Source organism: Melanerpes formicivorus, unplaced genomic scaffold (genome assembly GCF_026170545.1).
Source record: "Melanerpes formicivorus ecotype bairdi unplaced genomic scaffold, bMelFor1.0.p_v2 SCAF_142, whole genome shotgun sequence".
Lineage (NCBI taxonomy): Eukaryota > Metazoa > Chordata > Aves > Piciformes > Picidae > Melanerpes > Melanerpes formicivorus.
This window is the reverse complement of record NW_027142494.1, coordinates 242,428-383,041: the sequence shown is the minus strand read 5'-3', so window position 1 is coordinate 383,041 and position 140,614 is coordinate 242,428. Positions and strand designations below refer to the sequence as shown.

The 140,614-nt window shown below is 52.6% G+C and overlaps 3 protein-coding genes and 1 pseudogene across 3 annotated transcripts; 2 read left to right on the top strand and 2 right to left on the bottom strand.

The window, feature by feature from the left end:
- The first annotated feature begins 31,265 nt into the window (after nt 1-31,265).
- LOC137456875 (zinc finger protein 184-like) lies at nt 31,266-133,371 on the top strand. The gene is made up of 2 exons (XM_068168563.1): nt 31,266-32,154; nt 132,268-133,371. Exons 1-2 carry the CDS (start codon nt 31,306-31,308, stop codon nt 133,225-133,227), a joined length of 1,809 nt encoding a protein of 602 aa, XP_068024664.1. The 5' UTR covers nt 31,266-31,305; the 3' UTR covers nt 133,228-133,371.
- LOC137456884 (olfactory receptor 14A16-like) lies at nt 52,877-53,809 on the bottom strand. Its single transcript, XM_068168574.1, has one exon. The coding sequence runs from the start codon at nt 53,807-53,809 to the stop codon at nt 52,877-52,879; it is 933 nt and encodes a 310-aa protein (XP_068024675.1).
- Nucleotides 93,850-95,206, top strand: LOC137456880 (olfactory receptor 14A16-like). Its single transcript, XM_068168569.1, has 2 exons — nt 93,850-93,895; nt 94,251-95,206. The coding sequence occupies exon 2, from the start codon at nt 94,274-94,276 to the stop codon at nt 95,204-95,206; it is 933 nt and encodes a 310-aa protein (XP_068024670.1). The 5' UTR covers nt 93,850-93,895; nt 94,251-94,273.
- On the bottom strand, nt 111,909-113,963 carry LOC137456874 (zinc finger protein 271 pseudogene; annotated as a pseudogene).
- Nucleotides 133,372-140,614: the final 7,243 nt, after the last annotated feature.

The window sequence follows — 140,614 nt, the reverse complement described above, 5'->3', positions numbered from 1 at the left end:
CCTTGGCAATAATTAGAGGTTCAGCAGTATTTAATGAGCCCCATGGAGTATTTGGGGCTGATTACATCATCCTCAGGTACTGCCAGGAGACTCTGCCAAGGTACTGCCAAGAAGCCTCTCAACAAGTCCAAGTCAGAAGGAAACTCCAAAGTACCTTGAAGCACTGATTGGCCTCACTGAGGCTTGTTACTGACAAAGGCTCCCCAGGGACTCGTTAGAGCAGCTTGTTAGAGGCCAGGATTGCAGGGAGACAAAGGCAAAGTACAGAGGAGAAAAACTTGCCTTTGTTCTAAGAAGCAGAAAGGCCAAGCCCTGACCACTGCCCTTGGACTAGAATAACCTCAAAGCCTCAAAGCAAAGTTTCTCCTCACAGGCCTTGGTGGCAGAGGCAACTGTCAGAGCCAAGGGGACAAAGGCCTTGGTCCTGCTGTGCCTCTCAGCCTTGCCAGAGCCCTTGGCCATCCCTACTGCAGTCTCTCCTACACTTTCCCATGCCTGCAGCTCTTTCCCTTCAGGCTGCTGACACCAACCTTGCTTCCCCAGCCAGCTCTCCCCCTGACATTTCCATCCCTTCCCTGAGCTGTCTCAGCTCTCCCTGCCATTTCCTGACACCTCTGGATGGCCTCATGCATAGCAGCTCTGCACTTTCAGGGATATTTCTCAGGCCACATCTCCACTCTGAACCTTCGAAGCTACACTTTGTGGAGGTTTTGGTCTCTCCTCACTCCCCAGAAGAGCTCCATCCTCTTTGAAACCACCCTTCAGCCATGTGCACCCTGCTCTGGCAGTGCCCTGAGCCTCCATTCAGCAGGCTGAAGCAGCCCAGGTCCCTCAGCCTCTCCACAGAGATGTCAGCCCCCATCCTGGCAGATCTCCTCTGCTGCCTCCCCATCACACTGCAGTACCCCACACCTAGACACCAAGCATCCAGATGTGGCCACAACAGCGCTGAGTCCTCGGGGAGGACAACTCCTGTGTCTGGGTGGCCACACTCCTCCTGCCATAGCCCAGCTGCAGTTGGCCTTCTTCACTGTGTGCAGCGTTTGTCCATCCCAGTTATTTTGAATGGTTCCTCTCAAACCCTGTAGTGCCTTTCTGACTGGGAATGGGACACACAAGACCATCCAGCTCCAAACAACTGGCAGACAGTTTGTAGTGGGATGGGGCCCAATCTGTCATGAAGTGGGAAAGGGTATATGGGTGGTACTGGGAGGAGTCCCAGAGAAGTGGTTAGAAGGCTTCAGGTGGTGTAGCCTTTCCTGGGTGTGGACACAATCTGTACTGGGAAGGATTCCTGTTATGGCTGTTATTAATATTTAATAATTGGCCACACCAGGGGAAGTTTAGGATCAGGGTGAGGAGAAAGTTCTTCCCAGAAAGAGGAACTGACCAGTGGAATGTGCTGCCCAGGGAGGTGGTAGAGTCACCATCCCTGGAGGTGTTCAAAAAAAGATTGGATGTGACACTTGGAGCCATGGTTTAGCTGTCAGGGGGTGTTTGGTGATAGATTGGACTTCATGATCTCTGAGATGTTTTCCAACCTGGTTGATTCTGTGTTTCTGTGATTAGAAGGTGAAGGGAAAAGTCTGAACACAGCTGGTGACCAAACCAATGTCTGGTGACAAACCCAAGAGATTCCAAAACATGTAGTGTAAGGTGCGGAGAACATCTCCTGCCCAGCTGATGGAATGAGAAACTCAAGAGTCTCCCAAAAGCAACAGAAAGAAGGGAAAAGAACCTCAGGAAAGTCTTGCTCAGTATTGCTCTATAAACTGCAGACAGACCTTAGGCCTGGTCCTTGAAATGGGAGCTTAGGAGAATACAGAGGCTTAGGGCCTGCTCTTGAAGGTGACATTTGCCCCAGCTCTTCCCAGAGAGGTCCTTGCTGTCCCCTGTTCTGCACCCTAAAGCAGACCAGCACTCACACATGCCCTGCACTCTAACAGCCATGCAAACAAAGGGGAACAAGCTCAGGGTTATTGCTCCAACCAACTGCTTGAGACTGAAGCCCAAGGCAGGAATCCACAACCATAGCCAGGCCCAGAGCTCTGAGAAGCCCCAGGTGGTGTCTTCCTTTTGCACCTCATGCAGAATCTGCTTGGTTCCCATATCTCACTGATCACAGAATGGGCTGGGCTGGAAGGGATCTCCAAAGGTTATCTTGTCCGACCTTCCCAGGGACATCCTCAACTAGATCAGGTTGCCCAGAGCACTGTCAAGCCTCACTTTCAAGATCTCCAGGGACGGGACCCCAACCCCCTCCCTGGGCAACCTGTTCCAGTGTTCCACTCCCCTCATGGTGCAGAACTTGTGCTGGCTCCTCCTTCCTGCACAATCCTGCTTTGTTTCCATCTCTCACCCATGTCTATGGATGTCCTTCCTCCCTGATCCATGGAAAGACAACACCTTGTGTTCAGTGCTGTGCCCATTCCTCCTTCTGAGGCAAAGACCATGCCTGGAGCCATTCCCTCCTGAGCAGCTATTTCTGCAACCTGTTTCCCTCCTCCCTGGGAAGCTGATCCTGCACCTGCAGTCCTATTCCAGAGGCCTGGGAGAGCAGAGATCTTCACCATGGCCTTTTCTGCTTCACTTTCTCCTGAGCAAGGCAGAAAGCATCAGGCAAAGCTGTGCCAAGCAGAGGCCCTTTCCTTTGCAGCATTGTTTCATTTGTGCCATTTCACATCTCCTTGGACCCAACTTGGAGTCTCTCACTGATCAGCCACAGTTGTATTTGGGAGCACTGCCCCAGGGGCACAGATTCCTGACCAGCTGAGGGGTAATCTTTTCCTGCCTTTACTGCCACATCTCCAATACTTTCCCTTTCCTCCTGGTGCTGCCCACCCTGTGTGTTTGTTCCTTATGATGGGATGGTGACAACCTCGATGGATGCACACCCTGAGTGTTTTTCCCACAGAGGTGCCTTGACTTCAGGCAGTCAATGTTTGCTAATCAGTTAGGTTGCATCTCTGGACACATTTGGAATGTCTCTTCTTTGGGTCAGGAGCCTCTTCCATCCCCATCCTGTGCTTCTAATTCTGGATTATCCTTAAGGGAAGTGTTCATCCACAAGCTCAACAGGAGCCACCAGTGTGCACTTGCAGCCCAGAGAGCCAATTGTATCCTGGGCTGCAGCAAGAGAAAGGTGGCCAGCAGGGCCAGGGAGGTGTTTCTCCCACTCTGCTCCACCCTGATGAGACCCCACCTGGAGCTCTGTGTCCAGTTCTGGAGCATCTGTTACAAGAAGGATCTGTAGCGGCTGGAAGGTCTCCAGAGAAGGGCCACCAGGGTGAGCAAAGGGCTGGAGCTGCTCTATGCTGAGGACAGACTGAGGGAGTTGGGGATGTTCAGTCTAGAGAAGAGAAGGCTCCAAGGAGTCCTTCTTGTGCCCTTCCAGTATCTGAAGGAGGCTACAAGAAAACTGGGGAGGGACTTCTTAGGGTGTTGGGTAGGGATAGGACTGGGGACAGGGATGCAAAACTAGAAGTGGGGAGATTCAGATTGGATGTTAGGAAGAAATTCTTCCCCTTGAGGGTGGTGAGACACTGGCACAGGTTGCCCAGGGAGGTGGTGTAAGCCTCCTCCCTGGATGTTTTTAAGGCCAGGCTGGATGTGACTCTTAGCAACCTGCTCTGTTGTGAGGTGTCCCTACCCATGGCAAGGGACTTGGAGCTGGATGACCCTTGAGGTCCCTTCCAACCCTGACAATTCTGTGATTCTCAGTATGTCCAAGAGGTATTATCAGGTATTGGAATTCCAGTGAATGCCCTCCCCCCTCCAGCCCTTCCTTAGGGTTCTCAGGGCACTTGGTGCACTCCCAGCAGTTGCTCTCATCAGCTCTCTCTGTTGTGTTCTGTGTCCATCCAGAATGGACATTTGCTACCAAGGGCTTTCTGTCTAGATTGAGGTGATGAGATTTTCAGTTCCCTTTCTCCTTCTCTTCAGTCTGCTGTTCCTTCTCCTGCACTAGTGCCTGCGGGGACAGGATCCATGTGATTAAGAGGAACCCACTGGCAATTTCTGGGGAGACTCAGATTCACTAGAGGTGATCTGCACCATGCAATGTCCAGAGCAATGTGAACCCTACAGCACTCAAGGGAACAAATAGTTAGAGAGCAGCCCCATGGAGGACCTGGGAGTTCTGGTGGGCAGCAAGTTCTGCATGGGACAGCAATGTGCCCTTGCAGCCAGGAAGGCCAGTGAGGTCCTGGGGTGCATTTGGAAGAGTGTGGCCAACAGATCCAGGGAGGTTCTTCTCCCCCTCTACTCTGCCCTGGTGAGGCCCAACCTGAAATATTACATCCAGTGCTGGGCTCAAAAGGGACAGGGATCTGCTGCAGAGGCTGTGAGGATGCTCAAGGGACTGGAGTACTGCCTGATGAGGAGAGGATGAGAGTCCAGGGGCTGTTTAGTCTGTAGAAGAGAAGTCTGAGATGGTATCTGATCAATGCCTATCAATATGTGAGAGCTGGGGGTGAGAAAGCAAGAGGCAGGGACAGCCTCTGCTCACTTGAGCCCTGGGAGAGGATAAGGGGCAATGGATGGAAACTGCAGCACAGGAAGTTCCACTTCAACAGGTGTGGTGTGTTCACTATCATAGTATCAGTCAGGGTTAGAAGAGACCACAAGGACCATCTAGTTCCAACCCCCCTGCCATGGGCAGGGACACCCCACACTGGATCAGGCTGGCCTGAGCCTCATCCAGCCTGGTCTTAAACACCTCCAGGGACAGGGCCTCGACCACCTCCCTGGACAACCCATTCCAGGGTTTCACCACTCTCATGGGGAAGAACCTCCTCCTCACATCTAGCCTGAATCTCCCCACCTCCAGCTTCATTCCATTCCCCCTACTCCTATCACTACCTGAGATCCTGAGAAGTCCTTCCCCAGCCTTCCTGTAGCCCCCTTCAGATACTGGAAGGCCACAATGAGGTCACCTCGGAGCCTTCTCTTCTGCAGACTGAACAGCCCCAACTCCTTCAGTCTGTCCTCATAGCAGAGGTGCTCCAGCGCTCTGATCATCCTTGTGGCCCTTCTCTGGACATGTTCCAGCACCTCCACATCCCTCTTGTAATAGGAGCTCCAGAACTGGACACAGTACTCCAGGTGGGGTCTCACCAGGGCTGAGTAGAGGGGGAGGATCACCTCCCTCGACCTGCTAGCCACACTTCTCCTGATGCAGCCCAGGATCTGATTGGCTTTGCGGGCTGCAAGTGCACACTGAGAGCTCCTGTTGAGCTTTTTGTCCACCAGCACCCCCAAGTCTCTCTCCTCAGGGCTGCTTTCCAGCCAGTCACTGCCCAGCCTGGATTTGTGCCTGGGATTGCCTCGACCCAGATGCAGGACGCTGCACTTGCTGTGTTGATGGATTTGCTTTCGGGGGGCTGATGAGTTTCAGTCCTGTTTGTGCTGCTGATGGTGCTGGGTGTTAGCTTAGGGCAATGGCTCAGAGCTGTGCTGTCCACTGCTGGGCAGCTTGCTCTGGTTCCATCCAGAGCAATACAGGACACTCCCTAGGAAAACACTGTGAGATCTGCCCAGATACTCGATACTGAGGAGTGGCAGGGGGTGGGAGAGGGAAGGGGCAAATTCTTAGGCTGGTGGTCACCTCTGGTGCTTTGGAATTTCAGCCCTGAGCAAGTGCAAAATCCTCCCCAGCTGGGGAAAGGTTTGGGAAAAGTCTGTTGTCAGCCTGGGAGTTCCTGAGAGACAGAAATCACTGCAATGTTCTTGGGCCTGGCCCCTGCCTCTCGAGCCCTTCTCATCTCTGTGCAGAGGGCTCAGGGGCAAGAGAAGCTCTCTGGACCTACAGACAGTGACACAGGCATGGCAGCTGTGTCAGAGAAGCAGCCTGTGTGAGGATCAGCTGCCCCTTGTAGTGAATGATGCTTATGACCAGGATTGTGCCCCAAATATTACCAGAACATGCTTCTGTGTGTGTGACTCAAACCCCCTTTGTCCTCCCTCCCTTCTGGAGTTGGGGGGGGGACACCTTGGCAGCACTGAGTCCAGGTCAACAATCTTCCTGGGCATGTTTCCACCCCTATGGCAAACAAGGCCCAGGCTACATGTTTGTTTGCCCTGTTTGCGGCGTGTGCTTATGCTCATTTGGCAAAGTATCAGTTGATTGGTTAATTATTGTGTTAGCAGTGGGTGCTGACTGGAGCAGTATTCTTTGGGGCAAATGGTAAATAGGAGTTGTTTGGTAAACAAGTGCCCCCCACGCTGGTGTCCGTGCCTATGCCTGCGTGCGTCTCTGTGCCGCTACGGTCCGCCTCGCCCGGGACTTGAAGCAGCTCCAGAAGGCCTCGCTGCACATTGCCACTGTTGCCCGGCTGGGGGCAGTGCCGTGGAGCGTGGGGTCAACTGCCGCATGAGCCATCGCCACGGGAGGAAACCATGGCAGCCCCTGTGCACCACCGGTCCTGAAGTGCTACAGCCCCCAGAGCGGGGAACCTTTGCCAGGTGCTGCGCTTCGTGGAGCCAGCGGCAAAAGCCTCTGAAGCTTCCCCTGGGAGGCTCCAGGACCTTTGTGCTCTGGGAGAAGCAGCAACCCTGCGGCACAGCCACGCGGTCGGCGCCGTTCTCTAGTTCCTCATGAGGGCACAGCCGTGCCGCGCTGTCAGGACTCTAAACACATCACCAAGGAAAGATTTCATGAGGTTCTCAGCTCGTGAGGAAGCCAAACCTTTGCTTTATAGAATTTGGGTTCAGGTAGTGCTGAAACTGTCCTGGGTTGAGGGTTTGCCGGTCACCGACCAACCCCTCCCCCACTGCTCCTCCAATCAGTTTCAACTCTAAATTCTAGAACTCATTTGGTTTGTCTGAAGTGCCCAGGCACAAACGTTCTGCAGAGGTGGTTCCACCAACCCAATACTGCTGCCTGTGAATAGAAACTAAATCCCCTGCTGCATAGTTTGTATATCAATAGACTACCAATATATCTATTCATTGATATCCTTGCTGCTCATTCCTGAGGGCACATCTGCAACACTCCTGTAGGGAAAAAGAAGCCTATAAGGAAAGCAGCTGATCCTGCAAAGGACCAGGAGGGATCAGGGTCCCCATGGGAACAAGAGAAAGAGCCAGGGCTGCTGGCTTGGTTCTTATCTCTGGCTTTGGAAGATGGCCAAGGACAAACAGTGGATGAAACAAGCAGCAGGCCCCAGCAAGGCAAAAGAAATCTCTGCTCCTCTGTCCAGGCCTGTCTTTCAGCTGTGTAGGAACTGTCCCAGGAGTTCATCAGCTCCAGAAGAAGCTTTTATTCCCCACCTGTACAGTCCTGTGTTTCAGCCATGAGGAGCAGCTGCTCCCCTGTCCAAGGGAGAGAATCTGGGAGGCACACAGCACAGCACACCTTCTGCTTTACTTGTGTGACCATGGGGAGGATGTGAGGAAGTGGAGGGGAAAACCCAATCCAGTCCTGGCTGCAGGAGTCTGTGACTTACAGGGGAATTGTCCCCCCAGAGATGCTGCCTCAGTTTCCAGTGGGAAATGGCCTAAAAAGAGCAGGGAAGCTGAAATTGCTTCTGGTCCTCCTGAAGGGACTCCCAAAGCATCTTCACAAGATGCAAGGGACCCAGTCAGAATTAGGGGGGCTCTGCCTCAAACCAGATGGAAGGGAGAGACAAATTGGTTTGTTGAATTGTACAGAACCAATGGCCTGGCAAGTTGAAGCCATGAGAGGATAAAGCTTTAGTAGATACAGGTGCCCAGAGTGCTCTGACACCATCAAACTATGAGGGGTGGAACCCATCTGTGTTTCTGGTGTGACAGGAGGATCCCCACACCTGGATGTGTTGGAAGCTGAGTACTGGGATGCAAGCCACAGTTTGCTTTCACTTGGAGGCATGGAAGGAGTCACTGGACTTGATTGCCCCAGAGGTGGAAACACAGCCCCAGCATTTGCAGCATTTGGACTGGGCATGGACTGATCCAGACTGTGCTGGAACAGAGTGGAGCTGCAGAGCACCTGCAGTGAGCAGCCCTCTGGGTACTGCAAAGAGACCTCCTGTGGAGTGAGAATGGACAGTGCCTGAGGTGTGCTGCTGATTGCTGCTGGGCATGGTGCAGGTGGCACAGAATGAGGGCTTGGGAATATCAAAGGTGAAGCTGGAAATTTGCTGCCATTACTCCACACCATCCTGCCTCATGTCACCTTCACAGGGACAGTGCTGGCTGGAGCAAAGGACTACAGGGCTTGAAGTTCAGATGGCAACATGAGAGGCTTCCTGTTCTGGTTGCTGCTGTTGGGTTCTGGCTCTCATATGCTGGCTCTTTGCTGAGTGGGAGGGCTGCAGGGGTTTAACTCCTGGCTGATGCTGCTGACTGCTGTGCTTCTTTCTGCAAACAGCCTCAGGTCAGTGTGCATTATGGGATCTCCTTTGGATTCAACTCTTTTGTTCTTATCTCAAGTCCCTATCTCAACCCAGAGGGTTTTTTGATTCAGGTGTGTGTTATTTTTCCCTCCCTTCTGTTTTGGGGGGGGCACAGGCAGCTTAACCTCTTCTCAGCTCTTCAACCTGTTCCAGCCCCAGAGTGGAAAGCCAACAGAAGCTTTCTGAGTTCTTCCAAAGATCTCCAGGAGCTTGCCCCTACACCTTCCAAAGATTCCAAAAGTCACTCCTAGGACCATCCAAATCCCAAACACCTAAGATCACCTGAAAGCCCCTGAAGAATGCCTCTGAGATGTCCCTCAAGACTTCTTTGAGAGCCTCATTTTCCCCTCCCTGAACTGGGCACACAGCTCCACCCCATCCCTTGGGAGCAAATGCCCCCAAAATTCAGGCATTGAGGCAGGGATATCTGAAATAAAAGCAAACAGACAGGATTTGGGTAACTTTTGGGTTTTATTGAGACAATTGGTCAATGGACAGAGGATTTCTTACCCCAGGGAGACACCCGCCAGGTGGATGTGGGGAGGCCTGTTGATGTAGTCTACCTGGACCTCAGCAAGGCCTTTGACACCGTCCCCCATAGCAAACTGCTGGCCAAGCTGTCAGCCCATGGCTTGGACGGGAGCACACTGCGATGGGTTAGGAACTGGCTGGAGGGTCGAGCCCAGAGAGTGGTGGTGAATGGTGCCACATCCAGCTGGCAACCAGTCACTAGTGGTGTGCCCCAGGGATCAGTGCTGGGCCCTGTGCTCTTTAACATCTTTATTGATGATCTGGATGAGGGCATTGAGTCCATCATCAGTAAATTTGCAGATGACACCAAGCTGGGGGCAAGAGTTGATCTGCTGGAGGGTAGAGAGGCTCTGCAGAGAGACCTGGACAGGCTGGACAGATGGGCAGAATCCAACGGCATGAGATTTAACACATCCAAATGCCGGGTTCTGCACATTGGCCACAACAACCCCATGCAGTGCTACAGGCTGGGGTCAGAGTGGCTAGAGAGCAGCCAGGCAGAGAGGGATCTGGGGGTGCTGGTTGATGGTAGGCTTAACATGAGCCTGCAGTGTGCCCAGGCAGCCAAGAGGGCCAATGGCATCCTGGCCTGCATCAAGAACAGTGTGGCCAGCAGGAGCAGGGAGGTCATTCTGCCCCTGTACACTGCACTGGTTAGGCCACACCTCGAGTACTGTGTCCAGTTCTGGGCCCCTCAGTTTAGGAAGGATGTTGACTTGCTGGAACGAGTCCAGAGAAGAGCAACAAAGTTGGTGAGGGGTTTGGAACACAAGCCCTATGAGGAGAGGCTGAGGGAGCTGGGGCTGCTTAGCCTGGAGAAGAGGAGACTTAGGGGTGACCTTATCACTCTCTACAACTACCTGAAGGGAGGTTGTAGACAGGCTGATGATGGTCTCTTCTCCCAGGCAGCCAGTACCAGAACAAGAGGACACAGTCTCAAGCTGCGCCAGGGGAGGTTCAGGTTGGATGTTAGGAAGAAGTTCTACACAGAAAGAGTGATTGCGCTATGGAACGGGTTGCCCGGGGAGGTGGTGGAGTCGCCGTCATTGAAGGTGTTCAGAAGGAGACTTGACGGGGTGCTTGGTGCCATGGGTTAGCTGTTTGGGTGGGTTGGATTGGTTGATGGGTTGGACACGATGATCTTGAAGGTCTCTTCCAACCTGGTTTGGTTTATTCTTATTCTAATAAAGGTTTATTCAAAGCATTGGGGAAGAACCAGACAGACCCTGGCAAAGCCCTGCCCAGCTCCACTGGGAGCTGCAGCTGTGCCGATTCAGCACTGTAATTGTTCTCATTAGCAATAATTTGTGTTCAGAAGGGCAGGAGGTGTTTGTTGCTGCTGGTGTCCCCATTCCCTGAGAACTGCAAAGGAAAAAGGGATGATTTTGGTGCTGGACAGGCCCTCTCAGAGGGGTCACGATTACCCAACAGATTTTAGGTGGATTTATGCCTCCCCTGCAGTGCAGGCTCTCCTCAGGTGTGGGTGCAGCGGTGCTTGTTGTGATAGCCCTTCTCGGTGAAACTCTTCCCACAGTCAGCACAAGTGACCGCCTTCTCACCAGTGCTGGGTGCGGCGGTGGCGAATGAGATTTTGCCTCTGGCTGAAGCTCTTACCACAGTCAGTACAGGTGAACGGCTTTTCACCAGTGTGGGTGCGGCGGTGAGCAACGAGAGAGCTCCTGTGGCTGAAGCTCCTCCCGCAGTCAGCACATGTGAAAGGTTTCTCACCTGTGTGGGTGCGGTGGTGCTCAATGAGAACATCTCTACGGCTGAAGGCCTGGCCGCACTCAGCACAGCTGAAAGACTTCTCGCCAGTGTGCACACTACGGTGCTCTGTGAGATGGCGCTTCCGGGTGAAGCCCTTGCCGCAGTCGGCACAGCTGTACGGCCTCTCACCGCTGTGGATGAGTTGGTGCTGGATGAACTTAGTACTCGTGGTGAAGATCTTGCCGCACTCAGCACAGGGGAACAGATGCTCTCCAGTGTGGATGCGGCGATGGATAGTGAGAGTGGAGATGTGTTTGAAGCTCTTGCCGCAGTCCATGCAGTTAAAGGCCTTCTCACTGCTGTGGCTGAGGTGGTGTTGCCTAAGAGTAGAGATCTGCCTGAACCGCTTGCCACAGCTGTCACAAGAGAAGGGCCTCTCTCCAGTGTGGGTGAGGTAGTGCCGGGTGAGACTGCCGCGCTGGGTGAACCTCTGGCCGCAGTCAGCACAGGTGAAAGGTTTCTCTCCAGTGTGGGTGCGGCGGTGCTGGCTGAGCTCAGAGTTCCCGCGGAGCCTCTTCCCACAGTCACCACAGACGAAGGGCCTGGAGCCAGGCTGTGAGCAGTGGTGCTTCACTAGCTCTGAGCTACCTGGGAAGCTCTGCCCACATTCAAGGCACTGATTCAGCTCTTTGGGTGAAACTGAGCGACCTGCTCTGGCTTCATCCTCCTCCATACATTCCTCCCCCTCATCCTGGTTGCCTTCATCATCATCATTATCCTCCTCTTCATAGCTCTCATTCTCAGCATCATCCTCCATCTTCTCCTCTTTTTCCTCCTCATCCTCCTCTACCTTGGGACTGCACATTGGCTTCTCCAACTTGATCTCTGGGTGCTGCTTCTTGCCTGGGTCCTTCTGTGAGGCCATACTGCGGGAGGGAGGGGTCACAGCTGTGCAACAGGGAAGATGGAAGCACCTGAGCCCAGGACCTCAAACCCTCAGATCCTGCCTGGGTCATGACACTCCCTGACTCCCAACACCCAGCTGGAGAAGAGAATGCAGAGGGGACCTCAAACCTTCAGTTTTTGCCACAGTATGGGCACAGACCTCCAATACCTCTGCTGATACCCCAGGTTCCTGTGTTCAGTGCCCTGAGGTACCCTGGGGCTTACAAGTGGTCTTGTCCCACTCTCCTTGAGCATGGTGGCATTGGCAGGGTGGTTCCTGGCCCAGCACTGTCCTTTGATCTCCCCTGGCTCAGACAATGGAGGCAGCAGCACTGAACAAGGAACACCAACCCACCTCCAACCTTCTCCCACCACCCTCCAGATCCCAACCCCCAAACATCATCCCCTGCTCACAACTCACCCCAGCAGCCTGGAGCATTCCTCAACTCCCACAACACCTGATGTGCCTCAAGCTCCTGGAAAGGTGAAATATGCTGGACAGGAGGAGGTGGAGGAGGTTGGGAGCTGCCCTGGGGGCTGGGGTCCTGCTGTTAACCCACTCTGGGTTTCTTACCTGTTGGGCTGCTCCAAGGGACAGATCTGCAAACTCTGCTCTTCCCCAGCACACAGTACTCAGCCCCTGCCAGAGAGAAGTAAAGGGCTCAGAGAAGAGCACTGATCTGCAAGGGATGACTCAGCACTGCCCAGGACCAGGCAGCACAGCCACAGCACACAGCCAGGGCTGATCAAGATGGGAGACCTCAACAAGGTTGAGTCCGGATGTGAGGAGGAGGTTCTTCCCCATGAGAGTGGTGAACCCCTGAAATGGGTTCTCCAGGGAGGTGGTTGAGGCCCCATTCCTGGAGGTGTTTAAGCCCAGGCTGAATGAGGCTCTGGCCAGGCTGATCTAGTGTGGGGTGTCCCTGCCCATGGCAGGGGGGTTGGAACTAGATGATCCTTGTGGTCCCTTCCAACCCTGACTGATACTATGATACTATGAGACTAAGTGCAGGCTCAGCTCCCAAGCCCAGCACACAGTTGCAGGCCAGCACCACAACACAGCTGCCTCCACACAGCCTCTCCAAGGCCTTGCCTAAAGCTTCCTCCCACTGCCTGCCCAGGCCTCTCCTGCCTGCACCTGCCTTTGCCAGTACATCTTGCCCTGGCCCCAGCTCTCTTCCCTGGCCCTGCCCCCACCACACCCACTCTGTGCTCATCTGTGCCCTGCACACACCTCTGCTGCCCACTCCCCGAGAAAAGTTCACAGCAGCCCTCAGGACACACACAAAGGGAGCTTCATGACCTCTGCAGATACAGCAAAGGGGGAAGGGACTTGGGCAGCTTCTTGCTAAACCTCTTCAGCCCTCACTGGGATGCTGGAGGAGTCTCTGGCTCCTGCCCAAACCTCACACCTCCAGCACCCTTCACACACCTGCAGCCCAAAGAGACTCACTGGAAAGGGTTTTGCTTCCTTCTCTCCCTGACCATTTCTCTCAGCTTGCTCTTTGCAGTTCCCTGGAGCTGCCACTCCACATCCCCAAGAGAAAATGAGGCTGGATGGGAGGGCACAGTGCCCATGGGCTGCTGTTCATCTCCCAGCTGACACATGCAGAGCTGCAGCACAATTCACTCCTTTCACCTCCTCAAATGCTACCAGATTCTGCCATTCCCTGCACACACATTTGCCACCTGGGCCCTGGATACTCACCCCTTCTTGAGGGGACAAGGCCTAATTCCTGCCTGACCATTCTCAGGCCCTTCCCTCATTCCCAACTCATCCATGTCCCTGCTGCCTTGGGTGTCCCATGGCCCTGCATCCCTCACCTCCACTGTCACTGCAGCTGGGAGGGTGGAGTGGGAAATGCTGTGGCTGAGGAAGCATCTAAGGAACTGGGCTGGAAGCAGCAGCACAAGAATGGAAGGAGCCTGAGACTAAAGGCTGGGATCAGCTGGAGGGCTGAAAGAACAGCACCAAGCCAAGGGGGGGTTATAGATGAGGGCTGGGGAGGGACCCTGCAGACACCTCAGGCAGCAGCTGATGAGAGGAAGGGGGACAGAGAGGGAGTGAGACCTCAGGTGACTCCTGCCATGGGGGATGGCTGGGCTGTGTGGCTAGGAGCCCTGAGTGCCTGCTTGGGCTGTGCTGGATGTCAGTAGGGGTCAGGGGACTGTCCTGAGCCAGGCAGGATTTGGGGCTTTGAGCTTCTGTGGTCAGCTGCTGCCAGCACCATTGGAGGTAGGAGCCAGGCAGAGCCACAGAGCTGCTGAACTAAGCCCTCCCACCCCCTGCAGCCTTCACCCTCCATCTCTCCATCCAGTGCTCCACTCACTTGCTGCCCTCTCAGAGTCCACAGGGTCACACAACATCACCAGGGCTGATCTACACAGCCAGTAGGGCCCAACACAAGCCCATGGATGAGAACATGGAGGAGAATCCCTGTGGTGGGTGGAAGGCACTGGGATGTCTTACACCAGAGAGTAGAGACCTCCAGAAGGGACAGCAGAGTCCAGAGGGACACCACAAAGTGTCATCTAGCTTAGTTCATTCCCACAAGGCCTGCACCCACTCTCTACAAAGGAACAGCACAGGATCTCCAACCTCCTTTTCCCTTCCTCTCTGCTCCCAGGAACAGCTTCTAGGATCCCTCTCTGCAGAGGAGTTTTGAGGCCTTGGCAATGCTGCCAACTGCAGCCTGGAGCAACCTGGCTCACATGGGAGCTGCCTACCAGACTCTGTAACTGCATCTCTTGGGTATGGGGGGAGGAGGGGCAGAGAGGCATGGAGGAGGGGGAAGGCATTTGGGGCCTGGGGTTCTGGCCTGCTTTGGTGGAAGCTTTGGCCTGGGAGGTTTGTTGGGTCCCGTGGCCCAGGTGCACTATGGATTGTTGTGGATTGGATGCTTTGCACTGTAGGATGCAGCTCTGAACAGCACAGCCATGGAAACTGCCCAATTCTATCCAGCCCTCTGGACACAGCTTGGGGGTGCTGCTGACATAAGCTGGACAGGAACAGACAGGGGGAGCCTGCAGCCCACAAGGCCAAGGGCAGCCTGGGCTGCACCAAAAGCAGCAGGGCCACAGATGGACAGAGGCCATCCTGGCACTTGGCTCTGCTCTCCTGAGACTTCACCTGCAGCACTGCAGCCAGCTCTGGAACCATCAACACAGGAAGGACATAGACCTCATGGAAAAGGCCCAGAGGAGGGACACAAAAATGATCAGGGGCTTGGAGCAGCTCTGCTACCAGGACAGGCTGAGGGAGCTGGGGGTGATCAGCCTGGAGAGGAGAAGAGGAGGCTCTGGGGAGATCTAAGAGTGACCTTCTGGTACCTGAAGGGGACTACAAGAAGCCTGCAGAGGGACTCTTTGCAAAGCCTGCAGGGACAGCACCAGAGGCAATGGCTTCAAACTAGAGCAGAGCAGATTGAGACAGGAGGTGAGGAACAAGTTCTGCACCAGGAGCCTGCTGGAACACTGCAACAGGTTGCCCAGGGAGGGGCTTGAGGTCCCAACCCTGCAGATGTTTAAGGTGAGGCTGGACAGGGCTCTGGGCAACCTGAGCTAGTGCAGGATGTCCCTGCTGACTGCAGTGGGGCTTGGACTGCAGCACCTTTGCAGCTCCCTCCCAACCCAAACCACTCCAGGATTCTAGGAGTCTAAGGGCAGCCTCCAGGGAGAGCAAGAAAAAGATGAGGCAGAGGAGGACAAGGAAGAGGACGAGGAGAAGAACCAAAATCCTTTCCCAACTCCTCCAAACCTCTGCCAAATTCCTGGAAAGCTCTTCCAGCTCTGCAGAGTTCATTCTGAAGAGAGCTGAGGGAGTTGCTAGGCTCAGGGATGTCTTGCACACTCTGCACAAATGCTCCAGAAGCTTTCCAAGTGCCCTCAAAACCAGCAGCACAGCTCTGCTGCCACACAATGCCAGGCTGCAAGGGACCCCAAGACTCAGCTGCTCCAACCTTGCCAGCTGACACTGGACTGGGAAGGAGCTGGCCCAGCCCCCTGCCAAGCTGAGCCTTCCAACTCTGCCCTGCAGGGCAATCCACCACTGCCCTGGGGAGATGATTCCAATGGCTGACTGGCAGGGAAAAGCTTTTGCCTCTGCAGGGCACTGTGCCACTTCAGCTCAACTCTTGCAGCTCAGAGCCAGCCCCCAAGCTCAAGAAGCAGCAACTAAGACCAGAGCCAGACCCTGAGCCCAGCACCAGCCCCTGAGCTTGAGAACCAGCAGTGAACATCAGAACCACTTCCCAAGCTCAAGTACCAAGCCCAAAGCTCAGCACCAGCCCCCAAGCTCACACTCAAATCTAACATGCAGACTCAGCTCCAGGGCTCAGAGCCAGCAACTAAGCTCAGAACCACTTCTCAAGCTCAACAACCATCCCCCAAGCTCAGCACCAGCCCCTGAGCTTGAGAACCAGCAATTAAGGTCAGAGACCCTTCCTAAGCTCAAAACCAGTCTCTGAGCTCAGTGGCAGCCCCAGAGATTAAGAACCATCCCCTGAGCCCAGAACCAGCCCCCAAGCCCAAGAAGCAGCCCTGAGCTCAGGGAACAAGCTCCTGAGCTCAGACCCAGACCCTGAGCCCAGAACTACTTCCCGAGCTCAGAGCCAGCCCCTGAGCTCTAAAACCAACCCCCAAGCCCAGAACCATTTCCCAAGCTTGAGAACCAGCCCCCAAGCCTGACCCCTGAACCCCAAACCAGCAAGTAAGGTCAGAACCAATTTCCTTAGCTCAAGAGCCACTTCCCAAGCTCAGAACCAGCCCCCAAGCCCAGCACCAGCCTGCAAGCTCAAGAGCCAGCAACTAAGGTCAGAACAAGTTCTCCAGATCAAGAACCAGCCCACCAGCCCCCAAGCTCACACTCAAATCTAACATGCAGACTCAGCTCCAGGGCTCAGAGCCAGCAACTAAGCTCAGATCCACTTCCCAAGCTTGACAGCCAGCCCCTGAGCTCAGTGCCAGCCCCCAAGCTTGAGAACCAGCAACTAAGGTCAGAACCACTTCCCAAGCTCAAAAAATCAGCCCCTGAGCCCAGAGCCAGCCCCTGAACTCAAGAACAAGCTCCTGAGCTCAGACCCAGACACTGAGCCCAGAACCACTTTCCGAGCTGAGAGCCAACCTTGAGCTCTAGAACCAGCAACTAAGGTCAGAACCATGTCCCAAGCTCAAGAACCAAGCCCAGAACCACTTCCCAAGCTCAACAGCCAGCCCCCAACCTCAGACCTAGTCCCCAAGCCCAGAACCAGCAGCTAGGTCAGAACCTCTTCCCAAGTTCAGAGCCAGCCCCGAGCTCAAAAGCCAGGCCCTGAGGCCCAGAGCCAGACCCTAAGCTCTAGAACCATCAACTAAGATCAGAACCACTTCCCAAGCTCAAGAACCAGCTCCCAAGCTCAGACCCAGCCCCCGAGCCCGAGAGCCTGCCACTAAGGACAGAACCACTTCCCAAGCCCAGAGCCAGCCCCCAAGCTCAAGAGCCAGCAGCTAAGGTCAGAACCACTTCCCAAGCTCAAGAACCAGCTCCCAAGCTCAGAGGCCACCCCCAAGCCCATAGCCTGACCCCTGAGCCCAGAGCCAGCAATTAAGGTGAGAACTACTTCACAAGCTCAAGCACCAGCCCCCAAGCTCAGACCCAGCCCCTGAGCTCAAGAGCCAGCAGCTGAGGTCAGAACCACTTCCCAAGCCCAGAGCCAGTCCCTGAGCTCAAGAGCCAGCAGCTAAGGTCAGAACCACTTCGCAAGCTCAAGAACTAGCACCCAAGATCAGACCCAGACCCCAAGCCCAGAACCACTTCCAGAGCCCAGCACCAGTACCCCTAGCTCAAGAACCCAAGCTCACACTCAAATCAAAAGTGCAGACTCAGCTCCCAGGCTCAGAGCCAGCAACTAAGGTCAGAAGTCATTCCAAAGGTCAGAGCCTGCCCCCAAGCTCAAAAAGCAGCAGCTGAGCCCAGAACCACTTCCCTAGCCCAGAGCCAGCCCCCAAGCCCAAGAACCAGCAACTAAGACCAGAACCACTTCTCGAGCTTAACAACCAGACCCCGAGCTCACGCTCAAATAAAAAGTGCAGACTCAGCTCCCAAGCTCAGAACCAGCTCCCAAGCTCAGGAATCATCAGCCAACAACACACCCAGCCCCCAAGCTCAGACCCACACCCAAGCTCAAGACCCAGCTCCCAAACTCTTGGGAGCACCAGAGCTGCACACAGCACTCCAGCAGCTCAAAAGTTCAGAACAGGTCCTCAAGGTCAGGCCCAGATCAAAAGTGCAGACCCAGATCCCAAGCTCAGATGCAGCTCCCAAGCTAAGAACCAGCAAACAACCTCACCCCCAGCCCCCAGGCTCAGAGCCAGTTTCACAACTTTGCTTATTTCAAGTTCCCTTCATTGCACTTCTGCTAAGTGTCCAAATTCAAGCAGCCAGAGAATGCTTTGGCCTGGAAGGGACCCCAAAGAGCAGACAGCTCCAACCCCCTGCCATGCCCACAGACACCTCCCACCACACCACGCTGCTCAAGCCCTCATCCAACCTCACCCTCAGCACCTCCAGGGAGGGAGCAGCCAGCACCTCCCTGCCCAACCTGCTCCAGGCTCTCACCACCCCCACTCCAAACTATTGCCTCCCAAGCTCCACTCCAAATCTGCCCTCCTCAACCTTCAATCCACTCCCCCTCAGCCCATCACTCCCAGCCCCTCACAGAAGTCCCTCCCCAGCTCTCCTGCAGACCCCAGCAGCTACCACAAGGCTGCTCCAACCTCTCCCCACAGCCTTCTCCTCTCCAGCCTCAGACATAACTCTTATAGCTGACCCTCACAGGGGAGCTGCCAAAGTCCTCCCACCACCCCCAGGGCCTCCTCTGCACTCCCTCCAACAGCTCAACCTCCTGCCCCTCTTGGGGGCACCACAGCTGCACACAGCACTCCAGCTGGCAGCACACAATGCTGCCAGCACAAAAACCACTGCAGCAAAAAGCCTCAAGCTGTGCTCAGCTGCCAAAACCAAAGGGAGCTGAACTTAGCCACAAGAGGAAGGACCAAACTCAGCCAAGACACTGATCCAACACCCAAGGCTGCACAAAACAACCAGCAACAGCTTCCAGCAACTGCAGACCTGCAGCTGGGCTGCAAAGCTCTGCAGAAGAAAACCACTCCAGAAGGGCTCCAGGGCCCCAGGGATTGCAAAGCCCAGGCTCTCACTCTCCTCCTGCACAAGGAAAGCTTCACTTGCCCACAAGAAGCCAAACACTTCCCCACACCAAGCCATCCACACCACTTGACTTTCAACCTCCTTCAAGCCCTTGCCTGGCAGCAGCACTTCCTCAGCCCACAGCTCCAGCAACACCACAAGGCCTTGAAGGCTCTCCTGCACTCCACACCTCTCAGCCACACCCACACCCCTTGGCCACCCACAACCCAACAAGCTTCCTGCTCACCACTTCTCTTCCCAAGCCTCACCTCCCTTGGGCCCTCTCAGCACACCACCAACTAACCCCAGAAGGCTCCAGCTGACAGCACTGCTTGCAAGAATCCCAGGCACTTCCAAGGGCAGACTATGAGCCCAGAGGCAAAACCCAAACCTTTCCCCTCCCCACAGGACTCTCTCCCATTTCCCATTCTTCCCAGCACCTCCAGCACCTAAGATGCATTTGCTCTGGGGCAGCTTCCTCACACAGCCACACAATTGCCTGGCCTGCAAAAGACCTCTCTCAGCACTGAGGCCAACTGCCAGCCCCAACACCACCAGGGACACCAAACCCTGGCCCCATGGCCACACCTTGCTGCAACACCTCCAGCCATGGCCACTCCACTGCCTCCCTGGGCAGCCTCTGCCAGGCCCTGACCACTCTGCCACCAAACTCATTCCTCCTCCTCTCCAACCTAAGCCTCCCCTGCCACAATTTCAGGCCAATTCCTCTCCTTCTACCACCTGAGACTAGGCACAAGAGCCCAAACCCCACCTCACTGCAGCCTCCTTGCAGGCAGCTCCAGAGGCCAAGAGGTCTCCCCTCAGCCTCCTCTTCTCCACACTAAACACCCACAGCTCCCTCACCTGCTCCTCACCAGCCCTGCTCTCCAGACCCTTCCCCACCTTTCTTGCCCTTCTCTGCACCTGCTCCAGACCCTCAAAGTCCTTCTTGGAGTCAGGAGCCCAAAACTCACCCCAGCATTCCAGGGGTGGCCTCCCCAGGGCCCAGGACAGGAGGACAATCCCTGCCCTGGCCCTGCTGGACACAGCACTGCTGAGACTTGCAGAGCACTGCAATTGCTTTGCTCACTTGCAGCAATCATTTCCTTCCCTTCCCAGCTCATTGCACAGCAAAGAGCAGCAAGGGAATTGCTTTGGCTTCTGCTGAAGCTCCTCCAAGGAAGCTGCAGGACTTCTCACCACCAAAACCATCAACAACAGGCTGCCCCCAGCCCAAGCCAAACCTTTCAGTCCAAGTCAATGCAGTTCCTCAGCCACAAGCAGACACTCAACAGCTCAGCCGCATTTGGTTGCCTGCAGTCTGCTTCTGACCATGCTTCCTGCCAGCACAGCTGACAAAAGCTCTGCACAGCTCTCAGCCTGCAGCCACACAGCAAAAGCTCCTCCTGCCCTGAGCCTTTCTGTGCTCAGGAGGCCTGCAGAGAAACTGAGAATCACTCTGCAACCCCCCAGGGAATCTTTGTGCCTCAAGAGCTTGCAGAGCACAGAGGCCTTGGATGCCACCACCCCCAGCACAGCCAAACCGCCCCACAGCTGACACCAGCCCCAGGCGCTCCCAAGCTCAGGCTCAGCACAGCACCCACGCCTGACACCCCCACGGCACCCAGCACACAGCCTGCCCACAGCTCCCCCCCGCGCCTGGCCCTCAGCCCAGCCGCTGCCCTTCAGCACAGCAGCCGCCCGGCACCTGCCAGCTACCACACTGCCCACAGACACACACAGCAGGTGCAGCTCCAGCACCATCCACACACACATGCAGCATAAAGAGCCTCAGCTGGAAGGGTTTTTGTTGCCTTCTCTCCCTGCCCCTTTCTCTCTGCAGTTCTCCTGGAGCTGCCACCCCACATCCCCAAAGTGAAGATGAGGTTGGATGGGAGGGCACAGTGCCCAGGGGCTGCTGCTCATCTCCCAGCTGCCACATGCAGAGCTGCAGCACAATTCACTCCTTTGGTCCCCTGCAGTGCTGCCAGGTTCTGGCACTTCCTGCACACACAGCTTCCAGCTGGGCACTGGAGCCCTTCCCCTTTGGTGGGGGACAAGGCCTAACTCCTGCCTGACCACCCCCAGGCCCTTCCCTCATTCCCAGCCCATCCCTGGCCCTGGAGTCTTTGCTGTCCTGTGGCCCTGGGAGTGGACAAAAAATGTGGTGGCTGAGGAAGCCTCTAAGGGACCTGGGCTGGAAGCAGGAGCACAAGAATGGAAGGGCCCCGAGGCTAAAGGCTGGGATCAGCTGGAGGGCTCAAGCCAAGGGAGAGGCTTACAGAGGAGGGGTGGGGAGGGACCCTGCAGCCCCCTCACACAGCAGCTGATGAAGGGGAGGACAGGGAGGGAGTGAGAGTTCAGGTGACTCCTGCCCTGGGGTGTGGGGTGAGGTGTAAGGAGTGGTCTGAAGAGCATCATCTGCCTCATCACTGACATCAGGAACCAGGACACAGCCAGGGCACAGCCTGGGCACAGCCAAAGCATAACCTGGGCACAGCCTGGGCACAGCCAAAGCATAACCTGGGCATAGCCTGGGCACAACCAAAGCACAGACAGGGCACAGCCTGGGCTCCCCCCTGAGCCTAGCCCACAGCCCAGGCACTGCCCTTTAGCACAGCAGCTGCCGGTACAAAGTCTCCAACTCCCCAGGGCTCCCCCAGAGCCCCCCCCAGAGGAGCCTCTGCTGCACCCCAGCCCCCACGCTACCCAGGACCCCTGCAGGGCACCAATGGCTCCTGCTGCAACACAGCAGCAACCAGAGGGAGTCTGCAGCTGCCCCTGGCAGGGGGATTCAGCAGCACAAGGAACCCCACCGAGCCCCCACCCCAACCCCACCCGCGGCCCCGCAACCGCACAGACCCCTCCCAGAACAGCACAGACGACGCTCACCGACCCTGCACAGCTCTGCCCTACCCCACAGCCCTCCCCGACCACCCCAAACCCACACAGCCACACAGAGCTCCCCATAATCACAGCGACCACCCCCCCAACCGCACAGACCCCAAGCGCCAAGCTTGCAGAGCTCCTCCGGACCTCACAGCCCCACCTCCACCCCGTACTCCACTGATCTCCCCCGGATCCCATGGACCCCCAACCACATATCCCCAGAAGCCCCCAACCAAACCCCACCGATTCCCCCTAGATCCCCGCAAAGGCTCCCCCCCGCCCCAGCCCCACCGACCCCTACCCCACAAACCCCTGCCCCAACCCAAGCGACCCTCCCGACCCCTCGCAGCCCCCCAGACAGCATTCCCTGATCCCCACCCCACGACCCCCAACTCAGCCCCAGAGACTCCCTCACCCCACCTGGACCCCGGGACAAGAGCGAAGCAGAGCAGCAGAAGGAGGAAGAGCTCAGCGCACAGGGAGCCGCCGGCCCCGGCAGGCTGCTGGCGAGCAGAGAGCGCTGCGAGGGAGACCCCGGCCCGGCCCCTCCGGCTGCTGCGGCCACGTGGGACGGGGAGCGGAAGCAGGGAGCAGGCTGGAACAGAAGCCCCGCCCACGGCCGGGCAGCCTTAGCCAATGAGAGGCGGCGGGGAGCGCGGCAGCTCCTCCCCCTGGGCGCTGCCGAGGCCCAGCCAGGAGCTGCCCCTGCCGGCCGCGGCCGCCATTGTTGCTGCCCCGTGGGGAGCGGCAGCGGGGCCGGAGCGCGGGAGAAGTGCCGGAGGTGCTGGCGGGCGAGCGGCAGCTGCCGGCTGGTGAGCTGCGGCGGGGCGGGAGGGGCTGAGGGGGCCGGGGAGCGCTGAGGGCGGCGGCAGCGCAGCGGGGAAGGCTCTGGCTGCGTGAGGCTGCCGGGGGCGTGTGTGGGGTTGGGGGTCGGGAGGGGCGCGGGGGGCAGGGGGCTCCGTGGGGCTGGGGCAGGCTTGGGGAGGGTGAGGAATTGTTCTGTTTGGCTTTGGCCAGGGGCAGGGGGGTGCCGGCGGGGCTGGGGGCCGCGGGGTTGGCTCCTGAAGCTCTTGGCTGTTTGCAGTCTGTGCTGTGCAGGATGTGCATTGGGACAGCAATGGGGGGGGGCGGTGAGGTGTCAGAGAGCGGCCGGGAGGGACGGGGTCCAGAGTGCAACTCTCATCCCAGCCCTGCTGCCCGCACTCAGCACCAGGCGGGGCTGGCACTGGCACTGGGGGTGGGAGTGTGCTGGGGCGATGCAAAGGGCTCCGTGGGGATATCGATGGCTGTGGATCAGCTTCACCTCTCTCTGAGCTGTACAACTCCCCCCAGAGCCGAGAGAGCCAACAGCAGTGCCCAAGGGAGCGGCAGCGGTGCCGGAGCGCTGCGGGCGGCGGCAGCGGAGCGGGGAAGGGTCTGGGCGGGCCCCGGGGCATGCTGAGAGCCGGGGAGCGTTGAGCTGCTGGGCCCCGGCGCTGCGCGGGGCGTGCGGAGCTCAGCCTTGAGGTTTTCCTTCCTGCCTTTGTCTTTGAGTCCCCAGGTTCCCACTGCCTGCTGCGGAACATCTTGGGGCTGCCTCCAGCCCTCGCAGCAGCCTCTCTCGGGTTGCACTCAGATTGGTTTGGTCTCAGGTTGGCTTTGAGCTTTTTGCCTTAGGCTGTGAGCCGAAGGCAGCTCAGGAAGAAAGTTCTGACTGCAGGCTGGAGAGAGAGGACTTGGGGCCGCAGGAGGAAGCTTGAGGAGGGGTTTGGAGGAGCCCAGAGCGCTTGTGCAGGGCAGAGACACAAATAGGTCCCTGAGCCATAGCCGCCCCCAGCGCCCCCCGGCCCCGCAGCCCCTCCCGCCCCGCCGCAGCTCAGCAGCCGGCAGCTGCCGCTCGCCCTCCAGCACCTCGCATCCAAAGGGAGTCTCTGGTTCCAGCTCTGATGCGCCAGAGGGTGAGGAGTCTGGGTTGGGTTGTTGGGTGTTTGGCAGCAGCAGCAAGGTCATTTCCTGTGCCTTTTGTCCCGGGTCTGGATCTAGCAATCGCTGTGACCCCACCTCTGCAGAGCTATTTCCTGGCTGCGTTTGCAGTGTCCCCGGGGTTGGGCTTGTTACCAGTGCTGATTGAGTCTGTTGCTGCCTAACAATCATTTTGATGTCTTGCTGGAGCTGGCCTCTTGCAGCAACATTGACTTCCCCTCTCCTCTTACTGTCTTTCCCTTGGGGCTGTTAGTTCTTGTTACCTGTGCCAATGGATTTGGTTTTGTTCCTGTATGAAGTTTGGTTTCAGGCTAACAGCTCTGCCCCTGTGTGCTGGATTTTCATGCAGCATGTGTTGTGTTGGCAGCAATTTGGTTTTCCACTGCTCCCCTGTTTCAGTGTCTCAGTCCCTGCTAATAGGTAACTCCAGCCATTGGTCCATGAACCTTATTCAAATAGCAGCTCAGGTCTGGGCAAGCTTGCTTCTGTTCCTTCACTCTTGACAGCAGTGATCCACAGCACTTCAGTTGGGGGCCAGATGTTGTGGGGCAGGGAGGTGATGTTGTTTGAAACCCCAATGCATTGCAGTTACATTTCCATGACTGTGGAGCACCAGCTGTCAAGTCCTCCCCAGCTTCTCTAGGTTTCTTCTTGTGCAGCATCAAATGTGCCTTTTGTAGTCTTTGGGAGCCAGCAGCTAAGGTTTCTCTCTCCATCCAGCTCCACCTCTTGATTGTGGAAGATTTGCTCCCTGTCCTGTGTTCTTCTCTAAAGCTGCTTTCTATCATCCCAGCAGTCTCTCTCAGTGGCTTAGCTCTGTGTTTTGGTCTGTAAACCATTTTAGACTGTCCTGGTTGACTGATTGGGTATCCCCAGCAGCTGCATGAGGGTGACCTAAACGACCTCCTGATGTGTGTGCCATCACCCCATGTTCCTTCTGTCCACATTAGAGAGACCTGAGCCCAAACCTAACAGGCAGTTGTCCCCCAAGAAGTTGACTCTTCCCTTGAAAGTGCCACTGGTCTGTTTGCAGCCAGAAAGGATCTTCTGTGTGGTTCTGAGCCTGAACTCAAACCTCTCTCCCTTAATCCTGCAGCTACAAGGGGTCCAAGAGAGCAGAGGTCTTAGCTGCTTTGCTTTGTAACCTACCTGTGCCTCCCTCAGGCCACTGCTGAATGGCTTCATTGATGCCACAGCTTTGACTGTGACTACCAAGGTGTCTTTGATAGGAGCTGTCTTAGTGTCTGGCAAGGTTTCAAGGGCAGTGTCCTCCGCTGCAATAGGAGCAGCACTGTCTGTCCTGTAGCTCCTAGAGCTTCAGTTCAGCCTAGGGCAACCATTGTCAGTTTGCAAAAGGCATACACAAAGAATGAAAAACTGCACCCCCATGGCCAGCGCCACTCACATGGCCTGGGCTGTTGCGGCGGCTCTGATTGGCTGCGGCTGCCCGGCCGTGGGCAGCAACAATGGCGGCCGCGGCCGGCAGGGGCAGCTCCTGGCTGGGCCTCGGCAGCGCCCAGGGGGAGGAGCTGCCGCGCTCCCGCCGCCTATCATTGGCTAAGGCTGCCCGGCCGTGGGCGGGGCTTCCGTTCCAGACTGCTCCCTGCTTCCGCTCCCCGTCCCACGTGGCCGCAGCAGCCGGAGGGGCCGGGCCGGGGTCTGCCTCGCAGCGCTCTCTGCTCGCCAGCAGCCTGCCGGGGCCGGCGGCTCCCTGTGCGCTGAGCTCTTCCTCCTTCTCCTTCTCCGCTTCGCACTCTTCCCGGGGTCCAGGTGGGGTGAGGGAGTCTGTGGGGCTGAGTTGGGGGTGGTGGGGTGGGGATCAGGGAATGCTCTCTGGGGGGCTGCGAGGGGTCGGGAGAGTCGCTTGGGTTGGGGAGGGGTTTGTGAGGCAGGGGTCGGTGGGGCTGGGGCGGGGGGGGAGCCTCTCCAGGCATCTAGGGGGAATCGGTGGGGTTTGGTTAGGGGCTTCTGTGGATATGTGATTGGGGTCCGTGGGATATGGGGGAGATGTGTGGGTTATGGTTTGGGGGTGGGTCTGTGAGGTCCGGAGGAGCTCTGCAAGCTTGGCGCTTGGGGCCTGTGCGGTTTGGGGGGCGGCTCGCTGTGATTGTGGGGAGCTCTGTGCAGCTGTGGGGGTCTGCGGTGTTTGGGGTGGTCGTGGGGGGGGGCTGTGGGGTAGGGCAGAAGTGTGCAGGGTCGGTGAGCGTCGTCTGTGCTGTTCTGGGAGGGGTCTGTGCGGTTGCGGGGCCGCGGGTGGGGTTGGGGTGGGGGCTCGGTGGGGTTCCTTGTGCTGCTGCCTCCTTCTGCTAGGAGTTTTTTTTTTTCCCAAGGATTCTCTGAGTCCTTGAATTTGAGCTTGGGATCTGCTCTTGACCTTAGCTGCTGGTTCTTGAGCTTGGGGACTGGATCTGAGCTTGCAGCTGGTTCTTGGGCTTGGGAGCTGGCTCTGAGCTTAGGAGCTGGGTCTGCACTTGTGATCTTGGTTCTGGATCTTAGGGGCAGGCTCTGGGCTCAAGAGGTGGTCCTTGAGCTTGGGAGGTGATTCTGACCTTTGTTGCTGGTTTTGATCTTGGGGGCTGGCTCAGCTTGGCTGAGTGTGAGCTTGGGAGCTGGGTCTCACTTTGGATCTCGTTCTTGAGCTTGGGGGCTGGCTGTGAGCTGGGGAAGCTGTTCTGAGCATGGGAGCAGGTGGTGAGCATAGGAGCTGAGTGTGAGCTTTTCACCTGCCTTGAATTTACAATGTGAGAGGTTGGGTTCTGGGTCTGGATTTTGATCTGGGTCTGAGCCTGAGGGCTGGGTCTGCACTTTTGAACTGCTGCTTGTGCTTGGGAGCTGCCTCTGAGCTTTGGAGCTGGTTCTGCACTTCTGATATGGGTTCTGGAGCTTGGGGACTGGCACTGATCATGGGACGTGCTTCTGACCTGAGTTTCTATCTCTGAGCTTGGGGGCTGGGCCTGAGCTTCAGATGTTGTTCTCACCTTAGTTGCTGTCTCTGAGCGTGGGAAGCTGCTCTGAGCATAGGAGCTGGGTGTGAGCCTGGCCCCTGCCTTGAATTTAAAATGTGAGAGTTCAGGCAGTTGGAAGTTGAAGCTGAGCTGCTTTGCACTGCAGTGCTGCAGAGTTTGTGGTGCTCCAAAGGCAGATCTCAAAGAGCTGCTGCAAGAGTTGAGCTGAAGTGGCACAGTGCCCTGCAGAGGCAAAAGCTTTTCCCTGCCAGTCAGCCATTGGAATCATCTCCCCAGGGCAGTGGTGGATTGCCCTGCAGGGCAGAGTTGGAAGGCTCAGCTTGGCAGGGGGCTGGGCCAGCTCCTTTCCAGTCCAGTGTCAGCTGGCAAGGTTGGAGCAGCTGAGCCTTGGGGTCCCTTGCAGCCTGGCATTGTGTGGCAGCAGAGCTGTGCTGCTGGTTTTGAGGGCACTTGGAAAGCTTCTGGAGCATTTGTGCAGAGTGTGCAAGACATCCCTGAGCCTAGCAACTCCCTCAGCTCTCTTCAGAATGAACTCTGCAGAGCTGGAAGAGCTTTCCAGGAATTTGGCAGAGGTTTGGAGGAGTTAGGAAGGGATTTTGGTTCTCCTCCTCCTTGTCCTCTTCCTTGTCCTCCTCTGCCTCATCTTTTTCCTGCTCTCCCTGGAGGCTGCACTTAGACTCCTAGAATCCTAGAGTGGTTTGGTTTGGCAGGGAGCTGCAAAGGTGCTGCAGTCCAAGCCCCTCTGCAGTCAGCAGGGACACGCTGCACTAGCTCAGGTTGCCCAGAGCCCTGTCCAGCCTCACCTTGAACCTCTCCAGGGCTGGGACCTCAATCCCCTCCCTGGGCAACCTGTTGCAGTGTTCCAGCAGGCTCCTGGTGCAGAACTTGTTCCTCACCTCCAATCATAATCTACTCTGCTCTAGTTTGCATAAGCCTGCAGGGACAGGACCAGAGGCACTGGCTTCAAAGAGTCCCTCTGCAGCCTTCTTGTAGCCCCCTTCAGGTACCAGAAGGTCACTCTTAGGTCTCCCCAGAGCCTTCTCTTCTCCTCTCCAGGCTGATCACCCCCAGCTCCCTCAGCCTGTCCTGGTAGCAGAGCTGCTCCAAGCCCCTGATCATTTTTGTGTCCCTCCTCTGGGCCCTCTCCATCAGGTCCATGTCCTTCCTGTGTTGATGGCTCCAGAGCTGGCTGCAGTGCTGCAGGTGAAGTCTCAGCAGAGCAGAGCCAAGTGCCAGGATGGCCTCTGTCCATCTGTGGCCCTGCTGCTTTTGGTGCAGCCCAGGCTGCCCTTGGCCTTCAGGGCTGCAGGCTCCCCCTGTCTGTTCCTGTGCAGCTTCTTGTCCAGCAGCACCCCCCAGTGGTTTTCTGCAGGGCTGCTTCCTATCCCCTCCTCCCCCAGCCTGTGCTGATTGTGAGGATTGTGCCAGGCCAGGGGCAGGACCCTGCCCTTGCTCTTGTTGAAGCTCAGGAGGTTGCCCTGGGCCCCCTCTGCAGCTTGTCCACTTGAGCTCCTCCAGCTTGTTCTGCAGGGTATTGTCTTAGGTTTAAGGAGGCAGAGAGGCTCTCTTTGAGCCTTGTGAAAGGAGTTGATGCCAAGCTGTGGCCAGAGGGTTGGATAGAATTGGGCAGTTTCCATGGCTGTGCTGTTCAGAGCTGCATCCTACAGTGCAAAGCATCAAATCCACAACAATCCATAGTGTGCCTGGGCCACGGGAGCCAAGCAACCTCCCTAGGCCAAAGCTTCCTCCAGAGCTGCACCAAAGCAGGCCAGAACCCCAGGCCCCAAATGCCTTCCCCCTCCCCCATGCCTCTCTGCCCCTCCTCCCCCATACACAAGAGCTGCAGTTACAGATTCTGGTAGGCAGCTCCCAGGTGAGCCAGGCCGCTGCAGGCTCCAGTTGGCAGCATTGCCAAGGCCTCAAAGCTCCTCTGCAGAGAGAGATCCCAGAAGCTGTTGCTGGGAGCAGAGAGGAAGGGCAAAGGAGGTTGGAGATCCTGTGCTGTTCCTTTGTAGAGAGTGGGTGCAGGCCTTGTGGGAATGAAGTAAGCTAGATGACACTTTGTGGTGTCCCTCTGGACTCTGCTGTCCCTTCTGGAGGTCTCTACTCTCTGGTGTAAGACATCCCAGTGCCTTCCACCCACCACAGGGATTCTCCTCCATGCTCTAATCCAGGGATTTCTGTTGGGCCCTGCTGGCTGTGTAGATCAGCCCTGGTGATGTTGTAGGACCCTGGTGACTCTGAGAAGGCAGCAAGTGAGTGGAGATGGAGCAATGGATGGAGAGATGGAGGGTGAAGGCTGCAGGGGGTGGGAGGGCTTAGTTCAGCAGCTGTGTGACTCTGCCTGGCTCCTACCTCCAATGGTGCTGGCAGCAGCTGACCCCAGAAGCTCAAAGTCCCAAATCCTGCCTGGCTCAGGACAGTCCCCTGACCCCTCCTGACATGCAGCACAGCCCAAGCAGGCACTCAGGGCTCCTAGCCACACAGCCCAGCCATCCCCCATGGCAGGAGTCACCTGAGGTCTCACTCCCTCTCTGTCCCCCTTCCTCTCATCAGTTGCTGCCTGATGTGTCTGCAGGGTCCCTCCCCAGTCCTCATCTGTAACCCCCCTTGGCTTGGTGCTGTTCTTTCAGCCCTCCAGCTGATCCCAGCCTTTAGTCTCAGGCCCCTTCCATTCTTGTGCTGCTGCTTCCAGCCCAGTTCCTTAGATGCTTCCTCAGCCACAGCATTTCCCACTCCACCCTTCCAGCTGCAGTGGCAGTGGAGGTGGGGGACACAGGGCCATGGGAGAGCCAAGGCAGCAGGGCCATGGATGTGCTGGGAATGAGGGAAAGGCCTGGGGATGGTCAGGCAGGAATTAGGCCTTGTCCCCCCAAAAAGGGGAGAGGATCCAGGGCCCAGGTGGCAAATGTGTGTGCAGGAAATGGCAGAATCTGGCAGCATTTGAGGAGGTGAAAGGAGTGAATTGTGCTGCAGCTCTGCCTGTGTCAGCTGGGAGATGAACAGCAGCCCATGGGCACTGTGCCCTCCCACCAAACCTCATTTTTCTCTTGGGAATGTGGAGTGGCAGCTCCAGGGAACTGCAAAGAGCAAGCTGAGAGAAATGGTCAGGGAGAGAAGGAGGCCAAACCCTTTTCACTGAGTATCTTTGGGCTGCAGGTGTGTGAAGGGTGCTGGAGGTGTGAGGTTTGGGCAGGAGCCACAGACTCCTCCAGCATCCCAGTGAGGGCTGAAGAAGTTTATCAAGAAGCTGCCCAAGTCCCTTCCCCCTTTGTTGCATCTCCAGAGGTCATGAAGCTCCCTTTGTGTGTGTCCTGAGGGCTGCTGTGATCTTCTGTTGGGGAGTGGGCAGCATAGAGGTGTGTGCAGGTCAAAGGTGAGCACAGAGTGTGTGGGGTGGGGGCAGGACCTGGGAGAAGAGCTGTGGCCAGAGCAAGATCTGCTGGCAAAGGCAGGTGCAGGCAGCAGAGGCCTGGGCAGGCAGTGGGAGGAAGCTTTAGGCAAGGCCTGGGAGAGGCTGTGTGGAGGCAGCTGTGTTGTGATGCTGGCCTGCAGCTGTGTGCTGGGCTTGGGAGCTGAGCCTGCACTTAGTCTCATAGTCTCATAGTATCAGTCAGGGTTGGAAGGGACCACAAGGATCATCTAGTTCCAACCCCCCTGCCATGGGCAGGGACACCCCACACTAGATCAGCCTGGCCAGAGCCTCATTCAGCCTGGGCTTAAACACCTCCAGGAATGGGGCCTCAACCACCTCCCTGGAGAACCCATTTCAGGGTTTCACCACTCTCATGGGGAAGAACCTCCTTCTCACATCCGGCCTCAACCTTGTTGAGGTCTCCCATCTTGATCAGCCCTGGCTGTGTGCTGTGGCTGTGCTGCTGGGCTTGGGAGCTGCCCCCAGCAAGGCTGAGCTGTGCTGCCTGGTCCTGGGCAGTGCTGAACCATCCCTTGCAGATCAGTGCTCTCCCCTGAGCTCTTTGCTTCTCTCTGTCAGGGACTGAGTGGTCTCTCAATCATCCCTGCCCCTGTGTGCTGTGGAAGAGCAGAATTTGCAGTCCTGCCCCTTGGAGCAGCCCAAGAGGTAAGAAACCCAGAGTGGGTTAACAGCAGGACCCCAGCCCCAAGGGCAGCTCCCAGCCTCCACCTCCTCCTGTGCAGCATATTTCACCTCTCCAGGAGCTCTGAGGCCCATCAGGGTTTGTGGGAGTTGAGGAATGCTCCAGGCTGCTGGGAGTTTGTTGTAAGCAGGAGGTGATGTTTGGGGGTTGGCATCTGGAGCGTGGTGGGAGAAGGTTGGAGGTGGTTTGTTCTTCCTTGGTCAGTGCTGCTGCCTCCATTGTCTGAGCCAGGGAAGATCAAAGGAGTGGGCCTGGTCCAGGAACCACTCTGTCAATGCTACCAGGCTCGAGCAGAGTAGGACAAGACCACTTGTAAGCCCCAGGGTACCTCAGGGCACTGATCACAGGAACCTGGGGTCTCAGCACAGGTATTAGAGGTCTGTGCCCACACTGTGGCAGAAACTGAAGGTTTGAGGTCCCCTCTGCATTCTCTCCTCTAACTGGGTGTTGGGAGTCAGGGACTGTCATGACCCAGTCAGGATCTGAGGGTTTGAGGTCCTGGGCTCAGGTGCTTCCATCTTCCCTATTGCAGAGCTGTGACCCCTTCCTGCCACAGTATGGCCTCACAGAAGGACCCAGACAAGAGCTGGGAGGAGAAGCAGCACCCAGAGATCAAGTTGGAGAAGCCAATGTGCAGTCCCAAGGTAGAGGAGGATGAGGAGGAAAAAGAGGACAAGATGAAGGATGATGCTGAGAATGATAACTGTGAAGAGGAGGATAATGATGATGATGAAGGCGACCAGGATGAGGGGGAGGAATGTATGGAGGAGGATGAAGCCAGAGCAGGTCCCTCAGTGTCACCCAAAGAGCTGAATCAGTGCCTTGAGTGTGGGCAGAGCTTCCCAGGTAGCTCAGAGCTAGTTAAGCACCTCTGCCCTCAGCCTGGCACTCGTCCCTTCGTTTGTGGTGACTGTGGCAAGAGGTTCCGCTGGAACTCTGAGCTCATCCAGCACCGCCGCACCCACACTGGAGAGAAACCTTTCACCTGTGCTGACTGCGGAGAGAGCTTTACCCATCGAGGCTATCTCACCCAGCATTGCCTCACCCACACTGGAGAGAAACCTTTCACCTGTGCTGACTGCGGACAGCGTTTCACGCGGCGCTACCATCTCACCCAGCACTGCCTCACCCATACTGGAGAAAGGCCCTTCTCCTGTGACAGCTGTGGCAAGCGCTTCAGGCAGAGCTCTCATCTTAGGCAACACCACCTCTCCCACAACAGGGAGAAGGCCTTCACCTGCAGGGACTGCGGCAAGAGCTTCAAACACAGCTACACTCTCACCATCCATCGCCGCATCCACACTGGAGAGCATCTTTTCCCCTGTGCTGAGTGCGGCAAGAGCTTCACCACGAGTAATCGATACATCCGGCACCAACTCATCCATAATGGTGAGAAGCCCTACAGCTGTACTGACTGCGGCAAGAGCTTCACCAACAAGCGAGCTCTCACGGAGCACCGTGGTGTGCACACTGGCGAGAAGTTGTTCAGCTGTGCTGCGTGCGGTCAGGCCTTCTGCCGTAGGGACAATCTCATTCGCCACCACCGCACCCACACCGGTGAGAAACCTTTCACCTATGCTAACTGTGGGAAGAGCTTCAGCCAGAGGCGCCATCTCATTGGTCACCACCGCTCCCACACTGGTAAGAATCCTTTCACTTGTGCTGATTGCGGTAAGAGCTTTAGCGAGAAGCGATCCCTCAACCATCACCGCTGCACCCACACCAGAGAGCAGCCTGCACTGGAGGGGAGGCATAAATCCACCTAGAATCTGTGGGGTAATCATGATCCTTCTGAGAGGGCCTGTCCAGCACCAAAATCATCCCTTTTACCTCTGCACTTCTCAGGGACTGGGGACACCAGCAGCAACAAACACCTCCTGCCCTTCTGAACACCAATTATTGCTGATGAGAACAATTACAGTGCTGAGTCGGCACAGCTGGAGCTCCCAGTGGAGACCAGCAGGGCTTTGCCAGGGTCTGTCTGGTTCTTCCCTTATGCTTTGTGTCTCCCTGGGGTAAGAAATCCTCTGTCTATTGACCAATTGTCTCAATAAAACCCAAAAGTTACCCAAATCCTGCCTGTTTGCTTTTATTTCAGATATCCCTGCATCAATGCCTGAATTTTGGGGGCATTTGCTCCCAAGGGATGGGGTGGAGTTGTGTGCCCAGTTGAGGGCGGGGAAAATGAGGTTCTCAGAGGAGTCTTGAGGGGCATCTCAGAGGCATTCTGCAGGGGCTTTCAGATGATCTTAGGTGTTTGGGATTTGGATGGTCCTAGGACTGACTTTTGGGATCTTTGGAGGGTGTAGGGGGAAGCTCATGGAGATCTTTGGAAGAACTCAGAAAGCTTCTGTTGGCTTTCCACTCTGGGGCTGGAACAGGTTGAAGAGCTGAGAAGAGGTTAAGCTGCCTGTTCCCCCCCAAAACAGAAGTGCAGGAAAAATAACACACACATGAATCAAAAAACCCTCTGGGTTGAGATAAGGACTTGAGATAAGATCAAAAGGGTTGAATCCAAAGGAGAACCCATAATGCACACTGACCTGAGGCTGTTTGCAGAAAGAAGCACAGCAGTGAGCAGCAACAGCCAGGAGTTCAACCCCTACAGCACTCCCCCTCAGCAAAGAGCCAGCACCTGAGAGCCAGAACCCAACAGCAGCAACCAGAACAGGAAGCCTCTCATGTTGCCATCTGAACTTCAAGACCTGTAGTACTTTGCTCCAGCCAACACTGTCCCTGTGAAGGTGGCATGAGGCAGGATGGTGTGGAGTAATGGCAGCAAATTAACCTTTGACATTCCCAAGCCTTCATTCTGTGCCATCTGCACCATGCCCAGCAACAATCAGCAGCACACCTCAGGCACTGTCCATTCCCACTCCACAGGAGGTTGCTTTGCAGTACACAGAGGACTGCTCACTGCAGGTGCTCTGCAGCTCCATTCTGTTCCAGCACAGTCTGGATCAGTCCATGCCCCGTCCAAATGCTGCAGATGCTGGGGCTGTGTTTCCACCTCTGGGGCAATTGAGTCCAGTGACTCCTTCTATGCCTCCAAGTGAAAGCAAACTGTGGCTTGCATCCCAGTACTCAGCTTCCAACACATCCAGGTGTGGGGATCCTCCTGTCACACCAGAAACACAGGTGGGTTCCACCACTGTAGGTAGTTAGGCTCCAGTGGCCGGAAGATCTTGCGTTGTATGGGAAGATAGAGCCCCTCTCCTGATAGCCAATAGCGTTTAGTTTACAGTGCAAGCAGACGGAATTGACGTAAACCTCAGTTATATCGTGTAGTGTCGTTCACTAATAAAGGCCATTTGCCATCCACCACATTGGTGTCTGCGAGCTGATGGACTGAGCGGTCTGGGGTTGGCCATTCCTGAACCAGGTCACCACACCTACGACAGGCAACAAGTGGTGCCGAAACCCGGGAATTCGCCTGGAATCAGGTGAACGGCGGCCGGAGCGGCTGGACCAGCCCGGCGGGGAGGACGCTCCCAGACCAACAAGGAGGATGGAAGCCCTTGTGAAGGTCGTGTCGCAGTTACATAGGCAGTGGGGTATTGATTGTGAACCCGAAGATTTTATTCTCGCAGTCGCGAGGCTGTTGCAGCTTGGGGTCATAAGCCAGCCGGTGGACATTCTCCACCAAGAAACGTGGAGCAGATGCACTGAAGCGCTAGCTCTGGAGACGATGTCCTCAGGCTGTGGGAAGGATCTTAGGTCGTGGGGGAAAGTCGTGCGGGCTCTGCAGGGGGCCAGGCAGGAGAGGGGGATCTGGAGGGCGATAGGAGACTGTTTGTCGGCCATCCTGAGGTGGGGAGTCGGGGCAGCCATGCGGACTTCGCGTCCCCCAGACGATGGCAATTCTGCCGAGCCTGAGGAATTGCGGGAGGGCAATGTGCCCCCGGAATCCCTGAACCCTGACCCGCTCGTGGAGGGACAGAATCAAGCCAAATCCTTCTGGGGTGAGTTAGCCGAGGAGGCCTGGGGTGCCGTGGGGAAATCGGAGTCTGAGGACATCTGGGCTAGACCTCCGCCATATGCGCCCCAAGATGGTGCCAAACGAAAAGGGGAAGGGTGGGGTGAGCATGCCCCCGGCGGGAACAGGGAGGAGGCGCTACAACCAATAAGCACACACAAATGGGACGGGGAGGAGAACGATGTGGCAATGCCAGCGACGAGCAGTGTGAGCAATCTGGCAGTGCAGGCCTAGAGCCTGACATGGCGGTAGGCCATGTGCAGCATAAATGCAGAGTTAGCTAGCAGTGGAGCAAAACAGTGCTGTGCCTGCAGCATGTAACTAAAACAAGACACTGGTAGCTATAAACATGGACAGTTATCTTGGGACAACAGGACATGCATCTGCATCAACAACCTCGTTGTGTCATTAGTAGTTGGACCAATAATCTGTAATAGTGCAATGTGTGGTCACTCAGAGGGAATCAATGGAGCTATGCCAACAGGGCACTCCGAGTTTATGTAAGTCGTAGCAGTTGCCTTGCTACGCACTTCTGCCTTTACTGTCTCCTGTTTCTTCTACACTTTACAGTGCTATACTTGCACTACAGGCCTGCTCCATAGCCCTGCACCTCAGGCCTGCACCATAGGCCTGCAACACTGGAACAATAAAGGAACAATACTTGATCACATTGGTCAGTCATATTGATTCCTATCTCCGTCGTCTACAGCTGGCGCCCGAATAAACCTGAACTCATGGACAAGGGATCCTCGGACTACAATACTGATCGACTCAGCACACAGAGGTACGTCCGAGCGATACGGAAAGCCGGTCGGACAGCACTGCCCCGGTGCTGGAAAAATTAGCAGTGCACGCTCACAAAGGAAGTGAATCTCACCCTGGCCTGGTGAGCAAACGGAGGAGAGGCAAGGGGAAGCACGCCACCACAGAAGAGGCTGTGCTAAACGCCTTCCACCTATCCTCTCTGTGAGAGGTATTACTGGCAATTCTGGGATCGTAAAAGGGCTATTAGCCTGTGCCCAGAGTCATCCCCACGGCAATGAGCTTTTACATCCGAAGCACGGGATGAAATTGCAGCCCAGCTGTGGGATGAGGTGCTAAATGCTTATAAAAGCAGCTTTTCGCTATAGCACCGTGTGACGGATCGTCATGGACATTGCAGTCGAAAAAAGCATAGCAGTCTACTCCCGATTCAGCTGCTGCGGCGTTTGGTTCTAACCAAGACGAGAAAGGGAGACTCAGAAGGCACCCCCCACCTCCACCCCCCTCCTCTCTCCCTGCACATCGTCTGCCGCTCCATCAGCATCCTCCTCACAATTTCAATTGCCCACTACTCCTTCTACACGAATCGCGGCTCTCTATTACCGTTCTTTTGCGTGGAAAAATCTGCTCCTGCCACATCAATAGCGGCAGAAGCGAATCCCGATTGAACTGATAAGGCACACGAAATCAAAATGGAGGTCGCTACACATTAGGAATTGCACAAAGAAGACGCCACATCCGCCATCTTGGCCAGCACACCGTGTTTATTAGACACCACCACAGCCGTTCACACCCAGCAGAGAAAAAGCCAGAAAAAGGCTTGACTCTTGATGACCACAGCTCTGCTCTGATCAAAAGCAACAGTGCTAATTTCATCATTTCTGATTGTAATGTCTTTCAGAGATTTGTTATTTAGAGTTTTGCTAAGCTTTCCTAGTAAGCATAATGAATGTTAAGCATTTGGTATTTACAGGTACTTAGTACATAGTAATTGCAGCAAGGTATACCTACTGAGCAATGAGTTCACATTGTAAGATTTTCTTTTGGTTCGAACCTTCTTAGTTGTCTGCCATGGCATTTCAAAGGAGCTCCATGTAATATAGTTAAGGTTTGTAGTAAATAGGTATTCATTTTTAAAAGTATTCCTTAGCTAATGTAACATCTTTCTATTTCCTTCTTAGACATTGACTAGATAAAAATTTTAAAAAATGTAAACTAGAAAATTTTTTTTTTAAACAAAAATATTTTAAAAAATATACAAAACAGTATAACAAAAAATTGTAAAATAAAAGCCCACAAAAATTAAGAAACATAAACAAATATATAACACAACAAGAACAAAAAAATCACATATACAAAAAGTACAATAAAAAAACCCCAAAATAACAAAAAAATTAGATTAAAAACTAAAGTACAAAATAACAAAAAATAATTTTAAAAAATTTAAAAAAGAAAAAAATAAAATTAAAAATTAACAAAATCATAAAAAACAACAACAAACCAAAAAAACATAAGAATTACTAACAAAAAATAACTATTAACAAAAAACATAAGGATTCATAGCAAAGAAATAAGGTTTAGTAAGATAGAGACTAGTATATTAAAACAAAAAAAACCTCAAAACCAAAATTTAAAATGGAAAATAAGGAAAAAAATTAAATTAAAAAAATTAATACTAAAATAAAAAACAATTGAAAAATAATAATTAAAAATTAAAAATTAATTTAAAAATAGATTATATAACAATCAAGAAAAATAAATAAAAATAATGAGCTTAAAATTAAAAAATAAAATTAGAGTTTAAACATAAATAAATAAAACAACAGTAAAAATTAAAAATTACATAAAAATAAAATAAAAAACATAAAAATTAAAAAATTAGATTTTGCAAAAAAATTTAAATATTTTTTAAAAATTAATAAAATTGTAAAAATATTTGAAATAAAAAATTACAATTTAAAAACTAGATTAAATACAACAAACATACAAAAAAAGGAAAAATTAATGAAAATAAAAAATAGTCTAAAATATTAAAAAGTAATTAAAAAAATTAAAACTAAATAAAAAATTGGATTCAAATAAAATTAATTTAAAAAATATTTTTTAAAAAATAAAATTAATAAATACTAAAAACAGTTAAAAATAAAAATAGAACAAAAATTAACATAACCATTAATAATAATAATAATAATAATAATAATAATAATAATAAAAAAAAATAAAAGTTAATTATATCAAGGACAAATAAACAAAAATAACACCAAAAATTGAAACAAGACAATGCATATTTTATAGCTCAGGGCATTTAGTAACACCAGCAAGAAATAACTACCCCATGTCAACTGCAATCATCACAATAAACAACAGCAGAAGAATGAAGAATATGACCGAACAGCATTTCCCATGCAGTCGAACATCGATCACAGTAACTGTTATGATAATCTCAGATCAAAGGCATCAATCAGAAGAATTTACTAAAAAAATCCTTCTGAATTAGGACTGAATATTATGATTGCTTGATTGTTGTGTGATTAGAGAAAATGTTCATATGGATTTGTGTGTTACCTCACCAGCTTGCCATAATTTTACATAGTTAAAGGGAAAGTAAAAATTAATTATAACATGCATTTACATTTTAGCTTAAAACCAACCACAACAACAAAAAAAAGGGGATTTTAGATATGTCACCAAAAAATGAATGGTTAAAGCATATTGTGTTCTCAAGTTGTCATTTTATATGTACCTTTCCTCAGCAAAAACAAAACATCAAAAGATCAGCATTACTAGGATGAGCAAAAACACATTATTATGTGTAATTTTATATTGGGCAAACCAATGAAGCTTCTTTGCTCTTACTGTTTGCCTGCAAGTTTTCTGTCTGTGAAGCTAGAGCCTGGCCAGATCTACCTTTACAGATGACGGAATATCTTGCTACCATTAAACAATTCATGATTATTGACCATCCTAGAGAAATAAAGATGCAACATTACCCAAAAGCAGATTGTAAAAGACAGTACTAAGAATTTCATTTGTGCCTCAATCTCTGTGTGCAATGTGTTCAGGCATAATCAAGTCTTCTCTGTCAATAAGAGGAGTGAAATGTAAAGATCGGAACTGTTAAGATCTAAGTTCTTCTTTACAATGTTTGTTATCTTTGACCATGTATTATGCCAACTATGTTAGAACATTCTAACTAGCTCAACTTAAGCTTTGTGCCTTGTATGGGTTACACCAGTCTGTTAGACATGCTGCACTACAGAACTCTTGCTTTTGCTATACAGCTTATTTTTACCTTTTTTGCTTCTGTGTTTGCAGTAGCACCTTGTATGGGATGGGAACAACTCCCATGACCAGATTGCTCACAAAAACAAAAAGGGGGATTTGTGGCAATGGTAGCAGTGAGCAGTGTGAGCAATCTGGCAGTATAAGCTTAGAGCCTGACATGGTGGTAGGCCATGCTCAGCATAAGTGCAGAAGTGGCTAGCAGTGTAGCAAAAGAGTGCTGTGCCTGCAGCATGTAACTAAAGCAGGGCACTGGTAGCTATCAACACAGAGAGATATCTGGGAATAACAGGACATGCACCTGCATCAACAACCTCGTTGTGTTATTAGTAGTTTGACCAATAATCTATAACAGTACGATGTGTGATCACTTGTGGGGAACCAACGAAGCTATGCCAATAATGTTCTCCAAGTCTATATAAGCTGTAGAGGTTCCCTTAAAAAAGAACAAAGCTAGGTCATATTAGGCGTTTGTATTGACTCTGTTCCCTGCTGCCGACAGCAAGGAACTGCAGAGACCGCAGAGGAGATCTGCCAGGATGGGGGCTGACATCTCTGTGGAGAGGCTGAGGGACCTGGGCCGCTTCAGCCTGCTGAATGGAGGCTCAGGGCACTGCCACAGCAGTGTGCACATGGCTGAAGGGTGGTTTCAGAGAGGATGGAGCCCTTCTGGGGAGTGGGAAGAGATTAAAAACTCCACTCAGTGCAGCTTGGAAGGTTCAGAGTAGAGATGAGGACAAAGAAATGTCCCTCAAAGGACAGAGCTGCTATGCATGAAGCCATCCAGAGGTGTCAGGAAATGGCAGGGAGAGCTGAGACATCTCAGAGAAGGGATGGAAATGGCAGGAGGAAAGCTGAGTGGGGAAGAAAGATTGGTGTCAGCAGCCTGAAGGGAAAGAGCTGCAGGCATGGGACAGTGTAGGAGAGGCTGCAGTAGGGATGGCCAAAGGCTCTGGCAAGGCTGAGAGCCCCAACAGGACCATGGCCTTTGTCCCCTTGGCTCTGGCAGTTGCCTCTGCCACCAAGGCCTGTGAGGAGAAACTTGGCTTTGAGGCTTTGAGGTTCTTCTAGTCCAAGGGCAGTGGTCAGGGCTTGGCCTTTCTGCTTCCTAGATCAAAGGCAAGTTTTTCTCCCCTGCACTTTGCCTTTGTCTCCCTGCAATCCTGGCCTCTAACAAGCTGCTCTAACGAGTCCCTGGGGAGCCTTTGTCAGTAACAAGCCTCAGTGAGGCCAATCAGTGCTTCAAGGTACTTTGGAGTTTTCTTCTGACTTGGACTTCTTGAGAGGCTTCTTGGCAGTACCTTGGCAGAGTTTCCTGGCAGTACCTGAGGATGATGTAATCAGCCCCAAATACTCCATGGGGCTCATTAAATACTGCTGAACCTCTAATTATTGCCAAGGTTTCTGCAGATAATTGGAGAGGTTTTTATTGCACAAAGTATCTGATAAAAATTATATTTAAAGGTACATTTCATTCCTTATCAGCAGGAGTTGTCTCTTTGCAAGCAAACCACAGCAAAACCTGACAAGATCCTACCCTGGTCACTGCTCATCCTCACTCCCCACTGCCCCCAGCAGAGCCCTGAGCCCTGAGCCCTGAAGTGAGGGACAGGATCTGCCTTTCCAGGGGCTTGGGGTCAGGGCTTGGCCCTTTGGATCAATGAAACCCCTCCAGGTTTCCTCAGCAGCAGAGCCACCTTGAGCTGCTTGTCCTGACCTGTTAACACTGCCTCAGTTCTCTGCTCTCACCACAGCCTGGAGATGCTTCAGTGCCTCCATTGATGCTTCCCTTGCATCCACTGTCTCCTTCTGCTCTAACCAGACCCTGGGGACCCTTTCCCAGTATGCTTCCCTGGGACCCATTAACAGTAGAATAAACTTCAGAGTTTGAATCTGACTTTGACTCCTGGAGAGGTTTCATCATCTTCTCAGTCTCTGAGGATCATGGACTCAGCACCAAAACCACCAGAGGGCTCCTTTAAAATACCTGGGCTGGTCCTGTTGTGCTGAGCCAGGCCAGGCTCCTGGGCTGGAAGGTGCTGCTGGCAAGCAGGCAGAGCTGCAGAGACAGCTCAGGTCAGGAGCAGCTGCTCTGCATAGCACAGCAGGGCTGAGGACACTGCCAGAGGATCTCAGGGACATGAGGAAGGCAGAGAGAGCTTTGATGTGGCCAGGACTAGGAGGATGCTTAGAGCTCACTGGCGGAGAAGTCACTGCAGTCTCTGATAGTGAGGCTGTGGGTGCAGGACACTGCAGCTGTAGCTCCTGGAGGCATCTCCACCTCTGCAGCTGATGCTCAGCTGAAGGCTCCTGGAGTGTGCACACAGAGGGAGGACCAAAGCCCTTCAGTTCCATGCTGTGAGCAGCAGTGAGCAGAGCTGGGTAAGGAGAAGGCTTCACCCCCAGCCCCTCTGCCTTTCTCTCTTCCCTTCACTGTCTCTTCAGCACTGCAGGCCTGGTCCCTGTTTCTCCACCTCTCCATGTGTGTGGTGGTTTTAGGCTATGGCTTTAAAATTTAGTTACAGATTTGAGCAGATAAGTAGAAACAAAATAAATAGATCACTCTTGGGTGTGAAAAGGAAAAGAAAAGATTATTCTAAACAAATTGATTGTATAAATCTCTGGAACCAGAGGAGCTGTACCATAACAATTCTCTCTCTTCTCTTCTGATCTCAGCTGTTTTGGTTCACTTGAGAGAGATCAGCTGCTTTGGCTGGCCTTGGCTAAGTCTAACCCACTGCTTTTTTTCCTCTCTCCACTCCTCCTTTCTCTCTTGGAACAGGGGGTAGGGGTTAGGGGCAGTGGAACAGCTTCCCTGGTCTCTGACCTGGGGTGGGGGTTGTGTCATTTGGTCAATTGTCACTCCTGTATGTTTTGTACCTGTTCATTGCCTTCCATTGTAGAGTGTAGCTCTTGCTTCTCAATGCAACTTCTTTTGCTTCCAACTGACCTGCTCTGGCAAAGCTAATGCTGGGGGGAAATTTCAACCCAACAATGGGACTTTTGTTCTCTGGGATTGGGCTGTTGGTCACTTCCTTTTCTGACACCGGAGGAATCTTCATGGCAATTTTGTGTCCCTGCTGCATTTGAAGCTGTGATGAACTCTGCCATGGGTTGGTAGTGATGGGACTGAGCTGATCCATTCCTCATGCAGTTCAGGGACAGAGGTTACAATGAGGCTGAGAGAAGTGTGCCCTAACTTGTCACTGCCTTTCCCTCCTCGCACAGGTCTCCATGGCCAGGGGCAGCAGATGGCCAACAGCAGCTCCATCACCCACTTCCTCCTCCTGCCATTCCCAGGCACAAGGCAGCTGCAGCTCCTGCACTTCTGCCTCTTCCTGGCCATCTACCTGGCTGCCCTGCTGGGCAATGGCCTCATCATCACCACCATAGCTTGGGACCACCACCTCCACACCCCCATGTACTTCTTCCTCCTCAACCTCGCCCTGCTTGACCTGGGTACCATCTCCACCACTGTGCCAAAATCCATGGCCAATTCCCTGAGGGACTCCAGGGACATCTCCTATGCAGGATGTACTGCTCAAGTTTTTCTGTTTGCCTATTTCATGTCAGCAGAGTTTTCTCTCCTCACCACCATGTCCTATGATCACTACGTTGCCATCTGCAGACCCCTGCACTATGACACCCTCCTGGGCAGCAGAGTTTGTCTCCACCTGGTAGCAGCTGTCTGGGCCTTTGGGGTTCTCTATGCTCTGCTGCACACATCCAATACATTTTCCCTGCCCCTCCGCCAGGGCAATGCTGTGGAGCAGTTCTTCTGTGAAATCCCCCAGATCCTCAAGCTCTCCTGCTCCACATCCTACCTCAGGGAAGTTTGGGTAATTTTCATTGGTGTGTCCTTAGCATTTGGTTATTTTGTGTTTATTTTGGTGTCCTATGTGCAGATCTTCAGGGCAGTGCTGAGGATCCCCTCTCAGCAGGGATGCCACAAAGCCTTTGCCACCTGCCTCCCTCACCTGGCTGTTGTCTCCCTGTTTCTCAGCACTGGATTCTTTGCAAACCTGAAGCCCTCCTCCATCTCCTCTCCATCCCTGGACCTGGTGTTTTCAGCAATGTACTCAGTAGTGCCTCCAGCAGTGAACCCTCTCATCTACAGCCTGAGGAACCAGGACCTCAAGGCTGCCCTCAGCCAACTGATCCCTGGATGCTTTCAGAAGCAATAAACTCTTTGTATTCTCCTGCAGAGCAGTTCTGATGTCACTCAGTGCAGGCCCAGCCTGGCTGCTGGTATTCTGGCTGCTGCTGGGGCTGTTCCCCTTGTGAGAATGTTGTTGCCACACAAATGTCTTTCTTCAGACCATTTCTGGTTCAGTGTTGTCCTGTCTGCTGTGACCCAGAGGCTGCAGACATGAGGAGCTGTGTTCCCTGTATGTTCAACACAATAAAAGACCCTGCAGGGAGTTGTTTCTCTGAGTTCCTTCCTCCAAGGCTTCTGTGGAGCTGCAGGGCAGTGCCTGTGTACAGAGGTGGAGGGGCAGAGTCCCAGCACAGCAGCAGTGCCAGGCAGCCCCAGAGCTTGAGCTGTCCTCAGCTGCTCTTTCTTCCCTTCCACCCTCTCCTGCTGGGGCACTTTACTGCTGTGTGGTAGTGCTGGGACTGCAGGCAGGGACAGGCCAGGGCTGCTTCTGGGACAGAGCTGTGCTCTTGAGCAGTGCTGCCATCAGAACAGGTGTCCTCATGCCTTCAGACCCCAACCCCCTCCCATTACAGACTGCTCCTACTCAGAGTTCAGACTGGATACCCTGACCCCCTTCCAGTATAGACTCATTCCAAATATGGTTCCTTTAACCCCTCCAAGTACAGATGTGGTCTCATCCCAGTACAAACTGGATCATACTGTCCTCTAGCACTGCATCCTGGGTCCCATCCCAGCATTGACTATATTCCCTGACTCCCTTATCAGTACCATCTGCATCCATCCCAGTACAAACTGCACACCCTCATGCCCTCCCAATGCAACCTGTACAATGTCCCAGTCCAAACAGGATCCCTTTCATCCTTCCTGGTACACATTAGGGCTTATCTCAATAAAAAGTTGATGCCCTTATGCCATCCTGGTATGTCCTGGCCCCTCTTCCAGTTCAAGCTGCATTCCCTGGGCCCATTCCAGTACAGTCTGGTCTCCACATATTACAATCTGGATGGAGCTGTGGTCACCTGGCTGGGCCCAGCACGTCCCCAGCAGTGCCACTGAGCCTGCTCTCACCGTAGGATGAGCTGGAGACAGGCACCTTGGTGACAATGACTGAGGCCTCACAGGCACCGGTGCCCAGGCTGGCCCTGCACACGTGCTCACCGGAGTCCGCTGCCGTGATGTGGGGAACACACAGCTGGGAGCCTGAGACCTGGAGTTGGGGACAGCCATCAGTGTCACAGGGTGGGGGACAGGGCAGGGCTTGGGGTGTTGCTCATGCTGCCTGGGCCCTACCTGGTGCCCAGCAGGCAAGGAGCTGTACTAGGGGAGGGTGCTGGAGCCAGGTCCTGCCACCATGCAGTCAAGGTCCAGGGTCTGGCCCTCAGTGACGGATGGGGATGAGGACTCGATGAGGGCTTGTGCTGCCATCCCTGCCAGGAGGCACCTAGGTAGGTTGTGGTCCCACCAAAAGCATCCCTGTACCATGACAGCATCCCCCACCCACATCATCTGGCACCACGGCCACCTCAATGGCTGCACTGGCCATGCCAGCGGTGCTGGTCCACACCCAGAGGTAGATGACATGGAGGAGCTTTTAACCCTTCCCAGTACAGACCTGGTCACATCTCAGTACAAACTGCATCTCCTGAACCCCTCCCAGCTCAGATGTGCTCTTATCCCTAGACAAACTGCAACACTTTGCCATCTCCCATACAGGTTCCTGTGCCAGTACAAAGTGCATCCCTTGGACCCCTTTCCAGTCCCAGCTGAACCCAGCACAGTACAAAGTGGATATCCTGAGCCCAGTGCAGCTGTGGCCTGATCCTGGTACCAATGGGATCCCATTGCCATCTCCCAGCACAGTCTGAGTCTCATCCCAGTACAAAGTGCATCTCCTGAAACCCTGATTCCATCCCAGCACAGACCAGGACCCATCCCTGCAAATGATCCCCTGATGCCCTCCCAGTTCAGACCGAGGCCCCCTCCAGCTACAAACTGAACCTCTCTGAGCTCTCCCAGTACAGACTGGGCTCCCTCCCAGTACTAACAGGAGCCCCTGGTGCATCCTAGTAAAGTCTTGGACACCTCCCACTACAAGCTGATCCCATGGCCTCTCCCAGTAACAGTGGCCCTTGTCCCAGTACACTCTGAAATCCTACCCCAGTACAGACTGGGCCCTTCCTGTCCAAACTGGATTCCTGCAGTTTGGGGCTCCCCAGGTCAAGAGAGACAGAGATCTGCTGGAGAGAGTCCAAGAGAGGCTATGAATATCTCTGTGGCCAAGCCACTATCCATTATTGACCTAGAATCCTGGCTCACTGGGGAGGTCCCAGGGTATTGGAGAGCACCAAATGTGACACCCAGCTCCAAGAAAGGAAGGAAGGAGGATCCAGGAAACTATAGAGCTAGCAGTGTGAGCTGGGTAGCAGGGCAGGGCATGGAGCAGAGCATCTCCAGCACCCTTACATGACCTGGAGAGGACAAACAGGGGATCAGGCCCAGTCAGCATGGGTTTAGGAAGGGCAGATCCTGCCTGACCCACCTGATCTCTGTCTCTGACAGGATGAGTGACTGTTGGATGAGGGAAAGGCTGTGGCTATTGTCTCCCTAGACTTTCCAAAAGCCTTTGGCACTGCTGCCCACAGAATTCTCCTGGGCAAAGTGGCTGCTCCTGCCTTGGATGAGCAATGCTCTGCTGGATACAGCCCTGGCTGGGTGAAAGGGCCCAAAGAATGGTACTCAGTGGAGTTCAATCCAGCTGATGGCAGATAGTCACAAGTGGTGTTCCTCAGGGCTCAGTCTTGGGACCACTTCTGCTTAACATCTTTGTTGATGACCTTGATGAAGACACAGAGTGTGTCAGCAGTGAGTCAACAGATGACACCAAGTTAGGTGGCAGAGTAGATCTGCATGAGGGTAGGGAGGCTCTGCAGAGGGACTTGGACAGATTGGACCCATGGCCAAAATTACCAGGAGGAGCTTCAAGAAGGCCAAGTGCCAGGTCCTGCACTTGGTTCACAGCAACCCTAAGCAATGTTTCAGAGGTAGTGTAGCTGGAGAGCTGTCTGGTGTGGCAATGCTAGCGATGAGCAGTGTGAGCAATCTGGCAGTGCAGGCCTAGAGCCTGACATTGTGGTAGGCCATGCTCAGCATAAATGCAGAAGTGGCTAGCATTGTAGCAGAACAGTGCTGTGCCTGCAGCATGTAACTAAAGCAGGGCACTGGTAGCTATAAACACAGAAAGTTATCTGGGAGTAACAGGACATGCACCTGCATCAACAACTGCACATGTTATTAGTAGTTGGATCAATAATCTATAACAGTACAATGTGTGGTCACTCGTGGGGAACCAATGAAGCTATGCCAATGATGCTCTCCGAGTCTATATAAGCTGGAGAAGTTCCCTTTATAAACAAACAATACTAGAACAATACTTGATCATATTGGTCATTCGTATTGACTCCATTCTCCATCGCCAACATCTGGTGCCCCAACTTGTAGTGGGATCCTCAGACTACGATGCTGCTCAACTCAGCATAAGAGGTACGTTCCGAGTGATACGGAAAGCCGCTCAAACCAGCACTGCCCCGGTGCTGAGAAAATAAGCAGCATGCGCTCAGAAAAGGAAGCGAATCTCACCAGGATCCGGTGAAGCAGCCAGGGAGGGTACGGGGACCCACTCTACAAAGAAGAAGAGGTTGTGCTAAAAGCCCTCCAAGTTATCCTCTTCATGAGAGGTATTACTTATGATTCTGGGATTTTAAAAGGGCTATTAGCCTGGGCCCGGGATCATGATTTTATCCCCACAGCAACTGAAGCTTTCACTTCCGAAGCATGGGACAAAATTGCAGCCCAGCTGTGGGATGAGGTGGCTAAAGGCTCAAAAGGAGCTTTTCACTATAGCACCGTGTGGCACATTGTCACATACACTGCAATCTATAAAAGCAGAGCAGTCTACTGCTACTACTACTACTCTTGATTCAGCTGCTATGGCGTTGGTTCTAACCCAGATGAAAAAGGGAGATTCGGAAGGCTCTGCACCCTCTGGCCCCCTCCCTCCCTGCAGCGTCTGCCGCTTCATCGGCATCCTTGTCACCATTCCTATTTCAATCACCTGCTATCCCTCCTCCTACACGAATCACAGCTCCCTATTACCGTCCTGTTCCAAGAAAAAATCTCTTGCCACTGCATCAGTAGCGACAGAGGCAAATTCTGACCTGCCTGAGGAGATGTTAACAGAAAAAATGGAGGCCACAACGCATGAAAATTCAACACAAGAAGATGCCAGGCCCGCCATCTTGGCAAACACACTGCATTCACCAGACATCACGGCTGCTGTTTGTCCCAAGCAGAAGAAAAGCGATAAGAAGGCAGTGAAACCTGTGGTTCAGTGTCTTCAATCCCCTCCATCAACATCTTCCTCTAATACCAACAGCGATGGCTTGGATTCAGAAGACGAAAACAACTACCCTAAGAAATCTAACAGCACCGACTTTGTTTTGCAGCTCCTCTTAGGAAAAATGGAGTGCTTGGAGGCTCATGATTATGGCATCTTTATGCCCAGACCCCTCTCGCAAGCCCCGGTGGCCCCAGTGGCTCCGACCAAGGTGGCCTGGACCAACATACTACTGATACCGGCAGCACAGACCACGGCGGCGGTCCCCCCAGCAGTGGCCCCCACAGCGGTGGCCCCCACAGCAGTGGCCCCCCCCAGCAGCTCCAGCTGCACTACCCCCCATGCCCCTTAGATCCCAGGCATTATCAGTAGATGATATCACTGCAATGTAGGCTACAATTGAATTATGAAGGGACAATAGTGTAAGGGATCAGGAAGTGGGAGGGAGAGGAACTGCACCGCTGCACTGGTGGAAAGGCATTGTGAGAAATGCAGTAATGGATGGAGAATCTGTAGATTTCCTGTGGTATTAGAAGGTCAACAAAGAACATGGCAATCTCTGGACTGGAAAATGTTAAAAGAAGCTAAACAAGCCATAACTACCTACAGGTCAAAGTCAGGATACACAACTGTTATAACTGATCATTTGTTTTCAGCACACACTTGCTAACTTCTGGAGGATTCAGAAAATTTACTGGGCCATCAATTAACAAGGGAGAACCTGCCCAAGGATATTAATGGGTAACCTTGCCTCAAGGCCTGTAGAATTCTCCCACCCTGTGCCACATATATGTGGCCTGGGCTTTGTCCCTATTTAGACAGACTCGTAGTGACTTTCTCACCTATCATTATGGAATAGAATGGAATAAACCAGGTTGGAAAAGACCTTTGAGATCATCAAGTCCAACTCATCATCCAACACCATCTAATCAACTAAACCATGGCACCAAGCACCTCATCCATTCTCTTCCTAAACATCTCCAGTGATGGTGACTCCACCACCTCCCTGGGCAGCACATTCCAATAGCAAATCTCTCTCTCTGGGAAGAACTTGCTCCTCACCTCCAGCCTAAACCTCCCCTGGCACAACTTGAGACTGTGATGGATGATATGGATGATATTCTAATTGCAAAAAAAGTTAGGTCTTAAGACAATACTCTCTGAGCTTCAACCCATGTTAGAAAGCAGAGGGTTGAAAGTAGCACCACAGCAGAGCTTGCAATTTCTAGTCTGCAAATGGTTAAGACCCTAGTGCAGAAACAATTGCAATTAGGGCACAACTAGCCATCCTCCCCCCTTAGCCCCCTACCCCCCCCCCCCTTTTCTGGTAAGACTCTAGTCTACCAAAGCTCTGTTCTGATTTAAAGCAACAGTGCTAATTTCATCATTTCTGATTGTAATGTCTTTCAGAGATTTGTTACTTAGAGTTTTGCTAAGTCTTCCTAGTAAGCAAATGCTTCCTAGTAAGCATTTGGTATTTACAGGTGCTTAGTATGCAATAATTGCAGTAAGGTGTAAGTACTTAGCAATGAGTTCAAACTGTAAGATTTTCTTTTGGTTCCAACCTGCTTAGTTGTGTGCCATGGCATTTCAAAGGAGCTCCATGTCATATAGTTAAGGTTTGTAATAAATAGGTATTCATTTTTAAAACTATTCCTTAGCTAATGAAATGTCTTTCTATTTCCTTCTTAGACATTGACTAGAAAAAATAAAAAATACAAAAAGAAAAAAAGTAAAATTAAAAAACAAAAACCAAACAAAAAAAATTACAAATTAGTTAAAAAAATACCATAAAAAATAAAAAAATGACCAAAAAAATTAGATACAAAAAATAAAGTACAAAACAACAAAATAATAACAATAATAATAATAAAAAAACAAAATTAAAATAGGAATATAATAAAAACAATAAATAATAAATAATCAAACAGAATAATAATTAAAAAAAGCAAAAAAAACAACAAAATAAGGATTACTAACAAAAAATAACTATAAACAAAACCCGTAAGGATTATTAGCAAAAAAAATTATAAGGATTATTAAGATAGGGATTACTAGATTAAAACAAAATACATAAATATATAAAAAAATTTAAAAATTTAAATGAAAAATAAGGACAAAAAATTAAATGCAAAAAGGGTTTTAAAAAATATTAAAAAGGGGAAAAACTAAAACAAAAAACAATTAAAAATATTTTTAAATTAAATTTAAAAAAATTAAAAAGTTAGATTACAAAACAAAATAACATAAAAATAATTAATAAAAATTCAATCATATTAAATAAAAATCAAGGCATAAATAAACAGATAAATAATAGATTAAAAAAATTAAATTTAAAAAAAAAAATTAAAAATTATAGACCAAAAAATACATATAATGACAAAAGGAAAATATTTAAAAGGCATATTAAAAATTAGTTGAATTAAAAATTAGATTTAAAAATTAAATGAAAAAATAATTAAAATAAATTGTTTTTAAAAATAAAAATAACAATAAAAATAAAAATTATAAAAATGTAAAATTAAAATTAGATTTAAAAAATAAAATAAAATAACAAAAACAAAACAAAATTTAAAAAGAAATAAATTGATTAAATAAAAAGATAAAAAAATTTAGAAATTCGTTAATTTTTTTGTTAAATTGCAATAAAAATATTACATTTTTTAAAAAAATAGATTAAATAAAACAAACATACAAAAATTAAAATAATATTTAAAAAATATAAGATAAAAATATTTGTTAAAATATTAAAATTAAGAAGAAATACTAAAAGACATTTAAAAAATAAATTAAATTAAAAAATTTAAAATAATAAAATTCAAAAAGAAAAAAATAGTTAAAAACATGTCAAGGAAAAAAAGTAACAAAAAAAAGAAGAGGATACATATTGTATAGCTAAGGGGGTTTAGTGATAGCAGCCAGAGATAACTAACTGCATGTCAGCTGCAATCATCGCAATAAACAAGGGCAGAAGAATCAAGAATACGAAGGAACAGCATTTCCCATGCAGCCGAACATCCATCACAATAACTGTTAGGATAATCTGAGGTCAAAAGCATCAGTCAGAAAAATGTACCAAAAAAACCAGACATCTGAATTAGGACTGAACATTATGGTGGTTTGATTGTTGTGTGATTAGAGGAAATGTTCACATGGATTTATTTGTCACCTCACCGGTTTGCCATAACCTTAGATAGTTAAAGGGAAAGTCAAAATTAATTGTAACACAACATACATTTTCATCTTAGGTGACAAACAACAATGGTGCTGGAGATGCTCTGCTCCATGCCCTGCCCTGCTACCCAGCTCACACTGCCAGCTCTGTAGTTTCCTGGATCCTCCTTTCTTCCTTTCTTGGAGCTGGGTGTCACATTTGCTCCTCTCCAATGCCCTGGGACCTCCCCAGTGAGCCAGGACTCCTGGTCAATAATGGATAGCGGCTTGGCCACAGACATGTTCAAGTCCCTTCCTCATCCTCACAGCCTCTGTTGGACTCTCTCCAGCAGATCTCTGTCTCTCTTGACCTGGAGAGCCCCAAACTGCAGGGATCCAGTTTGGACAGGAAGGGCCCAGTCTGTGCTGGGAGAGGATTAGGGTTTCAGAGTGTCCTGGTATAAGGCCCAGTGTTACTGGGAGAGGCCATGGGGTCAGCTTTTACAGGGAGGTGTCCAAGACTTTACTAGGATGCACCAGGGGCTCCTGTTAGTACTGGGAGGGAGCCCAGTCTGTACTGGGAGTGGGACAGGGGTGCAAGTTAGTAGTGGGAGAGAGCCAAGTCTGAACTGGGAGGGGCAAAAGCAAAGCAGTTTGTGTTGGCACATGGCCCAGTCTAGACTGAGAGGCGACCATGAGATCTGATTTCTACAAGAAGAGGTTGCAGAGTGAACTGGGATGGGTCCAGTTTGTGCTGGGAGAGAGCACAGTGTGTGCTGAGAGGAGGTCTGTGGATGCATTCTGCACTGGGGGGGAGTTCAGTCTGTCCTGCACCCATTTTGCACTGGGAGAGATCCAGGTGGTGCTGAGAGGGGGTGAGGGGATCCAGTTGTACTTCATTGAGGCCCAATCTGTACTGGGATCATAGAATGGTTTAGGTTGAAATGGACCTCCAAAAGTCATCCAGTCCAACCTCCTGCAGTCAGCAAAGGACATCCTCAACTAGATCAGGTTGCCCATAGTCCTGTCCAGCCTGACTTTGAATATCTGCAGAGAAAGAGCTGCAACCACCTCCTTGGGCAACCTGTTGCTGTGTTCCACCACCCTCATGATAAAAAACTTCACACCCAATCTAAATCTGCTCTGCTTTATTTTGATGCCATTGCCTCTGTCCCTGTCCCTGCAGGCATTTGCTGCAGGACCCTGCTCTTGCTCTTGGTGAACCTCATGAGGGTCACCTGGGCACCACCTCTCCAGCTTGTCCAGGGCCCTCTGGATGCCATCCTGTCCATCTGGCATATCAACAGCAGCACTCAGCTTGGTGCCATCTGCACACTTGCTGATGGTGTCTCCATCCCTCTGTCTATAGCACTGATAAAAATATCAGCAGCACAGGATGGGATGAGTGGAATCAGTTTGTACTGGGACAGGGCTGGGACTGAACTTGGTGATGCTAATGGGAGCCAGTTTGAAATAGGAGATGGCCCAGCCTGGACTCTGGTGTGATTAGGGTATGGAGTTGTGACTGTGACAAAGTCCTGTCTGTACTGGGAGTGCATAAGGGGATTAAGGTTTTAGTGAGACAAAGCCCAAAGAACATTTGGAGGGATGAAAGGGATCCTGTTTGGACTGGGACGGGGCCCAGACTGTACTGGGAGGGCATGAGGGTGTGCAGTTTGTACTGGGATGGATACAATTGGTACTGGGAATGGAGCCAGGGGATACATTCTGTTCTGGGATGGGACCCAGACTATAGAGGAAGAAGACAATATGATCCAGCCTGTATTGGCATGAGGCCAGATCTCTACTGGGAGGGGTGAAAGGAACCATGTTTAGACTGAGTCTATACTAGAAAGGGCTCAAGGTATCCAGTTTGAACTCTGAGTAGGAGCAATCTGTAATGGGAGAGGCTTGGGGTATGAAGGCATGAGGAGACCTCCTGTTCTGATGGCAGTGCTGTTCAGGAGCACAACTCTGTCCCACAAGCAGCCCTGGCCTGTACGTGCCTGCCGTCCCAGCACTACCACACAGCAGCACAGTGCCCAAGCTGCCAGAGCACTCAGGCCTTGTCCCAGCACAGAGGCTCAGCAGGAGAGAGTGGAAGGGCAGAAAGGGCAGCTGAGGACAGCCCAAGCTCTGGGGCTCCCTGGCACTGCTGCTGTGCTGGGAGTCTGCCCCTTCACCTCTGCACACAGGCACTGCCCTGCAGCTCCACAGAAGCCTTGGAGGAAGGAGGTCAGATAAACAACTCCCTGCGGGTCCTTTATTGTGTTGAACACCCATGGAGCACAGCTCCTCATGCCTGCAGCCTCCAGACAGGACAACACTGAACCAGAAATTGTCTGAAGAAAGACATTTGTGTGGGAAAAACATTCTTACAAGGAGACCAGCAGCAGCAGCAGCCAGAACTCAAGCAGCCAGGCTGGGACTGCACAGAGTGACATCAGAACTGCTCTGCAGCACAAGACAAAGACTTTATTGCTTCTGAGAGCATCCAGGGATCAGCTGGCTCAGGGCAGCCTGGAGCTCCTGGTTCCTCAGGCTGTAGATGAGAGGGTTCACTGCTGGAGGCACCACTGAGTATAGAACTGACACCACCAGGTCCAGGGATGGGTAGGAGATTGAGGAGGGCTTCAGGTAGGCAAAGAAGGAAGTGCTGAGAAAGAAGGAGACCACAGCTAGGTGAGGGAGGCAGGTGGAAAAGGCTTTGTGGCGTCCCTGCTGAGAGGGGATCCTCAGCACTGCCCTGAAGATCTGCACATAGGACACCACCATGAACACAAAACAACCAAACGATAAACAGGCACTGACCACAATTAGCCAAAGTTCCCTGAGGTAGGATGTGGAGCAGGAGAGCTTGAGGATCTGGGGGATTTCACAGAAGAACTGATCCAGAGCATTGCCCTGGCAGAGGGGCAGGGAAAATGTATTGGCTGTGTGCAGCAGAGCAAAGAGAAAGCCACAGGCCCAGGCAGTTGCTGCCATGTGAACACAAACTCTGCTGCCCAGAAGGATCTCATAGTGCAGGGGTCTGCAGATGGCAACGTAGCGATCGTAGGACATGATGGTGAGGAGCGACACCTCTGCAAACATGAAAAAGGGAAACAGAAAGACCTGGACAACACATCCTGTGTAATAGATGTCCCTGGTGTCCCTCAGGTAATTGGCCATGGATTTTGGCACAGTGATGGAGGTGGTACCCAGGTCAAGGAGGGCAAGGTTGAGGAGGAAGAAGTACATGGGGGTGTGGAGGTGGTGGTGCCAGGCTATGGTGGTGATGATGAGGCCATTGCCCAGCAGGGCAGCCAGGTAGATGGCCAGGAAGAGGCAGAAGTGCAGGAGCTGCATCTGCCTTGTGCCTGGGAATGGCAGGAGGAGGAAGTGGGTGATGGAGCTGCTGTTGGCCATCTGCTGCCTCTGGCCATGGAGACCTGTCCAAGGAGGGAAAGGCAGTGACAAGTTAGGGCACACTTCTCTCAGCCACATCATAACCTCCCTCCCTGAGCTGCATGAGGAATGGATCAGCTCAGTCCCATCACTACCAACCCATGGCAGAGTTCATCACAGCTTCATATGCAGGAGGGACCCTGCAGAAAGGAACCAACAACCCAATCCCAGAGAACAAGAGTCCCATGGAGAGGTGGAGAAACAAGGAACAGGCCTACAGTGCTGAAGAGACAGTGAAGGGAAGAGAGAAAGGCAGAGGGGCTGGGGGTGAAGAGTTCTCCTTACCCAGCTATGCTCACTGCTCCTCACAGGATGGAACTGAAGGGCTTTGGTCCTTCTTCTGTGTGCACTCTCCAGAAGCCTTCAGGTGACCATCAGCTGCTGAGATAGAGATGCCTCCAGGAGCTACAGCTGCAGTGTCCTGCACCCACAGCCTCACTGTGTCAGTGACTGCAGTGACTTCTCCTCCAGTGAGCTCTCAGTCATACTCCCAGTCCTGGCCACCTTGAAGCTCTCTCTGCCTTCCTCATCTCCCTGAGATCCTCTGGCAGTGTCCTCAGCCCTGCTGTGCTGTTCTGCTCCTGGCCAGAGCTGTCTCCTGCAGTGCTGCCTGCTTGCCAGCAGTTCCTTCCAGCCCAGGAGTCCAGCCCAATAGGGCAGCAAATGATCAGCCCAAGGTGTTTTAATGACTTTTCTGGTGTCTTTTGGTGCCCTGTAACCCTCAGGGATTGAGAAGAAGCTGATGAAACCTCTCCAGAAGTCAAAGTCAGATTCAAACTCTGAAGTTTATTCTACTGTTAATGGGTCCCAGGGAAGCATACTGGGAAAGGGTCCCCAGGGTCTGGTTAGAGCAGAAGGAGACAGTGGATGCAAGGGAAGCTTCACTGGAGGCACTGAAGCAACTCCAGGCTGTGGTGAGAGCAGAGAACTGAGGCAGTGCTGACAGGTCAGGACAAGCAGCTCAAGGTGGCTCTGCTGCTGAGGAAACCTGGAGGGGTTTCATTGATCCAAAGGGCCAAGCCCTGACCCCCAGCCTCTGGCAAGGCAGATCCTATCCCTAACCTGTGGCTCAGGGCTCTGATTCACCCTGTGAAATCATTTTTATCAGATGCTTTGTGCAATAAAATCCTCTCCAATTATCTGCAGAAACCTTGGCAATAATTAGAGGTTCAGCAGTATTTAATGAGCCCCATGGAGTATTTGGGGCTGATTACATCATCCTTAGGCACTGCCAGGAGACTCTGCCAAGGTACTGCCAAGAAGCCTCTCAAGAAGTCCAAGTCAGAAGAAAACTCCAAAGTACCTTGAAGCACTGATTGGCCTCCCTGAGGCTTGTTACTGACAAAGGCTCCCCAGGGACTCGTTAGAGCAGCTTGTTAGAGGCCATGATTGCAGGGAGACAAAGGCAAAGTGCAGGGGAGAAAAACTTGCCTTTGATCTAGGAAGCAGAAAGGCCAAGCCCTGACCACTGCCCTTGGACTAGAAGAACCTCAAAGCCTCAAAGCCAAGTTTCCCCTCACAGGCCTTGGTGGCAGAGGCAACTGCCAGAGCCAAGGGGACAAAGACCTTGGTCCTGTTGGGCCTCTCAGCCTTGCCAGAGCCCTTGGCCATCCCTACTGCAGCCTGTCCTGCATTGTCGCATGCCTGCAGCTCTTTCCCTTCAGGCTGGTGACACCAATCTTGCTTCCCCATCCAGCTCTCCCCCTGCCATTTCCATCCCTTCCCTGAGCTGTCTCAGCTCTCCCTGCCATTTTCTTATATCTCTGGATGGCCTCATGCGTAGCAGCTCTGCCCTTTGAGGAACATTTCTTTGGCCTCATCTCCACTCTGAACCTTCCAAGTTGTGCTTTGTGAAGGTTTGGGAAAAGTCTGAGCACAACTGGTGACTAAACCAATGTCTTGTGACAAAACCAAAAGATTCCAAAACAGGCAGTGAAAGGTGAGGAGAACTTCTCCTGGCTAGCTGATGGAAGGGAAAACTCAAGGTTCTCCAAACCAACAACAGGAAGAAGTGACTCAGAGAACTGGAAAAACTCGACAGCTAAGGCTGTGCAGTGTTGGTGGCCAAGAAAAAGGATGACACCAAGATGTGCTCAAGCACCAGCCCTCAGCAGAGGCCACTTGATTAATGCACATCATGGCTTATATCTTTTCCTTTCTGTGTCCATGTGCCCTTTGTCCTTAAGTGATTGGTTTAGGCTTGGTGTCCAGGCACCTCGCTCCCCCTTTTGGTAGCCTGGGAAGGTCTCTCTGTTTCTTCCTTTGCTGTTCACAGATCTTCCCTGGAGTTGTTTACATTCCTGATTCAAGGGCAGAGCTCTGCTTAGTTCAAGGTTAAAGCTGCCCATGGCCACCTGCCACAGCAACAGCAGCTCGATTTTGCAGCCTGGCAGGGCTGACACTGTCCTCATCAGTGGCTCATTCAAGCAAGACTTGTGATGTTTCCTTGTCTTGTTTTGCAACCCAAGATGCCAGTTCCCTTAGCTGAGCTGGTGCTTTGCTGTAGCAATTTGAAGCAAGATTATCCTGGCTGCTATGTGTTCAGCTTTGTTCTTCATACCTCCATGATCATCTCATTCAGCTGTTAGGCTAAGCCTGCATGGCTTTAAGGCAAAGGGAGTGTGGTTAAAGATCATAGTACTAGATCAGCTCCAGATCTATGCTGCAGGTACACACAGCTTTCTGCTTGGAAAGTCCCTGAAATATCTAATTCTTGAGGCTCTAATGGGGCCAAGAGCAAATTATCATCCCACATGTCCTGATGCTCAAAACACCTTACTGGTGTGTTACAATTGAATTTTGACAGGCATTTAAACTCCAGGTTTGATTTACTGCATGCAGCAGTGCTGCCCAAATGTTTTGCTATCCCATGGAGTTAGTTGATGTGGGCTGAGAGCATTGTTTCCATTGATCATGCTCTTCAGTAGGCCAAACACAACATGCAGAGACCTGCTGGACCCTGGCACCTGTGGAAACACAAGCATAGCCATGGCCCCAGGTCACAAGATCCCAGGGGCCTTCCCAGTCAAGTGTCTGTAAATTGCAGACCCACACTGGGGCCTTTTCTGCCAAAGGATTGCTCACAGACTGCAATGACAAGAAATGAGTTACTATGGCAGGGTTCATACCACTCAGAGAGATGGTTAAATAATTCAGGGTGTAGGCAGCTTTCCATAGCCTGCTGTGTGGTGCCTCCCCCAACATTCCCTGTGGTGGTGAGAGAAAGTTCAGTTCTCCCCCCCACAAAGAAACCATGGCTAACTCAGTCAGAGAAGCAAAAATGAATATAAGCTGTATTTACAATCAGGATGAGATGCAGTGAATATATATGCAATATAGAGTATTTACAATATATACAGAAATATACAGCAAAGAACATAACAGAGAAAACCTTTCCCTCCTCCAATGAGGAGGGTCTCCCCAACTATCCTCCCTTCTACCCATTCCTCCCTTTTGTCCCAGAAAGGGTTAGAGAGAGAAAAGGTAATTATTAAGGAGGAAATTCTGTTAGCTCAAAGTGTATGCAAGAATTAGTTTCTTATCTGGTTAGTTGAAGGTCAGCACCTGCCAGCACAGACAGGACACAGCTGTTCAGAATGACTCCAGGTAAAAGTTTTTGGTAACAGTTTTATTGGAACTAAAAGATCATAAAAATGTAATAAAAGGCAATAAAAGGCAAGCAAAGCAGCGCACTGGGCTGGAGAGGGGACAAAACTCCACCTCCACAGCAGCCTTACAATAGCTTTCTTCATCTTACATAGTTACATCATCTACATAAGCAAACTTATGCTAAATGGAAGGCAGGCATATGATAATGAGTCTTAGGATAGGTGGTCAAATCCCTTCAAGGGTCAAAGCATCCACTTTCACGCATGCTCAGCTGTGCAGGCTTCTTATCTGAAGAAAACAAATTCCTAGTTCTGAAAGTTTATCTTTAAGACAGCTCCTTCTCAGCTGTGATGTCTCCAATTAACCAGACACCATCCTTGCAAGTCTGCAAGATATGTTTCTTTCCCTTTACTCTTGTCGTGGGTTTGAGAGGAAGGCTTAGCCTTCTTCCCCCCACAAGAAGAAAGAGAAATAAACAAAACCACAGCTAGCCACAGCTGGAGGAGCAAAAAGGAAATGCTGTATTTAGAAGCAGTATTAGAGAATGCAGGGTATATATATACAATTTACAGTATTTACAATATATACACAGAAATATACAGCAAAGTAATACAGGAACAAAATTCCCCTTCCCCTGCTGGAGGAGGGTTCCCCACCTGTACCCCCTTCTCTCCCCGTTTTCCCCAGAGAGGGTTAGAAAGAGAGGAAAGGAGCAGTTGTTAATTAAAAGCAGTTATAAATTAGAGCAAAATGTTAGTAGGTTTGCAGGCCTCACGCTTATCAGTCCAAGGTCAGTCTGGCAGAGAGCCTAGAAGCTGGAAAGGAGGAGGGCAGAATCGAAACTGAGGAAAGTCTCAGTCGTACTCAAAACTTAAAGTTGCTTTCTACCAATGGAATAGAATAGAATAGAATAAACCAGGTTGGAAGAGACCTTCAAGATCACCATGTCCAACCTATCATCCAACACCACCTAATCAACTAACCCATGCAACCAAGCACCCTGTCAAGTCTCCTCCTGAACACCTCCAGTGATGGTGATTCCACCACCTGCAATCTACCAATGAAATTCGTTTAGACCTGTCCTTTGTTTATAAAACATTCAGCCATGGTGTCTCTTTCTTAAAGGCACAGCCTCAAACTGTCACAACTCTCAAAACAGGCCTCCCAAGATCCTGACCCTTAATCCCAGTGCACTCTAAGTGTTATAATTTTAACATAAATCACCAGTATATTCATCACACACTTCATGCAGAATCTGCTTGGTTCCCATATCTCACTGATCATAGAATGGGCTGGGCTGGAAGGGACCTCCAAAGGTTTTCTTGTCCAACCTTCCCAGGGACAGCCTCAACTAGATCAGGTTACCCAGAGCCCTGTCAAGCCTCACCTTGAAGATCTCCAGGGATGGGAAACCAACCCCCTCCCTGGGCAACCTGTTCCAGTGTTCCACTACCCCCATGGTGCAGAACTTGTGCTGGCTCCTCCTTCCTGCACAATCCTGCTTTGTTCCCATCTCTCACTCATGTCTATGGATGTCCTTCCTCTCTGATCCATGGAAACACAACAGCTTGTGTTCAGTGCTGTGCCCACTCCTCCTTCTGAGGCAAAGACCATGCCTGGAGCCATTTCCTCCTGAGCAGTTATTTCCGCAACCTGTTTCCCTCCTCCCTGGGAAGCTGATCCTGCACCTGCAGTCCTATTCCAGAGGACTGGGAGAGCAGAGATCTTCACCATGGCCTTTTCTGCTTCACTTTCTCCTGAGCAAGGCAGAAACCATCAGGCCAAGCTGTGCCAAGCAGAGGCCCTTTCCTTTGCAGCATTGTTTGATTTGTGCCATCTCATATCTCCTTGGACCCAACTTTGAGTCTCTCACTGATCAGCCACAGTTGTATTTGGGAGCACTGCCCCAGGGGCACAGATTCCTGACCAGCTGAGGGGTAATCTTTTCCTGCCTTTTCTACCACATCATCAATACTTTCCCTTTCCTCCTGGTGCTGCCCACCCTGTGTGTTTGTTCCTTATTATTGGATGGTGACAGCCTGGATGGATGCACAGCCTGAGTGTTTTTCCCACAGCGGTGCCTTGACTTCAGGCAGTCAACGTTTGCTAATCAGTTAGGTTGCATCTCTGGACACATTTGGAATGTCTCTTCTTTGGATCAGGAGCCTCTTCCATCCCCATCCTGTGCTTCTAATTCTGGATTATCCTTAAGGGAAGTGTTCATCCACAAGCTCAACAGGAGCCACCAGTGTGCACTTGCAGCCCAGAGAGCCAATTGTATCCTGGGCTGCAGCAAGAGAAAGGTGGCCAGCAGGGCCAGGGAGGTGATTCTCCCACTCTGCTCCACCCTGATGAGACCACACCTGGAGCTCTGTGTCCAGTTCTGGAGCATCTGTTACAAGAAGGATCTGTAGGGGCTGGAAGGTGTCCAGAGAAGGGCCATGAGGATAAGCAGAGATCTGGAGCTGCTCTGCTATGAGGACAGACTGAGAGAATTGGGGCTGTTCAGTCTGGAGAAGAGAAGCCTCCAAGGAGTCCTTCTTGTGGCCTTCCAGTATCTGAAAGAGACTACAAGAAGGCTGGGGAGGGACTTTTTAGGGTGTTGGGTAGGGATAGGACTGGGGGGAAATGGAGCAAAACTAGAAGTGGGGAGATTCAGATTGGATGTTAGGAAGAAATTCTTCCCCATGAGGGTGGAAAGACACTGGAACAGGTTGCCCAGGGAGGTGGTGGAAGTCTCATCCCTGAAGGGTTTTGATGCCAGGCTGGATGTGGCTGTGAGCAACCTGCTCTGGTGTGAGGTGTCCCTGCCCATGGCAGGGGGCTTGGAGCTGGATGATCCTTGAGGTCTCTTCCAACCCTGACAATTCTGTGATTCTCAGTATGTCCAAGAGGTACTATCAGGTATTGGAATTCCAGTGAATGCCCTCCCCCCTCCAGCCCTTCCTTAGGGTTCTCAGGGCAGTTGGTGCACCCCCAGCAGTTGCTCTCATCAGCTCTCTGTGTTGTGTTCTGTGTCCATCCAGAATGGACATTTGCTACCAAGGGCTTTCTTTCTAGATTCAGGTGATGAGATTTTCAGTTCCCTTTCTCCTTCTCTTCAGTCTGGTGTTCCTTCTCCTGCACTAGTGCCTGCTGGGACAGGATCCATGTGATTAAGAGGAACCCAGTGGCAATTTCTGGGAAGCCTCAGATTCACTAGAGGTGATCTGCCCCATTCAATGTCCAGAGCAATGTGAACCCCACAGCACTCAAGGGAACAAACAGTTAGAGAGCAGCCCCATGGAGGACCTGGGAGTTCTGGTGGACAGCAAGTTCTGCATGGGACAGCAATGTGCCCGGGGGACCAAGAAGGCCAATGGGATGCTGGGGTGCATTTGGAAGAATGTGGCCAGCAGATCCAAGGAGGTTCTCCTCCCCCTCTGCTCTGCCCTGGTGAGGCCCCACCTGGAATATTGCATCCAGTTGTGGGCTCCCCAGTTCCAGAGGGACAGGGATCTGCTGCAGATGCTGTGGGGATGCTGAAGGGACTGCAGCACTGCCTGATGAGGAGAGGCTGAGAGGCCTGGGGCTGTTTAGTCTGGAAAGGAAAAGGCTGAGAGGGCATCTGATCAATGTCAATAAATATCCAAGGGCTGGGGGTCAGAAAGGAAGGGACAGGGACAGCCTCTGCTCACTTGTGCCCTGGGATAGGACAAGGGGCAATGGATGGAAACTGCAGCACAGGAAGTTCCACTTCAACAGCAGGAAGAACTTCTTTACTCTAAGGGCAACAGAGCCCTGGAACAGGCTGCCCAGAGAGGTTGTGGAGTCTCCTTCTCTGGAGACTTGCCAGCCCTGTCTGGATGTGTTCCTGTGAGACCTGCACTGGATTCTATGGTCCTGTTCTGGCAGGGGGACTCCAGAGGTCCCTTCCAACCCCTAACCCTGTGAGTTGTCACAGGGCTCTGAATCCAAAGAAGATCCCAGTAGGAAATACCAAGGCTCCAGCTACAAATCATGAAGTCTGTCTGAGATTCATCTTCAAGGATCCTTCTGAAGTCACCTTCCACTGCCCCTTTGGGCTCTTCTGGGCTCTCAGATGATGCATCCATGTGGCAAGTCCAGCTGCCTTCAAAGCAGTCTAAGTTGTTCACAGAAGCTGAGAGGCTCTTTCCATTTCACTTAGAGGGGCTCCTGATTGTCATGGGTTGAGTTGACTCTGCTGCTGTTATACAGACCATGCTGCAGCCATGCCAGCCTCAGAAATGAAAGTGCTGGCTGGAGCAAAGGATGATGGGGCTTCAAGTTCAGGTTGCAGCATGGGAGGCTCCCTGTTCCAGTTGCTGCTTCTGGGTTCTGGGATTTTTTGGGTGTTGGCTGCTCTGCTGGGATGGCAGTGGGACAGGGAGGGGTAGGGGAGCAGCTCCCTGGTTTGGGCTTTTGCCTTGCTTGCTGCTGCTTGCTGCTGCTTTCCACTGTGCCTTTTCTGCACACAGGCTGAGGTCACTGTACTTTTGCATTCTGATGATCTGATTTGCTCAGGAAACTCTTCTCTCATTTGTTTCTGTATCAACACAAAGAGGTTTTGTGTGGTGTTCTTTCCCCCTCAGTTCTGTGTTGGAGGAGGCAGAGAGGTTTTAGTAAGCTGCTGGTTCAGCTGAAGCCATTACATTCCTTTTCTGGAGCCCAACATGGGGCAGGAAAGCAGCTGCCTTAATGAGGACAGATTTTGGCAGGATTGAGATAACAAAAAGAGATAAGAAGAGGATTCAGTTAAGGTTTGAGACTTGTCAAGAGAGTTTGACAGAAGTTTTGTTACCTGTGGTGTGTTCACTACGTTGATGGATTTGCTTTCGGGGGGCTTATGAGCTGCAGTCCTGTTTGTGCTGCTGATGGTGCTGAGTGTTAGCTTAGGGCAGTGACTCAGAGCTGTGCTGCCCACTGCCGGGCAGCTTACTCAGATTTCATCCAGAGCAACACAGGACACTCCCAAGGAAACCACTGTGAGATCTGCCCAGATGCTGGGTACTGAGGAGTGGCAGGGGGTGGGGGAGGGAAGGGGCAAATTCTTAGACTGGTGGTCACCTCTGGTGCTTTGGAATTTCAGCCCTGAGCAAGTGCAAAATCCTCCCCAGCTGGGGAAAGGTTTGGGAAAAGTCTGTTGTCAGCCTGGGAGTTCCTGAGAGACAGAAATCACTGCAATGTGCTTGGGCCTGGCCCACGCCTCTCGAGCCCTTCTCATCTCTGTGCAGAGGGCTCAGGGGCAAGAGAAGGTCTCAGGACCTACAGACAGTGCCACAGGCACGGCAGCTGTGTCAGAGAAGCAGCCTGTGCCAGGATCAGCTGCCCCTTGTAGTGAATGGTGCTTATGACCAGGATTGTGCCCCAAATATTACCAGAACATGCTTCTGTGTGTGTGACTCAAACCCCCTTTGTCCCCCCTCTCTTCTGCAGTCAGTGGGTGTGGACCTTGGCACCACTGAGTCCAGGTCAACAATCTGCCTGGGCATGTTTTCACCCCTGTGGTAAACAAGGCCCAGGCTACATGTTTGTTTACCCTGTTTACAGCGTGTGCTTATGGTTATTTGGCAGAGTATCAGTTGATTGGTTAATTATTGTGTTAGCAGTGGATGCTGACTGGAGCAGTATTCTTTGGGGGAAATGGTAAATAGGAGTTGTTTGGTAAACAAGTGCCCCCCACGCTGGTGTCCGTGCCTATGCCTGCGTGCGTCTCTGTGCCACTACGGTCCACCTCGCCCGGGACTTGAAGCAGCTCCAGAAGGCCTCGCTGCACATTGCCACTGTTGCCCGGCTGGGGGCAGTGCCGTGGAGCGTGGGGTCAACTGCCGCATGAGCCATCGCCACGGGAGGAAACCATGGCAGCCCCTGTGCACCACCGGTCCTGAAGCGCTACAGCCCCCAGAGCGGGGAACCTTTGCCAGGTGCTGCACTTCGTGGAGCCAGCAGCAAAAGCCTCTGAAGCTTCCCCTGGGAGGCTCCAGGACCTTTGTGCTCTGGGAGAAGCAGCAACCCCGCGGCACAGCCATGCGGTCGGCGCCGTTCTCTAGTTCCTCATGAGGGCACAGCCGTGCCGCGCTGTCAGGACTCTAAACACATCAGCAAGGAAAGATTTCATGAGGTTCTCAGCTCGTGAGGAAGCCAAACCTTTGCTTTATAGAATTTGGGTTCAGGTAGTGCTGAAACTGGCCTGGGTTGAGGGTTTGCCGGTCACCGACCAACCCCTCCCCCACTGCTTTTCCAATCAGTTTCAACTCTAAATTCTAGAACTCATTTGGTTCCTCTGAAGTGCCCAGGCACAAACGTTCTGCAGAGGTGGTTCCACCAACCTAATACTGCTGCCTGTGAATAGAAACTAAATCCCCTGCTGCATAGTTTGTATATCAATAGACTACCAATATATCTATTCATTGATATCCTTGCTGCTCATTCCCCAGGGCACATCTACAACACTCCTGTAGGGAAAAAGAAGCCTACAAGGAAAGCAGCTGATCCTGCAAAGGACCAGGAGGGATCAGGGTTCCCATGGGAACAAGAGAGAGAGCCAAGGTTGCTGGCTTGGTTCTTATCTCTGGCCTTGGAAGATGACCAAGGACAAACAGTGGATGAAAGAAGCAGCAGGCCCCAGCAAGGCAAAGGAAATCTCTACTCCTCTGTCCAGGCCTGTGTCTCAGCTGTGAAGAAACTGTCCCAGGATTTCCATCAGCTCCAGAAGAAGTTTTTGTTCCCCACCTGTACAGTCCTGTGTTTCAGCCATGAGAAGCAGCTGCTCCCCTGTCCAAGGGAGAGAATCTGGGAGGCACACAGCACAGCACACCCTCTGCTTTACTTGTGTGACCATGGGGAGGACGTGAGGAAGTGGAAAGGAAAACCCAATCCAGTCCTGGTTGCAGGAGTCTGTGACTTACAGGGGAATTGTTCCCCCAGAGATGCTGCCTCAGTTTCCAGTGGGAAATGACCTAAGAAGAGCAGGGAAGCTGAAACTGCTTCTGATCCTCCTGAAGGGACTCCCAAAGCATCTTCACAAGATGCAAGGGACCCAAGGCAGAATTAGAGGGGCTCTGCCTCCAACCAGATGGAAGGGAGAGACAAATTGGTTTGTTGGACTGTACAGAACCAATGGCCTGGCAAGTTGAACCCATGAGAGGATAAAGCTTTAGTAGATACAGGTGCCCAGAGTGCTCTGACACCATCAAACTATGAGGGGTGGAACCCGCCTGTGTTTCTGGTGTGGCAGGAGGATCCCCACACTTGGATGTGTTGGAAACTGAGTACTGGGATGCAAGCCACAGTTTGCTTTCACTTGGAGGCATGGAAGGAGTCACTGGACTCGATTGCCCCAGAGGTGGAAGCACAGCCCCAGCATTTGCAGCATTTGGACTGGGCATGGACTGATCCAGACTGTGCTGGAACAGAGTGGAGCTGCAGAGCACCTGCAGTGAGCAGCCCTCTGGGTACTGCAAAGCAACCTCCTGTGGAGTGAGAATGGACAGTGCCTGAGGTGTGCTGCTGATTGCTGCTGGGCATGGTGCAGGTGGCACAGAATGAGGGCTTAGGAATATCAAAGATTAAGCTGGAAATTTGCTGCCATTACTCCACACCATCCTGCCTCATGCCACCTTCACAGGGACAGAGCTGGCTGGAACACAGTACTACAGGGCCTGAAGTTCAAATGGCAACTTGAGAGGCTTCCTGTTCTAGTTGCTGCTATTGGGTTCTGGCTCTCAGGTGCTGGCTCTTTGCTGAGGAGGAGGGCTGTAGGGGTTGAACTCCTGGCTGCTGCTGCTCACTGCTGTGCTTCTTTCTGCAAACAGCCTCAGGTCAGTGTGCATTATGGGATCTCCTTTGGATTCAACTCTTTTGTTCTTATCTCAAGTCCTTATCTCAACCCAGAGTGTTTTTTGGTTCCTGTGTGTGTTATTTTTCCCTCACTTCTGTTTTGGGGGGGAACAGGCAGCTTAACCTCTTCTCAGCTCTTCAACCTCTTCCAGCCCCAGAGTGGAAAGCCAACAGAAGCTTTCTGAGTTCTTCCAAAGATCTCCATCAGCTTCCCCCTACACCCTCCAAAGATCCCAAGAGTCAGTCCTAGGACCATCCAAATCCCAAACACCTAAGATCACCTGAAAGCCCCTGCAGAATGCCTCTGAGATGCCCCTCAAGACTCCTCTGAGAACCTCATTTCCCCTCCCTGAACTGGGCACACAGTTCCACCCCATCCCTTGGGAGCAAATGCAACCAAAATTTGAGCATCTGAAATAAAAGCAAACAGACAGGATTTGGGTAACTTTTGGGTTTTATTGACACAATTGGTCAAAGGACAGAGGATTTCTTCCCCCAGGGAGACACAAAGCATAAGAGAAGAACCAGACAGACCCTGGCAAAGCCCTGCCCAGCTCCACTGGGAGCTCCAGCTGTGCCGACTCAGCACTGTAATTGTTCTCATTAGCAATAATTGGTGTTCAGAAGGGCAGGAGGTGTTTGTTGCTGATGATGTCCCCAGTCACTGAGAAGTGCAGAGGGAAAAGGGATGATTTTGGTGCTGGAAAGGCCCTCTCAGAAGGGTCACGATTACCCAACAGATTCTAGGTGGGTTTATGCCTCCCCTCCAGTGCAGGCTGCTCTCTGGTGTGGATGTAGCGGTGCTTGTTGTGAGAGCCCTTCTGGGTGAAGCGCTAACTGCAATCAGAACAAGTGAATGCCCTCTCACCAGTGTGGGTGCGGCGGTGAGTAATGAGGGTGCCCCACTGGCTGAAGCTCTCGCCATAATCAGCACAAGTGTAGGGCTTCTCACCAGTGTGGGTGCGGCGATGAGCAATGAAATCGCGGCTGTGGCTGAAGCGCTTGCCACAGTCAGCACAGGTGAAAGACTTCTCACCGGTGTGGGTGCGGTGGTGCTCAATGAGAGAGCTCCTATGTCTGAAGGTCTGGCCACAGTCAGCACAGCTGAAAGACTTCTCGCCAGTGTGCACACGACGGTGCCCTCTCAGGGATCCCTTCCAGGTGAAGCTCTTTCCACAGTCGGCACAGCTGTACAGCTTCTCACCGCTGTGGATAAGCTGGTGCTGAATGAATGCAGTACTCGTGGTAAAGCTCTTGCTGCACTCAGCACAGGGGAACAGATGCTCTCCAGTGTGGATACGGCAAGGGATGCTGAGAGTGGAGCTGTGTTTGAAGCTCTTGCCGCAGTCCCTGCAGCTGAATGCCTTCTCCCTGGTGTGGGTGAGGTGGTGTTGCCGAAGAGTAGAGATCTGCCTGAACCGCTTCCCACAGCTGTCACAAGAGAAGGGCTTTTCTCCAGTGTGGGTGCGGCGGTGCTGGGTGAGCTTGCCGCGCTGGGTGAAGCTCTGACCGCAGTCACCACGTGTGACCGGTTTCTTTCCGGTGTGGGTGCGGCGGTGCTGGCTGAGCTCAGAGTTCCGGCGGAAGCTCTTCCCACTGTCACCACAAACGCAGGGCCGGGAGCCAGGTTGTGGCCAGAGGTGCTTCACTAGCTCTGAGCCATCTGGGAAGTTCTGCCCACACTCAAGGCACTGATTCAGCTCTTTGGGTGACACTGAGGGACCTGCTCTGGCTTCATCCTCCTCCATACATTCCTCCCCCTCATCCTGGTCACCTTCATCATCATCATTATCCTCCTCTTCATAGCTGTCATTTTCAGCATCATCCTCCATCTTGTCCTCTTTTTCCTCCCCATCCTCCTCTACTTTGGGACAGCACATTGGCTTCTCCAACTTGATCTCTGGGTGCTGCTTCTCCTCCCAGCTCTTGTCTGGGTCCTTCTGTGAGGCCATGCTGTGGCAGGAAGGGGTCACAGCTTTGCAATAGGGAAGAAGCACCTGAGCCCAGGACCTCAAACCCTCTGATCCTGCCTGGGTCATGACACTCCCTGACTCCCAACACCCAGCTAGAGGAGAGAATGCAGAGGGGACCTCAAACCTTCAGTTTCTGCCACAGTGTGGGCACAGACCTCCAATACCTGTGCTGAGACCCCAGGTTCCTGTGATCAGTGCCCTGAGGTTCCCTGGGGCTTACAAGTGGTCCCACTCTCCTCGAGCCTGGTGGCATTGGCAGGGTGTTTCCTGGCCCGATCTCTCCTGGCTCAGGCAATGGAGGCAGCAGCACTGACCCACAAAGACCAAACCACCTCCAACCTTCTCCCACCACCCACCACGTCTGAACCCCTAACATCATCTCCTGCCACACAAATGACCCCCACAAGCCTGTGTAGTTCCTAAACTCCAACACCTGATGTGCCTCAGAACCCCTGGAGGGGTGAAATGTGGTGGGCAGGAGGAGGCGGAAGAGGCTGGGAGGTGCCCCGGGACTCTAGGATTCTGGGGGCTGGGGTCCTGCTGTTGCCCCACTCTGGGTTTCTTATCTGCAGGGCTGCTCCAAGGGACAGATCTGTAAACTCTGCTTTTCCACAGCACACAGGGGCAGGGATGATGGAGAGAGAGGGACACAACTCCTGCCACAGAGAAGCAAAGGTCTCAGAGAGCACTGACCTGCAAGGGATGGCTCAGCACTGCCCAGGACCAGGCAGCACAGCTCAGCCTTGCTGGGGGCAGCTCCCAAGCCCAGCAGCACAGCCACAGCACACAGCCAGGGCTGATCAAGATGGGAGGCCTCAACAAGTGCAGACTCAGCTCCTTGCCCAGCACACAGCCCCCAGTACACAGCTGCAGGCCAGCACCACAACACAGCTGCCTCCACACAGCCTCTCCCAGGCCTTGCCTAAAGCTTTCTCCCACTGCCTGCCCAGGCCTCTGCTGCCTGCAACTGCCTTTGACAGCAGATCTTGCTCTGGACCCAGCTCTTCTCCCTGGCTCTGCCCCCACCCCACACACTCTGTGCTCAGCTCTGCCCTGCACACACCTCTCTGCTGGCCACTCCCCAACTGAAGACCACAGCAGCCCTCAGGACACAGACAAAGGGAGCTTCATGATCTCTGCAGATGCAGCAAAGGGGGAAGGGACTTGGGCAGCTTCTTGCTAAACCTCTTCAGCCCTCACTGGGATGCTGGAGGAGTCTCTGGCTCCTGCCCAAACCTCACACCTCCAGCACCCTTCACACACCTGCAGCCCAAAGAGACTCACTGGAAAGAGTTTGCCTTCCTTCTCTCCCTGACCATTTCTCTCAGCTTGCTCTTTGCAGTTCCCTGGAGCTGCCACTCCACATCCCCAAGAGAAAATGAGGTTTGGTGGGAGGGCACAGTGCCCATGGGCTGCTGTTCATCTCCCAGATGACACAGGCAGAGCTGCAGCACAATTCACTCCTTTCACCTCCTCAAATGCTGCCAGATTCTGCCATTTCCTGCACACACATTTGCCACCTGGGCCCTGCATCCTCTCCCCTTTTTTGGGGGACAAGGCCTAATTCCTGCCTGAGCATTCTCAGGCCTTTCCCTCATTCCCAGCTCATCCATGTCCCTACTGCCTTGGCTGTCCCATGGCCCTGTGTCCCCCACTTCCACTGCCACTGCAGCTGGAAGGATGGAGTGGGAAATGCTGTGGCTGAAGAAGCATCTAAGGAACTGGGCTGGAAGCAGCAGCACAAGAATGGAAGGGGCCTGAGACTAAAGGCTGGGATCAGCTGGAGGGCTGAAAGAAGAGTACCAAGCCAAGGGGGGGTTACAGATGAGGACTGGGGAGGGACCCTGCAGCCACCTCAGGCAGCAACTGATGAGAGCAAGTGGGACAGAGAGGGAGTGAGACCTCAGGTGACTCCTGCCATGGGAGATGGCTGGGCTGTGTGGCTAGGAGCCCTGAGTGCCTGCTTGGGCTGTGCTGGATGTCAGGAGGGGTCAGGGGACTGTCCTGAGCCAGGCAGGGTTTGGAGCTTGGAGCTTCTGGGGTCAGCTGCTGCCAGCACCATTGGAGGCAGGAGCCAGGCAGAGCCACACAGCTGTTGAACTAAGCCCTCCCACCCCCTGCAGCCTTCACCCTCCATCTCTCCATCCATTGCTCCATCTCCACTCACTTGCTGCCCTCTCAGAGTCCACAGGACCCCACCAAGTCCCCAGGGCTGATCTGCACATCCATCAGGGCCCAACAGAAGCCCCTGGACATGAGATGATGGAGGAGAATCCCTGTGGTGGGTGGAAGGCACTGAGATGTCTTACACCAGAGAGTAGAGACCTCCAGAAGGGACAGCAGAGTCCAGAGGGACACCACAAAGTGTCATTTATCTTAGTTCATTCCCACAAGGCCTGCACCCACGCTCTACAAAGGAATAGCACAGAATCTCCAACCTTCTTTGCCGTTCCTCTCTGCTCCCAGCAACATCTTCTGGGATATCTCTCTGCAAAGGAGCTTTGAGGCCTTGGCAGTGCTGCCAACTGAGGCCTGGAGCTCCCTGGCTCACCTGGGAGCTGCCTACCAGAATCTGCAACTGCATATCTTGGGTATGGAGGGAGGAGGGGCAGAGAGGCATGGGGGAGGGGGAAGGCATTTGGGGCCTGGGCTTCTGGCCTGCTTTGGTGCAGCTCTGGAGGAAACTTTGGCCTAGGGAGGTTGCTTGGCTCCCGTGGCCCAGGCGCACTATGGATTGTTGTGGATTGGATGCTTTGCACTGTAGGATGCAGCTCTTAACAGCACAGCCATGGAAACTGCCCAATTCTATCCAACCCTCTGGCCACAGCTTGGCATCAACTCCTTTCACAAGGCTCAAAGAGAGCCTCTCTGGCTCCTGCAACCTAAGGCAATACCCTGCAGAACAAGGTGGAGGAGCTCAAGGGGACAAGCTGCAGAGGGGGCCCAGGGCAACCTCCTGAGCTTCAACAAGAGCAAGGGCAGGGTCCTGCCCCTGGCCTGGGACAGTCCTCACAATCAGGACAGGCTGGGGGAGGAGGGGATAGGAAGCAGCCCTGCAGAAAACCACTGGGGGGTGCTGCTGGACAAGAAGCTGGACAGGAACAGACAGGGGGAGCCTGCAGCCCACAAGGCCAAGGGCAGCCTGGGCTGCACCAAAAGCAGCATGGCCACAGATGGACAGAGGCCATCCTGGCACTTGGCTCTGCTCTGATGAGACTTCACGTGCAGCACTGCAGCCAGCTCTGGAGCCCTCAACACAGGAAGGACATGGACCTGATGGAGAGGGCCCAGAGGAGGGACACAAAAATGATCAGGGGCTTGGAGCAGCTCTGCTACCAGGACAGGCTGAGGGAGCTGGGGGTGATCAGCCTGGAGAGGAGAATAGAAGACTCTGGGGAGACCTAAGAGTGACCTTCTGGTACCTGAAGGGGACTACAAGAAGGCTGCAGAGGGACTCTTTGAAGCCATTGCCTCTGGTCCTGTCCCTGCAGGCTTTGCAAACTAGAGCAGAGCAGATTGAGATTGGAGGTGAGGAACAAGTTCTGCACCAGGAGGCTGCTGGAACACTGCAACAGGTTGCCCAGGGAGGGGCTTGAGGTCCCAGTCCTGCAGATGTTCAAGGTGAGGCTGGACAGGGCTCTGGGCAACCTGAGCTAGTGCAGGATGTCCCTGCTGACTGCAGAGGGGCTTGGACTGCATCACCTTTGCTGCTCCCTGACAACCCAAACCACTCTAGGATTCTAGGAGTCTAAGGGCAGCCTCCAGGGAGAGCAGGAAAAAGATGAGGCAGAGGAGGACAAGGAAGAGGACAAGGAGGAGGAGAACCAAAATCCCTTCCCAACTCCTCCAAACCTCTGCCAAATTCCTGGAAAGCTCTTCCAGCTCTGCAGAGTTCATTCTGAAGAGAGCTGAGGGAGTTGCTAGGCTCAGGGATGTCTTGCACACTCTGCACAAATGCTCCAGAAGCTTTCCAAGTGCCCTCAAAACCAGCAGCACAGCTCTGCTGCCACACAATGCCAGGCTGCAAGGGACCCCAAGGCTCAGCTGCTCCAACCTTGCCAGCTGACACTGCACTGGAAAGGAGCTGGCCCAGCCCCCTGCCAAGCTGAGCCTTCCAACTCTGCCCTGCAGGGCAATCCACCACTGCCCTGGGGAGAGGATTCCAATGGCTGACTGGCAGGGAAAAGCTTTTGCCTCTGCAGGGCACTGCTCCACTTCAGCTCAACTCTTGCAGCAGCTCTTTGAGATCTTGTCACCGGCTGAGGCTGTCCCCTTAAGAAAGGGAATATGGTGGACGGAAGTTGGTAAACGGAAAGAATAATCTAAACTAATTTCATTGGAAGAGTGGGAGGAAGCACCTTCTGAACTGGGAGTGCAGGAGGACTATCCTGGGCACTCCGGCACTCTATCTTCAGTCTTGCCTCCGCCTCTTCTTTGGGCAGCAGCTCTCTCTGTGCTGGGCTTTCTGCCAAGGCTCCGGCCTTCAAACTGACAAACCTGATAAGGCCTGTATTAACTGCTTCCAATTAACACAAAACTGCTTTTAACTTCTTTCTTTCTCTTTCCCCCTCTTTTCCGAACTACTCTGGAGAAAGGGGGGGAAGAGAGGGGAGAGCGGAGGTGGGGAACCCCCTCTGCTGAGGGGGGAACTCTCATTTCTGTGTTACTTTATTGTATATCTTTGTATATATTGTAAATATTGTAAATTTGTATATATTCCCCTGCATATCCTACCTTGCTTTGTAAATATACAGCTCCACTGCTTTGCTAATTCAGCTTGTGAGGTTTTTTTTTCCCTTTCCCTTCAATTTTCTTTCCCTTTACTTTACAGGGGGGAGGGAAGAGGCTTCTTGTCCTTACCCTTCCAACCCCACGACATTTTTTTCTTGGCGTACCCAATGTGCGGCAGATAATTAGCTTAATTTATTACTTGATTGATTTAGTGTTTTCTAGCTGAATTAGCAAGCATGAAGGTGTTGTGGTTTGTGGAGCGATTATTCTTTTCAATTTTTGGGGCTCTGGTTTACAGATATTGTTTGGGTTTGATTTTGGATTACCTGGGCAAATATTTGGTGCGGACAATTTATATGTGGGTTATGTATAGAGTTAAATTATGGTATGGAAAATGTATTAATTTATTATGGCCAGTGAGATACAGGAATGTTACCTCCACCACTCTCCCAATTGAGATAAAGAGTTTTAAGATTCCACCGGAGGAAAGAGTAACTTTAGGTGATGCCTGGGATCCAAAGGTGATTTATGTGATGTGTATAATTCTGCTGCTGGTGATAACTAATGTGTTTTCTCTGTATTCCTTGTGGCGAGAGAGAAAGGTGTCCAGAGCTTGTTTTGTTATTAAAACTAGATCAAAAAGAAAACGCCGTGGCTCTTGATCAGTCCCAGAGTCATCTAGTGACGAGGACTGTGGAGAACCCGTGTCAGTTAAAAAGAAGGCTAAAAAGTTAATTGGTAAAGCAGCTCTAAATGACTTTGCTGATTCTGGCAAGCAGCCAAGGGCATCGGCTGGTATCAACATGGCGCCTACTCCTTCTCCCACTTCTCCTCCTTCTTCTTCTCCATCGGCCATTAATGGAGCAACGTCACTTCCACCCACTCCCTCGGTGGGACCGGGAGTCACTGCCCCAGCAGCTGATTTATCTCAGGACCTGTCAGCTTCCATTAAGGTGGCTGTAAATTCAAACACAGCTCCAGTTAAGGTGGCTCCTTTAAAGACTAGAGCTGGAAAGGCCAAAGATGGAGAAGAAGAGGAAGAGACTGATCCTGGTGAGGGGCCCTCTACTCTAAAAGATCCTGCTCAGGAGGAAGAGAAGGTTTGTTTTAAAGATCTAGCTAACCTAGTGAGATCAAAGCAGGATAGAGATGAAGCTAGGAAAGCAGCTGGCAAAGGTGGTTCTCAGCTTAAAGAGATCCTTAGGAGAATGACAGTAGGATTTTACGGGCAAAGAATTCAGGGAGATGAAGATCAAGATGATATTACGGACTGTTCGTCACCACGGGAGGAATTGCGAAATGTCCGTAAAGATTTCACCAGGGCAGATAAGGAGCCAGTTCTAGCTTGGCTTAGTAGGTGTTATGATACAGGTGCTTCAGCTCTAACAGTTGGAGACAAGTCAGCAGCTCAGTTAGGAACTCTCTCAAGGGACAATGGAATAGATAGACATCTAGGCGAAGCTCTCGGTAAGGTTAATCTGTGGATACGCCTTTTAATAGCGGTTGCCCTGAGATACCCTTCCCGAGATGATCTCCCATGGAATCCTAAACCCTGGACTACCATAGATGAGGGAATTAAGCGCTTGAGAGAATTTGCTGTTAGAGAGCTACTCTATGGTGAACATGAAACTCTGAATCCTGATGACATTCCTGTGGGTATTGGTCTTGCTAAAAAGATCATCAAGCTTGCTCCTTCTAATTATGCAAACATTCTGGCAAGCAGAATTGTGTCAAGAAGTTATGGTGGAGCTTCTCCCACGGTTGGCCAATTCAGTGATCAAATGAGACAATTGGAGGATAGCATGACACATGGTTCTTTGGTTTCAGCCATTGAAACTCTGTCTGGAAAGATTGAGAATTGCATGAAGGATCTGAAAGATTCCATATACCAATTGGCACAGAAGGATAATTTCAATTCTTCCTCCAGGTGGGTACAAGTCTCATCTGTGAGGAATACACGTCCTCCAAGGAGGTCATTCCAAAACAGGACATTCCAAAACAGGTCATTCCAAAATAGACTGCCAGGGCAATCACGTAGAACTATTTGGATAACTCTGCGTGATCAGTTTGGTGAGAACATGAACCACTGGGATGGCCAACCAACTTCTAATCTTTTCAGGAGACTGAGGGAATTGCAAAGTGGCAGAACCCGAGGTAGCAATACCAGAAGGGTAGCTGTTACTTCCACAGTTCCCCAGAACGACTCTTATGGCTCCAACAGTGGCTCCAGTTATAACATGCAAAGTTATAACCCTGCAAACTATGTGCAATGCACATGTGCGCATGTTCCCCATAACTAGGGGTGCCCTGCCTCCCGCCAGGGGGAGGAGAGGGATAACAGAGATAACAGAATCTATTGGGATGTGTACATCCAGTGGCCTGGCACTTCACAATTTCGGAAGTACAGGGCCTTGGTTGACACAGGAGCTCAGTGCACCATAATACCATCAAATTATCAGGGATCAGAGTCTATAACTATTCTGGGAGTCACTGGTGGATCTCAAGAGTTAAGTAAGGTAGAGGTTAATATAAGTTTAACTGGTAAACAATGGAGGAAGCATACAGTTGTGACCGGACCTGATGCACCTTGTATTTTGGGAATTGATTTTCTGAGAGAAGGGCGTTTCAAAGACCCTAGAGGTTACAAATGGGCTTTTGGAGTAGCTTCAATAGAAATTGATGGACAAAAATTGAAGCTGTCTGCTAGACCTGAACTTTCTGATGAATCTGCAGTTGTGGGACAACATAAGATACAGGACATTAAATTGCCGGTTGCTTCTCAGACTGTGCATCACAGACAATACAGAACCAACCGTGACTCTTTGTTGCCCATTCAGAATCTGATTCGTCAGTTGGAAAGTCAGAAAGTCATCAGCAAAACTCATTCACCTTTCAACAGTCCAGTGTGGCCTGTGCGGAAGCAGAATGGAGACTGGCGTCTGACAGTAGACTACCGAGCCCTAAATGAAGTGACACCACCTATGAGTGCAGCACTACCAGACATGATGGAGCTACAGTATGAGCTGGAATCCAAAGAGGCCAAATGGTATGCTACCATAGACATTGCTAATGCATTTTTCTCTATTCCCATAGCAGAGGAATGCAGGCCTCAGTTTGCTTTCACCTGGAGAGGAATCCAGTACACTTTCAACAGACTGCCAATGGGCTGGATCCACAGCTCAAGCATCTGTCATGCAGTGATCCACGATGCTCTGGAGAAAGGCAGTGCTCCAGAACACATCCAGTTCATCGATGATATCATCATCTGGGGTAAAACTGCTGAGGAAGTCTTCAAGAAAGGTAACAAAATCATTGACATTCTTCTGAATGCAGGTTTTGCCATCAAGCGAGACAAGGTGAAAAGACCTACCACAGAAATTCAGTTTCTGGGAGTGCGATGGCAGGATGGACGCCGACACATTCCAGTGGATGTGGTAAATAGAGTCTCTACCATGGCAAGTCCCACAAACAAGCAAGAGACCCTACTTTTCTTGGGGATAGTGGGATTTTGGAGACTGCACATTCCTGGATACAGTCAGATTGTGAAACCTCTGTATGATGTGACTCGAAAGAGAAACCATTTCCACTGGGGACCTGAACAACAAGCAGCCTTTGACCAGATAAAGCAAGAAGTAATTCAAGCAATGGGTCTGGGACCTGTCCGAGATGGTCCAGACATTAAGAACATTCTGTACACGGCTGCAAGTGACAATGGTCCAACCTGGTGCTTGTGGCAAAAAGCTCCAGGTGAGACACGTGGACGACCTCTTGGTTTCTGGAGTCGAGGTTACAGAGGTTCAGAGGCTAATTATACTCCAACAGAGAAAGAAATTTTAGCTGCATATGAAGGAGTAAAAGCATCTTCTGAAGTGATTGGAACTGAATCACAACTTCTTCTAGCTCCCAGATTACCAGTCTTGAATTGGATGTTCAAAGGCAAAGGCTCCACACCACATCATGCCACAGACTCAACCTGGTCTAAGTGGATGGCTCTGATAACACAAAGAGCTCGAATGGGAAATCTTGAAAGACCTGGTCTAGTGGAGGTGATCTCAAGTTGGCCTGAAGGTATCAACTGTGCCAAACCTCCAGAGGAGAAAGTAACTCGTGCTGAGGAAGCTCCTCCTTACAATGACCTTTCTGATGATGAAAAGAAATATGCTTTGTTCACAGACGGTTCCTGTCGTCTTGTTGGGAACAAGCGAAGGTGGAAGTCTGCAGTGTGGAGTCCAATACGCCGAGTTGCAGAGGCGAAAGATGGAGAAGGAGAATCCAGTCAGTTTGCAGAGGTAAAAGCTGTCCAGCTAGCTCTCGACGTAGCTGAACGTGAGAGATGGCCAAAGCTTTATCTCTACACCGACTCATGGATGGTAGCCAATGCTCTATGGGGTTGGCTAAAGAACTGGAAAAAGAGTGGTTGGCAGAGAAAAGGAAAACCCATTTGGGCAGCCAACCTATGGCAGGACATTGCTGATCGAATCAAGAGAATTCCAGTGAAAGTGAGACACATCGATGCTCACATTCCTAAGAGCAAAGCTACTGAGGAACAGCAACACAACCATCAGGCAGATCTAGCTGCAAGAGTTTCTCAAGTAGACATGGACTCTAATCTTGATCTCGACTGGAAACACCGAGGTGAGATATTCTTAGCTCGGTGGGCTCACGATTCGTCAGGACATCAAGGCAGAGATGCAACATACCAATGGGCTCGTGACAGATCCATAGACATTTCCATGAATGCTATCACACAAGTCATCCATGACTGTGACATTTGTGCTGCTATTAAGCAGGCAAAACGACTTAAGCCCTTGTGGTATGGTGACAGATGGTCCAAGTACAAGTATGGTGAAGCTTGGCAGATTGACTACATCACTCTACCACGTTCTCGTTCTGGTAAGCAGTACGTGCTTACTATGGTAGAGGCAAACACCGGATGGTTGGAAACTTATCCAGTTCCACATGCAACTGCACGCAACACCATTCTCGGTCTGGAGAGACAGATCCTGTGGAGACACGGAACTCCAGAGAGGATTGAGTCAGACAACGGAACTCATTTCAAGAACAACCTTGTAAAGAGCTGGGCAAAAGAGCACGGTATTGAGTGGATATTCCACATTCCCTACTATGCACCAGCTTCAGGGAAGATTGAACGCTACAACGGTTTGTTGAAGACCACTCTCAAAGCCATGGGAGGTGGATCTTTGAAAAACTGGGAAAAACATTTAGCACAAGCAACCTGGCTGGTAAATAGTAGAGGTTCAGTGAACCGAGCTGGACCTGCACATTCAGATTTGCTACGGAAAGTAGAAGGTGATAGAGTTCCTGTTGTTAGAGAAAAGAATCTGTTAGGTAAAACTGTTTGGGTATTTTCACCCTCAGGAGAGGCTAAACCTGTCCGAGGGGTGGTTTCAGCTGAAGGTCTGGGTCACACTTATTGGGTAATGCAAGAGAATGGTGAAATTCAGTGTATTCCACAAAGAAATTTAACTTTAGCTGAAAGAGGTTAATTTTGAACTACTGTACAGCTACATCGCGTCCAGAGGAAGAATCAACGAGGAATCTACGGTGCACGAACCCTGAGATCCCTGAGAGCCCTGAGTCAACTAAGAGACCCTGAGATTTCCCTGTTTCCCTTTTCTTTGCTTCGTCGGCGAAGAAATGAACTGTTTTCCATTTTTCTCATTTTCTGATTTTCTTGGACTTTTGAATCATCTACATCTGAGCGTAGCCGGAATGGACTATGAACTTTACTCACGAACTGCAAATATCGTTTTGGATTGGATGGACAGTATGAACAGCCAATGAAATTGTTTAGAAGGGGTGGACTGTGGCCGGTTGACGTTGCCCCCTTAAGAAAGGGAATATGGTGGACGGAAGTTGGTAAACGGAAGGAATAGTCTAAACAATTTCATTGGTAAAGTGGGAGGAAGCACCTTCTGAACTGGGAGTGAAGTGGACATTTGCACAACTTTTCTGTCAGTCTTGCTTCCGCCTTTCCACGGTGCGGCCGCTTTCTGTCTCTGTGCTGGGCTTTCTGCCAAAGCTCCGGCCTTGAGAAAAAAACTGATAAGGCCTGTATTAACTCCTTTCCAATTAACACGAACTGCTTCTAACTTTTTTCCTTTCTTTTCTTTCTCTTTCTATCCCATTCTGGGGAAAGGGGGGGAGAGAGGGGAGAGCGGAGGTGGGGGACCCCTCTGCCGAGGGGGGATTACTCTCATTTCTGTGTTGCTCTGTTGTATATCTTTGTATATATTGTAGATATTGTAAATTTGTAAATATTCCCCTGCATTCCCTACATTGCTTTGTAAATATAGCTCCACTGCTTTGCTAATTCAGCTTGCGAGTTTTTTTTCCTTTCCCTTTAATTTTTTTTTCTTTTACCTTACAAGGGGGAAGGGAGGAGGCTTCTCAGCCTTACCCTTCCAAACCCACCACATGTAGGAGGGGTTCAGCTCCACTGTGTTAGAGCAGGGGACTGAGTAGAGAGGATGGGAGGGGCCCAGTCTGTATTGTGAGGTGTGGTATTTTCAATTCAGACCCCAGGAAGACTCTCCTACTGCAGGGGACTGCACAGGGAGAGAGGGAGACACTTCCCTTCCTATGAGCCCACCAAGAGTGGGTTAGACATTCCACCTTCCAAATGCCAAGGTTCAGGACAAGAGATTAAATGTCTTGGTGTGAAGAAGAGGTTATTAATTTATGAATATGCAATATGAATTATAGAAATATTATTTTGTATTAATTATTAAAATTATCACTAACCAATGAGTCACTATTTTATATCCATGTCCTAGTGCAGGATTGTGAAATACACCCCAGAAGTGGTTCAGTATTGATAATTTGGACTCCATTAGAATGTTTACAGAATTAATTTCTATTAATATAACTCAGGATGCAATTCCACTGCTTGTCCACCAGGTGGCGACTCAACGAGACGCTGTCAGCTGCTTAACTCTATACAGTGGTATTACAATGTATCAGAGGCTGGAACTAGAAATGTGCTGCTAGATGCAGGCGCTTTGAACTGAATGTCAGTGAGTGGAATCAGGTGGAAGATACACTGTGTCCTTTGTTTGTAGCAAGGTTAGGTTCCGGCAGGCTGCTGCTGCCAGGGCTGGCTCCTGGGCTGACCTGGACAGCAACGGCGGAGACAACCTTCTCCCTCCCACGGCAGCAGAGAGGGGATGGAATGTAGGCTTGCTGGTAGGCAGGCTCCCTTTGCAGGACTCAGGTGGCTCCCTCTGGATGGCAGGGAGGGGTCCTGCAGGGTCGGCCTGGCAGGGCTGATAGGGCTGATCCTGGGATGGGGCTGGCCCTCGTGGCAATGATCTTCAGGGCTGGTGAGGGCAGCCCCAGGGAAGAGGCACAGCTGCGTGAAGTGGCAACTTCCCCTTTGCTTGGCTTGAAGGAGCAGGCAGGACCCTATCAGAGTGGTCCTGGCTTTGGAGCACAGGGCATGAACGGTGCTCTGGATTCCCCTGGGGTTCACTGGGCACAGAGCAGTGGAAGCGTCAGCTCCTCTTCTCATCCCTTAATGGCAGGGTCATGCAGGCAGTGCTGGTCCTGCTTTCTGAGCTGACACACAGGGTTTGCAGCTCCTCAGTCAGCTGCTTCAGGCTGAGGCAGATGTTTGCACTGCCGGACTCGGCTAAGTCCCTTCCCCGGCAACTGGGCAGATCTTACCCTCAGGGGTCCAGTCCTCTTGAAGGCACGTCAGGCTCCTCCGACCGGTGAGGCTGGCAACACAATGCTGTAGCTTCTCAGACTCTCAGTGTTGGTCTCTCCTCTGGAGATACTCTCAGGGCTGAGGCTCAACAGGCCTGCCCAGATACTGGCTTAATAGTAAGGCTAAGGCACAAGCTTAGACTCAAGCAAGGAGAGAGAACAAAGAGAAAGAGGGCAACATATTTACAAGCTGCGGTAATACTGATAGGCTTCTGGAGGCTGGATGTGGCCAATGGGCACTCTTGTAAACAACTGGCTGCAGCCTATGGGAGGCATGAAGCTGGAATTATGCCATACTTGGTACCAGCACCAGCATCCCATGCCATGGGTGTGTACAGGGGTCTGTGCCACCTCGGCCTTTGTCCCAGTCTGTACTGGGAGTGGGACAGGGAAGCAAGTTAGGAATGGGAGAGAGCCAAGTCTGAAAGGAGAGGGGCAAAAGCAAAGCAGTTTGTGTTGTCACATGGCCCAGTCTAAACTGGGAGGGGACCATGAGATCTGATTTCCACAAGAAGAGGTTGCAGAATGAACTGGGATGGGTCCAGTTGGTCCTGAGAGCACAGTGTATGCTGAGAGGAGGTCTGTGGATGCATTCTGTCCTGGACAGGATTTCAGTCTGTCCTGGGAGGGGCGCAGAGCATCCATTTTGTACTGGGAGAGACCTAGGTGGTACTGAGAAGGGGTGAGGGGATCCAGTTTTACTTCACTGAGGCCTAGTCTGTCCTGGGATGATAGAATCATAGAATGGTCTGGGTTGGAAGGAGCCACTGAAGGTCATCCAGTGGAATCCACTCTGCAGCCAGCAGGGACATCCTCAAGCAGATCAGGTTGTTCAGAGCCCTGTTGAGCCTCACCTTGAATATCTGCAGCAATGGGGCCTCAACCACCTCCCTGGGCAACCTGTTCCAGTGTTCCACCACCAGTATGTACTGGGAAGAGCCTCAGACTGTATTGGGATGTGGCCAGGGGACTCAGGTTGTACTGGGAGGGGTCCCAGTCTGGTCCTGGGAAGGGTTCAGGTGATGCAGATTTTCCTGGGAGCAGGCACAGTCTGTACTGGGAAAGAGTCCTGATATCTGGTTTGCACTGGAAGGGAAGCAGTTGGAACTGAGAGGGGACCAGGGCTTCAACTTTGCAGTGGGATGATCACCAGTCTGTACTGGGTGATGCCAGTGGATCTATTTCCTCTGGGACAGATCTTGGATTATACTGGGATGGGATCAGGGCATCATTTTGTACTTGGACAGGGGCTAATCTTTAATGGGACTGCATAAGGGGATAAAGTTTTTACTGAGACAAGGGCTAATGGGCATTTGGAGGGATTAAAGGGACTCTGTTTGGACTGGGACAAGGCCCAGACTGTATTGGGAGGGCATGAGGGTGTGCAGTTTATACTAGGATGGATTTATTCAGTACTGGGAAGTGAGCCAGGGGATCATTTCTGTGCTGGGATGGGACCCAGGCTGTAGAGGAAAAAGACAATATGAGCTAGCTTGTACTGGGATGAGGCCACATCTGTACTGGGAGAGGATAAAGGAACCATGTTTGGACAGAGTCGATACTGCAAGGGGGTCAGGATATCCAGTTTGGACTCTGAGTAGGTGCAGTCTGTAATGGGAGGGGGATGGGGCATAAGGCACGAGGAGACCTGATGGCAGTGCTGCTCTGGAGCACAGCTCTATCCAACAAGCAGCCCTGGCCTGTGCCTGACTTCAGTCCCAACACTGCCACACAGCAGCACAGTGCCCAAGCTGCCAGAGCACTCAGGCCTTGCCCCAGCACAAAGGCTCAGCAGGAGAGGGTGGAAGAGAAGGAAGAGCAGCCGAGGACTGCCCAAGCTCTGGGGCTCCCTGGCACTGCTGCTGTGCTGGGACTCTGCCCCTCCACCTCTGCACACAGGCACTGCCCTGCAGCTCCACAGAAGCCCTGGAGGAAGAAACTCAGAGAAACAACTCCCTGCAGGGTACTTTATTGTGTTGAACACACAGGGAGGACAGCTCCTCATGTCTGCAGCCTCTGGGTCACAGCAGACAGGACAACACTGAACCAGAAATGGTCTGAAGAAAGACATTTGTGTGGGAACAACATTCTCACAAGGGGAACAGCCCCAGCAGTAGCCAGAACTTGAGCAGCCAGGCTGGGCCTGCACTGGGTGACATCAGAACTGCTCTGCAGGACAAGACAAAGAGTTTATTGCTTCTGAAAGCATCCAGTGATCAGTTGGCTCAGGGCACCCTTCAGCTCCCGGTTCCTCAGGCTGTAGATGAGAGGGTTCACTGCTGGAGGCACCACTGAGTACAGAACTGACACAACTAGGTCCAGGGATGGGGAGGAGATGGAGGAGGGCTTCAGGTAGGCAGTGGAGGCAGTGGTGATAAAGAGGGAGACCACAGCCAGGTGAGGGAGGCAGGTGGCAAAGGCTTTGTGGCGTCCCTGCTGAGAGGGGATCCTCAGCACTGCCCTGAAGATCTGCACATAGGACACCACAATGAACACAAAACAGACAAAGACTAAACAGACACTGACCAAAATAAGCCAAAGTTCCCTGAGGTAGGATGTGGAGCAGGAGAGCTTGAGGATCTGGGGGATTTCACAGAAGAACTGCTCCAGAGCATTGCCCTGGCAGAGGGGCAGGGAAAATGTATTGGCTGTGTGCAGCAGAGCACAGCATAGAGAACCCCACAGCCCCAGGCAGCTGCTGCCAGGTGGAGACAAACTCTACTGCCCAGGAGGGTCTCATAGTGCAGGGGTCTGCAGATGGCAAAATAGCGATCATAGGACATGGTTGTGAGCAGAAAATACTCTGCACCAAGCATAAAGAAAAGCAGAAACACTTGTGCAGCACATCCTGCATAGGAGATGTCCCTGGTGTCCCTCAGGGAATTGGCCATGGACTTGTGGACAGTGGTGGAGATGGCACCCAGGTCTGTGAGGGCAAGGTTGAGGAGGAAGAAGTACATGGGGGTGTGGAGGTGGTGGTCCCAGGCTATGGTGGTGATGATGAGGCCATTGCCCAACAGGGCAGCCAGGTAGATGGCCAGGAAGAGGCAGAAGTGCAGGAGCTGCAGCTGCCTTGTGCCTGAGAATGGCAGGAGGAGGAAGTGTGTGATGGAGCTGCTGTTGGCCATCTGCTGCCTCTGGCCATGGAGACCTGTCCAAGGAGAGAAAGGCAGTGACAAGTTAGGGCACACTTCTCTCAGCCTCATTGTAACTCCTGACCCTGAGCTGCATGAGGAATGAACAGGAGTCCCATGGAGAGCTGGAGAAACAGGGTCCAGCGCTGCAGTGCTGCAGAGACAGTGAAGGGAAGAGAGAAAGGCAGAGGGCCTGGGGGTGAAGCCTTCTCCTTGCCCAGCTCTGCTCACTGCAGCTCACAGGATGGAACTTTTGGGTGCACACTCCAGGTGCCTTCAGATGAATGTCAGCTGCCAAGGCTGTGACTTATGACCTGAAGCCCATAGCTTTGAGGGCACTGCCTCTGCTGGGAAGAAAAGGAGAGCAAAAGGTTGCATTGGGAAATGTGTCTGCAGTGCAGAGAATGGCACAGAGGTGCCTGATCCCCTTTGCCAGGGCATCTCTGACAGCTGATCCCTCTCCCTCCCTGCTCAAGTCTCTGCTACCTGCACCTGTCCTTTCCAGGAGCTGCTTCTCTGTGCCCAGCTCTCCTCCCTGTCCCTGCTGACAGAGCCCTTCCCACATGCTGCATTCTCAGCTCTGCCCTGCAGACCCCTCCCAGCAGCAGGATGCTGCCCAGGGGGGAGCCAGGACTGTGAGCAGCTCTGACCAACACAGCTCCTTCCCCACAGCAGAAGGACCCTGCCCTGTCCTGCCCTGCCAGGGTTGTCTCCAGCCACTCAGCTTCTCCTCACAGTAGTGTGTGGAGCTCCCTGGGCAGGCTGAGAGCTGAGCCTGGCAGGCAGCACAGTCCCTGCCCCAGCACACAGCCCCTGGGCTGCAGGGACCCTGCTCTGAAGGACAGCCCTCACCACCCCTGCCTGCACCCCAGGGCTCCACAGCTCTTCAGAAAAGCCTGAAAAGAGCCTCTGCACAGGAAGATTTCCTTCCAGCCCCCACCAGCTGTGGCTGTGCCAGCTTTAGGAGATGCCTCCACGAGCTGCACCTGCGCTGCCCTGCCCCCACAGACTCACCGTGTCAGTGCCTGCAGTGACTTCTCCTCCTCTCAGCTCTCAGTCACCCTCCTGGACACCTCCAAGCTCTTTCTGCCTTCTTTATCTTCCTGAGATCCACTGGCAGTGCCCTCAGCCCTGCTGTGCAGTGCAGAGGAGCTGCTCCTGGACACAGCTGTCTCTTTTCTCTGCTGCCTGCTTTCCTTGCAGGTCCCTCCAGCCACAGAGCTCATCCCAGCTGAGCAGCAGAGGATCAACCCAAGAGCATTTTAATGACCCTCTGGTGGCTTTGGTGCCATGTAAACATCAGAGACTGAGAGGGAGATGATGAAACCTCTCCAGAAGTTGAAGTCACTTTCAAACTCTGAAGTTTCTTCTCTTGTTGAAGGGTCCCAGTGAGGACACTGCTGGGAAAGTGTCTCCAGGCTGTGGTTGGAGCAGAGAAGTGGAGGCAGTGCTGAGAGGTCAGGAGAAGCAGAGGAAGATGTCTCTGATGCTGAGCAAACCTGGAGGTGTTTCATTAATGCAAAGGGTCAAGCCCTGACCCCTGGCTCCTGGACAGGCAGATCCTGTCCCTCACTCACCCCTCAGGGGGATTCCTGGAGCAGTGGGATGTGGAGAGGACCAATGTCAAGAGCAGGACTATGGCACAACCCCTCCCAGGCTCCTGAGGATGGACAAGGAGGCAATGAGGCCCCAGGGCTGGAAGGAGGAGTTGTCTCCTCAGAGGCATCAGTGGCACAGACCACAGCCAGAACCAAAGGCAGGAAGAGCTTGGCTCTGCCAGGAGCCTTTCAGCTCTCCCACAGCCCTCTGTCATCTGCCCCTCAGGCTGTCCTCTGCTGCTGCATCAGCTGAGCCTCTTTCCCTGCAGGCTGTAGTCACCCAGCCAGCTGCCCCACCTTGCTGGCACCTTCCTTTGCTGCTCTCTCTCCATCCTCCCTGGCTGTTCCTTGAAACTCCAAGCCTTGGAGTGGTCCAAGCTCCTGCTGGGGGAGGTCTTGCAGTGACATTCCTTTCTCATCATCTCCAGTCTGGACCTCCCCAGCAGCACTTTGTGGCTTTCTTTCTTTCTCTTGCACTTTGTCACTGTGCAGAAAAGCTTCTCCATGTCTCAAACCACTCCCCAAGCACTCTCAGGCTGCTCTGCTCCTGTCCTCACTCTTCACACCTTTGAGCCCATGGCCTTCAGCCTCTATCTACTGGTCACGTGCATGAGGCCTCCCAAGCACATCTTGGGAGATCTCTGGGCACTCTCCAAGGTCTTTGAAGATGGAGATGTGGTGGTCATAGGACAACAAAGAGATCAAGTGCCCAATGTACCTTCAAGAGGACTGCACCCCCGAGGGTGAGATCTGCCCAGTTGCCAGGGAAGGGACATAGCTGAGTCCAGCAGTGCAAACATCTGCCTCAGCCAGAAGCAGCAGACTGAGGAGCTGCACAGAGCAGGAGCAGCATTTAGCTGCATGCCTGTGTGACCCTGCTGCTGCGGGAGAGAAGAGGGGCGATGGGGTCGGAGAGCAGTGTAATGCCCCGGAAATCCATGAGGAGTTAGTTTGGGACCTGCTGAGCCACTTGGATATCCACAAGTCCATGGGACCGGATGGGATCCATCCTAGGGTGCTGAGAGAGCTGGCGGATGTGCTAGCTAGGCCACTCTCCATCATTTTCCTCCAGTCCTGGCTCACAGGTGAGGCCCCAGATGACTGGAAACTGGCCTACGTGGTCGCCATGCACAAGAAGGGTCGGATGGAGGAACCTGGAAACTCCAGGCCGGTCAGCCTGACCTCAGTGCCAGGGAAAGTGATGGAGCAGATTATCCTGGCGGCAATAACTGTGCACCTGAAGGATGGCCAAGGGCTCAGGTCCAGCCAGCATGGATTTAGGAGGGGCAGATCCTGCCTCTCCAACCTGATCTCTTTCTATGATCAGGTGACCCATCTGGTGGATGTGGGGAGGCCTGTGGATGTGGTCTACCTGGACTTCAGCAAGGCCTTTGACACCGTCCCCCACAGCAAACTGCTGACTAAGCTGTCAGCCCGTGGATTGGACCATTACACTCTGTGCTGGGTTAGGAACTGGCTGGAGGGCAGGGCCCAGAGAGTGGTAGTGAACGGTGCCACATCCAGCTGGCGGCCAGTCACCAGTGGTGTCCCCCAGGGATCTGTGCTGGGCCCTGTCCTCTTCAGCATCTTCATCGATGATCTGATGAAGGGGTAGAGTCAGTCATCAGCAAGTTTGCAGATGACACAAAGATAGGGGCAGATGTTAGTCAGTTAGAGGGTAGAAAGGCTCTGCAGAGGGACCTCAACTGACTGGACAGATGGGCAGAGTCCAACGGGATGTCATTCAACAAGTCCAAGTGCCGAGTGCTGCACTTTGGCTACGGCAATCCCATGCAGAGCTACAGGCTGGGGTCAGAGTGGCTGCAGAGCTCCCAAACAGAGAGGGACCTGGGGGTGCTGATCGACAGCCACCTGAATATGAGCCAGCAGTGTGCCCAGATGGCCAGGAGGGCCAATGGCATCCTGGCCTGCATTAGGAATAGTGTGGCCAGCAGGAGCAGGGAGGTCATTGTGCCCCTGTACTCTGCTTTGATTAGGCCGCACCTTGAGTCCTGTGTCCAGTTCTGGGCCCCTCAGTTTAAGAAGGACATCGAAACACTTGAACGTGTCCAGAGAAGGGCAACAAGGCTGGGGAGAGGCCTTGAACACAAGCCCTATGAGGAGAGGCTGAGGGAGCTGGGATTGTTTAGCCTGGAGAAGAGGAGGCTCAGGGGTGACCTCATTGCCCTTTACAACTACCTGAAGGGTGGTTGTGGCCAGGAAGGGGTTGGCCTCTTCTCCCAGGCAACCAGCACCAGAACAAGGGGACACAGTCTCAAGCTGCACCAGGGGAGGTTTAGACTCGAGGTGAGGAGGAAGTTCTTCACCGAGCGAGTCATTCATCATTGGAACGGGTTGCCCAGGGAGGTGGTTGAGTCATCGACCCTGGAGGGGTTCAAGGGGAGATTGGACGTGGCACTTGGTGCCATGGTCTAGACATGGGGTCTGTATTGATAGGTTGGACTCAATGATCCTCGAGGTCCTTTCCAACCTAAGTGATACTGTGATACTGCGATACTGTGAATGGCTCAGCCGTGACCAGGGCTCTCCCAGCCTTGCACTTCTCTCCCTATGGCTTGGGGGTTTGTCACCTCCTGCCAGCTCAGTGCATCTCTGCTTGGATCACAGCCAACAATCAGGTAATAGAAAACTCTGGAGGTCAAAAACTTCAGGGTCTGTGCAAGTGGCAAAAGATCCCAGGATGATTCAGCATCCAAGGTTCTCCAGCTCAGAGAAACACCTGATGGAAGTCAATGATCTCCCCCTCTGAAAACAGTGACCCTAAAGCCAGAGCCTTGGAGCTCTTCTGGATCACAGCAACTGTGTCCAGCATCTCCCTCAGTCAGACATCTCTCAGGCACAACCTGCACCAAGGGCCTGAACCAAGTCAGACTTCTCCAGGCTCAGTTCTCATCCTCTGAGAATGTTGAAGCTTTGTGAGGGTTTGCCCTGAGCTCCAGCAGAACAAAACTGAACTCCAGGGCAGCCTCTCTGCCAGCTACCTCTCGACCTCTCTCTGTCTTTGGACAGAAACCTTTGCTGTCACCATGTTGGGGGGCTCTATGTTCCACTGGAGGCAGCCAGCTCTGTGTCTGTGTCTGTGTGCTTGGTGCTTCTCTCCAGGCACAGCCATAGAAAGAGATTTGAATTCAGGATTGGTTCATGAGGAAGGGCTGCTAGGATCCAAACTTTTCATCTGCTTCTCACTCTCAAGTACTCTTGACTGGCTGAGAAACCACAGCCGTGTCAGAAGTTCTTGGCTTTGATTCATCCTTGTGGACAGGCAAGCTGTTGAGAGACAGCTTGTGCTGAGCAGATGGTTCCAGAGAGTTTGGATTGCTGAGGGAACTTTCTCAGCGTTGGCTTTGCTTAGCTTCCAAACAGCAACAATTCTTATGTGTCTTTGTCATGGTAGCTCTCTAAGGAGAGCAGGGGCAGCTGGTACCATGGAGCTGTGAGCTCCAGCTGCAGAGAGCAGTGGAGAAGTGTGATGCAAGGAGCAGGGATGGAAGGCCCAGGTGGGCAGGGACAGCAATGGGGAGGTTGGGGAAGGTAAGGAGCAAAGTTGTCCACTCAGTGTCAGCCCTCAAAGGACAGCTTCTCCTCCCAGTCCAGACCTCCTGAGCAGACAGCCTGCATCATTCTGGCTTGGTGGATGCTGCTGTCACCTCTGCCCTCATCTGAGAAAGAATCAAATAGTTTACCATCAAAATCTGAGCTTTGTGAGGTGCACTTGGAAATCTGGAAGTCAACAACAAAGACACAAAGAGCTCCTCAGGGCACTTGGGAATCATTCCATGAACCTCAGGTACTGAGAGAAGAGTGAAGAAACTGGGCAAGAAGGAAGAAGCAAAACACAAAGTACCTTGAAGCATTGATTGGCCCCACTGAGGCTTGTTACTGCCAAAGCCTCCCCAGGGACTCGTTGGAGCAGCTCAGGAGAGGCTGTGATTGCAGCAGACAAAGGCAAAGTGCAGGAGAGCAAACTCTGGCTCTGCTTTCTGCAGCACAAAGGCCAAGGCCTGAGCACAGCCCCTGGGCAGGCAGATCCTGTCCCTCATGTGTGGGTCAAGGCTCTTCAGGTGCAGCGGGGGGTGGGGTGTGGGTTTCATAGCAGCATAGCATGGCCTAGGTTGGAAGGGACCTCAGAGCTCCTCTGCTCCAACCTCCCTGCCATAGGCAGGGATGCCTCTCCAATAGACTCAGCTGCTCAAGGCCTCATCCAGCCTGGCCTTCAACACCCTCAGGAGAGGGCATCCTACCTGGACAGCCTGTTCCAGAGTCCCACAACCCTCATACAGAAGAACTTCTTCCTAAGACCCAGTCTAAACCTCCTTTTCCTCACCTTCAAACCTTTCCCTCCTCTCCTGTCACCAGACACCCTCATGAAAATCCCTCTCCAGCCTTCCTTTAGGATCCCTGCAGGGTTTGTGATGCTGAGTGGAGGACAAGGGCCTGACAGTCCCCAGCCTTCCTGGGGCTGTGCAAAGAGGCAGTGAGGCCCTCCCAGTGCCCTAACACAACATCTCCTCACAGTCCTTGGGGGCAGAGAATTGCCAGAGTCAAGAGGGCACAGCCTTGGCTTCTCTTCATCACTCCCACCACTGCCATTGCCCTTGCCAGCTCTCCCACAGCTTTGTCCTGCACTGTCTCACAGCTGCTTCTCCTGCCCTGCAGGCTGCAGACACTCATCTCACTTCCCCACCTTGGCCTTTCCAGGCCTTCACTGACACCTGCCCACACTCACACTCTGCTCCTTGGGACACAAAGAGAAGGGCTGATCCCAGACTCCTTCTGGAGATTTTCTCAGGCCACAGCACTACCCTTTGAGAGGTTTCTTGCTGCTCATGGCCAGTCTGCACCTGCCAGGCTGCACCATCTCACAGTACTCCTCTCTCCTGATGTCTCCTACCTCACCAGGAGCTCCCAAGGCTGCTGGCCTTGCAGTTTCTTGCATAGACAGCACCAAGCCCTGTACCTGCTGCTGTCCCATCAGGTACTCAGGCAGCAGAGACACAGCAACCAACCCATCAGCCCCTTCCTGCAGTCAGCCCAGGCCCTTTGGCAGAGGGCATCTCCCAGATCACTGTGCCCATCTGCCAGCCATGAGCCCAGGGCTGCCCTATCAGCTCCTGCAGACACAACTGACCTCACAGTCCCTTTCCCAGCTGTGTTCCTGCTGTTGGCCAATCCTCTCAGGAGGCAGAAGTGGCCTCCCCTCCCCCTTCACAGTCCTTGGCTTCCTACTGAATGGTGAGTTCCTGAGACACAACTGAGCACAGGATTGCACACTCAGCCCTCAGCCTCCTTGTGGTCAGAGCCTGAGCAGATCCAAGTTTCACCAGATCCATCTGGGAGATTTCCTACCAAGGGTTTGAGTGGAGAAGCTGCTGGCTCTGCCCTGCTGCATGTGTGGAGGAGACTCCTGCACATCCTCTTGTCCAATGATCCTGCTCAGGGCAGGGTTAAGCAGATGAGGTCCCTCAAGGGCTCTGCCCAGTTTGGCTTCATCTCCAGAGCAGCTGCAAAGGCCCTAGGTCACATGGTGCAGGGAGTTCATGAAGACATTCCACACTGCTGGCCCAAGGGCTTGCCCTGAGGGATGCCACTGGGAAATGTCTGACAGGAGGACTCTCCACTGATGACATTTGGGCTTCCTCCACCACCCAGCCACCACCTCATCCATTTCTGCACTCCAGCTCTCAGCAGTCTGGTTCTATAGAGACTATGGGGGATCATGGAAAAGCCCTGGCTAAGGTCCAGGCACCACAAAACATCCCCTTCTTTCCCCTACCCATATGGGTTCAGCAATACCTCTCTTGTCCTGCAAGGGCCTGCAAATGGCTGCAGAGGTGTTTGAGCCTTCACCTTCCCAGGGACTGTGCTGAGGGGGACCAGCCTGCAATGTTCCCCACCCTCCTTTTTGGTGTTCTTGAAGAGGCCTTTTCCAAGGAGCCCAGAACCTCTGGGATGGCTCTGTGCACATCTCAGGGCACAGTCCAGCAAGGGTGATGTGAGCAGACAGCAGCCTGCCCAAGACATCTGAGATGAATGTCCTTGGGCCAGCAGGGTTTGTTCTGGAGTGACACACAGCAATGTCCCAGCTCTCTCAGGTGTCCACATCTGAGATGGCCTCATGGAACCCTAATGGAGTGTGGGATGTTCAGAGACAGAGTCTTTCCCCATGACTCACACAGGCCCTGCCCTGCAGTGGTCAGAGATTCTCCCTGGCCTCCTGCTGCCCCTGCCAGAGGCTGGGAGGGGCTCCTCAAAGCGTCAGTTCCTTCATACCTCCTGCAATAGCTGATGGTGTTTGTTCACTCAGATTCACCTCACCTCATCTGCTGACATCTCATCTGCACAATGCAAACAGGCACTGCTGACCTCCTGAGGCCATGTCCTCCTGTGGAGTGACAAAGAGTCTATCCAAGCTGAGTGTGAGGCTGCTGCTGGAAACAGTGGTTGTGAAGCCCAGTCTAGGATGACTGCCCTGGGACAGCTTCCCCAGGGTGTCCTGTGAACACAGACACAGTCCAGAGCCTTCTCTGCTGATCCTTCAGGTCACTTGCAGGAGGCCTGGCTGTGTGAGGACACTGCTGTGTGCCCCAGCCCTGCACACTCACACACTTTAGCTGTTCCCTGCTGTTTGCATCTGTTGGACAATTTCTTGGGCATGCTCTTGAAGGAAACTTTGGAAGAAGACCTAAGCCTTCAGGCACTGCCTTAAGCAGATCACCTGTCTGTGTGGAACTGCTCTTGTGGAGGCCATCTGAGCCAAAGAAGTTCCCATGGCCTGTGTCTGCCTGTGCTCATGGGACTGCCACGCTGCAGGATGGTGCCCAAGCTGCCAGAGCACTCAGGCCTTGCCCCAACACAGGGGCTCAGCAGGAGAGTGTGGAAGTGGAAAGAGAAGAGCCCTGGAAAAAACAAGTGTGGGCAGGACCCTATCAGAGCAGTCCTGGCTTTGGAGCACAGGGCATGAACAGTGCTCTGGATTCCCCTGGGGTTCACAGGGCATGGAGTGGTGGAAGCAGCGACTCCTCTTCTCTCCTGCAGCAGCAGGGTCACACAGCCATGCAGCTAAATGCTGCTCCTGCTCTGTGCAGCTCCTCAGGCTGCTGCTTCTGGCTGAGGCAGCTGTTTGCACTGCCAGACTCGGCTATGTCCCTTCCCTGGCAACTGGGCAGATCTCACCCTCGGGGGTGCAGTCCTCTTGAAGGCACATCGGGCACTTGGTCTCTTTGTTGTCCTATGACCACCACATTTCCATCTTCAAAGACCTTGGAGAGTGCCCAGAGATCTCCCAAGATGTGCTTGGGAGGCCTCATGCACGTGACCAGTAGATAGAGGCTGAAGGCCATGGGCTCAAAGGTGTGAAGAGTGAGGACAGGAGCAGAGCAGCCTGAGAGTGCTTGGGGAGTGGTTTGAGACATGGAGAAGCTTTTCTGCACAGTGACAAAGTGCAAGAGAAAGAAAGAAAGCCACAAAGTGCAGCTGGGGAGGTCCAGACTGGAGATGCGGAGAAAGAAATGTCACTGCAAGACCTCCCCCAGCAGGAGCTTGGACCACTCCAAGGCCTGGAGTTTCGAGGAACAGCCAGGGAGGATGGAGAGAGAGCAGCACAAGAAAGTGCCAGCAAGGTGGGGCAGCTGGCTGGGTGACTACAGCCTGCAGGGAAAGAGGCTCAGCTGATGCAGCAGCAGAGGACAGCCTGAGGGGCAGATGACAGAGGGCTGTGGGAGAGCTGAAAGGCTCCTGGCAGAGCCAAGCTCTTCCTGCCTTTGGTTCTGGCTGTGGTCTGTGCCACTGAAGCCTCCTTGCAACCCTTGGGCCTCATTACCTCCTTTTCCATCCTCAGGAGCCTGGGAGGGGTTGTGCCATAGTCCTGCCCTTGACTTTGGTCCTCTCCACATCCCACTGCTCCAGGAAGCACCATGAGGGGTGAGTGAGGGACAGGAGCCAGGGCTCAGGGCTTGACCCTTTGCATTAATGAAACACCTCCAGGTTTGCTCTGCTTGTCCTGACCTGTCAGCACTGACTCTAGTTCTCTGCTCCAACCACAGCCTGGAGACACTTTCCCAGCAGTGTCCTCACTGGGAACCATCAACCACAGAAGAAACTTCAGAGTTTGAAAGTGGCTTAAACTTCTGGAGAGGTTTCATCATCTCCCTCTCAGTCTCTGATGTTTACATGGCACCAAGGCCACCAGAGGGTCATTAAAATGCCCCTGGGTTGATCCTCTGCTGCTCAGCTGGGATGAGCTCCATGGCTGGAATGAGCTACTGGAAAGTAGGCAGCAATGAAAAGTGTCAGCTGTGCCCAGGAGCAGCTCCTCTGCACAGCACAGCAGGGCTGAGGGCACTGCCAGTGGATCTCAGCAAGATGAAGAAGGCAGAGAGAGCTTGGAGGTGTCCAGGAGGGTGACTGAGAGCTGACAGGAGGAGAAGTCACTGCAGGCACTGACACGGTGAGTCTGTGGGGGCAGGGCAGTGCAGGTGCAGCTCGTGGAGGCATCTCCTAAAGCTGGCACAGCCACAGCTGGTGGGGGCTGGAAGGAAATCTTCCTGTGCAGAGGCTCTTTTCAGGCTTTTCTGAAGAGCTGTGGAGCCCTGGGGTGCAGGCAGGGGTGGTGAGGGCTGTCCTTCAGAGCAGGGTCCCTGCAGCCCAGGGGCTGTGTGCTGGGGCAGGGACTGTGCTGCCTGCCAGGCTCAGCTCTCAGCCTGCCCAGGGAGCTCCACACAGTGCTGCGGGGAGAAGCTGTGAGTGGCAGGAGACAGCCCTGGCAGGGCAGGGCAGGGTCTTTCTGCTGTGGGGAGGGAGCTGTGTTGTCCAGAGCTGCTCACAGTCCTGGCTCACCCCTGGTCATTTCTGAGGAGGCTTTCCAGAAGAGTATCAAGGCAGCATTTTACTGGAAGGGAAGGAGTTTTGGCTTTGAATGTTGATCCTCTTGGTGTGCTGGGAGGGCAGTGTGAGACTAGAGTTTGTTTCTCCATTCCGGAGAAGATTCTCATTAGCCTTTGATCTGCTTCTGAGCCCCTGCACACCCAGAGCTGTCCCTGGGATGTGTCCTGCTGCTAGGAGGGGTCTGCAGGGCAGAGCTGTGAACACAGCAGGTGGGAGGGGTGGCAGGGACAGGGAGCAGAGATGAACACAGAGAAGCAGCTCTTGACAGGGACAGCTGCCAGCAGCAGGGACTAGGGCAGTGGGGAGAGAGTGATCAGCTGGGAGAGATACCCTGGCACCTCTGTGCCATTCTCTGCACTGCAGACACATTTCCCAATGCAACCTTTTGCTCTCCTCTTCTACCCAGCAGAGGCAGTGCCCTCAAAGCTATGGGCTCCAGGTCAGGAGTCACAACCTTGGCAGTTCACATTCATCTGCAGGCACATGGAGTATGCACCCAAAAGGAGGACAAAAGCTCTTCAGTTCCATCCTGTAAGCTGCAGAGAACTGAGCTGAGGAAGGAGAAGGCTTCACCCCCAGCCCCTCTGCCTTTCTCTCTTCCCTTCATTGTCTCTGCAGCACTGCAGGGCTGGTCCCTGTTTCTCCACCTCTCCATGGGACTCTTGTTCCCTGTCACTGGGCTGTTGGTCACTTTCTGTTCTGACATCAGAGGAATCTTCATGTCAATTCTGGGTCCCTGCTGCATTTGAAGCTGTGATGAACCATCCCTGGTTGGTAGTGGTGGGGACGGAGCTGATCCATTCCTCAAGCAGCTCAGGGACAGGGCTTACAATAAGCCTGAGAGAAGTGTGCCCTAACTTGTCACTGCCTTCTCCTCCTTGGACAGGTCTCCATGGCCAGAGGAAGCAGATGGCCAACAGCAGCTCCATCACACACTTCCTCCTCCTGCCATTCCCAGGCACAAGGCAGCTGCAGCTCCTGCACTTCTGCCTCTTCCTGGCCATCTACCTGGCTGCCCTGCTGGGCAATGGCCTCATCATCACCACCATAGCCTGGCACCACCACCTCCACACCCCCATGTACTTCTTCCTTCTCAACCTTGCCCTCCTTGACCTGGGCTGCATCTCCACCACAGTCCCCAAGTCCATGGCCAATTCCCTGAGGGACACCAGGGACATCTCCTATGCAGGATGTGTTGCTCAGGTCTTTCTCTTTCCCTTTTTCATTTCAGCAGAGTATTTTCTTCTCACCACCATGTCCTACGATCGCTATGTTGCCATCTGCAGACCCCTGCACTATGAGACCCTTCTGGGCAGCAGAGTTTGTCTCCACCTGGCAGCAGCTGCCTGGGTCTGTGGGGTTCTCTATGCTCTGCTGTGCACAGCCAATACATTTTCCCTGCCCCTCTGCCAGGGCAATGCTCTGGAGCAGTTCTTCTGTGAAGCACCCCAGATCCTCAAGCTCTCCTGCTCCACATCCTACCTCAGGGAACTTTGGCTTCTTGTGGTTGGTGCCTGTTTATACTTTGTCTGTTTTGTGTTCATTGTGGTGTCCTATGTGGAGATCTTCAGGGCAGTGCTGAGGATCCCCTCTCAGCAGGGACGTCACAAAGCCTTTGCCACCTGCCTCCCTCACCTGGCTGTGGTCTCCCTGGTTACAAGCACTGGCATGTTTGCCTACTTGAAGCCTTCCTCTGTCTCCTTTGCATTCCTAGATGTGGTGGTGTCAGTTCTGTACTCAGTGGTGCCCCCAGCAGTGAACCCCCTCATCTACAGCCTGAGGAACCAGGAGCTCAAGGCTGCTCTGAGCCAGCTGATCCCTGGATGCTTTCAGAAGCAATAAACTCTTTGTCTTCTGCAGAGCAGTTCTGATGCCACTCAGTGCAGACCGAGCCCGGCTGCTCGAATTCTGGCTGCTGCTGGGGCTGTTCCCCTTGTGAGAATGTTGTTCCCACACAAATGTCTTTCTTCAGACCATTTCTGGTTCAGTGTTGTCCTGTCTGCTGTGACCCAGAGGCTGCAGACATGAGGAGCTGTGCTCCCTCTGTCTGTTCAACACAATAAAGTACCCTGCAGGGAGTTGTTTCTCTGTGTTCCTTCTTCCAATGCTTCTGTGGAGCTGCAGGGCAGTGCCTGTGTGCAGAGGTGCAGGGGCAGAGTCCCAGCACAGCAGCAGTGCCAGGGAGCCCCAGAGCTTGGGCTGTCCTCAGCTGCTCTTTCTGCCCTTCCACCCTCTCCTGCTGAGCCTCTGTGCTGGGGCAAGGCCTGAGTGCTCTGGCAGCTTGAGCATTTTGCTTCTGTGTGGCAGTGCTGGGACTATAGCCAGGGAGAGGCCAGGGCTGCTTGTTGGATAGAGCTGTGCTCCAGAGCAGCACTGCCGTCAGAACAGGAGGTCTTCTCATGCCTTCATACCCCAACCCCCTCCCATTACAGACTGCACCTACTTCAAACTGGATACCCTGACCCCCTTCCAGTATAGACTCAGCCAAATATTAGTCCTTTAACCCCTCCCAGTACAGATGTGGTCTCATCCCTGTAAAAGCTACCTCTTCCTCTGTAGTCTTGTCCCATCCCAGCACAGAATGTATCCCTTGGCTTCCTTCCCAGTACTGAATGCATCCATTCCAGTACAAACTGCACACCCTCATGCCCTCCCAGTACTGTCTGGGCCCTGCCTGACTCCAAACAGGATCCCTTTAATCCCTCCAAATACACATTAGGCCTTGCCCCAATAAAAAATCCATCCTCTGATTGCCTCACAGTACAGCCTGGACCCCTCACACTCTAATCAGTCCCCACCATCCCTGCTCCTCCCCTGAATCCAGTCCCCTGCTCTAACTCACAGGCAGTGAGCTCATTCCTCAACTCACCCATCCCAACTCAGCCTCTCCCACACCTACCTCTGACCCTGACTTTGTAATCATTGTTCATCCTGGTCCAGGCCATTACTCTTGCCATTGAGGCCTTGCCCTTTACCCCAACCCTCAACAGATCCCCAGCCCAAGCTGTGCAACTCAGAGCTGGTTCTCCCCTCAGCCCTATCCAGCACCCTCAGCAGGACACCAAAGCCTCTCTTCAGCCTTGGCCTGAACCACAGACTTGAAGGACAGATCTGATCCCTCAGCCCCAATATTGACACCTCAGCCCCAGTCCTCCATCCTCTGCTCTGTCTCCTCACCTGCATCCCCCCCCACTCTTGAGGGATTCTGCTTGGCCTCTGGCACAGGGCAGGGGAGGGGAACTCTCAGAGCAGCCTCATGGCCTTGGAAGAAGAGCAGGAAGTGAACTGTGGCTGAGCAGCTAATGGACACCAGGAGCAGATGGGTGGCAATGCCATGGGCAGCTCATCTGTGCCTGAGGATCTCCTGCACAGCAGCAGCCACAAGGCTGGGCAGGGGCTGAGAGGTCACTGCTGGCTCTGCAGCTGAGAGGGTAGCAGCAGGGAGAGGGCAGGAAAGGGACTGGGAGGTCACTTCTTGCTGCAGCAACTGAGAGGGCAGCCCCTGACTCCTTCCTGGCCTCTGTGCTTTTGGCCTCCCAGGTGCCAGAGTCCCCAACAGGCCAGCAGAAGGCATGTGGTGGGTAAGGGACTTATGTGACTCCCTGTCCCTAAGCAGCTGGTGGCCCCTGCAGGAAGAGCCCTGGAGCTGGGTTGTCAACTCCCTGCCACCTGAGGGCCTGAGGGGACAGCAGCAGGGACAGGGCTTGGCTGTGGCTGCTGGAGAAGCTGCAAGGCAGCAGCAGGGACCTGCCTTGGAAGCCCATGCAGAGGTTTCTTGTGGCTGCTCAGCTGCCAGGCCACAAGCAGGCTGAGGCCTTGGGCCAGCATTGGGACATCAGGGATGGCTGAGGAGCAACTAGGGCAGGAGGAGCCACATGGCCATGAGGTGAGTTTGAGGTCACTGCAAAATCCAATCCCTTTGTGTCATTGGCCAGCAGCAAGCCCAGGGCTGGGCTGGGGACTGTGCCATCCCTTGTGCCTGCCAAGCTGAGAGGAAGCAGCAGGGAGGTGCCTTGGCTGTTGCTTTGGAGCTGGAGGTTCTGTTTTTTGCTCAGGCAGAAAGGCCTCTGGCAGCGACCATTGCCAATGGCCTGGGCTGGAGCAGAGCCTGAGCAAAGTGAAGAAGGCCAAGTGCAGCTGGGCTGTGGTAGGAGGAGTGTGGCCACCCAGACAGAGAGTTGTCCTCCCCTGCACTCAGCACTGCTGTGGCCACATCTGGATTCTTAGTGTCTGGTTATGGACCTCCTGCTCTGAAGGTGTTTTGACGATCCTGAGAAGCTTCAGAGGATATCTGCAAGGACTGGGGTGGACAGCCTGAGGGACTGGGGCTTCTGGAACCTGGTGAAGTCCCAGTTCAGGGCATTACAGATGCAGTGTGCACCTGATTGAAATCTGGTGATGATGGAGCATCTGGTGGTTGTGGGAAGGGAAGAAAACCTCCATAGAGTGCAAATTTTAGGGTTCAGAGTGGAGGTGAGGACAAAGAAAAGTCACTCAGAGGGGATCCTCATGGTCCAAGAGGCCCTGACTTTGTGTTTCAAGAAATGGCCATGGAGAGTAGAGACAGAGCAGGGAGGGTACTGAAATGTCATGGTGAGAGCTGCTAGGAATGCAAGATGGGTGTCAAGAGCATGAAGGGAAAGAGCTGCAGGCATGGGGCAGTGTAGCACCACCTGCAAGGCTGAAAGCTCAACATGACTAAGGTCTTTCTCCTCCTGTCTGTGGCATTTGCCTCTCCCACCAAGGTCAGGAAGGTGAAACTTTAACTTGAGCCTCTCTGCATCTGACTGCCCAGGCTCTGTGGTCAGGGCTTGGCCTTTCTGCTGCAGAAACTAAACCCAGTGTGGGGGACAGTGTAGGACAATCTGTGGTGGGGATGGCAATGGGCACTGGCAAGGCTGGAAGTCATCAAGAGAACCCAAGTTTTTGCCTTCCTCACTGTGGCAATCATCCACCACCAAGGGCTCTGAGGAGACTTCCTAAGGCACCAGGGGGACATCAGTGTCTCCTTAAACACCCCCAGGAAGGCTGGGGACTGCCATCCCCTTGTCCTTCTCTCAGCATCACAAATCCTACACCCCACCGCACCTGAGGGACAGGATCTGCCTGCCCAGGCACTGTGGTCAGGGTTTGGCCTTTCTGCTCCATAAACCAAACCCAGAGTTTGCTCTCCTGCACTTTGCCTTTGTCTGCTGCAATCATGGCCTCCACTGAGCTGCTCTAAGGAGCCCTTGGGAGGCTTTGTTGGTAATGCCCCTCAGTGGGGCCAAGCAGTGCTTCAAGGTACTTTGTGTTTTCCTTCTGACTTCTGAAGATGTCTCTTCTGTCTTCTCTTGGTACCTGAGGTTCCTGCAATGAGTCCCAAGTGCCCTAAGGAGATGTTTGTGTCTCTGCAATCTTCTTCAGGATTTCAAAGTGCACCTCACAAAGCTCAATTTTTTATGTCAAAGATAAAATATTTTACTCCGTTTCAGTTTAGAGCAGAGATGATAATTCCCCAAGTGACACCAACCCAGGCTGTCTCAGCAGGACATCTGCATTTGCAGGAACATCTGTCCTTCAGGTCTGACATTGAATGGACAACTTTGCTCCTCACCCTCCCCAACCTCCCCATTGCTGTCACTGCCCACCTGGGGCTTACAAGGTGATTCAGCAGAATGTGTTCTAATCCAAGAGCCTCTGAATGACAGAGTGGATAAGGACAAGGCTGACCCTGAGTGACTGCAAGGGATCCTGAATTCAAATCTATTTCTATGGCTGTGCCTGGAGAGAAGCACAAAACACACAGAGGGACAGAGCTGGATGGGTTCAATGCAGGATAGATACCTTGTCCCTGGTGACAGCAAAGGTGTCTGTCCAAAGACACAGAGTGGTGGAGTGGAGGCTGGCAGAGGGTGCCATGGAGTTCAGTTTCCTTCTGCTGGAGCTCAAGGCAAACACTCACAAAGCTTTGGCATTCTTAGGGCAAAAGAACTGAGCCTGGAGAAGTCTGACTTGGTGATGGCCCTTGGTGCAGGTTGTGCCTGAGTGATGTCTGTGTGGGGGAGATGCTGGCCACAGCTGCTGTGATCCAGGAGAGCTCCAAGGCTCTGGCTTTAGGGTCACTGTTTTTAGAGGGGGAGATCCTTGACTGTTTCTCTCATCTGGAGAACCTTGGATGCTGAATCATCCTGAGTTCTTTTGCCACTTGCACAGACCCTGAAGTTTTTGACCTTCAGAGTTTTCTATCAGCTCCCTGTTGGCTGTGATCCAAGCACAGATGCACTGAGCTGGCAGGAGGTGACCAACCCCCAAGCCACAGGGAGAGCAGTGCAAGGCTGGGAGAGCAAGGGTGCAGCACACCAAGGACACTTCTCAGTGCTCTATTTCTGTCTGTCCTGATCCATCCCTGGATTACCCTGGGCTAGCTCATGGCCTAGGCCTTTTCTTTGTTTGTTTGTTTTTAACCTAAAATGAGAATGCATGTTGTGTTATAATTAATTTTGACTTTCCCATTATCTATTTAAAACTAAGGCAAACTGGTGAGGTGACATAGAAATCCATAGGAACATTTCCTCTAGTCACACAACAATTAAACAATCATAACAGCCAGTCCTAATTCACACGGTGCTGTGGTGCATTCTTCTGAGTGATGCTTTTGATCCCAGATTACCATAGCAGTTGTTGTGATCGATGTTCGACTGCATGGGAAATGCTGTGTGCTCATGGCCTTGATTCCTCTGCCGTTGTTCATTGCGATGATTGCAGTTGGCATGGGGTAGACATTTCTTGCTGCTATCACTAAACCCCCTTAGCTATAAAATATACATCCTCTCTTTTGTTTTGTTGATTTTTTCTTGATAGATTTTTTACCTTTTTTAAACTTTTTGAAATTTATTATTTTTATTTTTTAATTTAATTTTTATTTTTAATTTTTAAGTATTTTATTTTTTAAAGCATTTTTCTTAATTTTAATTTTTAATCTAATTTTTTTAATTTATTATTATTTGATCTTATATTATTTTTTAAAAAACTATTTTAATTATTTTTTGTATGTTTGTTTTATTTAATCTATTTTTAAAATTTCTAATATTATTATTTCAATTAAAAAATTAATACATTTTAGAAAATATTAATTTTTTATTTAATCTATTTTTTAATTTTGTAATTTTATTTTGTTTTGGTTTTATTATTTTTTTAGCCTTTTTTAAAAAAATACATTATTTTTATTTTTATTTTTATTTTTATTTTATTTTTTAATATAATTTTAATTAATTTTTATTTTTTTATTTTAATTATTTTTATTTAATTTTTAAAATCTAATTTTTTAATGTAATTAATGTTTTTAATATGCCTTTTAAATATTTTTGTTTTGTTGCTATCTGTATTTTTTGGCCTATAATTTTTAACAATTGTTTAGGTAATTTTATTTTTCTTTTAAATCTATTTTTTTATTTATTGATTTTTTTATAGCTTTTAATTTTTCTTGAATTTTATTTATCATAATTTAATCTTGTATTAATTAATTTTTAATGTTATTTTATAATCTAATTTTTAAATTATTTTTTCATTTAATTTTTTAAATTTGTTTTTTATTCTATTTTTTCCTTTTTTATTTTCTGTTTAACCTTTTTTGTACTTAATATTTTGTCCTTATTTTTCATTTTAAATTTTTGTAAATATTTTTTCTTGCTAATAGTCCTTATGTTTTTTGTTAATAGTTATTTTTTGTTAGCAATCCCTTATGGTTTTTTGTTTGTTTTGGTATTTAAAAATTATTATTATGTTAAATTTGTTTTTATATTAAATATTTTTATTTATTATTATTATTATTATTATTATTATTATTATTATTATTATTATTATTATTATTATTATTATTATTGATGTTATTTTGTACTTTTACTTTGTAGTAGTACTTTGTGCTATTAGCCAAACACCAAACTCAGGTGCGAGAGGCAATGCACCAGAATGGACTCTCCAGACTGTCTATTACCTGAGGAAGGAGGTGGATGTGGAAAGTGTAATACATCTGATTGGTGCCTAAAGACTGAGGACAATGGGGAGGCAGCAATAAGTATAGCCACCAACAGCAGGGAAATAGCTCATGGACCAGTCCATACGTGGAAAGGACTGGAATGGGACACATTGTTTTGGTTGCCTGGTGGGCCATGGGTCAAACGAGTGTCATTCTTCTCTCTTTGCGCAACAGCAGCTCTAATCTTTCCACCATGTCTGATACCCTGGTTTGTATGGCTTATCCATCCTGCAGTCAGGCTGGTGCAGGTTGTAGCCATATCAAGTGAGCCAGAAAAGGTTATAAAAAAGAGAAGTATGATGTATCTGCAAATAAGACCAACATCAGAAATGAGCCAAGAGGAAAAGATTAAGTTAATGGGGAATGAATTTTGTGAAGGCAATTATTAAAGCAAGAAGAGGAGGGGTTGATGGGATCAAAAGGAGAGAGTGTCTTTACAAAGGAAGAATTGGCTAAGAGGGAGTTGGAAGAGAAAGGGAGGAGCCAGACAGTTCACCTTCTCTATGTGTATGCAAATCACAAAGGGGCCTCTGCTAAGTCCCTTCCCTTGAACCTTGCTGTAAGTCAGTAGGGGTCTGTCCAGAGACAGGAGACATTGAACACAGCCTGAACTGCTGAACTTTTAGGCCAGAGCACAGGCTTAATTTAAATGAGCATAGGATGTATGAAGCAGGGAGGGGTTGTGTGAAGGGGGACATGTAGCAGGGGTTTTGGGAAAGACTAAATCCTGAGTAGCTGAGCCAGTGGGGAAAGGGAGAGGGAGGTTCGTGTCCAGAAATGTAGGATGAAAGGGGAGCTGTGCCTTCAGCAATGAGAGAGACCCCACAGGGAATTGTTCTGTGGACTCTCTCTTTATTCAAAGGAAGTTTTACAAGACTCCTCTGTCTCTGTTATGAACTTCTAGATGGGAAGAATTTTTCCTTGCATGTTGCACACACAGGGAGCACAGCTGCTCCCGTCTGCAGTATCTGGGTCACAGCAGACAGGCCAACACTGAATCAGAAATGGTCTGAAGAAAGACTGTGGTGGGGAAACAACATTCTCACAAGGGTAAGAGCACCAGCAGCACCCAACCAGAGAGAAACCAGATTGTGAGTGACATCAGAACTGCTCTGCAGGAGAGGACAAAAAGTTTATTGCTTCTGAAAGCATCTGGTCGTCATTTTCCTCAGGGCATCCTTGAGCTCCTGGTTCCTCAGGCTGTAGATGAGAGGGTTCACGGCTGGAGGCAACACTGAGTAGAGAACTGCAAGCACCAGATCCAGGGATGGGCATGAGATAGAAGAGAGCTTCAGGTAGGCAAGGATTACAGTGTTGACAAACAGGGAGACCACAGCCAGGTGAGGGAGACAGGTGGCAAAGGCTTTGTGGCGTCCCTGCTGAGAGGGGATCCTCAGCACTGCCCTGAAGATCTGCACATAGGACACCACAATGAACACAAAACAGACAAAGACTAAACAGGCAGTGACCACAATAAGCCAAAGTTCCCTGAGGTAGGATGTGGAGCAGGAGAGCTTGAGGATCTGGGGGATTTCACAGAAGAACTGCTCCACAGCATTGCCCTGGCAGAGGGGCAGGGAAAGTGTATTGGCTGTATGCAGAAGGGCATAGAGAAAGCCACAGCCCCAGGCAGCTGCTGCCAGGTGGAGAGAAATTCTGCTACCCAGGAGGGTCTCATAGTGCAGGGGTCTGCAGATGGCAACATAGCGATCATAGGACATGATGGTGAGGAGAAAATACTCTGCACCAATTAGGAATACTAAAAAGAAGACCTGGAGAACACATCCTGCATAGGAGATGTCCCTGGTGTCCCTCAGGGAATTGGCCATGGACTTGGGAACAGTGGTGGAGATGGCACCCAGGTCAGTGAGGGCAAGGTTGAGGAGGAAGAAGTACATGGGGGTGTGGAGGTGGTGGTCCCAGGCTATGGTGGTGATGATGAGGCCATTGCCCAGCAGGGTAGCCAGGTAGATGGCCAGGAAGAGGCAGAAGTGCAGGAGCTGCAGCTGCCTTGTGCCTGGGAATGGCAGGAGGAGGAAGTGGGTGATGGAGCTGCTGTTGGCCATCTGCTGCCTGTGGGAATGTCTAAGAAAGAAAAGAAAGCAAAATTTGATGACAGACTCCTCTGAGAAGAAGCACTCCAGGGGGCACAGCAATCCCCCAGCTGAAATGGCTTTGTTATCTGCTTTGTTCTGGCTGAGGCTGCTGTGAGGAGCAGGAGCTCAGGCCATGTACTGCCAAGGACTCATCTTGGCTCTGCTATAGTGGAGCTACTGTGCCCATCAGGCTGCTCCCTCTGCCTTGCACTTTCCCCTGTGCTGCCTTGCAGATGTTCTGCCCAAATTAGCCTTTAGGACCCCCCCAGCTCTCTGTGCTCTGAGGAGAGCAGGGCAGCACTGCTTCAAAGGACAGTTCTGTGAACTCTTCTCTGTCCCAGCCCAGAGGTGCAGCTGTGAGAGACAGAGCAGGACTCAGCCTCTCCTGAAGAGAATCAAAGGACTCTGGGAACAGAGTGCTGACCCCCAAGGAAAGGCTCAGCACTGCCCAGTGCCCTATGGCAGAGCTGGGCCTTCCTGGGGGCTGCTCCAAGCCCAGCAGGATAGGCAGAGTAGTCAGGGATCCTGGAGATGAGATGTTCTAAAGAGTCATTGCTCAGCAGAGAGCACCCAGAGACATCTGCAGAGAAGGACTGAGAGAGCAGCCTGAACACAGCCTCCCTCAGGGCTTCCTGGCAGCTTCCCCTCATCCCCAGCCCATGTCTCTCCTGCCTGGAGCTGACCCTGCCAGGAAAGGCTCAAGAGCATCTCAGACTCACCATGTCAACACCTGCAGTGACTTCGCCTTCAGTGAGCTCTCAGCATGCTCCCAGTCCTGGCTGTCTTGAAGCTCTTTCTGTTTTTCTCATCTCCCTGAGATGCCCTGGCAGTGCCCTCAGCCCTGCTGTGCTGTGCAGGGGAGCTGCTCCTGGCCAGAGCTCCATGCTGCCCAGGAGCCTGGCCTAGCTCAGCACAGATGATCAGCCCAGGGCATTTGAAGGAGCCCTCTGGTGGCTTTGGTGCCAGGTAAACCTCAGGGACTGAAGCTGATGAAACCTCTCCAGAAGTCAAAGTTAGAGTCAAACTCTGAAGTTTCTTGTAGTGTTAATTGGTTCCACTGGGGGACACTACAGGGAAAATGTCCTTACGGTCTGGTGAGAGCAGAGAACTGAGGCAGTGCTGACAGGTCAGGACAAGCAGCTAAAGGTGGCTCTGCTGCTGAGGAAACCTGGAGGGGTTTCATTGATCCAAAGGGCCAAGCCCTGACCCCCAGCCCCTGGCAAGCCAGATCGTGTCCCTCACCTGTGGCTCAGGGATCCTCTGGGGGTGGTGGGGAATGAGGGTGAGCAGTGAGCAGGGTAGAAACTTGTCAGGTTTTGCTGTGGTTTGCTGCTGAGAAGTAATGAAATGTCCCTTTAAAAATACTTTTCATGAGATACTTTGTGCCTCTCCAATTATCTGCAGAAACCTTGGCAATAATGAGAGGTTCAGCAGTATTTAATGAGCCCCATGGAGTATTTGGGGCTGATTACATCATCCTTAGGTACTGCCAGGAGACTCTGCCAAGGTACTGCCAAGAAGCCTCTCAAGAAGTCCAAGGCAGAAGCAAACTCCAAAGTACCTTGAAGCACTGATTGGCCTCACTGAGGCTTGTTACTGCCAAAGGCTCCCCAGGGACTCGTTAGAGCAGCTTGTTAGAGGCCAGGATTGCAGAGAGACAAAGGCAAAGTGCAGGGGAGAAAAACTTGCCTTTGGTCTAGGAAGCAGAAAGGCCAAGCCTTGACCACTGCCCTTGCAATAGAAGAACCTCAAAGTCTCAAAGCCAAGTTTCTCCTCCCAGGCTTGGGTGGCAGAGGTAACTGCCAGAGTCAAGGGCACAAAGACCTTGGTCCTGTTGGGCCTCTCAGCCTTGCCAGAGCCCTTGGCCATCCCTACTGCAGCCTGTCCTACACTGTCCCCTGCCTGCAGCTCTTTCCCTTCAGGCTGCTGACACCAATCTTGCTTCGCCACCCAGCTCTTCCCCTGCCATTTCCATCCCTTCCCTGAGCTGTCTCAGCTCTCCCTGCCATTTCCTGACACCTCTGGATGGCCTCATGCTCTGCCCTTTGAGGGACATTTTTTTGACCTCATCTCCACTCTGAATCTTCCAAGCTGCACTGTGTGGAGGTTTTGGTCTCTTCCCACTCCCCAGATAAGCTCCATCCTCTCTGAAACCACCCTTCAGCCATGTGTACACTGCTGTGCCCAGTGCTTCAGCAGGCTGAAGCAGCCCAGGTCCCTCTGCCCTCCACAGAGATGTCAACCCCCATCCTGGCAGATCTCCTCTGCAGCCTCTGCAGTTTCTCTCCATTCCTTCAGACTGGTCATTCCCACACCCAGGGATCAAGCATCCAGATGTGGCCACAGCAGTGCTGACTCCAGGGAACTCCTTTGTCTGGTTAGCCACACTCCTGCCACAGCACAGCTGTAAATGATCTTCTTGCCTGTGGTCAGGCTTTGCTCCATCCCAGGGCTTTTTGAATGGTTCCTCCCAGATCCTGTGGTGCCTTTCTGCCTGGGGGTGGGACACTCCACAACCTCCAGTTCCAAACCAACAGGGACCCAGTTTGTAGTGGGATGTGCTCTGACTTTGCTGTAGAACAAAACCATTTCTGGGCTGGGAGGAGATCAGGGGATGCAGCTTGCACTGGGATAATCCCTTGTCTGTACTTGGTGATGCCATTGGAAGCAGTTTATTCTGGGACAGGTCTCAAATTGTACTGGAATGGGATCAGGAGAAGCAGTTTGTACTGGGACAAGGCCAAGCTGTACTTGGAGATCTTTAAGGCACCCTGCTTGGAGTGGAATGGGGCCCAGTCTATAGTGGGATGGGATCAGGGACTCCAGTTAGTATTTGGATGGAGTCTGGTTTGTACTGGGAGGGACTCAGGGTATGCAGTTTGCACTGGGGTGGCCCAGTCTGTGCTGAGATGGCATCAGAGTATCCGGTTCACAGGTGGAGGGAGGCAGTAGGTACTGGAAGGGGACCAAGGAATGCACTTTGTACTGGAAAGGGACCCATCCACTTGGGCTGGAGTAATATGATCCAGTTTATATGGAATTAGGCTGTTTCTGTTCTGGGAAGGGTCCAGGGGATTCACTTTGTGCTGGCATAAAGCCCAGTGTGTACTGGGCAGGCTCAAAGAGATTCAGTTTGTGTAGGGAGGAGAGCCCAGTGTGACCTGGAATGGCATCAGGGTGTCCTGTGCGCACTGGCATGGGGCCTAGGCTCTACTGGAATGGAATCAGAGATTCTGGGGGATGCACTTTGCACAGGGATGAGACTCAGACTGGACTGGGAGATGCTGAGATGATGCTGCTGGTACTGGGTTAAGACCACATTTGTGCTGCAGCTCAGGAGATCCAGGTCGTACTGACAGGTGGCTCAGGCTGTGCTGGGAGGAGTCACAAAGATCAAGTGTGTGTTGCGTGGGGTACAGATTGTATTAGAATGTGGCCAGGGAATCCAGTTTGTGCTGGAACTGAGTCCAGTCTGTACTGGGAGGGGCCCAGGGGACTGAGTTTATCATCAGCCAGGCCCAGTTTGACTGGGAGGGGTAAGGAGGATGTCGTAATTGAATCACTCCTTAGGCACCGCTGAGCACAAGCAGCAGCATCTCTGTGTTCTCAGCACTGGGCACACTGGGGATGGCTCCAGAACCCAGGAGCCCCAGGGAAGAGCTCTTGTGGCTGTTTGGACCTGAGCTATGACCAACTCACCCCTGCCTCATGCAATTATTCCTCCTCCCTATTACATCTTCATGAGGCATGGTTCAGTGACAGATTTGTGTGTCTGTGCCTGAGTAAACAGTCTGGGGTCTCCCAAACACCCTCCTCAAATTACTTTGATGGCCACCAAGGACACCCTGGATGTTTTTCTCACCCACTTTTAGTTCCTGACAAATAAATTGTACCAGAACCTTTCTTTCTCACCTATGCTTTCTTTGCACACTTGTTGTAGGTTAAGGACTAACTCTCCTCCCATAGAGATCATCCCTCCAGGGGACAGCCCAGCCCAGTGGGAGGAACAGGACATTGTCAACTGTTATTCTACCCCATAATGCTGCAGCTATCTCTATAAGCAGAGCTCACAGCCAGTTCTCTCTCTCTCCTCTCTGCTCTGGGTGTGTGGCAGTGCAGCCTCACTGGCCAAGCTGTTTGCTTGCTGCGCAGCTGGGGCCTCATGCATCTAGCTTGAGGTGGGGCATTGAGGCCTGGTTGAGGCCTAGTGGGCTCAGCTTGAGGGGGCAGTGAGGCCTGCTCTGGGCCTGCTGAGGCTTAGCGTGGAGGGCAGGTTTTGGCTGGTTGAGGCCTAGTTGAGGCCTGGTGAGCTGCTGGAGAGTGTTGCAATATAGATGGTAGATTAATCTCAAACGTGCTTCCAGGACAAGCTGTAAGCAAGCAAAGACATTTATTACACTGTACAGTAAAGTGAGGTGTTGTCTTTAACAAATGGAAAACAAAAGGGAAAAATGAAAACTTTACCTTAAGTACAGTGACTGTTGGACTGGTCTTCAAATATTAATACAAGCTGCAACCTGCCTCCAGAGCCCAGCACTGTAAAGCACTGTCTAAAACCATGGACCTTTGTTTTTGAGCTCTCAAAATTTGATAGGGGCCTTGGCTGTAAGCTCTTCAGAACCTGGTACCTCAGCAAGGCCATTAGAAGGACATTGAGACACTTGAAGGTGTCCAGAGAAGGGCAGCGAGGCTGAGGAGAGGCCTTGAGCACAGCCCTGTGAGGAGAGGCTGAGGGAGCTCTGGGGTTGTTTAGCCTGGAGAAGAGGAGGCTCAGGGGAGACCTCATTGCTCTCTACAACTACCTGAAGGGAGGTTGTAGCCAGGAGGGGTTGGTCTCTTCTCTCAAGCAACCAGCACCAGAACAAGGGGACACAGTCTCAAGCTGCACCAGGGGAATTTTAGGCTGGAGGTGAGGAGAAAGTTCTTCACTGAGAGAGCCATTTGTCATTGGAATGTGCTGCCCAGGGAGGTGGTGGAGTCCCCATCCCTAGAGGTGTTCAAGAGGGGATTGGATGTGGCACTTGGTGCCATGCTTTAGTCATGAGGTGTTGAGTGACAGGTTGGACTTGATGATCTTTGAGTTCTCTTCCAACCTTTGTGATGCTGTGAAGTGTGTCAAAGCTTTCTAGTCTATCAGCAGGCACTTGTGTCACATCTCAACTGGTCATTCTCTACTGGCATGCCTGTCATTAAGGCAGACAATAGCTCAAAATAACAAAACAATATTTTACCACATCCAACCAAATTCTGCCCAGCTTCTCTCCTTCGGTTACAAGGTGTTTACATTACTCTCAGAGTCAAAGACAAACCATAGCTTTCTCTAATTCCAGCAAAGGCAAATCTTCCCTATAGCCTACCAAAGCTATCTGAAAACAACCTCTTCCCACATCTCCCCCTTTCTGTTTTTCCATAGAACACCACTTTTGATTGGCCTTTCTAACATTCTTTGCATACACAGAAGCAAGCAAGTTAAAACTAACTCTATGGCATAAGCAGAAGCTGTGTAAGGCAGCGTGTCTAACAGACTGATGTAAGCCATACAAGAGACAATGCTCAGGTTGAGATGATTAGAACATTCTAACAGAACTGGCATAATATATGGTTAAAGAGAACAAAACTTCCAGCTGCATTTCAGTAACAAGTTCATATTCCTTTCCACTTATCTTACAAGGTCAGAACACAGAACAGTTACTCCTTTCAGACAGAAAGTTTCATCCTACAGTTTTGAACTTACTTCTTTGTTACCTGCCTGATCTCTCAAAGGATAACTTAGGCTATGTGGTCAGGCCTGGTCCTTTTCCTCCCTGCTACATCCAGGCCTCTTCAAAGGACTTCAAAGGACTGGTTTTGTATGCATTTTTTCCCCTTCCATCCCTGTTCCTGACCCTTGTGAACCCTTCCTGTTATTGTCATAAATATATGTGTATCTATACATCTATTTTGTGTATATATATATATATGTATATTGTTTAAAGAAACTTTTTACCTCTCTACTTCCAAACCAACTCCAAATCATTTCTCAGTAGATTTGCTCCTTGCCTTTCTTTTTCTCTCGATCGGGAGAGAGGAGGGGGAAAGTGAGGGAGGAATTCTCAGCCTTGCCCCCTATCTGAGCTCTTAATTCTCAGTTAAGGCTCAAACCACCACATGTCTCTCTCTTTGTGCTTTTTGCCTCATCCTAAACTCAGCTGGGGAGCATCACAAGTGCCAGGCTTCCCTTCTGGCATAATCATCATCTCACAGAGATTAACATCTTAAAGTCTACCATCTGTGACGCCGCTGAACACAATCATCTCTGCAGTCTCCATGAAGCAAAATTATTTGTTGGTGGTGCCAATGGGAATCGTAATCTGTAGTTGCTCAAGGAGCATGTCAGGGGTCACCATTTCATAGAATCATAGAATCAGTCAGGGTTGGAAGGGACCACAAGGATCATCTAGTTCCAACCCCCCTGCCATGGGCAGGGACACCCCACACTAGATCAGGCTGGCCAGAGCCTCATCCAGCCTGGGCTTAAACACCTCCAAGGATGTGGCCTCAACCACCTCCCTGGACAACCCATTCCAGGGCTTCACCACTCATGGTGAAGAACCATTTGTTGTAGTCTAGCTGTCCCCCCACCCTGAGCACAGCTCCCAGGGCAAGGTGTAAGCAGGGGAAGACATTTATTACGTTATACAGCAAAGTTCTCTAGTCTCTCAGCAGGCACATGTGTCACATCTCAATTGGCTATTCTCTGTTGGCATACCTGTCATCAAGGCATACAATAGGCTAAAATAACAAAACAATGTTTTAACAAATCCAACCAAATTCTGCCCAATTTCTCTCCTTCAGTTGCAAGGTGTTTACATTCTTTTCCTACTCAGAGACCAAGCATAACCTTCCAAAGCTATCTGAAATCAGCCCTTCTCCTACAAGTGTCCCAAGTCCCTTTCTGTAGGCTGCTCTGTTTCATCACCCCCAGCATGCATTAATATTGAGGGTTGCCATGACCCAGGTGAAAGACCTTGCACTTTGCTTGAGGTTCTCTTGAGCCCACTTCTCCAGCCTGTCCAGATCCTCTGGATGACATCCATCCTGTCCTTCCTTCTTATCAACCACACCACTCAGCTTTCTATCATCTGCAAACTTGCTGAGTGTGCCTCAACCTCAACCTCACATACATTCTATGTATGTATTCTATGTATGTCTGTGTCATTGAGGAAGATATTGAACAGCACTGGTCCCAGTATGCCTGGGACATCTCCATGGCATACAATCATAGAATCAAAGGCTAGTTTGGGTAGGAAGGGACCTTTACAGGTCTTCCATTCCAAAGGCCTGCAGTGATTCAACCAATGTTTCCCTACTCAAATCCCCAGGTGCCCCTGGCTCATCTCCACAGGACTTCAATGTGCTGCAGTGTCTCCAGCACAGCTCAGAACAAGAGCCTAAGGGCCCTCACTAGCCCTCTCTAATCATGACTTGTCCCTCCACAGCTTCTCACCAGCAAGCCTCATCTTGTCTCCCTCTTCTTTCAAGTCCAGTTTAAAGGCCTGCCACTGAGCCCTGAGAGCTCCTGAGCAAAGACCCTCTTCTCCCTTGGAGAAAGATGAATCCCATCTGACCCCAGCAAGCCTGGTGCTGTGCTGCCCATCCCATTGTCTGACCCCAGAGCTGTGGCAGTGACACCAGCCACAGAGCCATGGATTCACAGCATGGGTCTGTCTCTTTCTGCCAGTTACTGTCTGCAGATGGAAAGGGAGAGGAGCAAAGAACCTGTGCCCCAGACTCCCTCCCCAGCTGTCTCCAGGCCCTGATGTCTCTGGATCCCTCTTGGACTATAGATTGTGGCTTCATCTCCACCCACATGGAAAAGCAGAAATGGGTAAGAGTGTGAGGGTTGGACAATATAAATATATAAAACTACGAATATCTGCTGCTCAATCTATTTGCTTTTAATAACTCTTAGGTCAGGGTTCATATCAGGGGAACTGCAGGGCACATGCTGGGGCTGGGGGCCACTCCACTCCCTTTTTGGGGTGGTTTCAGGATTACAGCGAGACATTTGTTCCCTTCTGAAGTGACAGCCCCATCACAATGCTTCACTCCCTGGGAGACACGTAGCTGAGCTGGCAGTGGTGGCAGGGCAGGGCATCCTCATGTCCTACCTGCTACAGACATCCCCATCTTCAGGAAGCTGAGGAGCCTCTGCTGACATGTGCCCCCAAAGCACCAAATGCCCAGGATGGGGCTGAAATATGAAGACAGAGGTGCCTCTGAGCTGGGCACACAGCTCCAGCCTCTGGCCTAGGAAAAAAATGTCCCCACGAATTAGACATTTTGGAGAGGAATGTCTAAAAGAAACCCAAAAGAAGAGAAGATTCTGTTGAGGTTATCAGCATTACAGCTGGGCAAGGGACAAAGGAAAGGAGCATTTAGCCTGGGGAAACCCAAAGTAAAGGGTAGAAAGCATACAAATCCCAGCAATGCTCAGTCCAGCTTCAGTGGCAGTGACGGCTGTGCTGACTCATCACTGTTAATTATTCTCATCATCCCTGACTGGTGTTTAGGGGCGAGTGGGGCATTTGTTCCTGCTGGAGCCCCCAGAGTCTGAGAAAACAGGGTGCAAATGAGGTGATCTTGGTTCAATCTGCTGGAATAGGTCCCCCATGGGGGTGATGTTTACCCTGGCAGTGCTGGGGTCAGTGCTCTTCTGCGTCCCCGGTGCAGGCTGGTCACTAGCATGGATGTGCATGTGCCTGCTGAGGTTAGATCTGGAGCGGAAGCTCTTGCTGCAGGTGGTGCAAGTGAAGGGCTTCTCACCTGTGTGGACAAGGCGATGCTGCCTGAGGGAGGCCCTGTGAGTGAAACACTTGCTGCAGTCACTGCAGACGTAGGGCTTCTGGCCGGCGTGGATGCGGCGATGGCAGAGCAGCTGGGAGCGCTGGCTGAAGCTCTTGCCACAGTCGGCACAGGTGAAAGCCTTCTTGCCAGTGTGGACATCGAGGTGCCTTCTGAGGGTGGCACCATGTCTGAAGCTCTGGCCACAGGCCGTGCAGCGATAGGGCTTCTCCCCAGTGTGGATGAGGTGGTGCTGGAGGAGGGTGGAGCTTGTAGAGAAGCTCTTGCCACAGTCAGCACAGCGGTATGGCTTCCTGCCGCTGTGAGTGTGGTGGTGCTGCGTGAGGGCATGGCTGGAGCTGAAGCTCTGGCCGCAGTCAGCACAGCGGTACGGTCTCTCCCCTGTGTGCATCCGGTGGTGTCGGGTGAGGTTGGAGGCCTGGCTGAAGCTCTTATCGCAGACAGCACAGACATATGGCTTCTCCCCAGTGTGGATCCGCATGTGCCTCACCAGGTCTGAGCGCCTGGTGAAGCTCTGCTGACACTCGCTGCAGGGGTTGGAAATGACTTCAGTGGCTGCTGGCTTCTCTCTGCTGTGCAGCTTGTGACCCTCAGAGAGGTCATTGCTGAGGTTGTGGTCTGCCCTGTGGCTCAGACTCACATTGGCGGTGCCTGGATTGCACGGCCTCTTGCTGGTGTGGCCACAGCGGTGCTGTGAGACTTGGGAGACATGGCTGAAGGTCTTATCACAGTCAGTACATGCAAAGGGCTTCTTGCCACTGTGGGCATTCCAGTGGGTAATGAGGGTTCTGCTCCAGCAGAAGCTCTTGCCACAGCCCGCACAGCAGTAGGGTTTCTCTCTGGTGTGGACGCGGCGGTGCCGGAAGAGCTGGCAGCTCATCTTGAAGCTCTTGCTGCAGTCGCTGCAGCTGAAGGCTTTCTGGCTGTTTTGGATGTGCCAGTGAGCGATGAGCATCGAGTTCTCCTGGAAGCTCTTGCCGCAGTCACAACAGACGTGTGGGGTTTCGCTTCTGTGGACACGGCGGTGCTGGAGGAAGTTGGAACCACGGTGGAAGCTCTTGCCACAGTCAGTGCAGGCAAAGGGCTTCTTCCCAGCGTGGCCATACCAATGGGCAATGAGTGCCAGGCTGCGAGTGAAGCTCTTCCCGCAGCCGGCACAGATGTAGCGCTTCTTCCCGGGCTGGACACAGTGGTGCTGGGTGAGGTTGGAGCTGAACCTGAAGCTCTTGCCACAGTCACCACAGACAAAGGGCTGGGCACCACGGTGGGGGCAGCAGTGCTTCATCGGCTCTGAGCTTGGTGGGGAGCTGTGTCCACATTCAGGGCACTGATTTGGCTGCTTTGATGGCACACAGGGGGCTAATGAGGCTTTGTCCTTCTCCTTCCCCTGCTCTTCCTCATTATACTCCTTCTTGTACTTGTCATCGTCCTTATCTTCCTCCTCTCCCTCCTCCTCTTCCTCCTCCTCCTCTTCCTCTTCTTCTTCCTCCTCCTCCTCCTCTTCCTCATCTTCCTCTTCCTCTTTGTCTTCATCAGTTTTGTCTTCCTCCTTTTGTTCCTTGGGGCTACACTTTAGATCCTCCAACTTTGCCAGGTGATTCTTCTCCTTCAGGCTTTTATCCAGGTTCTTCTGGGTGGTCATGGTGGAGGGGAAGGGGAACCCCTGTGCCCTCAGGCAAGGCCCCAGGGACCAAGTGATAAGAGAGAGACAGATGGGTGGACTCTGTGTGTGTCTGGACACAGAAATAGCCTTTGACACCCAACACTTGCCTGGGTGTGGGGGGTCAGACACTGAGTTCCTATGCTGAAGCCCCTGGTAGCTTTTTAGTGGGGGTCATCTACCTTGTTCCTGAGCCCAGCAGCAGTGGCAGGTCATTTCCTGGCCCAGTCCCTGCCTTCTGATCTCCCCTACCCCAGATAAAGGAGGTGGTGGTGCTGACCCAGGAGCCCAACCCTCCCAAACCCCTCCCACCAACCCAACTCTATTCTGATGAGAGCAGGGGAGTTCTGTTCAATTGGCCAGATCTGCAAGCCCTTCCCAAAGGGGCAGGGGTGATGGAGAGAGAATGACAGGGCCCCACCCAGACAGAAGCAAAGGGCTCAGACAAAAGGACTGATCTACATGGGGTGGCTTTGCACTGCCCACAGTCCTACAGGAGAGCCAGGCCTTGCTGCAGGCAGCTTCAAAGACCAGCAGCACAGGCACAGCAGACAGGCAGTGCTCCTGAAGTTGGGATGGATGTCTTCAGTAGAGATGCAGCTCCTTCTCAAGCAGATAACCTCCAGTAGACATCTGCAGGGCAGGCCCATGAAAGAGGGGACTCCAGGTATCTTCTCCCAGGCCTTGACTGCAGTTTCATCCTGATGGAGGATTAGAACATGCTTTACAAGATGAAACTTTCAGGGGTAAGAGGAGGAAGCTTAAAAGGACACACCCAAGGTTTTGTCAAAAGGAAAAGGGTTAACAAAGGTTCCAGATTTCACAGCCAGGGGTGAGGAGTGGGAGGTGGTATCACACCTGGGTAAGCACTCCTTATTCCCAAAAGGTAACAGGAGCATGGAGATAAAGGAATGGTAAATTTCTAGCTTCACATGTAAAGTTAGGAGTGAAGAAATGACTGCCTGACTTTGCATACCAAGCAGTAACAGAGTCACACAATGTTAGGAGCTGGAAGGGACCTCAAAAGACCGTCCAGTTCAACCCCCCTGCAGAGCAGGATCACCTATAGCAGATCACACAGGAACACATCCAGGCAGGTCTCCAATGTCTCCAGAGAGGGAGACTCCACAACCCCCCTGGGCAGCCTGTTCCAGGGTTCTGTCACCCTCACAGTGACATTTTTTTCCTCCTGTTTCCATGGAACTTCCTCTGCCTCAACTGCCACCCACTGCCCCTTGTGCTGTCCTTGGGCATCACCCAGCAGGGCCTGGCTCCAGCCTCTGGGCACTCACCCTTTACATATTTATAAACATCAATGAGCTCACCCCTTGGTCTCCTCCTCTCCAAGCTGAAGAGCCCCAGCTCCCTCAATCTCGCCTTCTAAGGAAGATCTTCCACTCTCTTAATCATTTCTGTGGCTCTGTGCTGGACTCTCTCAAGCAGTTCCCTGAGGTCCTTCTTGAACTGAGGGGCTGTAGTAGGAAAGGGTTAACTGAAGTTTGATTAGAAGTACCCAGCTGCCTGGGGCTGCCTGGCAATCATTGGTGTTTGATTAGAAGCTCCCAGCTGCAGGATTAGAGGAAGGAATAACATGTACCTCCAGGTTCCTCTGCTTATAAACTAAGCAGGGATAGGAAGAATGAATGTGTTGGCAGCTGAAAACAGGAAAAGCAACTCCACAAAAGCAGCCTCAACAGAAGCCAGAGCTGAGACAGCAGCCCAGCTCCAGCCTCCACAGCTGCTTCAGTTCCTGCTCCCCTCACTGCTGCACCTCTTCCAGCTTCAGCTCCAGCTTAACCAGCTCCACTCAGCAAGGGAGTGGCTCCTCCCTCACCTCCCTGTTGAGGGAATCATGTCACAGCCACAGATCCTCTCTCCAGCAAGGGGACAGGAAATGACAAAGCTCCATGGACACATTAATTGTTTCATTGCCACACTGCAGACAGACCCATCACTGGTCAGGGGGTGGAAACTATAAGTACCAATACTGGGCTCAGAGCAAACACTGCTCCACACTGCTTTTGCAGTACACTCTGGTTAGAGTATGGTTGTATGCTTTACATACTCGTGTGCTGTTCATACAGTGCATGTGGTACATGTAACTCACTGTGCTTGTGTGAGACAACCTAACCCACATGGGATAAACCTTAACAGGGGGAATTTATGCCTGAGGTCTTTCTTTACCCAAAGTCAAGGGGGTGGAAGGTGGCAAAGGCTGCATTAGAACATTGAGACTCTTGAACGTGTCCAGAGAAGGGCAACGAGGCTGGGGAGGGGTCTGGAGCACAGCCCTGTGAGGAGAGGCTGAAGGAGCTGGGATTGTTTAGCCTGGAAAAGAGGAGGCTCAGGGCAGGGGGGTTGGAGCTAGATGATCCTTGTGGTCCCTTCCAACCCTGACTGATTCTGATTCTCCCTCTCTTTTCAGTGCTTACACATTGAGCATCCATTTGGGCTCTGTTTAAAGTCCCTGCACTTCAGCCCATGAGGCATTGTCACCTGTGGGTTGAAAAAGCAGCACCCCAGGTAATACTCTGAGCCATAATTGGTGAGTGAAAATTGGTTCAAGACTCTGAAAGGTTCTTTGAATTGTTTGTGCCTGACACCCAGCCTCACCAGCTGTATTCAGCTGCCAAGTGTCTTGTTGAGTCGCTCCCTAGTGGCCAAAGGGCAGACTGCACCCCAGTTCTCTCACTGAAAAGCATTTTTCAGTTTTCTAATTTGGTTCCAAATCTCAAACTGCAGCACTTTATGGAATTATAGCCATGACCACACACTAGAAACTGCATGTGGATATGGAGTGTTGAAAGGTTGATAATGTTAATAGTAATAAGTAATTAATATTATTAATACTTCATATTTGATAATTCATCCCAATAACCATGACATGCAGTCAGCTTTGGCCTGGGAAACAGTGTCCTGGACTAAACCAGCCTCATTATCATGCTACAAAGCACAGCTCCTAGCTGGGAGACCCCTGCCCAGAATAAACCACCCACCCCCTGTACACACACAGGGAACTGAACAGCAGCTGGAGCTTGAATGGAAGCCAGCAAGAGACTGACCAATGGAGCCTCAGCAGGTGTTGCCATCAGGCATAGCTCATGCCCTGCACTGGATCAGCATCCACCAGGAATTTCACCTGTGTGTTGTCTTTGTGGCAATGCCCTCAGCACCCCAGCCTGTGCAGCTCTGTACTCTAGCAATGGCTGCTTGCTAGTGCCAAACCCAGCCTGCAGGAGTTTGATTCCTGATGTCGCCGACAGGATGACATCAGGAGCTGCACAGGCCCTGCTCCTGCCCTCCCAACCACTCAGGCCCCTGATGAACCCTAAAGCACTGAACAAAGAGGATGCTTGCCCCAGATGGACCACTGACATGGCCACCTGTGATGTCACAAAATGTTTCAGAAGCCAGCCCCAGGCTGCCGCAACACCAACTCAGGCAGAGCCAGGAGGGATGCTACAAGGAAGGGCAAATGTCACCTGAATGCCTCTGGCCTCTCAAAAAGTCACCCAACTGGGACAAACATGCCAGGGGCTGCTCCTGCTCTAACACCAGCTCAGGCCCCTGAGGCACCCTAAACTGCTGCCCACAGATGCTGCTCGCCCCTAACCTCCCACTGAAGCAGCCATGTTTGACATCACAAAATGCTGCAGCTGCCAGGTGCAGGCTCTTGCTGGATCAGGTCAGGCTGAGTGAACTGGGATGTCACAGGCATGGCAATGTCAGCTCTGATCAGAGCCCCTGAGCTTTCCCAAAGGAAATATGGACTGACTCCAAGTAAGACTTTGGGGTGATACATGGAGCCATGTGGGAAGAACCAGGACTGTTGTCAACTCAAGGAACAGGTATTGAACACGGGGAAGAGATACTGAGGCTGCTGGCAGCAGGGCAAAAGCCAAGCAAGGCAGCCACAATGCACTGCAAAGCACACCAGGAGAACACCAGTCAAGAAAGAGGCAATGGACTGGCAGACAAACAGCTCAAAGGGTGGCCAGGGAGGGGAGGAAGGTGGCAGAATTTGATCCCAATGGTAAACTCTCAATTGAGCAGCAGGAATGAATCAAAGACCTCTTAGGGACTGGGGTAGGAAAGGGCTGGGCCAGGACACTGGGTGGGAAGTTAATCACACCTACAAACCTGTGGGCTTCTGCTCAGGTGCAACAGGCAAAGACTCATTGGGGAGTGGAAGCCCTGTGTGGAAACTTGGTTCAGGAGTGTCTAGCACAAGAATTATCCACCCCAGGAGAGCAGGTAAGCAACAGTGTGAGGAGTGCCTGAAAGCTAACCCCAGGGTAAGGAGAGGAGTTAGGCTGGCACAGATTAGCAAAGGAAATGATCCAGGACAACAAATGGATGTCACTGAGCTCCCAAGAAAGGGGGATCCAGGTACCTGTTGGTGCTCACTGACACCTCCCCTGGCTGGCAGGAAGCATTTCCCTGTGGCACAAACAAAGCTCCAGAGGTTACTAAAACAGTGTTACAAGAGGCAATGCCTTGCTCTGGGGCACCTGCTGCTGTTTCCTCAGACACAGGACCTCATTTTGTGGCCAAGGTGCTACAACAAGTAAGTAAAACCTTAGGGATGGATTGGCAACTCCACAGCCCCTATAATCCACATTCCAGTGGGCAAGTGGAGCAAATGAACCATTTAATCAAAACCCAGACAGTCAAAACTGGGCAGGAAGCAAACCTCCCTTGGCCACAAGCATCACCAAGTGCCCTGCTGAGAAATCAAACCAAGCAAAGGACAGAGGGGTTGAGCCCATTTGAAATCCTGTTTGCAAGGCCTCATGCAGTAGGAGCTATGGACCCCTCTGAACCAGGGCCATTCAGAGAGGCAATGCTGAACAAGGAAGTTCAGCAGATTGGTAAGAGCCTGAGCATTGTTACCAGCCAGGTGACTGGAGCCCAGGTGAGAGGGTTAGACAGACCAGGCCCTGATGTGGAACCCAGAGACTATGTCCATGTCAGATCTCTTTCAGAGACCCCTCTGCAGCCCAAGGGGACAGGACCATATCAGGTGTTGCTGACAGCCTTCACAGCCACTGAAACCAAGGAACCAGCTGCCTGGATCCACCACACCCCAGGCAAGAAGGCTTCAGTGGGGAATGGAAACTCCAATCCCAGGGCCCCCTGCAGCTCAAGCTGCATTGATAGTTGTGGCCTGTTTGTTGGTGAACACTGCTGAGGGATGGGAAGGAAATAGGTACTGAAATGTTAGACAGGAACTGGCTTTGCAAACTAATCTTTCTAACTGCTGGAGATGCACCCAGCTGCCCCCAGGCCAGATGAGGATCCTGCTATTTGGGGAAGCTTCAAGGAACTGGATTTGGCAGCCACCAGTCTGGGTGACTACATCTGATAGTTGTTTCCAACATTGTCAGCATGGGAACTCCACCTCTCCAACCTAAGCCTCCCTGGCACAATTTCAGGCCACTTTCTCACCTTCTAGCACCTCAAACCAGGCAGGAGAGCCCAACCCCCACCTCACTGCAGCCTTCTTGCAGGGAGCTCTAGACTTGCAGAGCACTGCAATTGCTTTGATCACTTGCAGAAATCATTTCCTTCCCTTCCCATCTCATTCCACAGCAAAGAATAGCTGACACCAGCCCCAGGCGCTCCCAAGCTCAGGCTCAGCACAGCACCCACGCCTGACACCCCCACGGCACCCAGCACACAGCCTGCCCACAGCTCCCCCCCGCGCCTGGCCCTCAGCCCAGCCGCTGCCCTTCAGCACAGCAGCCGCCCGGCACCTGCCAGCACAAAGCCTCCAAACCCCCAGGGCTCCCCCACACACCCCCACAGCAGCCTCTGCTGCAAGCCACACCCCACGCTCACCACCACCTCTCCTGCACACAGCAGCCCCCACAGCGCCGCTGCCACCTCAGCTCTGCTGCCAGCCCAGCCCCCAGCACAGGGACACAGGGACACAGGGCCAGGGACAGCCCCTGCAGCCCACCAATGGCTCCGCCTGCAACACAGCAGCAGCCAAAGGGGGCCTGCAGCTGCCCCCACCAGGGGGAGGCAGCAGCACAGCGCCACAAGGAACCCCACAGACCTCCACCCCAACCCCACCCGCGGCCCCGCAACCGCACAGACCCCTCCGAGAACAGCACAGAAGACGCTCACCGACCCTGCACACCTCTGCCCTACCCCACAGCTCCGCCCCAACCACCCATACCCCCACAGAGCTCCCCACAATCACAGCGACACCCCCCACCGCACGGACCCCAAGCGCCAAGCTTGCAGAGCTCCCCCGGACCTCACAGACCCACCCCCACCCCGTACCCCACCGATCTCCCCCGGATCCCATGGACCCCCAAGCACATATCCGCAGAAGTCCCACAACCAAACCCCACCGATTCCCCCTAGATCCCTGCAGAGGCTCTTCCCCGCCCCAGCCCCACCGACCCCTGCCCCACAAACCCTTCCCCAAACCAAGCGACCCTCCCGACCCCTCGCAGCCCCCCAGAGAGCATTCCCTGATCCCCACCCCACCACCCCCAACTCAGCCCCACAGGTTCCCTCACCCCACCTGGACCCCGGGACAAGAACGAAGCAGAGCAGCAGAAGGAGAAGGAGGAAGAGCTCAGCGCACAGGGAGCCGCCGGCCCCGGCAGGCTGCTGGCGAGCAGAGAGCGCTGCGAGGGAGACCCCGGCCCGGCCCCTCCGGCTGCTGCGGCCACGTGGGACGGGGAGCGGAAGCAGGGAGCAGTCTGGAACGGAAGCCCCGCCCACGGCCGGGCAGCCGCAGCCAATGAGAGGCGGCGGGAGCGCGGCAGCTCCTCCCCCTGGGCGCTGCCGAGGCCCAGCCAGGAGCTGCCCCTGCCGGCCGCGGCCGCCATTGGTGCTGCCCCGTGGGGAGCGGCAGCGGGGCCGGAGCGCGGGAGAAGTGCCGGAGGTGCTGGCGGGCGAGCGGCAGCTGCCGGCTGGTGAGCTGCGGCGGGGCGGGAGGGGCTGAGGGGGCCGGGGAGCGCTGAGGGCGGCGGCAGCGCAGCGGGGAAGGCTCTGGCTGCGTGGGGCTGCCGGGGGCGTGTGCGGAGTTGGGGGTCGGGAGGGGCGCGGGGGGCAGGGGGCTCCGTGGGGCTGGGGCAGGCTTGGGGAGGGTGAGGAATTGTTCTGTTTGGCTTTGGCCAGGGGCAGGGGGGGTGCCGGCGGGGCTGGGGGCCGCGGGGTTGGCTCCTGAAGCTCTTGGCTGTTTGCAGTCTGTGCTGTGCAGGATGTGCATTGGGACAGCAATGGGGGGGGGCGGTGAGGTGTCAGAGAGCGGCCGGGAGGGACGGGGTCCAGAGTGCAACTCTCATCCCAGCCCTGCTGCCCGCACTCAGCACCAGGCGGGGCTGGCACTGGCACTGGGGGTGGGAGTGTGCTGGGGCGATGCAAAGGGCTCCGTGGGGATATCGATGGCTGTGGATCAGCTTCACCTCTCTCTGAGCTGTACAACTCCCCCCAGAGCCGAAAGAGCCAACAGCAGTGCCCAAGGGAGCGGCAGCGGTGCCGGAGCGCTGCGGGCGGCGGCAGCGGAGCGGGGAAGGGTCTGGGCGGGCCCCGGGGCATGCTGAGAGCCGGGGAGCGTTGAGCTGCTGGGCCCCGGCGCTGCGCGGGGCGTGCGGAGCTCAGCCTTGAGGTTTTCCTTCCTGCCTTTGTCTTTGAGTCCCCAGGTTCCCACTGCCTGCTGCGGAACATCTTGGGGCTGCCTCCAGCCCTCGCAGCAGCCTCTCTCGGGTTGCACTCAGATTGGTTTGGTCTCAGGTTGGCTTTGAGCTTTTTGCCTTAGGCTGTGAGCCGAAGGCAGCTCAGGAAGAAAGTTCTGACTGCAGGCTGGAGAGAGAGGACTTGGGGGCGCAGGAGGAAGCTTGAGGAGGGGTTTGGAGGAGCCCAGAGCGCTGGTGCAGGGCAGAGACACAAATAGGTCCCTGAGCCATAGCCGCCCCCAGCGCTCCCCGGCCCCGCAGCCCCTCCCGCCCCGCCGCAGCTCAGCAGCCGGCAGCTGCCGCTCGCCCTCCAGCACCTCGCATCCAAAGGGAGTCTCTGGTTTCAGTTCTGATGCGCCAGAGGGTGAGGAGTCTGGGTTGGGTTGTTGGGTATTTGGCAGCAGCAGCAAGGTCATTTCCTGTGCCTTTTGTCCCGGGTCTGGATCTAGCAATCGCTGTGACCCCACCTCTGCAGAGCTATTTCCTGGCTCCGTTTGCAGTGTCCCCGGGGTTGGGCTTGTTACCAGTGCTGATTGAGTCTGTTGCTGCCTAACAATCATTTTGATGTCTTGCTGGAGCTGGCCTCTTGCAGCAACATTGACTTCCCATCTCCTCTTAGTGTCTTTCCCTTGGGGCTGTTAGTTCTTGTTACCTGTGCCAGTGGATTTGGTTTTGTTCCTGTATGAAGTTTGGTTTCAGGCTAACAGCTCTGCCCCTGTGTGCTGGATTTTCATGCAGCATGTGTTGTGTTGGCAGCAATTTGGTTTTCCACTGCTCCCCTGTTTCAGTGTCTCAGTCCCTGCTAATAGGTAACTCCAGCCATTGGTCCATGAACCTGATTCAAATAGCAGCTCAGGTCTGGGCAAGCTTGCTTCTGTTCCTTCACTCTTGACAGCAGTGATCCACAGCACTTCAGTTGGGGGCCAGATGTTGTGGGGCAGGGAGGTGATGTTGTTTGAAACCCCAATGCATTTCAGTTACATTTCCATGACTGTGGAGCACCAGCTGTCAAGTCCTCCCCAGCTTCTCTGGGTTTCTTCTTGTGCAGCATCAAATGTGCCTTTTGTAGTCTTTGGGAGCCAGCAGCTAAGGTTTCTCTCTCCATCCAGCTCCACCTCTTGATTATGGAAGATTTGCTCCCTGTCCTGTGTTCTCCTTCTCTAAAGCTGCTTTCTGTCATCCCAGCAGTCTCTCTCAGTGGCTTAGCTCTTTGTTTTGGTCTGTAAACCATTTCAGACTGTCCTGGTTGACTGATTGGGTATCCCCAGCAGCTGCATGAGGGTGACCTAAACGACCTCCTGATCTGTGTGCCATCACCCCATGTTCCTTCTGTCCACATTACAGAGACCTGAGCACAAACCTAACAGGCAGTTGTCCCCCAAGAAGTTGACTCTTCCCTTGAAAGTGCCACTGCTCTGTTTGCAGCCAGAAAGGATCTTCTGTGTGGTTCTGAGCCTGAACTCAAACCTCTCTCCCTTAATCCTGCAGCTACAAGTGGTCCAAGAGAGCAGAGGTCTTAGCTGCTTTGCTTTGTAACCTACCTGTGCCTCCCTCAGGCCACTGCTGAATGGCTTCATTGATGCCACAGCTTTGACTGTGACTACCAAGGTGTCTTTGCTAGGAGCCGTGTTAGTGTCTGGCAAGGTTTCAAGGGCAGTGTCCTCCACTGCAATAGGAGCAGCACTGTCTGTCCTGTAGCTCTTAGAGCTTCAGTTCAGCCCAGGGCAACCATTGTCAGTTTGCAAAAGGCATACACAAAGAATGAAAAACTGCACCCCCATGGCCAGCGCCACTCACATGGCCTGGGCTGTTGCGGCGGCTCTGATTGGCTGCGGCTGCCCGGCCGTGGGCAGCAACAATGGCGGCCGCGGCCGGCAGGGGCAGCTCCTGGCTGTACCTCGGCAGCGCCCAGGGGGAGGAGCTGCCGCGCTCCCGCCGCCTCTCATTGGCTGCGGCTGCCCGGCCGTGGGCGGGGCTTCCATTCCAGACTGCTCCCTGCTTCCGCTCCCCGTCCCACGTGGCCGCAGCAGCCGGAGGGGCCGGGCCGGGGTCTCCCTCGCAGCGCTCTCTGCTCGCCAGCAGCCTGCCGGGGCCGGCGGCTCCCTGTGCGCTGAGCTCTTCCTCCTTCTCTGCTTCGCTCTTGTCCTGCCGTCCAGGTGGGGTGAGTGAGTCTGTGGGGCTGAGTTGGGGGTGGTGGGGTGGGGATCAGGGAATGCTCTCTGTGGGGCTGCGAGGGGTCGGGAGGGTCGCTTGGGTTGGGGAGGGGTTCGTGGGGCAGGGGTCGGTGGGGCTGGGGCGGGGGGGAGCCTCTGCAGGGGTCTAGGGGGAACCGGTGGGGTTTGGTTGGGGTCTTCTGGGCATACGTGGTTGGTCCGTGGGATCCGGGGGAGATCCGTGGGGTACAGGGTGGGGGTGGGTCTGTGAGGTCCGGAGGAGCTCTGCAAGCCTGGCGCTTGGGGCCTGTGCGGTTTGGGGGGCGGCTCGCTGTGATTGTGGGGACCTCTGTGCGGCTGTGGGGTCTGCGGTGTGCAGGAGAGGTGGTGGTGAGCGTGGGGTGTGGCTTGCAGCAGAGGCTGCTGTGGGGGTGTGTGGGGGAGCCCTGGGGGTTTGGAGGCTTTGTGCTGGCAGGTGCCGGGCGGCTGCTGTGCTGAAGGGCAGTGGCTGGGCTGAGGGCCAGGCGCGGGGGGGAGCTGTGGGCAGGCTGTGTGCTGGGTGCCGTGGGGGTGTCAGGCGTGGGTGCTGTGCTGAGCCTGAGCTTGGGAGCGCCTGGGGCTGGTGTCAGCTGTGGGGCGGTTTGGCTGTGCTGGGGGTGGTGGCATCCAAGGCCTCTGTGCTCTGCAAGCTCTTGAGGCACAAAGATTCCCTGGGGGGTTGCAGAGTGATTCTCAGTTTCTCTGCAGGCCTCCTGAGCACAGAAAGGCTCAGGGGAGGAGGAGCTTCTGCTGATGGTTGTTTTGTGCAGCCTTGGGTGTTGGCTCAGTGTCTTGGCTGAGTTTGGTCCTTTCTCTGGTGGCCAAGTTGAGGTCCCTTTGGTTTGGCAGCTGAGCACAGGTTGAGGCTTTTGCTGCAATGGTTTTTGTGCTGGCAGCATTGTGTGCTGCCAGCTGGAGTGCTGTGTGCAGCTGTGGTGCCCCCAAGAGGGGCAGGAGGTTGAGCTGTTGGAGGGGGTGCAGAGGAGGCCATGGGGGTGGTGGGAGGGCTGTGGGTGCTCCCCTGTGGGGGTTGGCTGTAAGAGTTGTGTCTGTTGAGGCTGGAGAGGAGAATGCTGTGGGGAGAGGTTGGAGCAGCCTCGTGGTTGCTGCTGGGGCTGCAGGAGAGCTGGGGAGGGAGTTTTGTGAGGGGCTGGGAGTGATGGGCTGAGGGGGACTGGATTGATGGTTGAGGAGTGCAGTTTTGGAGTGGAGCTTGGGAGGCAATAGTTTGGAGTGGGGGTGGTGAGAGGCTGGAGCAGGTTGGGCAGGGAGGTGCTGGCTGCCCCCTCCCTGGAGGTGCTGAGGCTGAGGTTGGATGAGGGCTTGAACAGCCTGGTGTGGTGGAAGGTGTCTGTGGGCATGGCAGGGGGTTGGAGCTGTCTGCTCTTTGGGGTCCCTTCCAGGGCAAAGCATTCTCTGGCTGCTTCAATTTGGACACTTAGCAGAAGTGCAATGAAGGGAACTTGAAATAAGCAAAGTTGTGACACTGGCTCTGAGCCTGGGGGCTGGGAGTGGGCTTGGGAAATGGTTCTGATCTTAGCTGCTGGTTCTTGAGCTTGGGGCCTGGATGTGAACTTAGGAACTGGCTCTGAGCCTGGGGGCTGGCTCTGCATTTCTGATCTGGATTCTTGTGCTTGGCAGCTGACTGAGCCTGGGGGCTGGGTGTGAGCTCGGGAAGTGGTTCTGACCTTAGCTGCTGGTTCTTGAGCTTGGGAAGTGGTTCTGGTTTTATTTTCTGGCTCTTGAACTTGGGGTCTGGGTGTGAGCTTGGAAAGGGTTCTGACTTTAGTTGCTGGCTCTGGGCTTTGGGTGTGGTTCCTGACCTCAGGGCCTGTCTCTGAGGTCAGGGTCTGGTTCCTGAGCTTGTAAATGGCTCTGACCTTGGTTGCTGGCTCTAGAGCTTGGTTCTGGCCTTTGTTGCTGGTTCTGGAGCATAGGGGCTGGCTCTTGAACTTGGGGGCTGGCTGTGAGCTTGGGAATTGTTCTGATCTTAGTTGCTGCTTCTTGAGCTTGGGAAGTGGTTCTGACCTTAGTTGCTGGCTCTGATCTTGGGAGCTGAGTCTGCACTTTTGGTTTAGGTTGCTTGGGTGCTGGTTCTGGAGCTCGGGGGCTGGCTGTGAGCTTGGGAAGTGCTCTGACCTTAGTTGCTGGCTCTGAGCTCAGGGGCTGGTTCTTGAGCTTGGGAAGTGGTTCTGATTTTATTTTCTGGCTCTTGAGCTTGGGGTCTGGGTGTGAGCTTGGAAAGGGGTTTTGAGCTTAGTTGCTCACTCTGGGCTTGGGGTGTGGTTCTTGACCTCAGGGCCTGTCTCTGAGGTCAGGGGCTGGTTCTTGAGCTTGGGGGCGGGTTATGAGCTTAGGGGCTGTCTCTGAGCTTGGAAAGTAGTTCTGACCTTACTGGCTGGCTCTTGAGCTTGTGGGGGCTGGCTCTGGAGCTTGGCTCTGACCTTTGTTGCTGGTACTGGAGCCTGGGGGCTGATTCCTGAGCTTGGAAAGGGTTTTGACCTTAGGTGCTGGCTTGGAAGCTTGGGAGCTGTTTCTTGAGCTTGGGGGCTGGGTGTGAGCTTGGGAAGTGGTTGTGATCTTAGTTGCTGGTTCTGAGCTTGGGAGCTGAGTCTGCACTTTTGATCTAGGTTCTGAAGCTTGGGTGCTGGTTCTTGAGCTTAGGAAGTGGTTCTGACCTTAGTTGCTGGTTCTGGAGCTTAGGGGCTGGCTCTTGAAATTGGGGGCTGGCTCTGAGCTTGGGAAGTGGTTCTGAGCTTGGGGGCTGGCTCTGACCTTAGCTGCTGGTTCTTGAGCTTGGGGCCTGGATGTGAACTTAGGAGCTGGCTCTGAGCATGGAAAGCAGTTCTGAACTTAGTTGCTGGCTCTGGGCTTGGGGTCTGGTTCTTGATCTCAGGGCCTGTCTGTGAGGTCAGGGGCTGGTTCTTGAGCTTGGTAACCTTAGTTGCAGGCTTGGGAGTTGAGTCTGCACTTTTGATCTAGGTTCTGGACCTTAGTGGCTGGCTCTTGAGCTTGGGGGCTGGGTGTGAGCTCTGGAGGTGGCTCTCAGCTTGGGAAGTGTTCTGACCTTAATTGCTGGTTCTGGAGCTTAGGGGCTGGCTCTTGAAACTGGGGGCTGGCTCTGAGCTTGGGAAGTGGCTCTGAGCTTGGGGGCTGGCTCTGAGCTTGGGGGCTGGCTCTGAGCTTGGAAGTGGATCTGACCTTAGCTGCTGGCTTGGGAGCTGAGTCTGCACATTTGATCTGGGTTCTGGACCACAGTGGCTGGCTTGTGAGCTTGGGGCCTGGGTGTGAGATCTGGAAGTGGCTCTCAGCTTGGGAAGTGTTGTGATCTTAGCTGCTGGTTCTTGAGCTTGGGGTCTGGATGTGAACTTAGAAGCTGGCTCTGAGCCTGGGGGCTGGCTCTGCATTTCTGATCTGGATTCTTGTGCTTGGGAGCTGATTCTGACCTTAGTTGCTGGTTCTTGAGCTTGGGGGCTGGGTGTGAGCTTGGCTCCTGCCTTGAATTTAAAATGTGAGAGTTCAGCCAGTTGGAAGTTGAAGCTGAGCTGCTTTGCACTGCAGTGCTTCAGTTTGTGGTGCTCCAAAGGCAGATCTCAAAGAGCTGCTGCAAGAGTTGAGCTGAAGTGGAGCAGTGCCCTGCAGAGGCAAAAGCTTTTCCCTGCCAGTCAGCCATTGGAATCATCTCCCCAGGGCAGAGTTGGAAGGCTCAGCTTGGCAGGGGGCTGGGCCAGCTCCTTTCCAGTGCAGTGTCAGCTGGCAAGGTTGGAGCAGCTGAGCCTTGGGGTCCCTTGCAGCCTGGCATTGTGTGGCAGCAGAGCTGTGCTGCTGGTTTTGAGGGCACTTGGAAAGCTTCTGGAGCATTTGTGCAGAGTGTGCAAGACATCCCTGAGCCTAGCAACTCCCTCAGCTCTCTTCAGAATGAACTCTGCAGAGCTGGAAGAGCTTTCCAGGAATTTGGCAGAGGTTTGGAGGAGTTAGGAAGGGATTTTGGTTCTTCTCCTCCTTGTCCTCTTCCTTGTCCTCCTCTGCCTCATCTTTTTCCTGCTCTCCCTGGAGGCTGCCCTTAGACTCCTAGAATCCTGGAGTGGTTTGGGTTGGGAGGGAGCTGCAAAGGTGCTGCAGTCCAAGCCCCACTGCAGTCAGCAGGGACATCCTGCACTAGCTCAGGTTGCCCAGAGCCCTGTCCAGCCTCACCTTGAACCTCTGCAGGGCTGGGACCTCAAGCCCCTCCCTGGGCAACCTGTTGCAGTGTTCCAGCAGGCTCCTGGTGCAGAACTTGTTCCTCACCTCCAATCTCAATCTGCTCTGCTCTAGTTTGAAGCCATTGCCTCTGGTGCTGTCCCTGCAGGCTTTGCAAAGAGTCCCTCTGCAGCCTTCTTGAGCCCCTTTCAGGTACCAGAAGGTCACTCTTAGGTCTCCCCAGAGCCTTCTCTTCTCCTCTCCAGGCTGCTCACCCCCAGCTCCCTCAGCCTGTCCTGGTAGCAGAGCTGCTCCAAGCCCCTGATCACTTTTGTGTCCCTCCTCTGGGCCCTCTCCATCAGGTCCCTGTCCTTCCTGTGTTGAGGGCTCCAGAGCTGGCTGCAGTGCTGCAGGTGAAGTCTCATCAGAGCAGAGCCAAGTGCCAGGATGGCCTCTGTCCATCTGTGGCCCTGCTGCTTTTGGTGCAGCCCAGGCTGCCCTTGGCCTTGTGGGCTGCAGGCTCCCCCTGTCTGTTCCTGTCCAGCTTCTTGTCCAGCAGCACCCCCCAGTGCTTTTCTGCAGGGCTGCTTCCTATCCCCTCCTCCCCCAGCCTGTGCTGATTGTGAGGATTGTGCCAGGCCAGGGGCAGGACCCTGCCCTTGCTCTTGTTGAAGCTCAGGAGGTTGCCCTGGGCCCCCTCTGCAGCTTGTCCCCTTGAGCTCCTCCAACTTGTTCTGCAGGGTATTGCCTTAGGTTTCAAGAGCCAGAGAGGCTCTCTTTGAGCCTTGTGAAAGGAGTTGATGCCAAGCTGTGGCCAGAGGGTTGGATGGAATTGGGCAGTTTCCATGGCTGTGCTGTTCAGAGCTGCATCCTACAGTGCAAAGCATCCAATCCACAACAATCCATAGTGTGCCTGGGCCACGGGAGCCAAGCAACCTCCCTAGGCCAAAGCTTCCTCCAGAGCTCCACCAAAGCAGGCCAGAACCCCAGGCCCCAAATGCCTTCCCCCTCCTCCATGCCTCTCTGCCCCTCCTCCCCCCATACCCAAGAGCTGCAGTTACAGATTCTGGTAGGCAGCTCCCAGGTGAGCCAGGCCGCTGCAGGCTGCAGTTGGCAGCATTGCCAAGGCCTCAAAGCTCCTCTGCAGAGAGAGATCCCAGAAGATGTTCCTGGGAGCAGAGAGGAAGAGCAAAGGAGGTTGGAGATCCTGTGCTGTTCCTTTGTAGAGAGTGGGTGCAGGCCTTGTGGGAATGAACTAAGCTAGATGACACTTTGTGGTGTCCCTCTGGACTCTGCTGTCCCTTCTGGAGGTCTCTACTCTCTGGTGTGAGACATCCCAGTGCCTTCCACCCACCACAGGGATTCTCCTCCATGCTCTCATCCAGGGGCTACTGTTGGGCCCTACTGGCTGTGTAGATCAGCCCCTGGAGACTTGGTGGGGCCCTGGGGACTCTGAGAGGGCAGCAAGTGAGTGGAGCTGGAGCACTGGATGGAGAGATGGAGGGTGAAGGCTGCAGGGGGTGGGAGGGCTTAGTTCAGCAGCTGTGTGACTCTGCCTGGCTCCTACCTCCAATGGTGCTGGCAGCAGCTGACCCCAGAAGCTCCAAGCCCCAAACCCTGCCTGGCTCAGGACAGTCCCCTGACCCCTCCTGACATGCAGCACAGCCCAAGCAGGCACTCAGGGCTCCTAGCCACACAGCCCAGCCATCCCCCATGGCAGGAGTCACCTGAGGTCTCTCTCCCTCTCTGTCCCCCTTCCTCTCATCAGTTGCTGCCTGAGGTGTCTGCAGGGTCCCTCCCCAGCCCTCATCTGTAACCCCCCCTTGGCTTGGTGCTGTTCTTTCAGCCCTCCAGCTGATCCCAGCCTTTAGTCTCAGCCCCCTTCCATTCTTGTGCTGCTGCTTCCAGCCCAGTTCCTTAGATGCTTCCTCAGCCACAGCATTTCCCACTCCACCCTTCCAGCTGCAGTGGCAGTGGAGGTGGGGGACACAGGGCCATGGGAGAGCCAAGGCAACAGGGCCATGGATGTGCTGGGAATGAGGGAAGGGCCTGGGAGTGGTCTGGCAGGAATTAGGCCTTGTCCCCCAAAAAAGGGGAGAGGATCCAGGGCCCAGGTAGCAAATGAGTGTGCAGGGAATGACAGTATCTGGCAGCATTTGAGGAGGTGAAAGGAGTGAATTGTGCTGCAGCTCTGCATGTGTCAGCTGGGAGATGAACAGCAGCCCATGGGCACTGTGCCCTCCCATCCAACCTCATTTTTCTCTTGGGGATGTGGAGTGGCAGATCCAGGGAACTGCAGAGAGACAGCTGAGAAAAATGGTCAGGGAGAGAAGGAAGCCAAACCCTTTCCACTGAGTCTCTTTGGGCTGCAGGTGTGTGAAGGGTGCTGGAGGTGTGAGGTTTGGGCAGGAGCCAGAGACTCCTTCAGCATCCCTGTGAGGGCTGAAGAGATTTATCAAGAAGCTGCCCAAGTCCCTTCCCCCTTTGCTGCATCTGCAGAGATCATGAAGCTCCTTTTGTGTGTGTCCTGAGGGCTGCTGTGATCTTCTGTTGGGGAGTGGGCAGCAGAGAGGTGTGTGCAGGTCAAAGGTGAGCACAGAGTGTGTGGGGTGGGGGCAGGACCTGGGAGGAGAGCTGTGGCCAGAGCAAGATCTGCTGGCAAAGGCAGGTGCAGGCAGCAGAGGTCTGGGCAGGCAGTGGGAGGAAGCTTTAGGCAAGGCCTGGGAGAGGCTGTGTGGAGGCAGCTGTGTTGTGGTGCTGGCCTGCAGCTGTGTGCTGGGCTTGGGAGCTGAGCCTGCACTTAGTCTCATAGTCTCATAGTATCAGTCAGGGTTGGAAGGGACCACAAGGATCATCTAGTTCCAACGCCCCTGCCATGGGCAGGGACACCCCACACTAGATCAGCCTGGCCAGAGCCTCATTCAGCCTGGGCTTAAACACCTCCAGGAATGGGGCCTCAACCACCTCCCTGGACAACTCATTCCAGGGCTTCACCACTCTCATGGGGAAGAACCTCCTCCTCACATCCGGCCTCAACCTTGTTGAGGTCTCCCATCTTGATCAGCCCTGGCTGTGTGCTGTGGCTGTGCTGCTGGTCTTGGGAGCTGCCCCCAGCAAGGCTGAGCTGTGCTGCCTGGTCCTGGGCAGTGCTGAGTCATCCCTTGCAGATCAGTGCTCTCCCCTGAGCCCTTTGCTTCTCTCTGTCAGGGGCTGAGTGGACTCTCAATCATCCCTGCCCCTGTGTGCTGTGGAAGAGCAGAATTTGCAGTCCTGCCCCTTGGAGCAGCCCAAGAGGTAAGAAACCCAGAGTGGGTGAACAGCAGGACCCCAGCCCCAAGGGCAGCTCCCAGCCTCCACCTCCTCCTGTGCAGCATATTTCACCTCTCCAGGAGCTCTGAGGCACATTAGGTGTTGTGGGAGTTGAGGAATGCTCCAGGCTGCTGGGAGTGTGTTGTGAGCAGGAGGTGATGTTTGGGGGTTGGGATCTGGAAGGTGGTGGGAGAAGGTTGGAGGTGGTTTGTTCTTCCTTGGTCAGTGCTGCTGCCTCCATTGTCTGAGCCAGGGGAGATCAAAGGACAGGGCCTGGACCAGGAACCCCCCTGCCAATGCCACCAGGCTCGAGCAGAGTAGGACAAGACCATGTGTAAGTCCCAGGGTACCTCAGGGCACTGATCACAGGAACCTGGGGTCTCAGCACAGGTATTAGAGGTCTGTGCCCACACTGTGGCAGAAACTGAAGGTTTGAGGTCCCCTCTGCATTCTCTCCTCTAGCTGGGTGTTGGGAGTCAGGGAGTGTCATGACCCAGGCAGGATCTGAGGGTTTGAGGTCCTGGGCTCAGGTGCTTCCATCTTCCCTATTGCAGAGCTGTGACCCCTCCCTGCCACAGTATGGCCTCACAGAAGGACCCAGACAAGAGCTGGGAGGAGAAGCAGCACCCAGAGATCAAGTTGGAGAAGCCAATGTGCAGTGCCAAGGTAGAGGAGGATGGGGAGGAAAAAGAGGAGAAGATGGAGGATGATGTTGAGAATGACAACTATGAAGAGGAGGATAATGATGATGAAGGTGAGCAGGATGAGGGGGAGGAATGTATGGAGGAGGCTGAAGCCAGAGCAGGTCCCTCAGTGTCACCGAAAGAGCTGAATCAGTGCCCTGAGTGTGGGCAGAGCTTCCCAGGTGGCTCAGAGCTAGTGAAGCACCACTGCGCGCAGCCTGGCTCCCGGCCCTTCGTTTGTGGTGACTGTGGCAAGAGGTTCCGCTGGAACTCTGAGCTCACCCAGCACCGCCGCACCCACACTGGAGAGAAACCGTTCACCTGTGCTGACTGCGGTCAGAGCTTCACCCAGCGCAGCAATCTCACCCAGCACCGCCGCACCCACACTGGAGAGAGGCCCTTCTCTTGTGACAGCTGTGGGAAGCGGTTCAGGCATATCTTTACTCTCAGGCAACACCACCTCAGCCACACCAGTGAGAAGGCCTTCAGCTGCAGGGACTGCGGCAAGACCTTCAAACACAGCTCCACTCTCACCATCCATTGCCGCATCCACACTGGAGAGCATCTGTTCCCCTGTGCTGAGTGCAGCAAGAGCTTTACCACGAGTACTGCATTAATCCAGCACCGACTCATCCATAATGGTGAGAAACCTTACAGCTGTACCGACTGCGGCAAGAGCTTCACCCAGCGGGGACACCTCACAGAGCACCGGCGTGTGCACGCTGGCGAAAAGTCATTCAGCTGTGCTGAGTGCGGCAAGGCATTCCGACATTGGGGCACTCTCATTCAGCACCACCGCACCCACACTGGTGAGAAGCCGTTCACCTGTGCTGACTGCGGGAAGAGTTTCAGGCAGAGGGCCACTTTCAGTCGCCACCGCCACACCCACACTGGTGAGAAGTCTTTCACTTGTGCTGATTGTGGCAACAGCTTCAGCCGCAGAGACAATCTCATTCATCACCGCCGCAGCCACACTGGTGAGAAGGCTTTCACCTGTGCTGACTGCGGGAAGAGTTTCAGCCAGAGGAGCTATCTCAGTTGCCACCGCCGCACCCACACTGGTGAGATACCCTTCACTTGTGCTGCCTGCGGCAAGAACTTCACCCAGAAGCGATCCCTCAACAAGCACCGCTGCACCCACACCAGAGAGCAGGCTGCACTGGAGCAGAGGCATAAATCCACCTAGAATCTGTTGGGTAATTGTGACCCCTCTGAGAGGGCCTTTCCAGCACCAAAATCATCCCTTTTTCCTTTGCAGTTCTCAGGGACTGGAGGCACCAGGAGGGGGCACCTCCTGCTTTTCTGAACACCAATTATTGTTAATGAGAACAATTACAGTGCTGAGTCAGCACAGCTGGAGCTCCCAGTGGAGCTGGGCAGGGCTTTGCCAGGGCTTTGTCTGGTTCTTCCCAAATGCTTTGTGTCTCCCTGGGGTAAGAAATCCTCTGTCCATTGACCAATTGTCTCAATAAACCCAAAAGTTACCCAAATCCTGTCTGTTTGCTTTTATTTCAGATATCTCTGCCTCAATGAATTTTGGGGCCATTTGCTCCCAAGCGATGGGGTGGAGCTGTGTGCTCAGTTCAGGGAGGGGACGATGAGGCTCTCAGAGGAGTCTTGAGGGGCAGCTCAGAGGCATTCTCCAGGGGCTTTCAGGTGACCTTAAGTGTTTTGGATTTGGATGGTCCTAGGACTGACTCTTCGGATCTTTGGAGGGTGTAGGGGGAAGCTCATGGAGATCTTTGGAAGAACTCAGAAAGCTTCTGTTGGCTTTCCACTCTGGGGCTGGAACAGGTTGAAGAGCTGAGAAGAGGTTAAGCTGCCTGTTCCCCCCAAAACAGAAGTGAGGGAAAAATAACACACACAGGAACCAAAAAACCCTCTGGGTTGAGATAAGGACTTGAGATAAGAACAAAAGAGTTGAATCCAAAAGAGATCCCATAATGCACACTGACCTGAGGCTGTTTGCAGAAAGAAGCACAGCAGTGAGCAGCATCAGCCAGGAGTTAAACCCTTGCAGCCCTCCCCCTCAGCAAAGAGCCAGCATCTGAGAGCCAGAACCCAACAGCAGCAACCAGAACAGGAAGCCTCTCATGTTGCCATCTGAACTTCAAGCCCTGTAGTCCTTTGCTCCAGCCAGCACTGTCCCTGTGAAGGTGGCATGAGGCAGGATGGTGTGGAGTAATGGCAGCAAATTTCCAACTTAACCTTTGATATTCCCAAGTCCTCATTCTGTGCCATCTGCACCATGCCCAGCAGCAATCAGCAGCACACCTCAGGCACTGTCCATTCTCACTCCACAGGAGGTCTCTTTGCGGTACACAGAGGGCTGCTCACTGCAGGTGCTCTGCAGCTCCACTCTGTTCCAGCACAGTCTGGATCAGTCCAAATGCTGCAAATGCTGGGGCTGTGTTTCCAGCTCTGGGGCAGTCTGAGTCCAGTGACTCCTTCCACACCTCCAAGTGAAAGCAAACTGTGGCTTGCATCCCAGTACTCAGCTTCCAACACATCTAGGTGTGGGGATCCTCCTGTCACACCAGAAACACAGATGGGTTCCACCCCTTGTGGTTTGATGGTGTCAGAACATTCTGGGCACCTGTATCTACTAAAGCTTTATCCTCTCATGGCTTCAACTTGCCAGACCATTGGTTCTGTGTGGTCCAACAAACCAATTTGTCTCTCCCTTCCATCTGGTTGGAGGCAGAACCCTTCTACTTCTTCCTGGGGGCTCTTGCATCTTGTGAGGACGCTTTAGGAGTCCCTTCAGGAGGACCAGAAGCAGTTTCAGCTTCCCTGCTCTTCTTAGGCCATTTCCCACTGGAACCTGAGGCAGCATCTCTGGGGGGACAATTCCCCTGTAAGTCACAGACTCCTGCAGCCAGGACTGGATTGGGTTTTCCCTTCCACTTCCTCACGTCCTCCCCATGGTCATACAAGTAAAGCACAGTGTGTGCTGTGGTGTGTGCCTCCCAGATTCTCTCCCTTGGACAGGGGAGCAGCTGCTCCTCATGGCTGAAACACAGGACTGTACAGGTGGGGAATAAAAGCTTCTTCTGGAGCTGATGGAACTCCTGGGACAGTTCCTTCACAGCTGAAACACAGGCCTGGACAGAGAAGCAGAGATTTCCTTTGCCTTGCTGGGGCCTGCTGCTTGTTTCATCCACTGTTTGTCCTTGGCCATCTTCCAAAGCCAGAGATAAGAACCAAGCCATCAGCCCTGGCTCTTTCTCTTATTCCCATAGGGACCCTGATCCCTCCTGGTCCTTTGCAGGATCAGCTGCTTTCCTTGTAGGCTTCTTTATCCCTACAGGAGTGTTATAGATGTGCCCTGAGGAATGAGCAGCAAGGATATCAATGAATAGATATATTGGTAGTCTATTGATATACAAACTATGCAGCAGGGGATTTAGTTTCCATTCACAGGCAGCAGTATTGGGTTGGTGGAACCACCTCTGCAGAACGTTTGTGCCTGGGCACTTCAGAGGAACCAAATGAGTTCTAGAATTTAGAGTTGAAACTGATTGGAAAAGCAGTGGGGGAGGGGTTGGTCGGTGACCGGCAAACCCTCAACCCAGGCCAGTTTCAGCACTACCTGAACCCAAATTCTATAAAGCAAAGGTTTGGCTTCCTCACGAGCTGAGAACGTCATGAAATCTTTCCTTGGTGATGTGTTTAGAGTCCTGACAGCGCGGCACAGGGGTGGAAACATACCCAGGCAGATTGTTTACCTGGACTCAGTGGTGCCAAGGTCCCCCCCAAATGACTCCAGAAGATAGGGGGGAGAAAGGGGGTTTGAGTCACACACACAGAAGCATGTTCTGGTAATATTTGGGGCACAATCCTGGTCATAAGCTCCATTCACTATGAGGGGCAGCTGATCCTGGCACAGGCTGCTTTTCTGACAAAGCTGCCATGCCTGTGGCACTGTCTGTAGATCCAGAGACCTTCTCTTGCCCCTGAGCCCTCTGCACAGATATGAGAAGGGCTCAAGAAGCATGGGCCAGGCCCAAGCACACTGCAGTGATTTCTGTCTCTCAGACTGACAACAGACTTTTCCCAAACCTTTCCCCAGCTGGGGAGGATTTTACACTTCCTCAGGGGTGAAATTCCAAAGCACCAGAGGTGACCACCAGCCTAAGAATTTGCCCCTTCTCTCCCCCACCCCCTGCCACTCCTCAGCATCCAGCATCTGGGCAGATCTCACAGTGTTTTCCTTTGGAGTGTCCTGTATTGTTCTGGATGAAACCAGAGCAAGCTGCCCAGCAGTGGACAGCACAGCTCTGAGCCATTGCCCTAAGCTAACACCCAGCACCATCAGCAGCACAAACAGGGCTGAAGCTCATCAGCCCCCTGAAAGCAAATCCATCAACATAGTGAACACACCACACCTGTTGAAATGGAACTTCCTGTGCTGCAGTTTCCATCCATTGCCCCTTATCCTCTCCCAGGGCACAAGTGAGCAGAGGCTGTCCCTGCCTCTTGCTTCCTGACTCCCAGCTCTCACATATTGATAGGCATTGATCAGATGTCATCTCAGACATCTCTTCTACAGATTAAACAGCGGCTGGACTCTCATCCTCTCCTCATCAGTCAGTACTCCAGTCCCTTGAGCATCCTCACAGCCTCTGCAGCAGATCCCTGTCCCTCTGGAACTGGGGAGCCCAGAACTGGATGTAATATTCCAGCTGGGGCCTCACCAGGGCAGAGTAGAGGGGGAGGAGAACCTCCCTGGATCTGCTGGCCACACTCTTCCAAATGCACCCCAGCATCCCATTGGCCTTCTTGGCCACTAGGGCACATTGCTGTCCCATGCAGAACTTGCTGCCCACCAGAACTCCCAGGTCCTCCATGGGGCTGCTCTCCAACTATTTGTTCCCTTGAGTGCTGTAGGGTTCACATTGCTCTGGACATTGCATGGTGAAGATCACCTCTAGTGAATCTGAGGCTCCCCAGAAATTGCCACTGGGTTCCTCTTAATCACATGGATCCTGTCCCAGCAGGCACTAGTGCAGGAGAAGGAACAGCAGACTGAAGAGAAGGAGAAAGGGAACTGAAAATCTCATCACCTGAATCTAGAAAGAAAGCCCTTGGTAGCAAATGTCCATTCTGGATGGACACAGAACACAACACAGAGAGCTGATGAGAGCTACTGCTGGGGGTGCAGCAACTGCCCTGAGAACCCTAAGGAAGGGCTGGAGGGGGGAGGGCATTCACTGGAATTCCAATACCTGATAATACCTCTTGGGCATACTGAGAATCACAGAATTGTTAGGGTTGGAAGGGACCTCAAGGATCATCCAGCTCCAACCCCCCTGCCATGGGCAGGGACACCTCACACCAGAGCAGGTTGCTCACAGCCACATCCAGCCTGGCCTTAAAAACATCCAGGGAGGAGGCTTACACCACCTCCCTGGGCAACCTGTGCCAGGCTCTCACCACCCTCATGGGGAAGAATTTCTTCCTAACATCCAGTCTCAGTCTCTCCACTTCTAGTTTTGCTCCATTCCCCCCAGTCCTATCCCTACCCAACACCCTAAGAAGTCCCTCCCCAGCTTTCTTGTAGCCTCCTTCAGAAACTGGAAGGCCACAAGAAGGACTCCTTGGAACCTTCTCTACTCCAGACTGAACAGACCCAACTCTCTCAGTCTGTCCTCATAGCAGAGCAGCTCCAGCCCTCTGCTCACCCTGGTGGCCCTTCTCTGGAGACCTTCCTGCACCTCCAGATCCTTCTTTTAACAGATGCTCCAGAACTGGACACAGAGCTCCAGGTGTGGTCTCATCAGGATGGAGCAGGGGCTGAGAATCACCTCCCTGGCCCTGCTGGCCACCTTTCTCTTGATGCAGCCCAGGATACAATTGGCTCTCTGGGCTACAAGTGCACACTGGTGGCTCCTGTTGAGCTTGTGGATGAACACTTCCCTTAAGGATAATCCAGAATTAGAAGCACAGGATGGGGATGGAAGAGGCTCCTGATCCAAAAAAGAGACATTCCAAATGTGTCCAGAGATGCAACCTAACTGATTAGCAAACATTGACTGCCTGAAGCCAAGGCACCTCTGTGGGAAAAGCACTCAGGCTGTGCATCCATCCAGGTTGTCACCATCCCATAATGAGGAACAAACACACAGGGTGGGCAGCACCAGGAGGAAAGGGAAAGTCTTGGAGATGTGGCAGTAAAGGCAGGAAAAGATTACCCCTCAGCTGGTCAGGAATCTGTGCCCCTGGGGCAGTGCTCCCAAATACAACTGTGGCTGATCAGTGAGAGGCTCCAAGTTGGGTCCAAGGAGATGTGAAATGGCACAAATGAAACAATGCTGCAAAGGAAAGGGCCTCTGCTTGGCACAGATTGGCCTGATGGTTTCTGCCTTGCTCAGGAGAAAGTGAAGCAGAATTGGCCATGGTGAAGATCTCTGCTCTCCCAGTCCTCTGGAATAGGACTGCAGGTGCAGGATCAGCTTCCCAGGGAGGAGGGAAACAGGTTGCAGAAATAGCTGCTCAGGAGGGAATGGCTCCAGGCATGGTCTTTGCCTCAGAAGGAGGAGTGGGCACAGCACTGAACACAAGCTGTTGTGTTTCCATGGATCAGGGAGGAAGGACATCCATAGACATGGGTGAGAGAGGGGTACAAAGCAGGATTGTGCAGGAAGTAGGAGTCAGCACAAGTTCTGCCCCATGAGGGTAGTGGAACACTGGAACAGGTTGCCCAGGGAGGTAGTTGGGGTCCTATCCATGGAGATATTCAAGGTGAGGCTTGACAGGGTTCTGGCAACCTGATGTAGTTGAGGCTGTCCCTGGGAAGGTTGGACAAGATAACCTCTGGAGATCCCTTCCAGCCCAGCCCATTCTATGATCAGTGAGATATGGGAACCCAGCAGATTCTGCATGAAGTGCAAAAGGAAGACACCACCTGGGGCTTCTCAGATCTCTGGCACTGGCTATGGGTGTGGATTCCTGCCTTGGGCTTCAGTCTCAAGAAGTTGGTTGGAGCAATAACCCTGAGCTTGTTCCCCTTTGTTTGCATGGCTGTTATAGTGCAGGGCATGTGTGAGTGCTGGTCTACTTGAGGGAGCAGAACCAGGGACAGCAAGGACCTCTCTGGGAAGAACTGAGGCAAAGGTCACCTTCAAGAGCAGGCCCTAAGCCTCTGTCTTCTCCTAAGGTCCCATTTCAATGACCAGGCCTCAGGCCTATCTGCATTTCATAGAGCAATACTGAGGAAGACTTTCCTGAGGTTCTTTTCACTTCTTTCTGTTGCTTTTGGGAGACTCTTGAGGTTCTCATTCCATCAGCTGGGCAGGAGATGTTCTCCTCACCTTTCACTACCTGTTTTGGAATCTCTTGGGTTTGTCACAAGACATTGGTTTGGTCACCTTCTAACCTCAGAAACACAGAATCAACCAGGTTGGAAAAGACCTCAGAGATCATCAAGTCCAACCTACCACCCAACACTCCCTGACATCTTAACCATGGCTCCAAGAGCCACATCCAATCTTGTTTTGAACACCTCCAGGGACAGTGACTCCACCACCTCCCTGGGCAGCACATTCCAGTGGCTAATTCCTCTTTCTGAGAAGAATTTTCTCCTCACCTTGAGCCTAACCTTCCCCTGGTGCTGCCAATTATTAAATATCAATAACAACCATAACAGGACTCCTTCCCAGTACAGATTGTGTCCACTCCGAAGAAAGGCTACACCACCTGAAGCCCTGCAACCACTCTTCCAGGGGTGTCAGGAAATGGCAGGGGGAGCTCAGTCATCTCAGGGAAGGGATGGAAATGGCAGGGGGAGAGCTGTGAGGGGAAGCAAGATTGCTGTCAGCAGCCTGAAGGGAAAGAGATGCAGGCATGCGACAATATAGGAGAGGCTGCAGTAGGGACAGCTAAGGGTTCTGGCAAGGCTGAGAGCCCCAACAGGACCAAGGTCTTTGGCTCCTTGGCTCTGGCACTTGCCTCTGCCACCAAGGCCTGTGAGGAGAAACTTTGCTTTGAGGCTTTGAGGTTCTTCTAGTCCAAGGGCAGTGGTCAGGGCTTGGCCTTTCTGCTTCCTAGACCAAAGGCAAGTTTTTCTGCCCTGTACTTTGCCTTTGTCTCCCTGCAATCCTGGCCTCTAACAAGCTGCTCTAACGAGTCCCTGGGGAGCCTTTGCCAGTAACAAGCCTCAGTGAGGCCAATCAGTGCTTCAAGGTACTTTGGAGTTTTCTTCTGACTTGGACTTTTTGAGAGGCTTCTTGGCAGTACCTTGACAGAGTCTCCTGGCAGTACCTAAGGATGATGTAATCAGCCCCAAATACTCCATGGGGCTCATTAAATACCGCTGAGCCTCTAATTATTGCCAAGGTTTCTGCAGCTAATTGAAGAGGTTTTTATTGCACAAAGCATCTGATAAAAAGTACTTTTAAAGGTACGTTTCATCACTTTTCAGCAGCAAACCACAGCAAAACCTGACAATGTCTTACCCTGGTCACTGCTCTCCCTCACTCCCCAGTGCCCACAGCAGAGCCCTGAGCCACAGGTGAGGGACAGGATCTGCCTTGCCAGAGGCTGGGGGTCAGGGCTTGGCCCTTTGGATCAAT

Bases quoted from the DNA above. Each gene is read 5' to 3' on its own strand.
- LOC137456875 (XM_068168563.1), top strand. From the start codon at position 31,306: ATGTGCAGTCCCAAGGTAGAGGAGGATGAGGAGGAAAAAGAGGACAAG. The intron at 32,155-132,267 runs AAGTTGTTCAGC...CAGCCTGGCTCC, and splicing joins GTGGTGTGCACACTGGCGAG to CGGCCCTTCGTTTGTGGTGA.
- LOC137456884 (XM_068168574.1), bottom strand. From the start codon at position 53,809: ATGGCCAACAGCAGCTCCATCACCCACTTCCTCCTCCTGCCATTCCCA.
- LOC137456880 (XM_068168569.1), top strand. From the start codon at position 94,274: ATGGCCAACAGCAGCTCCATCACACACTTCCTCCTCCTGCCATTCCCA.